General features: G+C 32.6%; 2 protein-coding genes across 6 annotated transcripts; one reads left to right on the top strand and one right to left on the bottom strand.

Moving 5' to 3' along the window:
- Positions 1–3,873: 3,873 nt before the first annotated feature.
- On the top strand, positions 3,874–48,751 carry LOC143252538 (uncharacterized). 4 transcript variants are annotated; one of them, XM_076504833.1, is made up of 13 exons: positions 3,879–4,400; positions 14,062–14,271; positions 24,456–24,651; positions 24,908–25,215; positions 26,646–26,760; positions 29,639–29,806; positions 31,870–31,988; positions 33,432–33,614; positions 35,929–36,060; positions 39,898–40,045; positions 44,120–44,294; positions 44,467–44,687; positions 45,773–48,751. In XM_076504833.1, the coding sequence occupies exons 2-13, from the start codon at positions 14,149–14,151 to the stop codon at positions 45,892–45,894; spliced, it is 2,010 nt and encodes a 669-aa protein (XP_076360948.1). In that variant the 5' UTR covers positions 3,879–4,400; positions 14,062–14,148; the 3' UTR covers positions 45,895–48,751. The 4 variants fall into 4 exon arrangements, with proteins under 4 accessions (XP_076360951.1, XP_076360948.1, XP_076360950.1 ...); XM_076504835.1 differs by having other exon boundaries at positions 3,881–4,400; positions 39,898–40,024; XM_076504836.1 differs by lacking the exon at positions 14,062–14,271 and having other exon boundaries at positions 3,874–4,400.
- Positions 48,752–54,125: 5,374 nt separating this feature from the next.
- On the bottom strand, positions 54,126–95,382 carry LOC143252537 (transformer-2 protein homolog beta-like). 2 transcript variants are annotated; one of them, XM_076504831.1, is made up of 10 exons: positions 95,082–95,382; positions 87,584–87,759; positions 80,164–80,241; positions 74,120–74,134; positions 70,332–70,488; positions 67,865–67,882; positions 65,202–65,330; positions 64,973–65,032; positions 55,674–55,789; positions 54,126–54,981 (listed from the first exon to the last, which is right to left on the bottom strand). In XM_076504831.1, exons 1-10 carry the CDS (start codon positions 95,106–95,108, stop codon positions 54,858–54,860), a joined length of 900 nt encoding a protein of 299 aa, XP_076360946.1. In that variant the 5' UTR covers positions 95,109–95,382; the 3' UTR covers positions 54,126–54,857. The 2 variants fall into 2 exon arrangements, with proteins under 2 accessions (XP_076360946.1, XP_076360947.1); XM_076504832.1 differs by having other exon boundaries at positions 70,332–70,383.
- Positions 95,383–115,135: the final 19,753 nt, after the last annotated feature.

Genomic DNA, 115,135 nt, shown 5'->3' with positions numbered 1-115,135 from the left:
GTACTGTCTGTTGTATGTCCATGTAAATACTTGGCAAGGTGTGGATGGATCTTCACAAACATTGGTATGGAGGCTCATTAGATCCAGGGGGACATATATACAAATTTTCCATTTTGCATCTTACAGTTTTTTATGCCTGTTTTTTGTGGGGTTTTGTTTACCACTACTTTGCCCCTGTTGAAGGATCTTCACCAAATTTAAAATGAAGGTTTGTTAAGTCCACATGGAAATATACGCAAACTTGCAGTTTCACATTTTGTGTTTTGCTGTTTTTAATGGACGTTTTAGGTTTTTGTTTTTGAATTATATGTAAAGGAAATAACTTTTCATCTCCTACGATAATCTTTCATTAATCATGAATTTACATAACTTCCGTCTATGGTACGGGTACTCCAGCTAGTTAATCATTAAAAGCAATATACAATAGCCAAAAAAACAAGCTCAGAGACCATAGGGTTCAAGCATAGCTATCCCAAACTCTTAATTATTAACAAGAGAAAAGGCAAACAGTTAGGAACATCGTCGGCGTTGTAGGTTTGTTATTCTCATAACCCACCTCTAGCTGAAAGAGCAATGTGTAAGCAAAAGTCTAATCAACATTTTTTTTTTACTATCTCTCATGTAGATTTCTTAAGTAGCTGTAGATACTATACTTTCTGTTGGTTTTTCGGCAATAGCAAAATTCAGTTTGACTTATAAAATTACAGTAACAGAAAACCTCATGCTCTCAAAATAGCTAAAATGGCGTATGAAAAATGTATGGCATTTAACTTATACAAAAAACCAAACACAGATAATATTTAACCCTGTTTCGTAAATTCTAGTATCAAATATGGCTAAGAAAATCGATATCTCATAATCAATTTTACAATCGTAGACAAATACGATAACAGTAACTTTTACACAATGGAAAATTGTTTAGAGCAAAGTCACATTGGACTAGTCTTTGGTTCCACCACAGGAAACTGAACCTTGTATTTTAACGTTCCAAGCTCTTAAACTTATTACTGTTCTGCTGGGCGATGAAGAGAAATCAGCCACTGACTTTATTTAAACTGTTAAAAATCCAAGAACGTCAAAAGATAATTTATTCTTGAACGTAAGAAAAATATTTATTTTGCACCAGATAGTTTTCTTGATCAACCATGGATTTTCATAATAATGTTTAACCTATGTAGGGAGCTAGATATTCCCTATAATCCAACAAACTTACCATTTAGAACAGCAACTTCTTGAATATATAAAAGTCATAAACTCCAAAATATTGAGTGGGATTTGAAATGTGTATCTTCGAAATATGACATTCCAGTTAATACCAAATTTATTCAAAAACCAGACACAAAACTGAGGTCTATACAATGTAAAAACTACACTGACAAACTCCACACCAACATTATTTACAAAATACAATGTGATAACTGCCACGACTTCTATATTGGAGAAACAAGTAGAAAAATGGAAACCAGATTCAAAGAACATAAAAAGTCACCTTCACACGTTTTCGAATACTGCAAGTCAAATAAACACAACATAACCATAGAAAACACTCAAATACTAAATAAAGAAACAAACATAAACAAACGCAAAATTAAAGAAGCCTTACTTATACAACAACTTAAACCCAAAATAAACCAATATAAAGGAACGCCTTTATACCTATATTAATATAATAAGACAAAATTATATATTCAAAACCTAACACCGCCCTTTACGTTCCGACACTCAGTTACACAGCCCCTTTCAAACATGTGGTCAGCTTCCGGTCAGTTACCTCTTTCTTTGTGAACCTGACGATTACCGAAGAAGGTCGAAACGTTGTTCGCTCTTCTATGTAAAATATTTTCTCAACCCAAACGAGCCGTTTTTGCATATATAATTTACACAAAGACTGAGCGTTTATCAAAAACTCATTCTAGTGTTTTTGTTACTTTGTTTTACAAATAACATGAGGTATACATTAACTTAAAATTTCTGAATACCTCTTGTGAACCTCATTTGCTTCCTAAGCACGTTTTTTTTATAATTTATTTAAACATCTATTGCTCATAGTTCTGAAATTATGTTGGTTATAGTATCACAAATAATATATGAAACACATGACAAAAATGTAAACAAAAATATTATGAGTAGTGCAGTTAACTCCATTAGCTACTATAGGTGAAGGTTATGTGATTTTGTTTAAAAGAAAATTAACTATTTTTCCATTTTTTAATTGAGTTATTCATAGGCAAAATATAAAATTATTCAACATTTGGAATACCCACCATTAGTGAATGCTAGAGAGAAGTCGATATATTTTGTTTGTTTTTTAATTTCGCACAAAGCTACTCGAGGACTATCTGTGCTAGCCGTCCCTAATTTAGCAGTGTAAGACTAGAGGGAAGGCAGTTAGTCATCACCACCCACCGCCAACTCTTGAGCTACTCTTTTACCAACGAATAGTGGGATTGACCGTCATATTATAACGCCCCCACGGCTGGGAGGGCGAGCATGTTTGGCGCGACGCGGACGCGAACCCGCGACCCTCGGATTACGAGTCGCACGCCTTACGCGCTTGGTCATGCCGGGCCTAAGTCGATATATAAACAAGTAGTTTTGGTTTGAATTTGTGTGCAAAGTTTCTTGCACTAACTGTCCCTAATTTAACAGTGATAGACTAGAGGAAACACAGCTAGTCAACATCATCTATCATCAATTTGATCTAGCAGACAGGATTCTAATTTCACAGTTTATGTGTTGTAAGATACTGTAAGCAAATATTTAATTAAATTATTGCGTTTATGGTCCAGGTATGTTCCCAAGTATTTGTTTCGTATGTTCAAGCATAGGCCAGATTATCGTGAAAAGATGTTTTATTTTTCATATACTTGTCAGATTTTTTATGTTGTTCTTTTACCCGAGGGCTATCTGCTCTAGCCGTTTCTAATTTAGCAGTGTAAGACTAGAGGGAAACAGCTAGTCATACCACCCATTGCCAACTTTTAGGCCACTCTTTTATCAACGAATAGTGGGATTGAACGTACAATTATAACGCCCCTACGGCTGAAAGGGCGAAATATTTGATGTGAGGGGTACCCATAGGGAAACAATCATGTGTATCAAGCAATACGACTGTGAGCTATAAATGAAGATATAATTTAATATCTTTCAAACATTGTACGTGAAAGCAAATACATTATCGACAGATAGTTTCCAAATTTTTATATGTTTTTTTGTAGTAAGCTCAAATTTGCGCAAAGAGCTATCTTTGTTCTGCCCACCACACATATCAAAAGCAGGCTTTAGCGGTATAAGTTCGCAGACATGCTACTGTGCTACTGGGATGGGGTTCATATTTTTAGATGTACATCGTCCATTAATATCGAAATAAGTAAATATATTATTGTGGAAGAGTCAACAAAGATTTACAACGTGTCATTTTTTCGTAGTAGTGTTGTTGTCAAGCGTTCACGTTTATTTAATTTTACATTGATGGTAGATCCAGGTGTGGGTAGATTCTTTAAGGTCATTTTCAAGGTAATAAGGTCGACCAGGATAAAAGTGGTTAAAACCAATATTTCATGTACTTTGTCTTCTACATGACCCCATCTTTCAGGACAACAAATGCGTAGAAAATATGATGTATATTTTCTGTTTCATTAAAGAATAAACATCACGTTTGACACAAAAAACCAGCGACCGTGAGGTCAGATATACGTGCACATAATGTTAATAACTCCACTTAGCCATACTGTACTGTAAATTTATAAAAAGTAATGTTATTTATTATATTGATTAAATAAAATGTAATAACATGTTAATTCATTCTGTAGTATATAATATCACTTCTCATATAGCAACTGTCTTGCTTTGAACATTAAACGTGTTATCAAGATAACGCGTGTAACTTTGAATATTATACTTGAGAGATGTTTGTCAACGTTAGATGTTTCTACAGTGCGGCCTTTGTGTTATATTATTATTATTAGTTAAAAGGAGAATAATCTTCAATAGTCATGTTTTCTATTAACTTTTCAGCTGTGAGCTATTGGACAAAGTAGCAAACTGTTTTTAATGTAATATTAAGTTAAACAAGTTGAATTTTAATCATCACTTCGTTTCTTCAGTTTCGATTTTAACTTCGTAATGGCTATATCATAGTTTATGTCTATAAACTACTGTTATGGTTTAGTCTACGCTACTACTTTTACTAGTAGTATTAATATTAGTAGAAGTTTTAGTGTGACTGATAAGGAATTGTAGCAGGAGTGAATTTGAATGTAGTTTTTTGTTATGAATATTTTGAAAACTATGTAAAAGGTCCTTCAGTACAGTGCCATAGATCCGAAAAACAAAATACACAAATATTGAAATAAACGCAAGTACGGAACTGGAAAGGAAAATTATGGCCGCCGTGAAAGGTGAGCAATTTTCTTGTAAAAAAAAAAGTTAATAGGATTGTTACGATTGAAATTCGTTCACTTTAACACAGTGTATTCGATATACGTATGCTATGAATCAAACTTGCAGTGAAGGTTCTGGTATTTTTTAAATTTTTATTTAGGCTACACTAACCGGTGATATCAAAATACTGAATTTAGGCTTAGTGTAGTAGAACTAGAATTATAATTTGTATTAATGTATTCGTGAATTTTAATACGCAGACTAAGTTATAATTTTTTACTGGTGGAAACAATATTGAATTAGCTATTATTGTTAAAATCGTATTTATATTTACATCATCGTAATGATATATCACTTTCAAATGTAACTGACTTGTGCATATAGCTTTAAGTTTCAATTACTTAATTTTGTTTGAGCTCACATTGTTAAATTTGTGCAGGTGCCTTAACCTCACAAAATAACTCATGGTAGTGCACTAGAGCAAAACATCTTCCAATGCGCAAATAATATGAGACTCAACTAATTTATAGTTCTACCAATCTTTGGATATAATTTTTAATTCATAAAGAAAACGTTTTATATAATATTTATTTGAGAGCATATCTACTTTCTCATTATCCGTTATTTTCCTCTATAAATACAATTTTGGTTGACTGACCTAATAATTTTGCACATTTTATAAGGTAGAACTTTGCTAAAATAGAAGACTGGCTGTATGAGCCAGTGTTAGTGACAAACTTTGAATTGTCTGTATATGTACTTACTATGCATAATTTTATATAACTTGTATTTGAGTGTATTATATAGTCTTTAATTACTATGTAAGATTTTCCTTTGTAGTACTTGTTTTACATCAATTTTGTATATTTTATATCACCACTACACATTTTTATTGTATTGATGTAATTTCACAGTACAGTCCCAGTTTAAAAGATAGGTTTATTACATTGATTTTCAGTAACACAGAATTTAAATATTTGAGATAAAGACTGTATTAATCGGTGTATTATAATTCAGGTCAAAGTTAGTTGTTAATTCAATCTTTAATAGCAGGGGCAAATTTATTGTTAATATTATTGAACACTAGGGAAATTAAGTAGATAATTTTCTTTGCCTGAGGTTGAACAGTTTCTTGACTCAGGATCATTCATCCGATGAGAAAACAATCTCTTACAACATACACAACTTTTCAACTTATTCTTTGTATAGAGGGAGAGTAATTTAGTTATTACATGTTGAAAACCTAAGTACTAGTCTGATGATTGTAAAGTTTTCCTTTTTGACATTTACATTTAAACTTGTAGTAGTTTGTATGATGCCCTAGATTTAAAAAGTATGATGTCTAGAAACTATCAGATGTTTTGAGAGAAACAAAACTGACTGATAGGTTCCGAAATAATGCTCAATCTTGTTTGTTTTTAATACTTCAGTCAGTCTAAGCAGGAAAGAAGGTATTTCTACTAAATTTTGATGCTTCAACTGTGACTCTTTCTTAAGAACTAATGGGATGTAACTTCTAGTAAATAAAATATTCAGAGAAGTCCACATATAAAGTAAATTAGGTTTATAAAAATAAACTGGGTGTCAAAAAGATACAGTTAAGGGTAAGAGATATTGTCAAAGTTTCTTTCCTCAAAATGTTATCAATAAAGAATACAATAAGCACCTTATTGTTGAACAATGTGTATTACTTTGTCAATCTCAAAATAAATATTTTGAAATTCATTATCCAGATTGGCTGTTTCTATTACAAAGATAAAGATAAAATGTCTGTTTTTGTACCTTGTGTCAAATGCTGTGCTACCTGTGCTTACTTATCTGTAATTTCCTCACGATTGTTTGAAAGCATGACCTTCATGTACTTGTTAAGTGAATTAAATATCATGTAATGTAAAGAGTCTTGCATTAATTAATTACTTGTACATGTAACTTGTAAAACTATTTCTGTAAAATGTTAAATGAAGTTAGAAAATGTTTTCATTATATATTTATGTATGTAATTATTGTAACTATGAAAAATGTCAATGTTAGATAGTAACAGTTACTGGTGATATGGCTTGAGTATGTGTGTTTATGTCTGTGTACTTTGTGTTGTGTTCAGTAGAAACTTTTTGAAATAATGAGACATATAACAATAACTTTGAATCTTAATGAAATAAGGTGAACAGAGATTAGAATATTTAATGGGGCTACTACAATAGTAGTTATGCTTTGAATTAAAAGGAATATAAAAACATTGCAATATGCAGTGTGCATATACTAACACTAGTTGCACAAAGGTTTCATGTTTCTTAAACTGACAGAGTCAACAGTAAAAATATGAAATTGGATCTAGTATAACCAAAAATTTAGTGATTCATTTTAAAGAATTGCTAACGTGGGAAACCAGCAAAGTATTTCACTATGTTTAGGATACTAGCATATCAGGCTGATCAGATTTATGATGCATGTCTTAGTCATGGTCATATCTATCAGATTTTCTTATTTCCATCCATTTCATATAGTGAAGTCCATTTAAAATAACATCTTATACACAAGTAGGTTGCATCATTTGAATAATAACTTTCCTACGCCTATAAAAACTAAGTCATTTGAAATGTTTTTTTGTTTTGTTTTGTATTAGTTGCCTGGTTATGCAAGCAACAAGTTACATTAACAATTTGCATTAAACCTACAATATAACAGAACTGTACTGCATGTTAGTTTAATGTTTACTGAGCTATTCTTTACAAATGAATGTGTGCATGTGTTAGTCACAGCTCTCTGTTGATGAGTGTATTTATTTTGCTAGTTCAAACTGTTTACTGTCACACAAGACTTAAGCTATACCAAAGTCTTGTTTACCTGTTTCTTCTCAACTATTCAGCTTAATCTGTCTGTTCAGGTCAATGTTATGTTTTTGTTAAGTAAATAATCTACTTCCAAAAACTAAGTTATTTTGTCAGGTGTGTCTACAATCTAACCTGAGTTATTTATGACAAGAGTTGACTTTTATTGTCTGTCAGGTGATAAACTATCAATTGCTAGGTTTGTTTGTTTTTTGTTGTTTTTTTGGAGAGATGGGCATTAATTACTAGGTGTGTGTGTTTTTTTCTTTTTTGGAAAGGAGGGATGGTAGAGTAATGAGGTATGCTAACATTGGATTCTAAGTTTTGTTGAATGAAAACTAAGTGGCATTTTGTGATGAATAATGCATTTTTCAAGAATTGTATAATATAAAGAATATTGAACATCACAAGTTACTCAGATGTGAAATATAATTTTCCTGTTTAATTGTTACTGATCCTCTTAAGAAAAGAGCTGTAAAAAAATATCCCAGTTATAAAAGTACATGTGTTAGTGATGGAATTTTATCAAAAGTGTAGAACTACCAGTAGCTATTAATTAATTATCATATAGCATGTAGGTAAATATATCAAGTAATGTCATTATATTCTTTGATAGATTGTTTAGGCAGAGTATTCATGATAAAACTTCGTAGAATGGATGGCAACTGCCTGTTGTGGAGACACAAGTGTAGAGGACGACGTTTCAAGACTTGAAGATGAAAGGCAGAAGAATTTTGAAACATCGTTCTGTACACTTGTCTCCACAACAGGCAGTTGCTGTCCATTCTACAAAGTTTCATCAATGTCATTATATCTTTCTTTTCAATAATTCATGAATAAGTTAAGAAATTCAACTGTAGACTTTGATAGCTTGTTTCTGTCTATCTATCTATCTATATATTTTTCATCTTCTTTATATAATAGTTCAGCCAATAATTTGATGAGAAATAAATACAAATACTTCTAATTTCTCAAATTTTTTGTTTCAGTTTTTCTTTTTAAAAATAAGAATCACTTTGCAGTTTTCTAACTTGGAATTCCTTGAAAGTATTCTACAGTTAATATCAAAATTTGCTCTTGGTTATGTTTATAAAACATACACATAATATGCCAGCAAAATCCTCTTTTTTTTTTATTGTCATTTGTTTAACTATGAATATGTGTAAAACAAGGATAACAGGTATAAGTAAGCCAACGTGTATGTACATTTAAACAACTCTAGGAAAGTACACAACTCTTTTCACAGATTCTCTTCTCAAATAACTCGTTTATAAACATTCCTCTCTACTGTAATATCCAACTGTGTACTGAAACACACAATCAGTGTGAATAAGGATATTCAAATTAGAAACAAAATTATCTTGTTTATTAACTGAAAAGTAAGGACTTTGTTTCATGATGAAAATAAACACATTTTTAAAGATAACAGGAAAAGAAAATTTCCTTTCTATAGTTAAATAAATTCATTAGCTAAGGAATTTCACACACTATAAGTTGAGAAATTTATTGAAGAAAATCTTTATCAATTTAACTGTTTCTTTTATAATATGGCTAATCTCATAGAATCCTGCAGAGTACCAGTAATATCATTCTTTGTTTGAAAATTAGATTGACTTATTCAATGTACTTCCGAATACTTCATCTTATTAGGAAACTTCTGTCCATGTATATTTAATATTTTTCTCTTCTAAGTAATCCATTTAAGAATTAGTTTTGGTTAGGTTGTTAAGCTCAAAGCTATACAAGGATCTATCATTGCTTTGTGTTCCCCATGGGTATCAAAACCCAAATTATAGCATTATCAGCTTCAAATTTATTAATGAACCACTGAGGTAAGAATTAACGAGAAATATTTTTTTATAGTTTGATTAGATTAAAACTACTAAGCTTTTTTAACATTTTGTGTTAATTTAAGACTTCCAAATAATCTTCTTTCATAATTAACAAAAAATATTTGATGTGTGCTTTCCTCGAGTCAAGAAATCTGATTAATTCTACAACATATCTCAGTGAAAACATAAAAGGCAATCATGTTATGATTGTTACATGTAATAGTTCCATTCTTTTTTTATTATCTTTTTGAGGTTTGTTATTGTACAGTGTAGATATTTGTTGGCAAATAGTATTAAGTATCAAAATGTTTTTATTACCTGTACATGTGGATGATATTTTCATGTGTTTTAAGCAAATTTTTTGCCATACACACTTAGGTACTGTAACATAATTTTTTGAGTTGCTTGTAAATTTATGTGGGAGTATTAAGTTGAGTGTTTCTCTAGTATGTATATATAAAAAAAAAAAAGTATTACAAGCAAAAGAATAACTACAAATATTAAGAGATTTCTGTTACCTCCTTGAAAAACTTTTTTAATATTGTGACTTGCAGACAGGTGGTTGTGTATGCTACTTTTACTGAAACACAGAGGTTGAGTATGTTAAATTAAGATGATTCCGACACAGTATCTTATCTCCTTTCACAAAATAGCTTTTCTTGATTAGTACTGCCCTCTTTTGGTGCAAATTTTCAGTGCACTACTTCTGTATGTCCACATTTAACTGATCATGCAGCAGCCCTACACCAAAATGCGTGAGACCCAACTTCTATTGTATAGCCAATACCCTCTTCACATATGCACTTTTCAATCACTTCTCAGTTGGCAGTAGCACCTGCTGGTTTTTATTCTCAGACTTATAAGTCTTTCTCTGTACTATAGACTTAGTTTTTCTTTGCTATTTTTTAACTTTTTGCATCCTGGAATTGTGGAAAATTGCTTTTTCCAACTTTTCTTACTTTTTCAGGGGCTTTTTTAGCTAGTTTATTGTGGATCCCACTCTGTGGCAAGAGGTGCTTGACTAGGTATACTTTGTTGTTGTTTGTTTTGTTTTTGAAAATCCACGCTGTTCATCTTCTGACCATGCTCAGTGTCAGTTACTTTGTAGCCCTTCCTGCTGTGGACCTGATGTATAATTCCAGATGCTTCCAGGTGTTTGTTGTGTCTGTTCTGTTGTCATTTATACCCAAACCATAAAAGGGATGGAGTGTTTCATTGGACTACTAATAGTTCTCTCTAGTGGTTTTCATGCCATAAATGTGTTTGTGCCAGACTGTACAGTCATGGACTAACATGGATAAAGCAGACAGAGATCACTTCCCTTCTCTGTTGTTTTGTGGTGTTCAGACTTCCTGTCATGGATCTGATGCACAATTCCAGATGGCACCAGGTTTAATTTGATCAACGCCATCAATGTGGTAGTTTTGCTTTTCAAAATAGGATATTGTGGTTGCCTATTGCACAGTGTTTGGTGAGGAAAGTGGGGTGGTGGCCTTTTGCAGGTGTCATTAACATATATCATATCCTATCATAGACTTGGTATACAATGCCAGATGCTCCTAGGTTTTAGTTGTAGCATTACACCATATAATTCCCTATTATCTGTCTTGTTACTTTTTGTCTACCTCCTCCTTGCCATTTTCAGAAGGTATATTCTAGGTGGGTCTGGTGTTGGTTGGAGATGACCCAGTCATGATTAGAATCATGTCAATGGCATGATGCCCTTCCTACCATAGACTTGGGGTAGAATTCCAGGTGCTTCCAGGTTTTGGTTGAATCACTGTGTCATGAATATATGTGTCTACTATTCCAGTTTGCCCTTCAGGTGGAAAGTTTCTTCCAGATGTACATTCCCAGTGGGTATAGGCAAGTAAGTCCACACATTTGTACTGGCCAGTATCTTTCTCCTACTCTGGGCTTGACAAATGCTCACTGCTGCCAAGTTTTGGACTAAAGATACACCCCAGATTTGCAGTTCTTCTTCCTACTGTCTGTTGGATGCTGTTTCTAATGGATCTGGTGTTGGTTGTAGCTGGGTGCAGCACACTTTCCCACTTATACACGGCTGGGTGCCCATTCTTACTGAGAGATGGTAGTACTGTTCCTATTGCTATCAGATGTCGTCCTGATAGGGCTTTTCACCTTCCCACCATCCATTATATGTTGGATCTTGGAAGATCTAGTGTTGGAAATGTGCACAAGTTGAAATGGATTTTTGATATGGAAGTTCATCTTCTATTCCCTACCAATTTCTGTTTTGAGGTGGAGTTAGGTGATCCTCTACTTATCACAGATTTGATGTACCATTTCTTATACTGCCTGGTGTTGACTGAGGTGGAACTACTACTATGGTCTGTCATGTCCTAGATGCTCAGCACCCAGGGTCCCATTCATCAGTCTTGTGTATTGTGGGATTCCTTCATGCTTTTCCACCTTTTGTGTTTATGGCATAGAAAAAGAGCAAAAAGTATACCTGGATCAGGTGTGATGTAGTCTTAAACTGTGGTGTGTTGTTTTCTCTTTTGGTTCCAAAGATTCTAATCTATCTTTTGGTGCTTCCTAATGGAAGATAATTTTTTTCACATGTTCTCACCCAGTTCAGTGTGGAATTCTAGCTATTTTACCTCTTCTCACATTTCCCACCAAGCCACAAAACGTCTGGTGACATATAGTATAAGTATTCTGACCAATCTCAAAATTATTAACAAGTACAAATATGAAGAGGGTTATGATAGGAGTTTTGTCGTACTCCTACTAGTAAGGCTCGGCATGGCCAGGTGGTTAATCTGAGGGTCATGGATTTGAATCCCCATCACATCAAACATGCTTGCCCTTTTAACCATGGGGACATTATAATGTGATGGCCAATCTCACTATTTATTGGTAAAAGTGTAGCCCAAGAGTTGGCGATGGGTGGTGGTGACTAGCTGCCTTCTCTCTAGTCTTACACTGCTAAATTAGGGATGGCTAGCACAGATAGCCCTCGAGTAGCTTTGCACAATATTCAAAACAAAACAAATCGTAATAGTGGAAACCTGCAGTCAGATTCTGACACTATCAAATTAACTATGAAATGCCAAATAATATAAAAACGTAGTTTTGATACATACTGTACCCCCATAGCTCTATACCAGCTGTGGTTTTCATGTGCTTGGTGTTTTGCGTATTCAAAATTGTATTAATTTAATGCACTTAAACCTCTGTATACTGTTTGCATGTAATGGTATCAGCTACATATAAAATATGTTAATTATATTAAAATATATAAAAAGTAATAACATAGTTTTATTCTTCAGATTACAGTTATTCCTATAAAACTTATTTATATTATATACTTTTCCTTATTTTGTTGGCTCTTAAAGATTTACATTTTAATGCTTATTGTAGGAAAGGTGTCATGCTCAAGAATATTTAACAGTTAAAATTAAAAAAAAAAAGTGTTAACTTGATTTTCTCTTAGCTAAGATGCTTAAGATACTTCTAAAAATTGTAATTTACTTATGAATATTGTATCAAAAGTTCTTAAAATTGACATCTGAAAATTTTTTAAAATTGTTTTAATGATATTTATTGAATGAAATGATTCGGAAATGAACCAGTAGTTGAGAATTTTTTTTGAAAGATCCACATTACAGTTGGTATTCTTATTTTATTACTTGTGTTAGTTTGCTGAAATTCTTTAAATATTTTACCCATCTTCCAACATTTTCATCTAGCTGTTTCAGGAAAAATGAACAAATAAGCAAAGTGTTAGAATTAAATATATATTAATAAATTAGTGGTTAAGCAAGTAATTCTGAAAATCCTTTAATATTAAAGAAGACATAATTATGAACAAATTCAATATTTAAATAATCGTGGGTTAGGGAAACCTGGTATCAAGTAATTTTATATTTTGCATTGTCATTCCAAGAAACAACAAAAAATTTTATTTTGAAAACAAAAACAGGGAAAAGTTGAATGTCATGTGGTTTGGAAATTCTTCTAGGATGGCAAAAAATAAATTATCTGTGTCAAAAAATCACATGTTCATTATAGCACATCGGTATTTGTATTTTATGCACAAACATTTTTTTTTTATCTTCATCAATTTTTTGCTCACTATTAATTGTCATTAGAATGAAGACAGCAACAATAGATTACATGAACAGTAATTCCTACCTAACCAAAGTGTAAAGGTTCTGGAAAAAGCTTCATTCCATCTTTCTAACTAGACCATTGAAAATCATTGAACTATAGCTTAAGAGCTTGCTATCTATTGGTAGTTTATTTCTATTAATTTTTGTTAATGTCAAAAATTTTAGTGTATTAATAAAACAGTCCCTGTGTCAGTAGTCTTATGAGAAGCATGTCTATTAAGAAGTATAGTAATACTACTTTTAACACCTATAATTTTGCATATATTATAATAAAATTCTATTATATCTATTAAAGTATAATTGGTATGCATTAAGAAGTATAGTAATACTATTTTTAACACCTATAATCTTGCATATAATGTTTTATTATTTCAGTTAAAGTGTAACTAGTATGCATTATTATAAACTAATGGATAAGCTGCCATTGTTTTGTATGTTTTTATAAAGTATTAATAACTTGAGAACAGTATGACACATCATAGAGAAACTTTGCAGGATGATATTTTAAACAAACTATGACTGTTAATGCACATCCTATCATTTCTTTATTAAACAAATGCAAAGAGACCTCATGGTCTGTCATATATACTGACTCTGTATTGAAAGAGTTAAACAACATATGAACATGACTTTGCAGTTTGACATTTTACATAATAGTTAAGTGATATATCAGAAGCAAAGTTCAAATGGTCAGAGAATAATATTTTGGTTAGAGAAAGGTCTAGGAATTTTATTTTATGCAGAATGTGGAAACTGATTAATGTATATGTTTCACCAATTCTGGTTTGAATTTATATACATGTAATGTGAACCTTGAAGATGTTGGGTTTGCCTAAAGTATTGTGTGTGAGTTCTGCAAAATCTTTCTTGCACATTCAGGATGAAGAGCCAGCATCTGGTGTGATTTGTTAGCTGATAGCACTAGTTTTTGGTAAACTGGAATCTTTTGTAATGTACTAATGTACTATGGAAGCTAGCAATGGAGAGCATACCATTGACACCATCATGATGTGTCTACCCCATAGTGTTGGGGAACCTTCGCTGGTGAGTGGAACATTTGAAGCCCAGAAGTTGAAAGCAGAACCTCAGGTAGAAAAAAAAATAAAAAAAATGCAAGTTTAGTGAGTTTTTTTTATATTAATAGCACACTTCAGAAAAATGATTTAATCTGTATTAATATCAACTAGTAATCGTTTCTATATGAAGTGATGCAAAAACTGTTGATAAAATAAACAGTATGTTAAAAAGATGAATTTCACATTTAAAAAAAAATCTGAATTAGTCGGTGATCTTTGACAATTCTTAGCTTACAACAAAGTGTTTCATTAACTCATAGACCATAAAATTACATGTGTTTGGAAGTGCACTCGGGCAGTAAAGTCAAAATTTTAGCATGGACATACTTCAAAATAATAGTGTATGTATTTTTATTTAAAAGATAGTATTTCATCTTGAGCCATTTGTTTAAAGTGAATACTTCCTTTGAATACATCTATGCATTACTTCCCTTTTCATAAAATGCTCTCAAACTATTGGTTTAAGGTGTCTAGAATTTAAATCCCCATCACACCAAGCATGCTCCCCCTTTCAGCCATGGGGGCATTATAATGTGATGATCAGTCCCACTATTCTTTGGTAGAAAAGTAGCCCAAGAGTGGCAGGGGTTGGTGATGACTAACTGCCTTCCCTCTGGTCTTAAACTGCTAAATTAGGAACCGCTAGCTCAGGTGGCACTCTTGTAGCTTTGTGCAAAATTACAAACCAAACCAAGGTGTCTAGAACATTTTTTCCTGGCTATATAGTGCTATTAATCTTACCACACCACAATATTTAATCTCACATTGTTAGCTTAAGATGAGTAGAAAATTGGGCTTCTGTATATTGGACATTATTACTTCTCTTTTAACACTGTTAACTGAATATCAAGGATGGTTAAAAAAGTCAAAAAGTAACTTTTATAGATGGTTTTTAAAGCCAACAATTCTTTACCATCTGAATAACTTGGGTCTTACCACCCTTTATTATCCTCTTCTCATATATGACCAAAAAAGCTTGGGGATTCTTTAATGATGCCATTGACCAATATCTGTAGACATGTAGTTTCTACAAGATAACCAGTGTCGTAAACCACTTGTTTTAGTCATCAAATTTCACATGTAAGTTTCTTGTGACTGGAAGATCTTTCAGGTTTATGAAATAAAAAGTGTGAGATTCAATTTCAAAAAATATTGTTATGGAAGTTAGTTCAGTTATAGTCATTTACCATGTATTCATAGTTGGTTCTGCTGAACTTAATGAGGTTTTATGTTTTTGTACAAAAAGCTCTGTCTAGCTTCATGATAAACATATGTGATGAGTAACAAAGATTGTTATTATTGGGTATCATTTGGTAGTGCATCTGGTGTTAGATGTTGCTTATTCATAAGGTGTTCTTTGTTTGTTTAAAATGCACTGCTGGCCAAAATCTTAAGGCCAATGAACATAAAGAAAAATATGCATTTTGCATTGTCAGACTCAACCACTTATTTGAGTAGAGCCTCGAAAGATGAAAATAAGAAAAGGGAAAATAAAAATAAAAAAACTTTTTTTAGGATTTAATAAGGAAAATGTGAACACTATGAAATTAGCCTAAATACTAGCTGGTCAAAAGTTTTAAGACCATACTGAAACGAAGCATTAATTGGTAAACATGCAATGAAATTTAGTCATTTGCATTCAAGCATTAGCATTTTCAACATCTCCCACTAACATCTCCTGTGTTACATTGGGTAAAAACATGGCAGAATTGTCAAGCTGCAAAAGCAAGGTCTCTCTCAACATGCCATCGCTGGTGAGATTGGGTGGAGTAAAACTGTTGTTGCAAATTTCTCAAAAGACCCTGAGGGATATGGAACAAGAATTTCAAGTGGTTGGCTTAAGAAAATTTCGCCGGCATTGAGCAGGAGGATTCCACAGGTTATCCGGCAAGACACCAACCGATCGTCAAACCAGATTAAAGCCCTTACGGATGCAGAATGCTGCTCAAGAACAATAAAACGGCATCTGCGAGAGAAAGGCTTTAAGAAAGGCCATGCCTCCTTCCACACCATGAAACAGCTCGGGTTAAACTTTGCTGAGAAGCCTCAAACATGGGATGTAGAAAAGTGGACGAAGGTTTTGTTCTCTGATGAGAAAAAAATTAACCTGGATGGTCCAGATGGCTTCCAATGTTACTGACACAATAAGGATATCCCATCGGAGACATTTTCTACACAACAACAAAACACAGTGGAGGAGGTTCCATCATGATCTGGGGAGATGGAACAATGGAGCTTCAGGTTATACAGGGGCATCAAACAGCAGCTGGCTACATTAGCATGTTGGAGAGAGCATCCTTATTGACTGAGGGCCCTCGCTTGTGTAGAAATGACTGGATGTATCAGCAGGACAATGCTGCAATCCACAATTTCCTCAGGACAAAGGCCTTTTTCATGGCAAATAACGTGACTCTTTGGGACCATCCAGTGTGTTTGCCCGAACTGAACCCCATTGAGAATGTTTGCGGGTGGATGGCAAGGGAAGTCTATAGAAATGGGCATTAATTCCAATCAGTGCATGAACTTTGTGAAGCCATCTTCACCACTTGGAATAACATTGATGCCAAAGCGAATGTTTGAAGTGATTTGCAATGATGGCCATGCAGCTTGCTACTGAGACCTCTTGTTGGGCATTTTCTACCCTTTTCCATTTGGTGTGTATTCCTGGGACCTCCCAGGAAAGGTTCTGTTCTTTCTAGTTACCTCCTCTGGGATCTAAACATTCACTCAGGTGTTTGCCGTGCGTGGCAACCTGTTAAGGGGAGGAGAGGATCCTGGTGGTTGAGGGGTCTAACCCTAACACACCATTTTCACCTTGAATTCCTGTAGAAGAGCGGCCTTTGGGTGGCCCCTCTTGGGTCAGTCGACTGGTCCACTTGGGCTGGAGTCAACCATGTACCAGTATTGGAAGTTCTCAATGGGTGTTGTGGACATTGTGTCTGATGCTGGTGTTTGGGTATATTGCTCACGAAACCCTGGCGTTGCTGCAGTGTCCTTGCATGACATTTTTCCTAACAATCCTCCTACAAAAAATTTAAATAAAATAGTGAATAAACTGTCAATAGGTAAATGACAACGTCTTGAAGACTCTGATCAGCAATCTTCAACGTCTGTATATACCAGTTGTACCTCATTTTCTCATCCTACATTCTCTTTCAGAAAAACCTTTAGGGCAAATGCCCCCCTTTTTATTCAGAAGGGACTGGAGGGACTTGCTGGCTCTCCAGTGTCAGTAAAGAAGCTTTGATCTGGAGACATAATGGTTGAAACATCCACATCCCAACACAGTGAACTCCTCTTGAATTCAAAGGCTATTGGGGATGTACCTATTGAGGTTACCCCTCATGCTGCCTTGAATTCATCATAAGAAGTTATTGTTGAGTGGGATTTGAAGAATGTACCTGAGTCAGAGATTCTTGCTGGTTTCTCCACTCAAGGAGTTTCTGCAGTGAGGTGCATCTCCACTCACAAATATGGAGTTACACTGTTTACAAATATCCTTGTTTTGACATTTACATCACCACGTGCACCTGCCACTATCAAGGCAGGTTATCTAAATTGCAAGGTACAGCTGTACATTCCAAACCCTCTCCGATGTTACCAATGTCAGAGGTTCGGCCACTCAAAGATGTCATGTCGTGGTTCCCTGACATGTGTTCATTGTGGTGGCAAGGACCATGATGCCTATGAGTATGAAATGGACCCATCATTGTGTCAATTGCAATGGTTCTCACCCTCCCTACTTTTGTTCTTGCCCTAAATGGTTGGAGGAAAAAGAGGTGCAGCATTTGAAAATGACTCGTAACATTACTTATCTTGAGGCTCAGAAATTGCTGTTCACCACTTTATCTCGGACATATGCTGGTGCACTTCGTTCCACCACTACAGTGGAAGTGCAGACAGATCTCTCTGTACCTACAAGAGAATCGTTCTCAAAACAAATGAAAAGCCTTTTGACCTCCATGGTTAAAAAATTTGATGAATCAACTTCTACACCCATCTCTGTTCCTCCCATACATTCCAACAAACCCCATGATCCACATCCTTTGGTTCCAGGTACAGGCATTTATCCAGATACATCTTTTTTCTCCCACCCCAAGTTGCAAAACAATCATTCGTTCGCATCCTTAATCACTGGAATCCCCTTCCAACAACAAAGACCTGCCCAATCAACCAAGGGCAGGATCCATGGAGGTTGATAGACCTCCCCAAATAAGGACAGTAAGGAAGAAAGACATGGTCGTAAACAGAAGGGCTCTCCAGCCAATTCGCCTACACATCATTAAAAATGGCCACCTTGATACAATGGAACTGTTGAGGTTTACGTTCAAATCTGGATGATATCAAAACACTGATTGCTTCCTACCATCCTGTATGTCTTTCCTTACAAGAAACATTTCTAAAACCTGCCAATACAGTCACCTTTTGGCAGTTTTCTCTGTACAGAAATTACAGGCTGTGTGATGGACAAGTACATGGAGGGGTGGCTCTATTGGTTGATCAGCATGTGTCCACCCTGTCTTTGTTACTCAACACACCCTTGGAGACCGTAGCCATTTGTGTTCCCTTAGGTCATACCATCACTGTTTGTTCTCTCTACATGTCACCTGGAGAGACATATGATCAATCTGACCTTGATGCTCTCGTTGAACAGTTTCCGTCTCCCTTTCTACTCCTGGTAGACTTTAATGGACATCATCCTCTCTGGGGGAAGTGCTGTTATTGATAGGAGGGGTCTCTTTGTAGAGCGTATGCTCTCTGATCACAACCTTTCTCTTTTCAGTACTGGTTCTTCCACTCATTTCCACGCACCTAGTCAGTCCTTTACTGCTATTGATCTCTTGGTTTGCTCCCCTTCATTTTTTTCCCATTTTTCATGGAGGGTTGATGATAATCCACGAGGCAGTGATCATTTACCTATAATTTTGAGAGAGACTGGTCATAGTTGATGCCACCCAACCCGCATGCTCCAGTGGAAGCTGTATCATGCAAACTGGGCCTCTTTCACTGCTCTCGCAGAACTTGATCCTGCCATCGTCTGTCAGCCATCAGAAGAACACTGTGTGGCATCAGTAACTGACTGTATTATACAAGCAGCTGCTCAATGTATTCCTAAAACCTCGACATGTTTTCCGCTATATCCTCGTCCGTGGTGGAATCCTGCCTGCCCCATGGCACAGAAGGCTCAAAAACGGCCTGGGATATTTTCCGTAGATATCCCACACTTTCAAACTGCATCGCTTTCCAGTGGGCCTGTGCGCATGCTAGGTGGGTAAGACATAAAAGCCAGAAGGAATCTTGGATTAAGTTCACAACTGGCATATCTTCTACCACCAGTTTCAAGGTCATATGGGACAGGGTTCGAAAGATCAGTGGGCACTACAATTCTGCCCCCCTCTTGATCTTACTCTCTGATGGCCAAGAAGTAGCTGATGTCTGGAGCATTACTGATACTCTAGGTGAAAGCTTTTGCCAGGTATCTAGCACTTCTGCTTGTTCCTCCACCTTCATGGCCATTAATACTCAGGCAGAGTGTTCACCTCTTTTCTTTCTAACTGACTATCTCTTTGACTATAATCGTCCCTTTACACTGATGGAACTGAAACTGGCCCTTCATTGTTCTGGCAGTACATCTGTTGCACCAGATGATATACACTATGACATGCTGAGCCATCTATCTCCTGCTTTTCTTGATATTCTGCTCATTGTTTTTAACTGGATCTGGCAGGAGAATGTTTTTCTTAATGCCTGGTGCCAGGCTATTATCTTACCTTTCTCTAAGCCTGGGAAAAATCCCAAGATTCCTTCAAACTACTGTCTGATTGCTTTGACAAGCTGTCTCTGTAAGACCTTAGAGAGGATGGTTGATGCTTGTCTTGTTTGTTTCCTCGAATCAAACAACCTCCTCCCACCCACCCAGTGTGGGTTTTGATGACAGCACTCCACTATGGACCACCTAATTAGACTTGAAACGTCAATCAGAGTTCGACACTTTCCCGTTATTTTCTACAGGAACGTGGGGTACCTCAGGGCTGTGTTTTGAGTGTCACACTTTTCAGTATAAAGATTAATGCCATCACTGAACAACTCCCTCTCACTGTTGCAAACGGGCTCTATGTTGATGACTTTCACATCTTGTGTCAGTCGTCGAACATGAGATATATTGAATGGCAACTACAAACTGCCCTCGATTGTGTACTGAAGTGGACTATGGCAAACAGTTTTAATTTCTCTCTCTCAAAAACCATTTGCATGCACTTTTGCTGCCAACAGTGTATTCACCCTGATCCTGAACTCCTTATTGGTGAAGTTTCACTGCCTGTGGTCCCTGAGACCAAGTTCTTGGGGCTTATCTTTGACCGTAAGCTGACCTTTATACCACACTTAAAGTAGCTACAGATCAAATGCACAAGAGCACTGAACATCCTCCATGTCCTTTCTACCACCAGTTGGGGAGCAGATCGAAACTTGACTATGGATCACTGGTCTATGGCTCTGCCAGACCCTCGGCCTTAAAAACGCTGGACCCCATTCATCATCAAGGACTTCAACTCTGCACTGGCGCTTTCCGCACCTCCCAAGTTCAGAGCTTATACATAGAATCTCATGAACCTTTTCTGCACCTTTGCAGTTTGCAACTGACTTTACGAAATTCTTCAAAACTTCATTCCTTACCAAAGCATCCCACCTGGGGATGTGTTTTCCTTCCTCAGTAGGCCATACTTTTTCAGAACAGACAATCTGCCATTGCTCCTTTTGGCCATCGAGTCCAGGTGCAATTGGATGAATTGGGTCTGTCCTTGGATAACATTGCAGAATCCACTGATCAGCCCATCCCACCATGGCTTGTTACAGTCCTCAAATGTGACCTTTCTTTAAGTCATCTGAGAAAGGCAGATACTCCCAATTGAAAGTACCATCTTTTATTTACTGAACATCTTTCAAACAATCTTTCCATTCCAATTTATATGGATGGTTCTAAATTGGGTGACTCTGTGGGCTCTGCCATGGTTTGTTGCTGTTCAGTGGTTGCATACAGAATCCCCTCTACAGCTTCTGTGTTCACTGCTGAACTGTACACCATTTCTCTTGCTGTGGATCATATTGAAGCTAAGCAGTACTCCAACTGCAATATTTATACTGACTTGCTTAGTTCTCTACTGGTTCTAGAATCGCTTCACGTTGGTTCACACCCTGTTCTCACTGATATTCAAAACTGACTGGCCCATTTCTCATTAACATCTACTTCTATCCAGTTTTTCTGGATACCAGGCCACTTTGGTATTTACGGGAACGAGCTTGTGGACATGACAGCTAAATCAATCTGTTCTGGCACTATCACCACTGCACCTATTCCGTACATGGACTGTGGTCCTGTATTCAAGGCTAGGCTCCGTGTCAGCTGGCAATCGACTTGGAGTGAGTGACGTGACAACAAGCTTTTCCAAATAAAACCCTCTATTGGACTTTGGCCGTCTATCTTCCGTAAGGTTCGGAAGGAGGAAGTTGTTCTAACTAGACTACGCATTGGTCACAGTTTTTTAGCTCATTTTTTTTTATCTGGAACTGATGCACCAGTGTGTAGTTTGTGTAACATTCAGATCACTGTAAGCCTCATTTTACTTTCTTGCCATCATTACGACTCTCAACGACAGCACTATTTTAAACATGTTCTGTTCCAAAGTTTATCCCTGACATTAGACAGTGTTATTGGTGATGGTGACACTGTTCACCTTGATAAATTTTTATTTTTTTAATGGCCATTAATCTTTCTAATGTCATTTAAGTGTTTGATATTTATTCATTACACCTTTTTAATTGTGGTTCCCTTTTAAGAGTCACAATCTCTCTAGTTCGATTTGAAATTGGAAAATGGCCATAACATTATATAACTCGACACTAGGACTGGAAAGGCCAACTTCAGGTGACTAACGCTGCTGTTTGAACTATCTGTTAGTCATCCTGGCGAGTTATTATTACAGTTTTGCTGCAAGTATTTTAACACTTTTATTACTTTACTTTTTGATACTGGCCATAATGACACATAACCTGGAACCAGGACTGGAAAGGCCAACTTCAGGTGACTGACAGTGGTTCTTATACTTGCCTGTTAGTCTTCCTGGTGAGTTATGATCATTACCATTATACTATAGAAAGTTCTTTACAACTTCTTTTACTCTGCTCTCTCTCTTAACATTGTAGACTAGGTGTCAACATTGGTTTTATACTTTTTCTGTTTTTCAATGCTATTTTGTTTTACCTTCATTTCCTTTTATAAATTTTACTACATTTACTTTATTTTTACCTTTTTACTGGGCATTTGGCACAGATAGCCTAGCTGCTTTTTGCCATAAAACACTAAATTGACCAACCAACCTACCCTGTTTAGGACTTCTTTTTAGTATGGTCTTAAACTTTTGACCAGCTAGTATTTAGGCTAATTTCATAGTGTAGACTAGGTGTCAACATTGGTTTTATACTTTTTTCTGTTTTTCAATGCTATTTTGTTTTACCTTCATTTCCTTTTATAAATTTTACTACATTTACTTTATTTTTACCTTTTTACTGGGCATTTGGCACAGATAGCCTAGCTGCTTTTGCCATAAAACACTAAATTGACCAACCAACCTACCCTGTTCAGGACTTCTTTTTAGTATGGTCTTAAACTTTTGACCAGCTAGTATTTAGGCTAATTTCATAGTGTAGACTAGGTGTCAACATTGGTTTTATACTTTTTTCTGTTTTTCAATGCTATTTTGTTTTACCTTCATTTCCTTTTATAAATTTTACTACATTTACTTTATTTTTACCTTTTTACTGGGCATTTGGCACAGATAGCCTAGCTGCTTTTTGCCATAAAACACTAAATTGACCAACCAACCTACCCTGTTCAGGACTTCTTTTAGTATGGTCTTAAACTTTTGACCAGCTAGTATTTAGGCTAATTTCATAGTGTAGACTAGGTGTCAACATTGGTTTTATACTTTTTCTGTTTTCAATGCTATTTTGTTTTACCTTCATTTCCTTTTATAAATTTTACTACATTTACTTTATTTTTACCTTTTTACTGGGCATTTGGCACAGATAGCCTAGCTGCTTTTTGCCATAAAACACTAAATTGACCAACCAACCTACCCTGTTCAGGACTTCTTTTTAGTATGGTCTTAAACTTTTGACCAGCTAGTATTTAGGCTAATTTCATAGTGTTCACATTTCCCCTATTAAATGCTGAAAAAAGTTGTGTTTTTTTTCCCCTTTTCTTATTTTCATCTTTTGAAGCTCTACTCAAATAAGTAGTTGAGTCTAACAACGCAAAATGCATATTTTTTCTTTATGTTCATTGGCCTAAAGATTTTGGCCAACAGTGTAGTAAACCAAAATTATTAGTGCATCAGAATAAACCCATTAGTTCTAACCTGTACTGTTCTGTTCTCTCTTTCTTTCTTTCTTTTTTTTTTGTAATAAATTCCATATGATAAAATTAGATAAGTAAATGTGGCTATTAATTCTTGAAATTGTCTCCATGGATTGTGTGTAACAGGGTGTTATCAAGTGGTGACAAAATATTGACAGAGTTATAACCTAAAGGAATGTCATAGGGAGGGGGGAACTTAATAAACTTTGCCATATTTTGTTAATATTAGTAGAATGTTCTGTATAATTTATTATTGTATATTATACATTCTGTTTATAAGCCTTTTTGTTTGTATTTGTATCATACCTGAAGAAGGCAGACCAATGCTCTGTTGAAATATGTAGTTTATATTAAAGTTTTTTATTATGCTTCCAAGTCATTGTGTCTTGTATATACAAGTCTTCTAGTGTAATATACTTCCCTCACACAAACAGTATAGGTGTTTCTTGAGTTGGAAGATATTTTGGTCTCTGTACTGAGGCCTCTAAACAGGAATATTATATCAGAAATTTCAATCCAGCAGTATATTACTTTGCTTAATGTAAAATACAAAAGTAACTGTAAAAAGAGATTAATAACTTTAAAAAATTAATAGGAGATAAACATGAAACAAGAGACCTAATCATAGTTTTTTAAGACTTTATAAACTTGTTAAGAAATATATGGAATAGATGTATCTTTTTGTTGTGGAAACATCTAACAGTAGTACAGAAATACTGCTGTTGTATTAAAGCTGTCTCATACTATTATAACAGAAACATTCATTTTTCTACACGTTTCAGCATTATGATGGTCTAGAGTGCAGCCAACAAATGCCATCCATCTCCATTGCAATAAATCCCTCAAATGGTTTACCAGCTGGTGTCATCACCATGGGTACTCCAGCTGGAATTGCTGAACAATTTATGGTTCCTGTCCAGAATCCAAATGGTATTACCTCTGTTGATCCCAATAATGCTATGAAGGGAGAGAGCTCAGGTGATGACCAATGAATGTACTCATTTTTGTTTTTTACAAGTTACAGTTTAATAGTGATGTTTTACTGTCACCTGATTACAATAACTAAACTGAAGTTATATGAATTTGCACTCTTAAGTGAGTTTTTATCAATGTTACCACTCACAGAATGCATTAGGTAAAATGTTTGAAATAGAAAATGGGTATCATGTATACAGTTTTTAAATAAGACAGTTTATAACGAGTACTTTTATCTTAGTTTGTTTTTTCCCCACAGCTAATGCGCTACTTGCTGCTAAACTTGGCAACAATGGTATTGGAATAAATGGTTCTACTACGATGATAAATACACCTTTTGGTGCTTCACCTCTTACTGGAGTTGTGGGTCTGACTGGTCATCCTCAGGTGCCACCATTTGGTATTTCTGGACTTGCAGGTATTAATATGGTTAATCATTTAGCTTCAGCCATACCAGGTATACAAGCTGCAACAACTCTAGCTAATAGTGGGGTCAGCACTGGCCTGACAAATGGAACTCCTGTTGCTGTTAGTGTTGCAGCCAATGGTCAACCAAATCTTCAACAGGCAAGTAACCAATGAAGGAAAGTGTTTAATGCTTACAGGTATATAACATGGTCATTACAGTTAACCAGATAATAAGCTTTTAAGTTTTGAAAGTGCGTGTGAATACGCTCTTGTTTCAAGTCAGGTTGTTGATAATTAAAGAAAAAACTATTCTTTTGATCTGTTATATTGATAAGAAGTAAAATTATCACTTTGTTTTTTACTAAAAAAGGTACCAACAGGGGTCATAGGTTTTTTTGGTTATGAAAACAAATATTTTCTCCTGGATTATAGTAGGTCCTACAAAACAAGATATTTTGTTTTTGTTTTTCAAGGACCTTGAAATGTTTGTAAATTCCAATGAAACCTGGTAGGTCATTGGAAAGCTCAACATAGTCCAGTGATTAGCTTGTTTGATCATGTATCAGTGGGTCTGTCACTCATGTGAAAAGAACTTGCACTTTGCTCTTTCAGGCTTTGGTGCATTAAAAAGTATTTGACAAGTAGCCTGAATGTACTACTATTTGGTTAGACAAGAGTATCCTAAGTGTTGATGGTGTGTGCTTTATATAAGCTGCCTGCTATCTGCACTGTCTGTTCAAGAGTAGGAAATGCTAGCATAGATTGTCCTTGAGTGACTTTGCACAAATACCCTTAAAAATCAAACAAACAAGTCATTAAAAAGTTATACTTTTTTCTTTTTGTTTGTTGAAAATGGAGGAAAGGAGAAAGCAACATTAATCATAAATAAGATACTGAATTCTTACAGCTATGATTTATTCATGTTTCAGTGTTTGTTATTAACCATCATGCTCAGTGGAAGTAAAGGATATTTAATTTAAATGCTCAGTGTTTTTTACACAAGATCTAAAACGTTAGGCATAAGTTTGTGTTTCTGAATGGTCAAAGGTATTATCCAGTTATTGACAGAGAGAATGTCATATCTTCCTAATAAATGTAATATAAGTTTTTAAGGGCTACTTTAATTGAACTATTAAATCATTTTTGAACCACAATCTAAAAAATAGGGAAGTATGTAAACATAATGTTGTAGGCCTACGTATATTGCAGTTAATGTTCTATTATATTAGTTTTGGTATTAAAGAAATGAGCAGAAGTTGAAATATATAAAGATTCACAGAGTAATAACGAAGGTGAACTGTCTAAACCTATTTACCCTGAATATTGAACTGTTAAAGTAATTTAAAGAATTACTTACCCTAATTTAAAAATTACTGTTGTAGAGAATTAAAATATTTTTCTTTATATTGTACATATAAAATATGTAAAAAAAAAGAAAGAAATATATTAAATTACTACAGTGTAGATCTAGTAATGATAAATACCCAAACTGATAAAATTTTATTGCTACTGTAAAGTTTGAAAGAGCTATTATTAATAATAGTATGCAGTCATATTGGTTTTGAAGCTTTTCTTGTTATTTTTGATAGATGATACCTCAGGCAATTGGCCAACAAGTTGCTGGAACACCTCAGTTTATCTTAGCATCAGGCCAGCCAATTCAAGGCATCCAAGGAGCTCAGTTGCTCATTCCTACGTCTTCAGGTAGGTGTCGGTTATCAGTTTGACACACAATATTTTTATGATCATAATGAAAATTATGATAATATTTAGTTAGCACCAGATAGAACACTAGCGTGTTTATGATAAGTACACATGTAATGTCATCTTTATCAGTACAAGCTAAGAAAAAAAAAGATGTAAAATACACAGTTATATTATTATGTTCAGATATTTCTACTAAAATTCACTCAAACATTTAATGCATGAAGGAAATTGATATAAAGATGGTCAGGTATGTGGCTGTAAGATATATATACTTGAAATCATGTTCCTGCACACCACAAATAAACAAATAATCTTCAGAGTTAAAGCTTTGTTTGATTTTATACATAAACATTTTATAAAATCACAAATTTTAATTTTGGGTTTATTTCAGCAACTTTCCAATCATACCATTAATATTTAAGAATTTCTTGAGCGTAACGTGCACTCATAAGCCCTCAGGAGAAAAGTCATGATAGTTTAGTTTATAACGTGATAAAGTTGATATAAGTACAGATGTGTTTTATCGATTTTCAGTCCCTCACCATTTCTCAACCACATCTTGCATGGTGTGAAGTGATTGCCTTATCTCAACTTCGGAAAAGCCCTAGTATATTGACCTAAACACGTGAAGAAAGTTCTTTTTCTTCTATTGATTTGAATTGTAAAATAACTTATACGTCCAGCACATTCGCTATTTGAATAAAGGTTGGTTTAATCTGATAACAGCAATTTGCTACAGTAACAGTCCCAATTGTTTTGAAGCTTGCTCATTTTGTACTTTATTTGAATTATGGTGCTGAATTATGATAGGAAAAGAAAGGAAATTTATTGCTGTAGACCAAGAAGAGGTAGGCTTAGTTAAAATCATTTTGTGCTCAAATTCTATTACACTAAAATGACTGTTATGTTCGGCTGTGTTATCCAAGGTAGCTATGAATAGAGAGAAAAAAAACTCATTAAAAACCAGTACATAAAATAATGTAAACTGGGTTTTAAACATCTTATAATTTTTCAGAGTGTTTTCTAGCATTATGGAATAAATTTAAATTATTTTCAAATTAATTTTTATAGTCTCCTCTTATCTTTGGGTTCCTCTGAAAGTACTGTTTGTACATGCCTTATAATTATTAAGTTTAGGAATAATATAAGGAACCCGTACATTAAATTTTCTTAGACTAAAAACCATTGATGTTGTTATGATACAAGTCAATAGCTAATTGATAAACTAACTGAATAAATATACAGATTGTTTATTATGGGGAATGTATGATACAAATTTCTACTTTTACAAAAACAGTATGTGCATTTAGAACGTGTTTTTATAACCAATAAAACTTAGAGTTTGACTTGTTTTTTGTTTGTTTTTCAACTTTTTCATTTATTCGAAATATTTTGAAAACAAAGCTAGTTGATGAAAGATAAGGATAATTTTATGCAATAGCAAAATTTATCCTGTTTTTGTATTAAGAAAAAGATTAAACTATTGGTGGTGGTGATGTTTCTTCAACAAGAAATTTTTGTTTTAAAATTTTACAGTTTTGATTATTGTAAATGATTATTCATGCTCTGTTTTATCTTAATCTCTGAGAAACAAACTGTTAAGCATATGTTAATTAAATTTAGTACAAGAGAAACTGTATTTCAAAGGATGATCACAGTAAGACTAGCAAACACCATAAATTTAGCTACATCCCAGAAACAATGTTTTTGATGTGTATAAAAAGAAGTAACTTAGAATTATCTGATTAGGAGATAAGAATTTGATAATCAATTAATTGTTGGGCTCAATTGTTTACATTCAAATAATTTGTTATTTTAATATGAGACTTGCATTGTTGGATTAATTTCAATTAATTAATTATTTTCATGCTGAAGAACCTTTAATCAGAAATAATAGTAGGAAATCATAATGGCAATATTTCAATAGTTTGGATAGCTAGAATAATAAAAATATTAATAATTGTAATTTTGATTAATTATGGCTGTCTCACAAGCTATATCTCACAGTCCTTTAGCGTTGCACTCAAAGTGTAATTAAGCAGCTTTTTATCAATGTATGGTCAGTATATTTGATAAGAAAACAGAACTTCCAGATTATGTTTTTATGTCATGTAAGTTGTAACTTTTGAATTCCACAAATTAAAAAAATACAATTTAAAAGGTTCATAATCTTAATTTAGTTGAGTTCCATGACACATCTGATTTCATCACTTTACAGTTTTCTAACATTGAGAAATAGACTGCTGTCTGTTTCAGGTGATTATGAATTCCAACTTACAACAAAGAATATAAAATTTGTATCTCTTCTCTTCTGCTTTTGCTAATAGAACAATAAATATGTCAAACTTACCATAGAAGTTCCTTCCCTCTCTCGGTTTTGAGACTGTTCTTGCTAACTGACTTTATATGTTTTATGGACTGTTTATAACCGAAATGAATTATGAATTATCATCCACATGAAACGTACTAACATCTTCAAGTGTTAGTCAAGAGAGCATTCAGTTGATAGATGTATTGACCAAACAAGTTTCAAATTCTTACTATTTTCAGTTTTTCCAACAATTCAAGTTTCATATGAGAATAATAGATTAGTTGAGTGTAATTAATTAAGAGCTTGAGGTTTAATCTATTATCAGTTCCAGTAATTACCCAGCTCTAATGATTGTGCCTAAAATACTTTTACTTAGTTCTGGGAACGTAGGTTTGTTAAATATAGTGAGATTATTGTTTAAATATTTTTTATTATTATTGATCTGAACCAGTGCTGCTACTCAGGTCAGTTAAATTAATTGTACACTATTAATTTGAATATTTGTTAATTTTCTGTTGATGTGATGATTTTGTTTTATTAAATAACATTTTTTATGTTTTCTAGGTGTTGCTATTCAACAACTAATTACCATTCCAGCATCTCAGTTTGCTGGAAACCAAATAGTCCAAATGGTAGCCTCTAACGGACAAATTTTTAATACAACATTGTCAAATCTTCAGTCGCTTTCTCAGACATTTCATATTCCTGGCATCTCTTCCACAAATACAGCAGGTTTGTTTATAGTTCTTCAATGTCAGATCAAGATTGTTTAAAGAATTATATGTCCCTTCAGTAGAGTGCATTTGTTTTGGTCTCTATAAAACTCTATCAATCCTCTGAGATGGATCTGACTAGTCAAAGGCCGTATCATCAAGTTTGTAGACTTGCATTCAAATTTTTATTGAACTATCATTTTATGGATGTTTATCAGTAAGTCTGGTATCAAATTGTAGATTATAATTCAAATTTAAGTATTATAAATTAGTTCATTTCTTAACTTAAAGGTGAATATTAAAAAGAAATCATAAATATTGATTTTTGTGTGTCATATTGTATGTTGAATGCAGCATTGATTCTGATTTGATATTTATGTCCAAATATAAGTCTGTAGTTTCCTACAAGTTAGGAACTCAGATTACCAATGTCGACAAATTAGTTTATAAAATAAGAACCTCCTGTCTTTTCTATTTTTTGAAATATTGTTATATTTAGTGCATCAAACACAGTGATTCCCACCCACTTCTTTCTGTTTTTGGAAATCTTTGCTTGTGTATACCTACTTCTGTCTATGACATGTGAATAACCAATCAAAAGCTCAGAATGTCCCCCACATGGTTCTCTGAGCTAAAGTAATTATGTGCAAAACCCTTTTTCTGGAGGTAGATTCCAAGTGGATGATAAGACATTATTGAGCTAAATAAATATTTTTTTTAGACCCAAATACAGCTTGGTTGCTAAACCTGATAAGTTATACTGGAATTCTGTAATATTTATTTGTAATTATTTTGTTTTATATTCCTATGTGTGAAATTTGATAAGGCTTAGAAAATTACAGCAAGCAGTAAACAAATTTAAAGTTTGTAACTGTATGAGAATTGTGTTTTGTATTTCATTTACTGTTCTATGTTTTAAGAAAAACAACTGAAATTTAAGAAATTATATGTAAATAGTAATAATTTATATAAATATGTAACATATTATAACAAAAGTCTGACTGTATTTTATAAAGTAGTGGTCCACTAGAACATGACAAACTCGGGTAACTTTTTAAAGACCAGTTTTTATACTATTGCATGTGGTAACATGAGCTGTATGCTTCCAGGTTTAACTTGTGAAATGTTAGTCAGACCTTGCTGAAAGGTCAATAAAATAATAGTAGTAAATATTTATGTGTAAAATGTTATGAGATTTAAGCTATTTCAACTGTGGTTTCTTGTTATAATTTTTAGTAATTCTTGGACGAAAATTTGGAACTTATATCTGTATTCTAGTGTTCTATGTTGACTACGAGGTCAATCAAATTAATTAAACACGTGAAGAATAAAATAGTGAAAATAAGAAATAAAATATGTTGTTTTATAAAACGTTTAATTTTCTGGAGGTTGTTAGGAGGTTATAAACAATTTATATGTGAAATCTGACAATTCTCTGATGAATAAAAAATTATGTTTAATCTTAAAACCAATATTAGTTTGCATGTTGAATAATCAACATTCGTAAATAAAAAAATATGCACAAAAAAGATATCATTTGATATCATCTTATGGTTTGTGAACAAAATATATTGACTGTTTCTTTAACAGTTTCTCGACTGTGCTTCAAATACTAAAATAATAGCTAATTAACATTACTTTCTGTTTTGCTGTTATCAAAAAAGCAATTGATACCATTTAATGGTTTGTGAATAAAACATTTTGACACCTTTGAAAGTGGAATGTTCATATGAAACTTAGTTGTTTTTTTAAAGAGATTTCATACCTTCTGTATTTTCTTATGATTATTATTGTTTAATTTCTTCTGACACCTGTTGAATTGTTAATTATCTCTAACATATTTTGTTGGATTACAGAGTTATCAGTATGCTGAAAATTGTTTCAAATTTAAGTGCTGTAATTGATGATGTTCTGTAGGTAACATTCTGTTTTTTATGAGGTTATAGAACAATTGGTAGTCATTATGTAATGTATTGTTTAAAACTATAACTTGCCTTTGCATTACAAAGATGTTTTTAAGTATTTGTACTTTACTATAATAATATTTATGTAATAGAACTATTATTTTTTATTTAATTGTAGTTACATCAAGTATTCAACCACAGTCAATGGTTACTGCTACAAATATAGCAAGTCCATTATCAGCTATGCCTCAGTTACTGACCAATGCCTCTGGTCAGGTGTTAGCTGTGGGGCCACAGGTATTTATTTTTAACTGTCTTCTTCCTTTGGTATTATACATAAAATAGGTAATATTAATACAAGTTATTAAAGTAAGGTATGAATTTTCAGTTGTTTAGAAAGCAATTGTTTGTCAAAAAGAAAACTTGTCAGCCTGTTATGAAAAACAGGCAGTCACTAGAAGTGAATGATATTTTTATTATTTTTTTAAATTAAAATAAAACAGATGAGATATAGGAAACAGTTTAATTCCTTCGTGTTTTGCCTGTAATATTATTTTTCTTTTTCTTTTTTTGTTGAGTACTAAGTATTTTTTAATATTTAGATATATAGGTTTAACAAACTTTTTTTTTACAATGTGATAATTTTTTGTATGGTTACAAGTTTCAAGAGCTCATCACATGGAGATTAGGCTTAACAGTTGTGGTGAAAAAAATTGAGCGTGAATATTTTTGTTAAGAGGCCACATAAAATGATACTAGAGCAATTTATGTGAAATGTAATGAGATTTCAATACAGTTCAAAACTTTATGTGATAGAGTGTGTATGGTGTACATGATTCAGTGATTTGGGGATTGCATGTAGCACATCAGTTAGCATACTGAGACTATAAATCTAACACTCCTAAGAAAAGACGTTTCTAGTCCTGATTTCTCCAAGCCCGTTCCCCTGGCTGTGGTTTCGCTAGATAGTAGATAGGGACAGTGGGAATCTCATTAATCCATTCATTAATGGATTTAAATAGCAATTTCATTTAAGTACAAAATTATTAGCCTAATATTAATAACCTTTCAAGTTGCTCTGGGGCCTATCAGGCCCCACTTTTCGTAGGAGTGCTAAAGATCCATAGTTTCGGTCTCATTGCCACACTTTGAGGTTTAAGGTGCAGTATGAGAGTAATGCTCAAGTCTCACTTTGTTTTTGATTAGTGTAGACTGTGATATGGTGGTGGTGGGTGCTATTAATTTGCTGTGTTCCATCTGGTTTGTCAGTTAAAAATTAAGATAGAGTAATTTAGGTGGTCATTGAGCTCTTGTGAACTTCTGAAACAAAAACAATAATACAGAATCTCTAATATAAAATAAAACTAAACAGATCAACAGAATGAAGCAGCTGTTACTTAGTTCCATTTCAGATGAAGTTTGTGTATATGCATACTGTATATCTTAAAGTATTATTAAGATACACACAGCCTAAATAATATAATATTATCTTTACCCATATTTGCATTCCTAATAATACGGGGATATTCATTTTATAATGGAATCTTTTTTTACACAATTTGTTAAATTTTTAATTTGTATATTATTTATTGCAATAACTTCAACATCCCTTTGGTAAAAAAAAAAGTGATGCATGTACATATTAAAGAAAGAGAGAGAGAAATTTGTTTCCACAAATTGAAGTCTGAAGTGTTTTGTCAGGTGGACAAAATATTGTGTTGATGTTTTTTTCCCCTGTAGGTTTATACTCAGCCAATTCTTTCAACCAACCAGTTGCCTGCTAATGTAATTCAGATGGTACCACAACTAGCAGCTCAGCTTCAACAACAGCAACTTGTACAACAACAACTAACAGTACAGGAAGAAAAACAGACCTCTCCACCAATTACTAATCAGCCAATAGCATTAGTGTCCAAGTCACAGGTGGGTGCAAAGTGATTCAAATGTGTGGAAATGTTTATAGATGAGCAATGTATGCTTTAATTTTGAATGTTTGGATAGTTTCTCTAGATGGCACCCAAAGTGCTTTTACTAAAATTTTGATTTTTTAATAACAGAATAAAGCACATCAATAAATCAAATTTATGTAAATATTAAATTAAGTTATTGCTTTCAAACTTCAGTTCCAGTGGCTCTCAGTGATAAGTCTGAGAGTTTATATTGCTAAAAATTAACTTCTGTATCCACAGTGAGTAGAACACACATAGTCCATTGTGTAATGTTAGGCTTAACAACAAATAACCAAAGTATGTAGTGTGGGGACATTTTCTAGCTTGTCTTTATTAATTGTGTTGAATGTTTAAATATATTAATCTAAATAATTTTTTGTTTTATCGTATATTTAGTTTCTATAATGCTTAAGGATGTATAATGTAAACTTGATAAACTATTAATAAGCATTTGCTGTAATGTTCAAAACTACTAAACATTCATTGCTTCATTATTCTTTATTTACTGTTCTGTTTACTTTCTCTCAAGTAGTACAAAACATCTCAACATACCAGTTTGAAAGGTTTCATGGATATTTAGTCCAGAATTCCATTGAAAATGCTCCAACAACAAAAATTAATTAGTTTTTTTGTAAGAGTCATATGACAGGAGATTTAGAAAATTAATGAATATCAAGAAAGTTGTTGAAACAGGAAATTAGGACATCAGAAAGAATGTGTGAAAAAGGTTGACTGAAAATCTAAAAATTAACAGTTAGTATTTCTTTAAATACATTAAGAGTAAACAAAAAACTAAAATTGTAGTAGAACACTTGAGACATGATAAAGGGAGGGTAGTATTTGATGATTATAAGATAGATATTATAGATGCTGTATAGTATACTAACATCAAACATTGTTGGAACCTGTATAGTGTACTAACATCAAACATTGTTGGAACCTGTATAGTGTACTAACATCAAACGTTGCTGTTGGAACCTGTATAGTGTACTAACATCAAACATTGTTGGAACCTGTATAGTGTACTAACATCAAACATTGTTGGAACCTGTATAGTGTACTAACATCAAACATTGTTGGAACCTATATAGTGTACTAACATCAAACATTGCTGTTGGAACCTGTATAGTGTACTAACATCAAACATTGTTGTTGGAACCTGTAGAGTGTACTAACATCAAACGTTGTTGTTGGAACCTGTAGAGTGTACTAACATCAAACGTTGTTGTTGGAACCTGTATAGTGTACTAACATCAAACATTGTTGTTGGAACCTGTATAGTGTACTAACATCAAACATTGTTGTTGGAACCTGTATAGTGTACTAACATCAAACGTTGCTGTTGGAACCTGCGTAGTGTACTGACATCAAACGTTGCTGTTGGAACCTGTATAGTGTACTAACATCAAACGTTGTTGGAACCTGTATAGTGTACTAACATCAAACGTTGTTGTTGGAACCTGTATAGTGTACTCACATCAAACGTTGTTGTTGGAACCTGTATAGTGTACTCACATCAAACGTTGTTGTTGGAACCTGCGTAGTGTACTCACATCAAACGTTGTTGTTGGAACCTGCGTAGTGTACTCACATCAAACGTTGTTGTTGGAACCTGCGTAGTGTACTCACATCAAACGTTGTTGTTGGAACCTGCGTAGTGTACTGACATCAAACGTTGTTGTTGGAACCTGCGTAGTGTACTGACATCAAACGTTGTTGTTGGAACCTGCGTAGTGTACTGACATCAAACGTTGTTGTTGGAACCTGCGTAGTGTACTGACATCAAACGTTGTTGTTGGAACCTGCGTAGTGTACTGACATCAAACGTTGTTGTTGGAACCTGCGTAGTGTACTGACATCAAACGTTGTTGTTGGAACCTGCGTAGTGTACTGACATCAAACGTTGCTGTTGGAACCTGCGTAGTGTATTGACATCAAACGTCGTCGTTGGAACCTGCGTAGTGTACTGACATCAAACGTCGTCGTTGGAACCTGCGTAGTGTACTGACATCAAACGTCGTCGTTAGAGCCTGCGTAGTGTACTGACATCAAACGTCGTCGTTAGAGCCTGCGTAGTGTACTGACATCAAACGCTGTCGTTAGAGCCTGAATATCATCCTATGTATATATGTTAGTCTGTAGAAGGTGACAGTTGTTACTGACTGAAACATTTGACTCCCTGGTTTTATGTTTCTGATCCACTATTTAAATCGCTGTGTTCATAGTTTTTAAATATTAACTGGGAACTCTTAATTAAATATTAAGTTTAATTGTTACTCTTATTTCAGCCCTCAGCAGTTGCCATAACAACTAATACACAAGCTTTAGGAGCCCAACAACCGACACCTCAACTCTCCTTAAAACAAGTTGCTATGGTAACAGCCCAACTAGGTGGCCAATCAAAACCCTCTTCTGTGCAGGTGAGAGCTAACTAAACTCATGACTGAAATTGTGATTAAAACATATTTGTTAGAAAAAAATAAACATTAGAATTTTATTTAGTGTTGAACTGAATTCTGCGTGTATCTAATTTTTATGTTATTTATTGTATGATTCTTAATTCATACTTTTGGGCTAGATATATGGTAAAGCATTACAGACATTCTGCTTGAAAAAGCTTTGTGATGTTCTATACTGATCAGTAAGAAAACTCAAATAATATCAAAGATCTTGTGAAAATGGCTGTGTCATTTTGTAACAAGTTGCATTTGTGGATTTAGTGTGCAGTATAGACCCACAGAGGATCAGCAGTGAGGCTATGGATTTACAACACTAAAACCTGTTGTTTGATTCCCCATTGTTGACACAGCAGGTAGCTCAGACAGACAGACACACGCACACACATGGGGGGCTCTGACATGTATAGTTGCACACACATTAAGGTTTTAATTGTTTGTCATTAAACATCACTTGGATATAGTTATGTTACTACTTTTAGTTTTTTGGACAGTATATGGTTTTTGCTAACCCTAATGTATAACTTATGTTATTTCAGTAATGTTTTAATATTTCTGTGGCTTTTGTTTCATTATGATTTCGATCATAATTGTAAATATTTGTGATTCTTCATTTCAATGTTTTGAAAAATGTATTGTCTTGTCATTTGCATAACAACATATTTTGTTGTTGTTCTAAATAACTACATAATGTTCTGTATGAAACATTGTGTGCCAAATTTGTGACTTCAAATTGAAGTTTATAGTTTCCATACTGTAACTTCTAATGTGTTCAGTCTATTTTCACAGAATTTTGCAAGGTTTCAATATGCATTAAGGACTATTTTTTTGAAAAGTGTTTAATGAAGTGTTTTCCCTAAAAATATTACATGAAAATGTGAAGTCAAAGTGTTGACTGCTTCCTCTTCAAAATGATTTTTATTTTAATATTCAAGATACTTTTCTTTATCTGAAAACTGTCAGATTTCATGAGCATAATCTCTAAGACATCCTAAATAAATTTCAAACATTTGTCTTTCAGTAAAACTTTATTTTTTCTTTTGTTATTCTCTCTATTATAATTCTATAAAATGTCGATTAATTTGACCAACCACATAATCACTATAAAGAAATATGAAATAAATCAAAGTTCCCTTTTTTTTTATCTTTCTAAAGCATCTTCAGATTGTAACACAAAACTACATTTGTTTGTTTCAAATACCTTAAATCTTGTAACCTGTGTTTCTATTTAAAGTTTATTGTTTTATTGCCCCATAAATCCTGCATTTATGACTAATAATCCTGCCACACAACCTTTAAATCACTTAGCCAAAATGTAGTTTACATGACCCTAACAAATTATGTAACATAGAAGCTACTCAAGAGTGTATCTCATGAAACAGTATTACTGTTCTTTATCTTAATTTAGCTAACATAATAAGTTTTTAAGTTTTAGTTACTTTTATAATTGTAATAAATATATAATACACATGAAAAACCATAAATGTAATACTTACCTGGGTCTTTTTTTGCCATTTACTACTGTCAATAAAACTTAACCACCCCTTTTTATACAAATTGTATTACCATACTAAATAATTTTTTATTTAATTAAATTATGCACATAAAACAGAATAATAACATACAAAAGGGAAAAATATCAATAACTATAATAATTTTTCTGGCTTTCTAACTATGTAACACGAGCTATTAAATATTCAGTTAAGCTTGTCACTGTGTTTCCTGTTAGAATAAAGTTCAAACTAAAAGTGAAACAGACAGTTCTCTGTAGGAAAACAATGTAATATTTTACACTGTTGGCTAAAACCTCGGTTTTTCTATTGATTATAAATATCATAGTATTGACCATCAGAAACAACTATTGATAACACTATGTAACAAAATTTTTACTTGTTCCTGGGCAGAAAGTGTTATTTCTCAATTGCTTATGCCTAAAGTAAATGGAAAAGACTTATTTTGCTCTTCGATCTTTGCTTTTGTGACTTGGTAGCTATAGCAAAAATATGATGGGAGACTATATTTGGGGGCTGATACGTGAAAGTGATTTACATTACAGTTGCAAATCTCAAAAAACTACTCACTTCTAAACGTTTTTGTTCATTTTTTGTATAACTTTAGTGTAAATACATGTAAATCTTGATCCACATGTTGTTTTATTCAGACCTTATGTAAATGAAAATGTGTAAATTTGCCCATTTTCACATAGAAAATAGGTCAATTTTTAAATTTCGTTATCCAGGTCACAAAAGCAAAGTTTGAAGGGAATAATGGCCATTTTCTGTACTTTTACAACATAAGCAATTAAGAAATAACACATACTATCCAAGAAAAAACTTTATGTTACATAATGTAATTTATGAAAGAAGGGAAGTGGTGGTGGAGGGGGGGGGGTGACAAGAAAGGTCTAATATTCGATTTTATGGCTCTGTAACCAAATAAGATTGAAAGCCTGAGTGATAAAAATATTATAACATGTAATTTATCTCAGATTGCAGTAGTCTTCAGTAAGGTGGTAAATAAAGTAGAGAAGAGTGGATACCTATAGAGCAAAAGTCATAATTCTGATAGTACGGTGATACTGAGTATTTGTTTTATATATTTCCTTATAAAACTAAGAACATAGAACTTATACAACATTAATCCTTGATTTAGTACCTCTTTGACTGTGGGTTTGGATAGATTCCACCCAGCGCATATTCACCAAAGTTATGATGCAAATTTTTTAAAATGTATGCATGTATTCACAAAAGTTTCCATATTATCAGGAAATCGGTATCAATACCGCAAACTTCCACTATAGTTTATCTGGCTTAGCAACTAAGCTGTATTTGGGTCAAAAAAATTATTTTTCAATCACTATTTCATCTTACCTTCTCTCTTCATAATTTCCAATTGGCTGTAAACATGTCATAAAGCAAAATAAGTGTTTGAAAACAAGTATTTCCAAAAATGGAAGAGGTGTCCAAAACCACCTTGTTTGGTTTAGCAAATGTGTTAATATCTTGGAAATGGAAAAGATAGGAAGCTCTTAACTTGTCAGTGTTGGTAATTTGAGTTTCTATTTCCTAAGAAAAACTATAGACTTTGTATTTAAACATCCCAAACATTTAATTTGAACCAAAACTGCATTTAACATATAATTTGACTCGCAAAAATTGGTGCATAGCAATTTTGTTTTAATATTTACTTTTAAATTAAGAAATTAACTAATGTATAATACTAACATATGAATTATAATTTACAATTTGATACCAAACTTATTGGTATTCATTCATAAAATAATAGATCAGTGAAGATTTGAATGTGGTCAACAGATATGATGACATGACCTTTGATCCATACTTATTGCGAAAGGGTTAATTGTGTTTTTATGCCAAGTTTATTTGAAAATAAATTAGTTTAATTGTGAATGTAATTTAATGGCACATGTAGAAAACAGTGTCTGTATGGCAAGAGTTAATATTTTTATGTAATATAAAAAAAAGTAGTTGGAAGATGTGAGATTGATCAGTTTGTGTTGAATTATATGTTGGATACCCCCCACTGGTAGTTTTTGGTTCAATTTCCATTGGTGTATTTGAGAATGTATCTAATTCCACACACAAAGCAACATCAAGAATTTATCTTAAATTTTCAAACTTGTTATAATTCATTGTATCATACAAGAAATCTGTTTATTGTTTTTACCATTGCAGCAACTATGCTCCAATCTTGTAAAGGAAAGGTTCTAAAGAAATATATGTTTGTGTGTGAACATTTATTTTGTAAGAATTGTGTGGGTACAATCGTTGCTTGTTACAGACTACATCTCAGCATTTACCTCAAGCACAGGAAACCCCTCTTTCTCATGCAACACAGCAGAATATCACAGGGGAAATTTCTTCTTCTGCAGATGTCTCCCCAACTATTGCTACAATACAAGTTTCAAGTATGTTTTCTCAGAATACAGGCTAGTATATCCATTATTTATTTATAAACTATAAAACTCTGACCATAAATTAAACTTACGAGGTCTAAATTAAGCTGAATGTGGATTTGGTTAATTACCTGTGAATCATGCTGCTCATCAGCTGAGTATTTGTATGAAACAATAAAAATAAAATCAGGGTTCCCAACACTTTGAAATTGATAAAAAAAAAATTCCCAAATTTCTTTAACACTCCTACGAAAAGACGTTTCTAGTCCTGATTTCTCCAAGCCCGTTCCCCTGGCTGTGGTTTCGCTAGATAGTAGATAGGGACAGTGGGAATCTCGTTAATCCATTCATTAATGGATTTAAATGGCAATTTCATTTAAATACAAAATTATTAGTCTAATATTAATAACCTTTCAAGTTGCTCTGGGGCCTATTAGGCCCTACTTTTCATAGGAGTGTTAAAAATATTTCCTGGTCTGGAAATATTCTGGAGTTTTTTGACAGCTTTGGAAAATCTACACAATTCAGGAGAATAACTTCGGCTAGTCATCATTCAGCTTATAGACTGTAAAATTGTGTATCATTGGTGGATTTTATGGTTTATGTCATCGACATATGTACAGATTTATCCTATCAGAAATTACCTTACAACAAGGACCATGCTATAGTCAGATGTCAATAAGTTTGTGCATGTGTTCACAAGTCACCATCAAGACCAATGATGTATTGATTTTACTCAAGTATTTCTGAGTAATAAGTCTCCAAACTGCTCTTGCAGTATAGCACTTAGAGAGTTAGAGCACCATATATTGTTGTGACAGTTGTATTCAACTACAATTGTTTGATAGTTTGACTTCAATGTTAGGATAGGTGAGTTGAAACTACTAATTTTCAACCTTTCTGAAAACTGCCATTTTAAAAAACTTGAATTATAGCCTCGTATAGGAATCATTTAAAAATTGTCATACGTCAAATAATTATACTTCCAAACATTTGACTCATACTTGTTACTTTATTTTGTAATGTTTTATAACTGAAGTTTTCATAGTTGTTGAAGCTATAAATGAAACTTTGGGTGGCACAGGTGTGTCAGAGTAAAGGAAATGATGGTACAGGAGCCATGGTCTCAAGATGACTTGTAACTTTTGCTTTAATTGGCGAGCAAGTACATGGGCTGGCAAAACAGGTACTTATGTTGGTAGATTAGTTGGTCACAAAAAGTCTGAAAATGTTAAATATACTGTATGGCCCATGAATAATAATCCCCTTCCCCTTGGTATTTTTTATAAAACATACCTTGTGTGACAGCAGTAGTAATCCAACACATAATCCACTTTTATTCTGTAATTTTTATTTGGAAAATTGAAGAAAAACACACACACTTATAACATTGAAATTAATAAATCACATGCATGCAAATATTGCAATTAGTGCTCCCCTCCTGCAGTTTGCAACACTCCCCCAGGTGCAGTGTGGTATATATATTTTTCTTCTCTCTTGGATATAATATTTTTTCATGAGCATTTGTTAAGAATAGTGCTTGATGAACCTGCCAGTATCTCTTTCAAATTATGGGTTGATGAAATGTTGTTTTTACAAAGGAAAAAAAGCAGTAACTTTAAGCTAGCAATTCTAAGAAAGATAAAGTAATTGTTGAAATTCAGATGGACCGGCACGGACAGGTGGTTAAGACATTTGACTTGTAATCTGAAGGTTGTGGATTCGAATCCCTATCACACCAAACATACTTGCCCTTTGAACTGTGGGGATATTATAATGTGACAGTCAATCCCACTATTCATTGGTAAAAAAGTAGCCCAAGAGTTGTCAGTGGGTGGTGATGAATAGTTGCCTTCCAGTTGCACTGCTAAATTAGGGACGGCTAGTGCAGATAGCCCTCATGTAGCTTACTGATAAATTGAAAATAAACAAATTGGAAATTCAGGAATTCTTTTTCAATTTGTTTCTGTCGATAGTGTGGGAACCCTGTGGATTCTTTTAAAAATAAACATTCTTACAGATTTGTAGAAAATGTTCTCCATGTGCCACATAAAAGTATGTCTTTACAGAAGAAGTAAAAGTTGGCAAATTAATGTTAGCATGTATTCATTAAAGAAATATTGTTGGTATAATAATCCTTCATAAAATTTCATTTAATGTTTGTCTTCTGAAACATTATAACAAGTATGAAAAAATCAATAAATGGACAGTAATTTAGACTGTTTAACTCTATTGATTTTGTATGGGTTTCCATTAAGAATAAATGTTAGTGACTCTTAGTTTTTGTATTTGACTGTAGGTGGCACTTTTTCCTTTAAGCCTAATTGACAGCAGGAGTTGTGTCTGTTGAAAGGTTATATAATCAAGTTGTAATGTATAGGCATGACCTCTTTCAGAAGAACAGATTTGATAATTATTACCATGGCCATTTTGAAAAAGCCCAAACTGGTTTTCTGTTAAAAATATAAATTTATCAATTACATCTTTGTGGTTTCAATGTACTGCTGAGTTTTTCACCCATTGTCTTTCTCAGTACCATTAGACAGCTTGAGCTACAAAATACAAAGTTTTAGTGGAAGTAATATTTAATGTCAGTTTTATTGTTATTGTGGTTTATCACAGTTGTTGTCCTGATATGCATCATGCACGAGTAGCTTGATATTATACAAGATACAAACATGCTATATGTGTTATCAACACGTTGGCTCTCACATGACCTACAGGTGGCTCATGATAGTCTTCTAGTAAGACCCACACGACCCTCAGGTGAGTCTTGCTCTGCTTTCTTTTTAAAGGACCTCTTACTGGCTGGGACACAATAAGTAATTGTAAAATGACTAGTGGGGCCCTGGAAAGTATCAGCAAAATAGGCTTGGGAGCCAACGTGTTATAGTTATTGTAATAACCAGTCTTTGTTAAGTTAAGGTATAAAACACATGTTGTAGTGGGATTTTCTGTTGAAGTTGGATAGTGATAAGATAAACCATGTCTTTTGTGTACAAAAGGAATTAATTTGTAGGTGTTAACTTCAATCAAAGTATAGTTGGTTATTAAATATTAATTTAGTTCGAGGGATGTAATATCTTATGCATCATGTGTGTCAACATATTTTATTCTTACTTGCTATATTGAGGTGGGTATGTGTGTGTAGTTGCTTTTTACATATTGTATTTTATTAGTGTATTAGTTTAACAAGTACTGACAAAATTTAATGAAAAATTAAAACCGTTGCCTTGTACATCAAATTAGGCCAAAGCAAGAAGAAACAGATTTCTGCTTTAATACAAAAAGGCTTAGTTTTTTACCTCATAGTTGTGGTGTTCCCTTTTCAGTGTGAACAGTAAAGCAGTAACACTCTTTAGTGACTCACAATTTAAAAAGTTTTGTTTAAATGTTTTGTTTTATTTGTAAAATAAAGATTTTAGGTAGCAATTGTATATATCATCTAATTTTTATTAGTATTTTATATTATGGAAAGTGGTAATATTTGATGGAAAAGTTGTATTTAGATGTGCTTCATGGTAATCCCCAAATAGCATACATGTAAAATTGATTTAGTTTGTTTGGTCAGTTTACATCCATGTTCATATTATAAATTAAGAGTACTTATGAATATATGAACCATCTATGTATATCACTCTTTCAATTGCACTACCACTCCCAGTTTGCACCTGAAGAAGAAAGGTCCAGCTTTAGAAAGTGCTCGGATTATAGGGTTTCTGTTTGATTTTTAAGTCAATATTTCACCATTCTGGCTTCAGTGGGACAAACCAGTGTTCATTTTACCCAGTGAATCCATAATGGTGAAGTGTTGACTGAAGTAAACAGTTTTTGTTTTGTTTTTTCTGTAGTAACAGGTCCTGTTTTTGTTTTGTTTTTTCCAACACTTTATTTGAAATAATGAAAAGTGATAAGTGATGTTGCTAATAATGTAAATGAAATGATTTATCAACATTAAAGTTATGTTAGAATTAAGTTTTGTTTGTCTCACAGTTTTATAAATATCTAATCTACTTATGAAAAGGGCATGCTTTAATACATTTATTTTTGTGCCCATATATATATTTATTTGATAGCCATAATTCTTAAAAATCTATATTTCTACAGACACCATCAGTAATCAAACATCAAATATTGTTGATGGAATCAATCTTGAAGAGATCAAAGACTTTGCCAAAGCTTTCAAAATTCGCCGTTTATCTCTTGGCCTGACTCAAACTCAAGTTGGACAAGCCTTAAGTGCAACAGAAGGTCCTTCGTACAGCCAAAGTGCCATCTGTAGGTAAGTCAGATATTTAAGATAAAATTTTGAATTTACAAAAAGGCTTACACAGTGCTTAATAGAATAAAACCAGTTATACATTTTTGTGATTTTATTACTTGAGTTCAGGAGTAGGCAAAACATTGAATCATGTGAATATAAATTTCTTTCTCTCTTTCTCTGTTCTTTTAAGGTTTGAAAAACTAGACATAACTCCTAAAAGTGCTCAAAAGATCAAACCTGTGCTTGAAAGATGGATGAAAGAAGCAGAAGAGAGGTACAAAAATGGAAGTACCAACTTAACTGAGTTCATTGGGAGTGAACCAAGCAAGAAAAGAAAAAGAAGGACATCTTTCTCACCTGCAGCTATTGAAGTACTGAATAAGTTTTTTGAAAACAATACCCATCCTTCAGGTTAGTTTTGTGTTATTTGTAAGTAAGCAATGTAAAAAAAACGAACAAAACAGTACATATCGTAGTGTTTGTGTACATATCTTGGATGTGTTATGTGTAAGTAAGCGATGTAAAATCAAAAAACCAGTATACATCTTACTGTTCATGTGTGTATCTTGGATGTTACGTGAAACTATATTAAAACATGGGAGATATGCGTAGCTCACTCCATTGGATGAACCCATTAAGGGAGACAGAATGTTGATTATATTTCAGAATTTATTATACATATCTATGTAACATGTAGCAAGCTCTCAAAATTTACCATACATATCTACGTGACATATAACAAGCTTTTATAATTCACTGTATGTATCTATGTTATATAGCAAGTTTTTAAAATTTACCAGGCATATCTATGTGACGCGTAGCAAGCTTTTAAAATTTACCAGGCATATCTGTGTGAGCACGTGGCAAGCTTTTAAGAAATTATATAAGTGTTGTATGTAAAAAAAAAAATCAGGTGAGTTACAAAGCTATATGTCAGTGAAGTGACAACATCACTCTGACAGGTCTGAGAGCAAGGTGACATTCGTGTTATAAATAAAAAATAATAATTTTATCCATCATACAGTTCACATATTGCATTTGCCAAATCTCTTGAACCTCTAAATTCCATATCTACAGTTTTCGCCAGTATCACTGTACATTTCATCTGGTATCTGTTTTTCTCTACAAAGAACTCTTGCTAAATTAATGATTGTAGACTGAAATGAAATGGTGAACAACTCTGACGTCAGATGTGTAATATTGTGTAGAATGGTTGTGTAAGTTGTTGTAGCATGTACGCTTTGTCTTTCCTCCCTCCATCTGTACTGCATAGAGTTAATAGGTATAGATAAAAAGATGTGCATGCATATATATGTATTCTTTGTGGATTCTGTCATCGTGTTCTCAGTCTTAAAACACTACTATTTTTGTGTGGTTTCTATTATCATATAATTTTTTTAGTTTGTGGATTTTTTGCCCAAAATCTGAGATGACAGAATTAACTGAACAGTTTAATTGTGGTATATATTGTCATATAATTTTTTTTTTTTCCTCAGGGTCTGAGATGACAGAATTAGCTGAACACTTAAATTATGAAAGGGAAGTAGTGAGGGTCTGGTTTTGTAACAAACGTCAAGCTCTCAAAAACACAATAAAAAAACTAAAAAGTGGAAACTGAGCTCATCTTATCATATCAAGTGTGTGTGTTTAGATGTATATATATTCATGTCATTTCCAAAAGATATCAGATGCTACAGACATTGTGATTTACGTCTCTGAAGTTGCCAAGCTCTTCCAATTGAACTCTGGGATAATTTAGAGTTTTCCTTGTTCTTCACTATGACCTATGTTGACAACCAGGTTATATTTAAACCTATATAAAAGTATTCAAAATGGTAAGTGAAATACTTGAAGAACGATTAAAGAATTTTGGTATGCTCTAGAAATCTTACTCAAATTTTGTAAAAATAGATAAATATTTTATTGCTACAAAGTAAGAAATCGATATACTAACTTATGTGTAACAACGTAATTTTTTTTTTTGAAGTCCAAACTTCCCTCAAAAGACCCTTTGTACCACGTGATAGTATGAAATGATTTATACTTTCTTATTGCTGTGTTGCCCATGAATTCACAAAATATTCACATCTGAAATGTAATGTACTGATCACGTGGCTTGGAAATAATTAGGTAATGAGTAATATATTTAATTAATACTTGTAACGAAGGAAGGGTATACATTAAATAGTCATAGATTTGTATATGTACCCAGTATTACATATAATAAGGGTGAGGGGCAACATGTATTAATATGTAATATAGAGAGAAAAATATGATATCCCTTAAGATCACAGTGTCATATCTGTAATTACAAAATATAAAACTGTTTTAATAATTATACATTTCTGGTGTTCGGAAAAATATATAGGCCCAAAAATTAAATTAAAGACAAAAATATAAAGACTTGCAACCTGACAAAGAAAGGCCTAACCTTTCACAGGTTTTGAAGTTTTGTACAATAATGGATGGAATCGTATCTAATGTTAGAAGAGTTACACTAGTGCTGTACAGTATAGTACAGATTATTTCTTTAAATTATTTTGCAAATTGTAAAAGTTATAATACCTCATACACAATTACACTTTTATAATATCACACTTGGAGTTTCGTTCTAACAAACCTATTTATTTAAATACGACTGTTATGTCTGCATTTCTTATCGAATGTCATTTTGGTTTCTTATTTCAAAGTATAATTTGTTTTGTATGTTATGAATCGAAATATTCTTTGTTTCATTTTTCAAATGAATCATGCGCATTATATAGAATTGAAAGTCATAATACATAAATCATGATCGCTTAATATATTGTTGTTTGCCATATATAATTAATACTCCATAGTGTCCGCTTTCAAAATGTTCCATTTTCGCAAGTTTTTCTGTAATACAAACATCCCATGTATTCGTGTAATGCCAAAGGTCGTGTGTTGTGCGTTTTTATATAAAAAGTAGTCGAACGAACTAGGTTATTATTAGTTCGTTGTTAAAAATTACAAGGTTATTGTTAGTGAAACCCAGAGAAAAGTTATTTTTGCTTGTGAGTAATATGTGTTAACTTGCATTTTTTAAGGATATCATCATCGGTGAAACTCGGGTAAAATATTTGATCTTTTTTTGATAATATAAGGGTATTTCACGAACACCGTAATTATGTTCCGTATTACCCTCGATTCAGTAAAAATATAAGTTAATTGTTTTAGATTACGCTTTTAAATATGTGTTCATAGATTTTTCTATTTTTGACTCGTTACCGACAGATCATGCGGTATTTCTTAAATTTAAAAAGTTCTGAAGTGACGGTTATATTTAATATTTTTTATTAAAATAAAAATCACTTGATACAGAGAATAACAAGTAAAACGTTAAGTACCCTGAATTGAGAAATGTCAAATTAGTAATATTTTATATCCGACTGCACGAAACTAAAAAAAAGCAGTCTTTCCAAATTTCACTGAACTATAATACGGTTAGATCACTCCAGAACAATCTAAAAATAAATTCCTTTATCAAAATTTTTCCTTATTGGTCTGGGGAGTCGAAAATAGATAGTAGATTGTGTTCTAAACTTCAAACTATATAGATGTTATTGTACATATTTTTATTTTTACAGTTTTTATTACCCCCCCCCCTTCCCCACACACACGTTTTAAAACACTTACCGAATTACCGAACTCGGTTTGAAAATATATTGGTATCTCACCAGATGTGTCAGTACAAATAGTATTAAACACTAGTGTCAGAACGTAGTTTACAAATAGGTGATGCTCAAACTCAGTTCAGTTTGTAATAAAATGAATTTGACATTTACAAATAAAGTAAAATACAACTTCTAGTGTATATATGTTTTTATGGTCACAGTATTTTTCGTTGTATTTGTTTGTAAATAATTCTGTTCTGTTACGCACATTAAAATAACGGGTCTTCTACAAAATTTGAATAGTAATGTTAACCTCTCCCACCACTGTGTCTAAAACGAAAGTGATATATTTGAACTCCTAGGGTGATATAATTAAAACCTAAACTTGTATAAGGCTTTAATTTTCATTACAGAAAATTCTAACGTTGAATAGCTTTTAAAAAAATTCCAGAAATATGTACTAAACCCAAACTATTATAGTTCTGTAAACAGTACGAATTTATTGTTGTAGTTTTCATTCTTTCATAATATTTCGTAAAATACGTCACTTTGATAATCGACAGTTGACAATGAACAGATAGTACCTGTACAATGATTTTATGAATATTGTTTTTTTTTTTGAATACCAGATTTTCATATTTTAAAGGTGTTTTTTAATGCGTATGTGAGGTTTGGAGAAAGTGTTATTTCGTATGTTTAATATTTTTGGTTTATCCATGAAATAATTTAATAATGTAAACACACGTGTACAAAATATGACTATATATATAAGCAAGATAAATTTAAATTTACTGTAGATATGTAAAAAAAATTTTATAATAAAGTTGCTTTTCTTTATAAGAATCGTAGTTAAGTGTTCTGCTTTAACTGAGTGAATTAAAGAAATAGTTCTTATCGATATAAATAAACCTCAATTTATCTGTTTCTTATACATTTCCACATAACTTGACACTGATATAGGATGGTATGAGGGGGTGGAACTTCCCATCTAATTTCATATTCACAGAATTCTTGTAAGTGGCATGTCTTTCTTTTCATTATTGGTATTTTTATGTATTTTTAATGTTGATTTTGTTAACAAAATAGAAGAACAATTTTCTATCTTTTGTATAAAATTTATTTCAACCGTTTCTTTTCTGTATATAAAATCGAGAAATGTATGGAATAACTATTTCTCGTATAGAACTAAATGGCGTTGTTCATAAGGAGTACGATATGCAGAGATTGCGGCATGATACAAAAAGGTGACAGTGTGTGTGTTACTTATAGCAAAGCTGCATTGTGCTATCTGCTGAGCCTACCGATGGGAATCGAACCCCTGATTTTAGCGTTGTAAATCCGTGAACTTACCGTTGTACCCGCCGGGGGGCAAAGGTGACAGTAAGAAAATAAGTTTGGAAACGACTTAACTGAGTAATGAGTAAAAATGTGTAAGCAAGATTGTCATATTTAGATAAGGTAGTTTAATGTGATATGTGAATGTATATATAGAATATAAAAAACAAAGAGGTTATATGACCACAAATTGCTTCACAGCCTAGTACAGGCATCATGAAGTGTTGATTTGTAGAAGGGCTGTTTCGTTCATTTAAAGTAGCTATTTTCCTTCATTTATTTATGTTTGGTTCTTTGTTTAAAATTGCAGCGTTTTGTGTAGATACATCGTGGGGGCGTTATTATGTGATGGTCAATCCCACTATTCGTTGGTAAAAGAGTAGCCGAAGAGCTAGCTGTGGATGGTGATGACTAGCTGCCTTCCCTCTAGTCTTACACTGCTAAATTAAGGGTAACGCAGATAGCTCTCATGTAGCTTTGCGTGAAAATCTAAAACAAACAAATCTTTCGGCTTCTGTGATGTGAAATTCTAGAGCTATTGCACTTTAGTTTTATCTTAGTTTAGAGGCAGATTCAACAGGAATTTTATGTTTGAGAAGTTTTCTCTAAGTTTTGTGTATTTTTTAACTGATGTCAGAGATAAATGGTAAAAACTCCAGTTTAATGTTGTGTCGTTGTTGATGTAATATATTTCTACTTCGATTTTTTGGAAATGACTAAAATAATAGTTTATTCAAGTTCATTATTTTGGGAAATTTACAACAGGGATTTGTTCAAGATTCTTCTCAATTGTTTGCTTCAATTGATTACACTAAGTACAAAAGAGAGTAGAGTCTTCACAAATTGAAAGGAAATTGTGGTTTACTGAAAGATTGTTAATACATGACAAAAACAAAAGATGCAGCATGTGTTAATGTTTCCACTGTTCTATACACTTGACCACATACATAGAGAACCTGAATGATCGTATATTACCATGTATCAATGTATTATATATACAGGGTGGCCCGCAAGTCCCTACCCATCCACATGTTATTATGTTATATTCAATTACGCATGTATTATAAATTTGTTTCTTTTTTTTCAGATAAATATGGCCAATGTAAGCCCATTGTGAAAAGTATGTGGGTACATGAGCACAAGAATACTGGTGACATCACACAGATACATAAGATATATGGATGGATAGGGACTTACGGGCCACCCTGTATATATTTGTTTGTAATTTCGTGTAAAGATAAAGGAGGGCTATCTCCGTTACCTGTCCCTAATTTATCAGTCTGTGACTAGAGGGAAAGCAGCTTATCATTACCATCCACCCCCAACTCTTTTTACCAACGAATAGTGGCATTGACCATCACATTATAATGCCCCAACAGCTAAAAGGGGCAAGTATGTTTGGTGTGACAGGGATTCGAACCCGTGATCTTCAGATTACGAGTTGAGTGCCTTAACCACCTGGCCATGCTGGGCCTGTATATACGTCAACAGGTGTTTTGACCAAAGGGGGTAACACTAGCTATTAGGGGGTAGGGTGTCCTAACTTTTTCGTCAGTTCGAATATGCATTTTTGTCGCATGACATTTATAGCTCTTGAAAGGTCTTTTCTTCAGCATTAACTGTTTAGTTATATTCCTATAATCTCTCAGTATTGTTAAAATTGAGATTAAATATCTATATATCCAAAAATGTTACATAAATACACATGCTTTCATGGGGTGTCCTAATTTTTTCACATGACTGTATGTGTGTATATATATGCATGCGTGTGTGTGTGTGTAGATATGTATGTATATTAGTTGTTGATCAAATTACTCATGGAACTTTAGTGTGCAAGATTCCTGATATCAGTCATACAAGTTTAATATATATATATATATATATATATATATATATATATATATGTATAGATGTATACATTTATGATTTTTATTATAAGCAGCTTGTATTGAACTTTATACTATGTGTACACTATCATCTAATATATGCAAATAATATGTACTTTTAAATTTTGTGATAACATTCACGCATTGCTACGTCTTATTACCCTTATGAATAGTTTTGACTTCTTGATGAAAACTATATATTTAGGAAGTTATTTTCATGTATAACATAGTGAATATGTTTCAGACTTATAACTTCATAACAGTACACTTTAGACCACTAATATGGCTGCTGTTTTTCTTTCCGTTGTTGTATTCTAGGAATGCCAAGGAATATTTTAGTCAGTTTGCTTACGTTGCCGGTCAAATGTGTTTAAAATGAAGAGATGCTAAAGATTGTATTTAGCGCCATCTCTTGTCTAAAAAGAAAGATATTGGTTTATATTTTACATCGCAATTATTGGGTTATCTGCTGGGACCATCGAGAAGAATAAACGTGGAGTACACCCACCTATCTAATGTATGGTCTCTGGTAACAGTGAATCAGGCTTATAATAACGCTTTAGCTGGAACTAAAATGAATGAAAACATGTCCATTTTTGGAGACTTCTTCCAACCCTCTCATACTGCTGTCCATCTTAACCTTGCACCAAAATAATGGTAAATTAATAACTTCAGCTACCTATGAGATCACCTGCTTTCAGGGTACACTGTTCTTACAAGAGATGGAAAGTCTTGCTTATACAGATCTATCACACTGTTAACTGGTTTTATCATTGCTGCTGTTCTCAGATTTCACAGTGTGTGGTTCAGTGAGCAAACCCTATGTTCCTAGACTTATAAAAAATGATCTACTTGCATTTTACTTTTTAACATTAAGTGTATTATCTTGTAAGGAAAGCCAGAGCTTAATACTGGCCAAGAAATATAATTCTTCTCCCTTCTGCTGCAGAGTTCCATTAGAATAAGTTTGTCAGTGGTCAATCCAAGCAACATGGCACTCTTACTTTATAAAAACTACCAAGCAATTTCGAATTAGTACTTTTACATCTATTTCAAAGACAATAAAAAACCCAACAGTTCAACTCATAAGGCTTAAATTAAAGTTCTTGGTTTGGTTTGTTTTGAAGTTTGCACAAAGCTACTCCAGGGCTATCTGTACTAGCCGTTCCCTAATTTAGCAGTGTAAGACTGGTGGGAAGGCAGCTAGTCATCACCACCCACCGCCAACGTTTGGGCTGCTCTTTTACCAATGAATAATAGGATTGACCATCACATTATATTGCCTCCACAGCTGAAAGGGTGAGCATGTTTGATGGTACAGGGATTCGAACTTACAACCCTCAGATTACGAGTCAAGTACCTTAAGCATCCAGCCAGGCCCAGCCTCATAGTTCTGTCCAGTGTTTAAAATATGAGATCAATTGTTATTGAAAGTTCTTAGCCAAGGTAGGAAAACCCAGTACTGAAGGGAAAGGATTAGGTTTCACAGATTACTTGGGCACAACTTGAGAGTGGTCAAATTAAACACATCTTTTTATAAAAATTAAATGAAAATTTGGATAAAACCAAATTTTGCCTATCTCAGATGAAGTGTGAAAACCCACAGCACTTCTTCATGCACATAATATACCAAGTTCCACAATTTAATAATTCATTCTAGAAATTTTTGGATCCTTCTTAACTCTAAAATTACCAATGAGGTCTATACATTAACCTATTTACTTAAAACAGATTTAACTATATTAGTTGTGGATCAAATTACTCATGGAATTTTTGTGTGCAAGATTCCTGATATCAGTCATACAAGTTAAAATATATCATCAGTAATTACCACTAGGGTTTACACTTCAGTGGGTTAGGTAGAGGTCAGTCATTGATCAATGACATAAGACACACTGCTCTTCCAGCAGAAAAGACAAATTTGTATAGATATTGTCCAGCAGTAGAAGTTCCAAAAGGGAGAATTATAATTAGAACAGGTGTGTGCATATATTTCCAATTTTATTTATTTTTTAATAAAAGACCCACACGTAACTTACAAAATGTTTACTTATGTTTATTAATTTCATTCAACAACACCCAAATACACAATCAAATTAATACAAGAACTCTATAAAATTCTTAACAACTAGAAAATAATTCCAAGAAAAAATAACCCCCTTTATAAGTTAAACATACTACTGCAACTACTGCCTGATGTTACTGTAAGATCAGAGTCTATAGTTTGAACTAAAAGAATGGAAGATTGTTTCAGAAACTTGCACAAAGCTACATGAGGGTTAATTACACTACGTGTCATTACTTTAGAAATAACAGATCAAAGGGAAGGCAGCAAGTGAACAGCACCTATCACATATTCTTGGACATAAGCCATGATCACTCAATAACAGGCCACACGTGGCCCTTTTAGGAAGAAATTGATAATTGTCTTTTGTCTGAAAATTAAATATTTTGAAGTTGCATTTAGCTTGTAATAATTACATGTCATTCACACAAGAAAGTACATACCTAGAATTCTGGTTTCACTTTTGTTTTTTAAAATCTTGAGAAAGCAAATATGTGCATTAAAGTGATTACAATAGCTTGGCTTCAGCACTGAAACTCATCAGCAAGTTTTATTCTTAAAACGAAACATTCTGCTAGATCAGCTGGTACTGCTAAAAGAATCCAGACTATGTCCCCCCCCCCCCAAAAAAAAAAAGTGGCTGTCATTCACAAACTGCTTATCCAAAGCATGAACAATGAACAATTCTGGAAGGAACTAGTTTTAAAATGATTGTAAGTTGACGTTTCATCTATATTCAAGCATTATTGAAATGAACCATTTATTGACAAGATTCACAAATGTAATATTCTTCAAATTCAGCAGGAATATAAAAATTATTTAGAGTCATGAGAAAACAATACTTGTCCTATTAATCCTTTATGCTATTTGAAAACAAAGACAGAAAACTTAACTGTTATTTTACCCGAAACTAAAGACTCAAAGCAAATTGATTGTATACTGACAAAAATGCCTTTTATTTCATTTTAACACTTTACATGTCAAAAGTGACAAGTAAAACACCAAGTATGATATATACAATGTTGCTACTACTAAAATTCTAAATGCTTTTAACTCAAAAAGAAACAAGAAGACTGTATCTAAAAATTTCCTCGCATGAATGATTAAAAAAAAATTATATATTAATACAAGGTAATGACAAAACAAAATACTGTATCAGTCAATTGGAGGGAAAGAAAATTTTAATCACATTAACAGTTGAAATTTGACCATATTCGACAAGTCTTATTACCTAACCATACATGTTTTACTGTTTATAGAACATAAGAGGACAGATATGTCAATTATTCCATTTTGTTTAACAAATAATGGACAAATAATATTCAGGTCAATAAATTTCACACCTGAAAAGTGGGCCTCTTTTCTGTAAAAACATTATAACTTTCAAGCCTCTCACTATAAAATGGTATCTTTAAATAACTTTTATAAACCATTTTCTGAAGTAGCCAAACCTTTGCCACAGGCAGTTTTCTAGTAAACTTACAAAGTGGAATAATTAGGACAAATACAAATATTTATTACAACGTAGTTGTACATCAGACTTCTATTGGCTTCTAAATTACTGTGTAAAATCAGAAGAGACAAGGACTTAGGAAATTTCACGCCAAACTGATGTGCAGCAACCATGCTGAAATTCATACTCTAGTCTCTTCTTAGCATCCTAGTAATAGTACTTACGAGGAGAGTATGAACGAGATCTCGAACGAGAATATCTGCGCCCACGGTAATATGGTGATGGAGAACGTCCTCTGTAGCTGCCGCTACTGCCACCACCGTATCTTGGACTTTGAAAAGAAGTAAAAACATATGTACCCCATATATGCTTCTACAAGTATCAATAAAAATTTCCGTACCTGCACTAAGTCTATATTTCTTTATCCTTGTTTTCAAATCTTTTTTTTTATTTATAGAAAAGCTACAAAGGTTACCTGCTTCCATCCATAATACTGAATTACTAACCAGATGGAACGCAGCACCCTCCCATCTATGCCAAGAGACTGACTGTTACTGTTATAATAAACAATTTAAAGTACATGGAATACTTTATTAATGAACAGATTCTAACCTTTCACACCTCAAACTAGTGTTTGTAAGTTGCTAACACAAAAATGTTTTTAAATTTATCAAATATAATAAAATAAATCTAAGATACTTCATTACATAATAAACAAACATAAATAATAAGTCACAAGTTGTCAACTAATAGAGTATTTTCTTAAAATTGAAAACAAGGAATATTTTAAAGCCCTGATTACTGTTCAAAGTTTAATTTGACAATAAATTAGGTACTAACAAATAACTAGGTTAATTAAGCAATACAAGTGCAGTAATCAAATAACTTGAAAATAAAGGTATTAAATATTATAAACTAAAAAACATGTACAAAGGTCTGTCTTTCAGTTTAGAAATACTGCACAAGATGTTCATTATGAATGCTTTTAATGGCAGTTTGAGAAGGTGTATTTCAAACACTCACAAAGTAGGTTTTCCCATGTATATTCCTGGAGTTGGTGTATGAGCTCTTTTGGTAATTGAGAAGTCAACTCTAATTTTTCTCCCATCAATCTCTAGTCCATTACATCTCTCCTTAGCCTATTAGAAGTAAAGACAAAGAAGGACTTAACATTTATGATGAAAAGAGAGTTATGTTCAGATAAAAAGTCCCTCATAGAGAAAAAACAAACATACAGCAATTCACAATATTTTGTGCTAAGCACATTTAATATGCTTCCATATAACTTTGATCCAGGCTACCTGACCTTCAATAAATTAGTCATAATTTGTACATACAATAGTTAAAGGGTAGATCATAATTATGTATTAATTTATACATTAACCCTAATGAGAAAGTAGCATTCAGTTGCTTTTCATTTGTGGAGAACCAAATACGAGTTGACTGGATAAAGGTGGGCATAAGTTCGTTGTTGCTGCTAGTTGCTCAACAAAATTTATGAAATCACATAAAACACTGAGCTCCAGTTCGTGGAATCATAATTATAGTTAAACCTGTTTTTCTCTTGCCACTAAACAAAAACCAGTATCTCGGGATATTTGGTTAAGTACTTAGATTTCAATAAATTAATGTGTTTTAAAAGTCATATTGTTTACTATAAAGTTATTGGTCAGAGATAGTGGTCAAGTATAACTTATGCTTGTACAGAGTTAAGTGAATGTAGTTTGAGCTACGTATGAGTTATAGCATTGGCATGATAATTCAGATGCAAGTCATATCACTATGGCAACATTTTGAATTCCAATACACACACACAATATTTTCAGATAAAATAACCCCTGGTATACTTCACACCTGAGGAAAAAAAATGTGCCCCAAGAACCTTTTAGGTACATATTACTCCACAAACCAGTAGCACAAACAAATATTGATAAATACAGTCAGATGTATTCATATTTATACTTCACCCTTTAATAGACTGCTAACAGATGTACATGTTGACCAATTTCTCCACGTGTTGAATAAAACAACAAATATTTGCGATATAAAATTGGTAATTTCAGTCGTAATAAAAACATTACCCACACATGCAGTGTTTCCTCTAAGCTGCATAGACACACAAGAACAAATCAAGTGCTGCACAATAAATATTCCAGCTACCCACATCCTCAGTAGTAATGGCAAGGAATCAATATGCACTGATGACCCTGACAGTTGTTAGGCCTAAAGCCCAAATAACCAACTGGTAACACTGCAGAGTAACCTAATGATCCAACATGGTCAATGGTCTAAAAGTAACTCCCTAAAAAAAATAAAAAACAGTAGTACTCATCTGCACATGACCTTAATACTGGTGCATATCAAATGAAAAAAATGAGAGGGAACACTGCCCATGAGTAGACTTTTGAACAAAAATTACATAGATCAAGACTATTCACTTATGTAGAGTTAGAGGAAATTTAAAGGAAGCATTGTGTTCTTTGAAATCATTTGTTTAACTTATTTAATCAAACACACACAAGAGCTGTTTATCCCGGACTTAGACTTAGAACTGACTCAGTAGAAAGACTGAATAACAGCTCTTGGGGTACTGCAGTCAAATAGTGTGGTTTGAACTTCACTCTAATAATGCACCTACAATCCCAAAGTGAAAAACATAGTATTTAAAAATGGGACACAAACTACAGACCACCACATTCACAATTCAGCATGCTAACCACAAGGCCATGCCTAACCCTCTCTGAAATATACAGTGAATAGTAACAGTCTGAAACTACACTCCAACCTACAGGGGTGCTCTTATCTACAAAGTAGAGACTGTGGTTATGAAATTAACCCTTTCATTAAAAAGCCAATACAATGAAACTAGGAATATATTTTGTACACGATGAATACTAAAATGTACAAATTAGCAAATACAATAATCCATATATATGTATAATGTTTGTACATTTTATGTTCCATATCTAAGAATTCTCTCAAGCAGTATTCAGTGTGAAAGGCAACCAAAAAGCCACTTGAATGAGTCATAGTCTTAATATGGACATGAATTATTCTTCAGAACCTGAAATTAAAAATCATGCAGTATAGGCTTAATGATGACAGTGGTTGAATGCATGTTAAAGATGTACAGATTACCATGAGCTGTGCATAGAACTGAATTTAATGTACACAGTTTCAATATAGTTATTACTGTCCCTAAAGATAAGAAATATCTTTTAATACTGTCCTTCATTCAACATCACAGGGTATCAAAATGTAATGATCTTCCAGTTCCATGTTTCTACATCACTACATAATTTAGTTCCTTGTACAAACTATTAGTTTCAAAATCAGATTTACAGCAATCATGGCATTGCAGAGTCGTTTGCTATAAATCTATCAGTACATATCCCATTGCAGAGTCGTTTGCTATAAATCTATCGGTACATATCCATTTGAAGCTTGCTTCACTCCAGAACTGAATCACCATTAGCTACTTATTGCAGTTCATCTGTAAACTTACAATACTTTCAGAAATAATCTCACAATAGTTTATAATAAGTGTACTGTAAATACAAAGCTAAACTCTGATCTTATGACAAAAACACTTTCTCTATTTAAGAGCTCTGAAAGTGTCAGTTTTCCAATCCCCCCTCTTTACAGCTTCTTTCACAAAGATTAATAAAGGAAACTATTCTAATAAAACAGATTTCATAAGAATCTTAAGCCCCCAACAAAAAAACAACAACAAACAAAAAACAAAACTGAATGATGTTTTCATGCAGCCTCAGCAACAGCAAAATGTGTGGAATTCTTATTTTAAAAGTATGTATATGTAATAAACACAACACTTATACAGTACATTTGTAATCATAAACAAAGAATAACAGTTGATAACACTAAAAAATCCAAACAGTCCTATACGTACATATGCTGAAACATTGCAGATGACCCAACTATTCATGACCCAGGGTCATGCAACTAGGTGATAGATTTTTTGCTATTTCTGACCACATACAAAGCTTTCCAGATGTCTTAAATGAATAATGGGTACTTTGGGTTTCAGAGGAAGCTTAAGCCTCTGATTGTATGTTATATATCACCAAATATTGTTGTGTTTCAGAAAAGCATTTTAAGAAAAAAGAAATAGGCAACCTAATGTTCAATATTGAAGGTGCAATGTACATTACTTTTACTGACAGTGAAGCTACTAAAATAATAGCTAATCATTGTCTGTCCTACAGATATATGCACTTAATTTCAATGAAGTAGGCATTATGTACAACAACACATTAAAAACTTAAAGTATTTTTAAATAAGGTTTAATTTTAAGTTGCAAAAATAACATTAGAAGTTTATTTACTGTTTATATTATATACACTTTAGTTTAGCCCTAACTAAACTGAAGCAAAACGTATACAAGTTAGTGTTATCTCTTATCATATATAGATTGTACTGAATAAAGGCTTAACTAACACTAGGCCTAACACAACTGGACTTCCAGATTTCAGTTTCTGCAATTAGAACTATTTGGTATTATCCCATCAGTAGTGTCGCAATAGATACTAATTTGGCTACATATGTTTCAGAGATCTCTGCTAGTATAGAATATTTCTCTTGTATTATGATGTGCCTCTAGTGATGCAAAACTAACTACTGCACTAACAAAACACTGGCACAGGAGAACTACATCACCTAATTGTTTAGTAGATATATATAGATCAGGTTTTATGTCAAGTAAAAACTAACTCTTATAAACATAAAAATGAGAGTCACTATTTTGGCAAGCATAATTTGAGTGATCAACAGTTGAAATGGAGGAATGAAAATTATTTTGAAGATACAACCAAATATGATTGCAATTTTACGTTCATCATGAAGTATCTGAGGATATTGAAAACTAGAAACTAGTTACTGTAAAAAAAATATCGTTCTGTTGTGATCATTAAGTATCTTGTTTCAAAGGTATTTTAGAAATATAGACTACATTTTTGGTTTTAACGGACTGCAGTTGCATGTTTCTGGTTATTTTATTTTAGATCGGGTTTGATGCAGTTACATGTGTAGCTTTTCAATAAACAGTCACTAACCTAATATATGCCTCAAAAAAAACTTCAATACCTTGTATTCATGAACAACTTATTTCGTGTTTAAATTAGTTTTAAAAAGTTGCTGGAAATCATATTTAGAAAATACTCGTATGAGTAAATAACACCTGTAAGGTCCATGTAACATGTTCTACAAGGGCTAAGATACATCTCACCCAGAAATCCTGAGAACCATTTAGGTTAAACTAAAGAATAACTGAAATAAACTGCATTAGACACCATCAAAATCTAGTTGAGATAACATGTAGAACAGCCCAATCTGTTACAAAATCAATACATTGTTGCACAGTGGTCAATGGAACACTGCTCTATGACTGTTGTCCTGATACTTTTGATAAGGATAAAAAAAATTTAAGAAAATTAAAAACTATGATCATTCACAAAATTTTGAAACTTCAACAGACTATGAGAACATTGTAATTACCTATGAATATTAGCTGGAAACAAAACTTGAATGAACATAAACTATTCAGTATGACATATTAAGCTATTTTGAAAGTAGTTTAAAAGTGAAAAAACTGCTAGTCATAAAGACTAAGAAAGATTCCATGAAATCAAAATCAAATACTATAGGTATAGAATTGTGTTACTGAACTTCTTTCTTCTTTAATACGAATTAACATGTTTAATTCATGTTGACATGTGTGAATGTATTGTTCCTTGCTTTAAATTATACGCATTAATATTAGTAATTCAGGTACATCAATGGCTTGTTATCCATGCATTCAAAAAGCCTGAAGCAGGAAATGAATGTTAGTACATATAGGACTGTTCCTTGCTCATTATACATAACTTATAATAAACACAATTAAATAGAACAAAGATGGCCTAAATAAATGCTAATAGATGATTTTACGTACATTTATAATACATACTTCACAACCTACAGTTAAATTAACAGGATTCTAGCTGCTTTAGTCTCCATTCAATTTGCCAAGGTCCACAAAAAGCATGGTTAGTCTTAGTGGATCTTTGTTTCATAAACTGAGTTCCTACATCCAGCATATTTGAACAACATGCACAGAGGCATTACACCAAAACAATTTTATGATTACTGTAGTTACTGTGAAAAACATACCTTATCATTTTTAATACAATGTTTTCAAATATTTCTTATAATTGTTAATCATAACAAATACACACACACACACAATAACAACATGCAAAATCACTAAGAGAAAGAAAGAGCACAATTTATGAAATTAGTTATACAAATTTTTGAAAGATGATATAATTACAGACAATGTACCTATAGGCTTAAGCCTTAGTGAATTAATCCAAGTTTTTGGATTATTTCTTTGGAATAAAAATTTGTTTTTACTCTTTTATAAAGGCCAATATAATAATTTTTGTTGGCTTAATGAGAATGACTATTGTAATACTTAAGTAAGCCCTTCTTACAAAAATAAACTGAACTACCTAAATATCTATAAAATTTAATTATTTACAGCAAAATAATGCAAGATCTCCATCTAAACTCAACATTCATTGGTCCATTGGCTGAAGCTTCAAGAAGTATTATTATTATTACTAGAAGATTCTTATTCTAGTTTTGCTTGCATAAGATGAAAGCATCAAGTAAGATTTGATATTAAAGTACTATTACAAAATATCAATTTAATTTTTTATTAATAGCACATAGGTCATTAAGACACATTTGTAGCAATCAAACACAGTAGATATTTTAATATATTTATACCAGTTATTTCTTATTAACATATTACTTGCTAGCAATTTCCGATCAGTTCACGTTACTCATATTTCTCATTTGTTTTTTCAGAGCACTGCTTCCATAGCATGGCCTGGTTGTTAAGGTGCTCAACTTATAATCTGTTGGTCATGAGTTTGTATTCCATTACAAATACAGTCATCTTTTATAGTTGCTAACTGGGTCAACCACCAGAGTATAAAAGTTTTTAACTTACAATAATACCATCCAACCCCACACTAGCTGAGGTTAAGGTCATAAAGGAAAAAAAAAACAGCAAAAAAACTTCCATGATCATTTGAAGTGAAAACTGTACTCATGTATAAACAATGTAATGATTCTAAAGATGTAATTAATGTTTTGTTGCATATTTTATAAATTTATAACAGCTAAGGTGTCAAAATATCATGAACCACAGCTGTCTAAAAAACAAACATTATGCACCACTATAAATTAAGTACAAAACACATACACTTTAATTCTTGAGACTGAACAGATTACTGCTTGTACAATATCTGAATTTCTGAGATGCAATAAAAAAAACTCTGGAAGTTGAAGTTCGGTACTCTTGGTTGGACATCAAAATTGAGTTTAATTTCAACCCCTGGTCACATTAAAAAAACAAGTTTTAAGATCATGTTTAGTATGAAAAAATAAATTTATATTCTCTGGCATTATTTGGTGAACAAATCTATATAATAAGCTCTGTTAATATGACCAATGTAAAGCACAACCTCAATTAATAGGCACTGTACCATTAAGAGCAGCCTTTTTCATTCTATCTACTACATGTAACCAAAATAAATTTAGTAATAACAAGCACCTCAACATACCAGATTAAGGCAGTGTGTACTTGGTCTCATTCTCTATATGGACACTTAACAAAGTGGACAATTATCTTTGTATGCCTGTATGGTACATACTGCTAAATTCCAAAAATCCCAAAAGAATGGCCAATATCACTGGTTTACAAAGAAATTGAGGCAAGCACAAAAATAGCTGTTTTAACCTAATTTGGGGGTGCTGAATTCAGATTTGAAATCCGTTTTTACTCATCACCTCTAGTTTTTTAGATATGCATACTGTACATTTTGTACACATACTGTACATAAAGGCGTATATGCATTCAGGGTTAATTTCTAATATTGTGTGACTTATGTCTTCTTTTTTAGTTATTATGCAATAAATGTAAGTGATAGCATTACATTATATATATATAGCTATATATCAAGACGGATTTTGGCAGTTAAGCGTAGCCAACACGTCTCAATCAACAGCCAGTAGTACACTGGCAGTCAGCGCAGGAGGTTGGTGTCCCTCGACAATTGTGTTACACAATCTTCTTCCTCCTCTTCACATCAAGCTTGGTTTGATGAAGAATTTCGTGAAGGCCATGGACAAAAAGGGTGCTGCCTTCCAACACTTGTCTACTGTGTTCCCAGGTCTCAGTGCTGCTAAGCTCAAAGAGGGCATCTTTGTCGGACCTCAAACCGAGAAGTGCTGAAGGATACTGATTTTGAGGAGCTTCTTACCTTAAAGGAACTGAGAGCATGGGAAGCATTTAAGTCAGTCTGTAGTGGCTTCCTTGGTAACACACGTGTACCAAATTACCAAGCCTGTATTGAGAAGTTGCTAAAGACTTATGAGGATATGGGATGCCGAATGTCACTCAAAATTCATTTTCTCCATTCCCACCTCAACTTCTTCCCTCCAAACCTTGGAGCAGTGAGTGATGAGCACGGAGAAAGATTCCACCAAGACATTACGAAGATGGAGAGCAACTACCAAGGCAAGTGGAACCCCAGCATGATGGGAGACTTCTGCTGGATGCTCTTGCATGACATCCCTGAGGCAAAATACACCAGATCATCTAAGAAAACACACTTCTAACTGTCTGCGGTACTATGAATTGTGTACATTGTGTCATCCAAGTATATTTATTCCGTCAATGTTCTTTATCTATCCTGTTTTATCTGTAATAAGCTGCTGCAACTGTTGAAATAAGCACGTATATACTCTGTATATACTAAAATGAGACTATTTAAAAGCCAGAAAACTAGAGGTGGTAGAGCAAAACTGTTTATAAATTTGAATTCAGCACACCCAAATTAGTAAAAAACACCTATTCACATTCTTGCCTCAGACAAAAAATATTTTTTGTAAACCAGTGTATTCAAATACTTGCTACATGTATTGGATCAGTTCTGAACCAAATACTGTAATGAATGTTTTCATAGATTCAAAGTGCAACCTTATTACCCTGGGGAATTCTTGTTGTAAACACTGTATGATACATAAACTGACATTTTTCCACATTGTGTTCTCAGGGTAAAAGTCAAATCAGCTCATACTCATGCACATATGTCATTCTCAAGAGTTTCACATTACAGTGTAATGATATTTAGATGTTCTTTTATTTTTAGCAGATTTCTACTTCAATTACTGACAGTAAAATAAGCATAGATAATAATGTGAAATGTTCAGCAACTGAAACTCTGAAGTAAAGTTTGTGACCAACAATAAGAAGATAAAAGGGCAAAACTATTTCACCCCATGAAACCTCCTGTTGACAATGCTCCATGTCTTTCTTAGCAATAGACAATTCACAAACTTGTGTCTTTCATACATCAAACAAAATGAGACAAGCTTAAAATTCAGAAATTTAGTAAAGCTTTGTGTGTGACAGTAAAGGCACCTTGCTAAAAGGGGCATGTGGACACAGTCAGAAGGGTACCTTCATCTCAAGGTTCTACTGTATACAACAGGCTAGGCAAAATACAAGTCCTACATGGATAACGTTTCAAACATATGATCGGTACATAACGTCTACAAGTTAACTTACAATTTATTGAGAGGTTTGCTATGGATATGGTAGACATGAACTTTTGTGCAATAAAACTAGACTAAAAACAACCCATGATCAAGAAGGATGCATATGTAAATGTCATATGCTAATTTTAGTGCATGAGAAAAATAACTTCATTTTATAGAAAAGATGCAAACTCCAAAATGATGTCCTTAAACTTGAAGGAAAGAACAAATGTATTTAATAACACACAGCAACAAACAACTGTTTGTATACATTTTTACACATTTTTATTTCTAACAAAAAATACATGTAATACACTATATGCATTTAGTTTGAATGGGTAATGATCAACTAAGTTTAAATCTTTATTAGCTTCATAAACTTCAAATACTGAAATAAAGCCTTGCTCATCAGAATGGGCCATTATAAACCACATTTAAACCTTTTAGTTTTTAATCTCATTTATACAGTTTACATTTTTTTAACCCTATCACTAAACATTATTATAACCTTTTACACTATTTACACAAATACTGAAACGTGTTATTAATTGTCAACATATTCACACAAAATTTATCCATTCAACTTGAAGATATTTTACCAATAATGATGGTAAACTCTTCCCAAACATTTTTTTCAGAATTTGCATATGGTTTGCATCTATTACACTTACACATGTATACACAAAATCAGAAACTAATCCACAAAAACTTACTTCCTCTGCATCTTCTATAGTTTCAAAATAGACAAAAGCAAACCCACGAGATCTTCCACTCTGAAACAAAAGTGCTGATTACTATAAAGTTCTCAAAGGTAATCTTTGATTATTCTAAACAATGACCACAATTTCATTTTTTACACAATGCATTTGCTTTAAGAATCAGATACTTTAATTTGTGATTCTGATAATAATAATAATAATTTATTAGTAACCTTATACAAACCTGTGCATCATAAACCACCTGAACTTGCTCGACTGGACCGTACTTAGCAAAAACTTCTTTTAAGTCCCGTTCTTGTGTGTAAAGGCTCAAACCAAAGACACCTAAACATCGGCAAGGTTCTGGATTATCCTAAAAGTGAGTTAAAATATTCAATTTTATTGTACCAATTTAGAATACAGTAGTGTGTTATTTATACACAATTACTGTTAAAATTAATGAAGCCATTTTTATCAATCCATGCAAGTGATTTAGAAATTATTTGTTTCCCATCTTCAATTTACTGAAAGATAAGTTCTTAAAAGATATAGCTAAGACTTTGAATGAGCTATGCTCAACAGTTTTTATATTTACTCATTTTAGAACACTATTATACAAGCACCATTATGTTCCCACATATCTCACTCTATGTTAATACTAAACGTTTATCATGTAACCCTCTCACTCCAAGTACAAACCATCATCAACAGTACATTAAACAATATTTCAAAATTTACTTAAAAATAATGGACTTAGGCTGTCAATTGTTTTAGTTGTTTATTGGACTCTAATCCAACTGATATTATATCATGAAACAATATGGTGGATGACCCACTAATAACACAGAATGAAAAAGTTTGATAATTAAATCTACCACTACCTGTACTGTTGGTGAAAACAAATACACGCACAACATTCTTATCAAAGCAATCACACTGCTTTCAACTGCTAATTGTTCTAAAAAGGACAATATCTTACAACACAAATTAAATGCATTCTACTTATGAAGCATGACACTGTCCTGTCTACTTAATGTTGTAGACTATATTTAACAAGCTTTCAGAAGAAAATTTACTTAGGGAAAGAAACTGTCTGCAAAGATTTAACACTGAAAATGTATACGTTGAGAGCTGGCTCTTACTTAAGTAAAATTTAGAAGTAACACCATACAGATACGTTTGTGAGCAAAGTCAACTATGCAGTCTTATGTAAATGATATGTAATCAGTATCATTTGAGGACATATGTTATTCAAATAAATACAGTGAAACCCCTCTAAAGCAGCCACCTTTGGGACTGAGACAAACTGGCCTGATTAGAGGGGTTCCACTGTACATAATTAGGGATTATGTAATCAAAAAAAGGGACTGTGGTTGAATGACTGCTTTCAAGGGGTGACCGTATCTGAGGAGTGGCCATTTAAGAGGGGTTCCACTGTAATTCAAATAGTTATTCAAATAAATAATGGTAGACACTTTTGTTTTTTCTTCACAAAGACAGACCATTCTTCTCCCTAACATCAGTTTTAAATTTTATCAATAACTACAAGAGTTAAAACTAAAACATTCATGAAAGAATCAAGTTGATTTGATGGCTAACCCATGTTCACCCACAATTAAAGAACATTAGGTTCTATACTGCTTGGAAGTAAAGTCGCACACTCTTGGTAATATGTTTGTTATGTCATGCTAATTCAAAGTATGTAGTTTTAAAACTAGTAACCCAAATATTTTCCTGTTGCATTCAAACATCTCTAACCTGAACCTACTAGTATAGGTTAACTCAACCTAAGCAGTCAAGTGTTTATAATTTATTTAACTAAGCATTTCTCTCATTCACTTACACATACAAATCTTACATTTTCATTATATTCATTTCCTTTTCAATTACAGTTCAGAGTGACAGAACAAGACAGAATTCTCATTTGAATGCCTTGCTTTAAATCAAAGTAGCATAACATTGCAGACATAGTAACAGCATGCAGCAAAGACAGCAGTTTATGATAAATAACTCATTAATATCTAATAAACCATTTTTCTTGACAGCTATTTTGAACATTCATATTAATCTGTTTTTATGTGATTTTTCCAAGAAAAAGCAGTACAAATTACTTTTTACTTCTTAGTTCTAGTGAGCATTTTAACAACTTGCTGAAAATAGTGATAATTCCCTACTTAATATCTTTCACATCCAACTAGTTTCATTAATAAAACATTTATTTCACTGAAAATATGACTTAAAATCAAAACTAACATCCACTGTCAAACCATGTGTAGTTTTGTTTAAGATTATTGTGTTTCAGAAACAGTAGGACAGTTAAATTTATTACTTTAAGTACTTCTTCATACAGAACAAACAGAAAAAAAAAATCAGTTAACTTTATGTTATTTAAAGAACAAAAAAAACAAAGTTGTTAGGTCTATTTTAATGTATCTTGCTAGAAATAACCAATACAATTTTATTGTATGTGATTTGACATTCTGTGAAAGATCATCATATGAAGAGAACACAACAAGGTTTATGCTTCAGGTTTAACACAGAAAGCCATCTAGAATTTTAAGATTTTATGAAAGTTATTTAATAAGTACAAAACGTAATGAAAGTTCTCATTTTTTACCTTGGTAAGAATGCTCGACTCTTACCTCCACTCATACATTAAGTGGAATAATCTCTTTAGAACAGACAATGGCATTTCCCATGGTATTAATGCACCCTATGGTAGTTTTTTCTTTTGTCATGGACTTGATGTCCGAATTTCAAGTACTCTATAGACACGTGTGTGTACATTCAGAGCTAAATATCAAATCAACTGTCATTGTTGGAAAGTTATATAATATACAATTAGCTTACACACTACTTAAAAGTTTATTGTGTAAAAATAAAGTTTTGAAAATTGTTTTCACTAACCCTATAATCCTTTTCTAACTGAAAAGAGAAGAAAAATAAAGAAATTAAAAACAAAAATTAATTAGACACATTAAAATGTTTTTCATTACTATGACTGCATGAAACAATAAGTTACAAAACACATACATTAAAATAGGGTTACTACAAAGTTAGTTGACCTTTAAGAATATCCACAACTCAAACTTGTAATCAGAAAATAACTGGGTGTTGATGCAACTTGTAATAGTGTTCCTAAGTACTCACTGTAGTTGTAGTGTAAATTAAATTAGTGGTCCTTGTTTTTTGAGAAGGAAATACTCAAGAGGGATACAGCAAGGATTAAGTTACCAAAGTACCAGACTCATACAATCATCAATGTACAACATCACAGGTTAGATAGAGGTTACAGATCACTGCTGAATTGCTGCCAAGTTAGACTTTGTACTTTGATTCGTGGCTCGAATCGAAATCAATGACAAATATCAGGATAACACCTTAAGGACCATAAAGGATTTATGGGCAAATCAACACTAGCAACAGTGTAATCTGCCAAGAAAGCACTTCATTTGCCTTTGTACAAATGCAATTACATGATAAGAAGGTAAAAAACAAGTGGTTATGAATCTACTGTCTGTGGGTTCATAACATTAAATACCACCAGTATAGTTGAAATGTGGCATTATTCATTCATTCCTAAGAAGAAAAATTCTGAATAAAAATCTTCATACAATGTGGTGCTACACTTCACACAGCACAAACCTTTTTTCAAAACACACAGGCTGATCTAAACTTTGTTGATTTTTTCCTACGAGTTTACCTTGAAAGACTAACTTATTGTAATCCATCCACTGTTTTGACAGACAACAAAAAGCATGCAACTTTTGGAAACCAGTAACCATCTTTAGGAGTAACATAACATGTTGGCTCTTTTAATGCAATACTCAAGTAATGGCAAGAAGACCAGTGCAGCACTGAAGCTTCTACTAAAATGATATACAAGACTGTACAGCAGTGAAGCTTATTGGAAGATTTAAAAAAAACAAAAGTGGTAATTGGTTTGGGACAGTAATAGGTTATTCAACTGCATTTCCTTAATTCACTTACCAAATATTATAGATGTATGATGGTTACGTTCTGAATTATGAATACTAAAAACCACATGCATATTATGTTAAAATATGGATAATTTTAGGAACAAGTTAAAGGAAAATTAGGTAAAATCTTGGGGAAAAAAATGGACTGTAACAGTTAAATATGAAAGTATTAAAGTGAAATTTTAATCTTCTTGATGGTAATTAACAAATATTTAGTAATAAATTTGAGTTCCTAGGTGAGTACATAATTATTCTCAGAAACAAGAAAATATATAGAATCCCTCAAAGTGAAAATTGGAACATCTACATCAGTCAGACTGACACTTATAAGCTTTCTACGATAAACAGCCAATACACATAATAAAAACAGACCCTTTTTCGTTGCTACAGTAGTGTTCAATCTACAAAGATTTACACTATAGCATGTGTTATACACAGATACGTACATAATTACCAATTTAATGATTCACTAAAACATAATTTCTTGCTAAATGATTTTTATCTATCTAGCAAATAAAAATAATTTAATAAAGTTTGGACTCTGTTCCAAAAGAGTCCCTTAAATTTAGTTTAAAATTGCACTACTTTTGATTATTGGAACATGTTTCATTCCAATTATATTTGAACCCCAAAACATTATATAATGGTATTTTGTACTTTATTAGTTTATTACAGTATTATTTATAATAACTGGCATTAATTGCAAGTAATTGAAAGTTAAAACAGTGATGACGATAGTATCTGTGTAAACCACACACACTATATCTTTGTAGACCACATACTATAGTATCACAACTTTTCTATCCTAAAAAATGGTTAACAGTAGGGAAAATGAGGGATGTATGACAAAAAGAGAAAAACAGATGGAACCCAACAGAGTAAAAAAACAGGAGACAATAGAAGATGTCATACTGTTGTACATATTTACAAAACTTATGGTTTATCAATGTATGTATCATGCAATAACTATTGAAAATGAGCCATAAAGCTCAGTTTAATACATGTGAGCAGTATAATTTTTGAAAATTCAGAGATTGTTCAATTAGGTTTTATTTTATACTAATCATGATTCAAAGGTTCTGTATTTCATGAAATGAACTGTTAGCTTTTAACCCATGCTTAGATTTGTTTTAAAGTATTCAAGTGAAATATTTAATCATCTTAACTTTTTTTTCTAAAAAATCAAAACTAAACAACTTTGCCAAAAATCTAGGAATAAAGAGAGAGAAAATTCACAATTTATTTTTCTTACACTATACATACACATTTCATAATACTAGAAATAATTCTTATGGCCAAGTAAAGTCAAAAGTTAAATAACATTTTACAAGTGAAAACACAGAGCTTTTTAAAAAATCCATTAAAAAATAATAAAAACCCTAGCTTCAACTTACCCGACTGCTACGATACCGTCGTCGACTGGACGTAGGGGATCTGCTGCGGCTCCTGTGAAAGTCACGGTCACTATAACCACTGTTACAATTTCTGTAATATGATGAGTGCCGCGGACTATACCTCGGCGAATATGATCGCCTTGGTGAATATGAACGGCTGGAACAGAGCACAAATGCCAGCTCTGGTTGTGAATGTAAACTTGTAGATTTTAAGTTTGAAGGAGCTTGTGAAATGATTTAAAATGGAGCTAAAGTGTCTTAAATTGCACTTCAAAGACATTTTTCATTTTATTTAAAAGGAATTAAAGAAGCCACACACATTTCTTTTCTTTTTTATAAATTTTTTTTAGTGGTTTGAATGTTTCTTTGTATAACAATGAAAGCACTTAAGTTCAAACTGCAGTGTTATAACCCACCTAATGCTGTCATGCATAACACAAGAGCATTTTATACAACTCAAATTTAGATCATACTCTAAGTACATTTTTGTGTGTTTTTAACCCTAAGAGATCAAAGTATTTATAACAAGAAAGAACACTTTTAAGAAGTGTTTAACTGGCTTCATAATGTCACCATAGCTTTTCATGTATTTATATCACCACTGAATATTCCAACAGTTGGTTTTACTTAAACTCACTGAATAATTTAAAATATTTGAGTAAAATCTAAGCTATTTTAAAGCTTACTAGTAAAGTGTACATCAATTTTCAATGAAGTGAAAGAAGGTTTCTATTATAATTCAAAAATCAATTTTAAACTGACCTTTATGAATAACAAAACTTTTAAAACCAGTGTTCACTGCAACTTGCCAAACCAAAACCTCAAAACAAAACACACCCTATTTCAAGACATTATATAACTTTCACATCCTTTATATAGAGTTGTTTCACAGATGGACTCAAAAGATTATTTATTAACACAAATAATATGTATTTTTTAGCTCAAAAGTGGATAACAGATTACCATGGCAATCACAGGAATGAAACCCAAAATGTTAGTATTATAAGACCTCAAGGTTACTACTGAGCCACAAGGCCAAGCATATATAAATAAAGGTTAAACACAGAATACTGACCATCAGTAGTCACACTGTAATATTCTTTTCTACTGCACTTTATTAGCAATATAAAATATCATATGTCTAGTTCTTGTTGTGTAGATGAAAGACCAAAAACAAACTTTTTGACTACTTGGTTTACAGTTTTTAATAAACACAAAGTTTCAAAGGAAATTTAAATTTCAAGGTTTTTCAATTCCTTGAAATGTTACTACACATTTCAATACTTCTCATTTGAAATTCCAAAAACAAGGTTTCGTTTGAAAATTCCCTTTTTCTTGGTTATGATGGATTCCAAGACAAAGTTTCTATTATTGTAATTTCAAATTAACTGTTAGTAGTCAAACAGGATATTGTTTTTTTAACAATATATAAATAGTTAATGAACAATTAAATTTCTTATCAATTAACAGTGTGCCTTGAAACCACATTGGAGAAGTACAAAATGATGCTATAACATATGTCCTGCCAATTAAGAATCAAAGATTTGGATGAAAAAAAAGTGAGTGGTGAAGTTATGCTGTGAGGTCCAGGGACATACTCCACCCCTAAATAAAGTTTAAAAACATAAAATACACTTGTTGAAGTATATTCAGTTTGACCTTTTCCTTAAAAGAATGACCCTATTTTTTCTGTTCCACTGATCAAAAAGTGTTCACTCAGAAGGCACCTTCTTAATCACTAATTTAATTAATTTTGAGTTGCATGTCAAAGTTTACACAGAACTGATCCTTATCTGATAACATTAACTTCACAAGGTATACATCCTACATGTAGAAGAGTGCAGATAGCCCTCATTAACTTGGCGCAAAATTTAAAACAAACATGTAGAGGATGCATTTAAGCTCAACTAAAAACCACATTTTTCACAGTCAACAGTCACACCGATAACTACTCTAAATGACGCAAGCCTTGATATAGTAATAACATCGAAGTATGTCTCTGTATATTTTTTCTCTGAATAGTTGTAAATCTTTATTTACCTTGTGTTTAAATGGGATGCAAAAGTCTGATTTCAGTCATCTAAAGACTTTAAATCTTTCTACTTAGGTTTGTTTTCTTCTGAGGCCTTCAAGACCTTTCATAAGCCCAAATTCTTTCAACACCTAAGACAACTGCAACAGGGTATAGTAAACAATTTAATGTTCACATAAGGTAAAAATATTTTACAGGAATTTTTATTTGATGCCAGATTTGTACCAAATAAATTTGTACCTGATAAATTATTCAATTACATTTATTATATTTTACATTTTTAAAAAATGTATTAAACTTTTTAAATAGAGATTTATAACTTGAAAATTTATGAGTTAATTGAAATAGATTGCAGATATGTTAGTTGCATTCTTTTCTACTTCACCTATTTAATTGGTAGGTATTTCAGTGAAGTTAATTATTAAAATTAATAACTGATTGGGAATGTTCAAAGATTAATCATTCCCCTTTCACCACTCTTGAAATATTAGCATTTTCAGGGACCCTGCAGAAAGTATGTCTAGCATAAAGCTTTAATCAGTGATGTCGAGAAAACCCACTTGTAGAGAAATATATATGCAAAAACGGCTCGTTTGGGTTGAGAAAATATTTTACATAGAAGAGCGAACAACATTTCGACCTTCTTGTTCGCTCTTCTATGTAAAATATTTTCTCAACCCAAACGAGCCGTTTTTGCATATATATAGCATAAAGCTTTGTTTCGTTCTTTTTATATGTTATATAATCCATGAAATGTATTACATTTCCTCTGTGAATAACTTTGCAGTCATAAGTTACTTAGAACGACCACTTTATTACTGGTCTTGTCTTTTTTGTTTTCCTTGTTTCATTTTTGTTTAATATTAAAAATAATACAAAACATATTTAATTACTGATCATGTTTATACCAAAAATGGAAAAAAAAAAAGTTTATCATCATCCCTAAAAATAAAAACTAAATACTTGATAAGTATGCAATACCAGTGATAATTCAGAATGGCTTTTTAACTCCAAAGTTAACTCCAGATGAAATGAAACTGAGTTTGTGCATTACAGAACATCAAACAAGTATAAAACAAAGCCATATATTCAAACCAGTTTCTCAAATATTACACATCTACTCCTTACGTAACATTCACAGTACTATTTAACTTTATCTCACCTCCACCTGTCTTGATCTTTGACCCCCATATTTTAACCCCTCCTCAACATGCATTACTTCTTTTAAAATGCCATAAAGAGCTATGTAAAAATGTTCATGTTAAAACCTGAAGACTAAAAACTATGAATTTGGCATTTTGAAAAATAGCAAACAAAAACCTATTTTTTTCTTTTTCTGATGGAAATTCCTTTGTGTTTTTTTTTGAAAACTAAATTTATCAAAACAAATAATACAAAAAAAACCTTTCACAATTCCCGCACACACATTTAAAAACTACCTGAAGTTGATTTTTGTGCATCAAAAACTTATCTAAAGTGATTACCATAATTTGAAAAAGATAATACACTGTAAAAATGTATAATGAATTTTACAACTGCAATTGTTACTGGAAGTTCTAATTTAATTATCTTTTCACTCATAAAAATTTACATTGGATCAAGGTGAAAGCAAATGCCAAGTTACTGTGAAATGTAAACAGCAGCAATATTGTATCCAAAACTACTAAAACACAATTTTTACCAATTTCAATGGTCTATAAATCAAGATTAGACAAGAAACATATATAATGAAAAATAAAAGTCACTCAGTACTTACCTCCTGCTTCTTGAGCTGAAATATAAAAGGAAAACCAAGATGAAGTATTATGTTCATTTACAAAATTCAACACTGTACAAAATTTAAAAAATCTTAAAATTATACATTTAAAACACAGTATTTTCTTGGAAAAGTGTCTTAAAACATTATGGACACAAGGTCCATCACTGTAAGTTTTAGAAAAATAGTAAAATCTAATCTATGTTTGGTATGTACAGAATGACTCTGACTTGAGAGGACAGTCATCTATCAGAAATGCAGAACAACTTCATGACTGCTTTTTACCAATAATATTTCCAATTACCCAAAACACACAAACCAATAGATATGTGCACATATATACATAATTATCTGTGTACTGTGGTTGGATTTCATTTTCTGAATTTCCATGAAGCTATAAAGAGGGAAGATAACATCTCTTCATCTATTTTAATACTAATAGACTCTCAAAATGTCTGTTGTCAAAGTAATGTTGTTATTGCAATAGCATTTCTTTAAATACATGATCTGTAATTACAGACACGAAAATGTGCAAGTCTACTTGTATTCAAGTCATACCTTATATAAACCTTAATTAATAATAGGCCTAAATTTAGATAAAGATATAAATAAACATTGTACCACGTACGTTTGCTACATTAGCTTAGTAGGACTAATCTATACTGTGATTATCATTATCTAACACCAGACCTTTTTAAAAACTTTAAACTTTTAATGCTGTAGCACTAAACGGTTAACAAAGAATATTTCCAACTTTTTTTTTGTTATTCCTTCATTCATAGAACAGTTGTAGTGACTTGTTCACCGAGCTTTCCATCTCTCTGGTGCAGAAAGGTGCTTGCACAGTTTTACTGGTTAAAATTATTACTTCACATGCTTATAAAGTGTATCAACAGCAAAAATATAGTATGACAAGATTTTGGTGTCTACAAGTAGGAGTATTAATCTAGAAACCCTGTATTTAAAGAAGTATTGTTGTAATAAAGATACTAATCTGAGCAAGAATGTCTTGCATGTTTTTACTAGTTTATTATAATAATACTCAGTCTTTGTCTGTGATGATAATAATGCAAGTGCACCTTAATATCTAAGTACCAATATGTACATACATTTCTTTAACAGACATATGGATGAATGTATTACCTATATTATATGTGACAGTTATTAAACTTGCTGTTTCTGTACTAAACTGTATTCAAGGATCTTCACCTGCATGCTAAAGTACCTGCTTTAGACCACTACTTTCTTCTATCAGAACACAGCAACGTCATGCTATTGTATATTTCACACGTGCCTACACACAAAAAAAGCCAGAGGTACATGCAATAACTTTTAAACTTTTACACTGATGAAAGTTTAAATATTACTGCATTACACCCTATCTTTGTACTTAGATCTTTTTTCTCATAAAACATATTTGGTAAATTCAGTTTAGACACCATTTATGAGCAGAGATACCAATATAGAAAGAAACTCACAAGTTTCAGTAATTACAAAATTAAACCATAATATTTTAATGACAGGTCTTTTGGGTTTTATAAATATCACGGAAGTTTTGTACAGTACTGTACAGAGACAATATATTTAGGGCTTTAAACTGAAACAAAAACAGGTGTTAGACCATTTTTTAATGATAATACACAAAGTACAGTAACCAACATCAAATTTTATTGAAATCTATCAGACAAATCAAGTATTGCATGCTTATACCTCAGTACAAAGATTTATTTAACCCCAGATTGTAGTTAATACATTAACACAATTAGCCACTGAAGATATCAACTGACTACATTATTGACATATACGTTTTAACTTTCAGTTTTATATTTCACTAAATCTTGAATTAAGATTACAATAGTATTTTCAGAAAGTGCAATATTATTAGCTTCTACCATAAACTGTGATAGGTACAAGTGTCTGATGAGTACTTTGGAACAAAGTAAAAGTTGTCAAACAGGTTGAACCTTAGATATTTTTTCCCTGTGAATTCTGTTTTATAACAAACCTTTTTATATTAGAGACAGTAGTCATTCTTACTGTACCTTTTGACACACCATTTTTAATATTACATATTCTATATATAAAACCATGCAAATGAACAAATTCAAAGAACTGAACATCACAGATCAATAGTTAGTAAATATCTCACCACTAATAATGCTCCAGCCTTCACAAACAATTAAAGAAGAGCAGAAACTGAACTAGTGTCTTATTTGTACATGTAATATTCTGACATGGATATTAACTTTCCACTTGTTTGGTTGAATAATTCTCTGCTCTTTTTATTTATCCAAAAAACACATTAAGATGTATGTATATCTTACTGCATACAAATTTACTGCCTTAGATAGTTCCAAAATGCCTATTTCCTGAATTTCAACTGATTATATTAACATTAGTCACTGATAAGAGTTTACTCATTTAAAAACAGGGTTAACAAATTTGAAGAGGCAATGTCTTAAATTTCTATTATTCTGAAACAGAAACTAGAATATTTTGAATCAAATTTCTTCATTGTGAGCATCATAAAATAATTAAAAACAATTAGTAAGTCAGTCATACTTTTGTGGAATTGAAAAAGAGAAATTATTGTGATACACGACATATCAATTAGGAAGAATGACAAGAAAACAAAATATAAGCCTGAAGTTTCTCTTATATGCTAATGTTAAAAAAACCACATGTAGGTTCAAGAATGATAGAGATTAAATAAAAACCCTATATCACAAGCACTTTTGAAAAGTGGACTTTTCTTCTTCAAAGGCAAACTGATATGACTCCTAGTTTGCCCCTGAATATGACTCCTTATGATAGAATTATCTCATATGCACATTCAGTACTTTCATAATTGAAATTTGTTTAAAATATTCTAAACAGAAGTAATATAAAATTATATACCTGCTTACACATATTTCAATAATTACTTAGTCTCATTATCTATATCATAAATAAGTAAAAAATTTAATAAAAACTGCAACTAAAGGAAAAGTTGTACTTACCACATAAAGCTATTCTTTCTAAGAGAATGCTTCAAATATAATTGTTATAGTTACACTGTATATCACAATATTATTACAAATGTATAATTATCTTTCTTTTTAGAATGGTTGAAATTAGAGTTAGACAATTAATGGTGCTTAAAAGTCAATAATCAACAAGCTTATTAATCCAATTAGTACACCACACCACAAAAACAAAATAAAGGAGTATGTATATGTAGTGGTGTTTTTACTTTTCCAACTACTCCAGTATCTTAACTTGGTATTAATTTTCCTATTGTACTTAAACTTTTTCTTATAGCTCTTTTCAAAAATGTGTTTTATCAGTAAATGATCAAATCATTTGGCATGGCACCATACCAAGACCTGTACAAACACAAAGGTGAAATGCTTGAAAATCAAGAACTGGATAATATATTCTTAAAAAAATGATAGGTTCTTAGTAAAAACAGTTATTATCTGGAATAGGCTAAAAAATTCTGAAACAAAATCTACCAGTTGTTTGTTTTGTTTACAGACAAAACTGTTTAAAGCTATATAGTGATGAAAATATTACTTTTTTCATCATAAATTACACTAAATAAATGTCAGAATATGGCAAAATATTGATGTTGATGAAGTATTGTTTTATTTTGTCTAATTCGTCATTAATTTTATCTGGTGAGCATAGTTTTATGGCTGTGTTTATTTGGTTTCTTAATAATGTTGAGTTTTTTTGTTTCATGTGCTGAGTCCCAAGGAATGTATAAAGCTGTTTAAAGCTATATAGTGATGAAAATATTACTTTTTTCATCATAAATGACACTAAATAAATGTCAGAATATGGCAAAATATTGATGTTGATGAAGTATTGTTTTATTTTGTCTAATTCGTCATTAATTTTATCTGGTGAGCATAGTTTTATGGCTGTGTTTATTTGGTTTCTTAATAATGTTGAGTTTTTTTGTTTCATGTGCTGAGTCCCAAGGAATGTATAGTCCATCCAGTATGGGTGATTTTTCAGCGGATCGGTTCTTGTAATTTTGAGGTTAAGAAATGATATTTGATTGCTTTCTTCCTGTTCACATGTGAAGTTAATGTTGGGATGTATGAAGTTAATGTGATTGAGAAAATTAATTGTCTGTTCTGTAAATGTGAATCCCACAATCATGTCTACATATCTGTACCAGTATAATTGTGGATGTAATGCTGTGTTAATTGCTTGTGTTTCAACTTGTGTCACAAAAACCTAAAACAAGACAAAAACATAAAAATTCTTAAAGCAGATAAAAGAAATGCTATAGTCATAATGAACATGAATGAAAACATCCAAAAAATGAAGAAAATCCTATCAGACACAAACATTCCTTGGGACTCAGCACATGAAACAAAACAAAAACTCAACATACTGAGAAACAAAATACACAGCCATAAAACTATGCTCACCAGATAAAATTAATGACGAATTAGACAAAATAAAACAATACTTCATCAACATCAATAAGTTTCCTCCACAAACCGAAGAAATCATTATATGCACACACCTAGACAAAAAGCAATATCAACTAACAAAAGTAAATATACCCTACAAATTAAAAAATCATGAAACCATATACTGCTGCTGCATACCATATATTCCTGACTTCAGCAGAAAAATAACCAATATTTGGTAAAAACTAGTGACAAAATATGACATTCCAGGCACATAACTAAGGTCTATACTGTGTAAAAACTTCACTGACAAACACCACACCAACATTATTTATAAAATACAATGTGATAACTGCCACAACTTCTATTGAAGAAACAAGTAGAAAAATGGAAACCAGATTCAAAGTACACAAAAAGTCACCTTCACATGTTTTCAAACACTGCATATCAAATAAACACAGCATAACCATAGAAAACACTCAAATACTAAATAAAGAAACAAACATAAACAAATACAAAATTAAAGAAGACTTACTTATACAACAACTCAAGCCCAAAATAAACCAATTCAAAGGAAAACCTTTATACCTATATTAAAATATATATATATATTCAAACATTTAAGCAAGTCCTCTACATTCCTACACTCAATTACACATCCCCCTTTAAACATGTGGTCAGCTATCGGTCAGTTACCTCTTTCTTTCTTTGTGAACCTGATGATGACCGAAGAAGGTTGAAACGTTGTTCGCTCCTCTATATAAAAAAATTTCTCAACCCAAACAAGCCACTTTTACATATGTATTAATCTCCTATACAGTATTGTACTGAAAGGCTTACTGCTATGTAACCATAAATATTCAACTGTCCATTATTTTTCTTTATAACTTCAATTAATGTTAACTGTTTACATTACCCAGATAACAGTACATAAATGTTTTTGGACATATGAACATCTGTCAGCTATTACAGATTTAACTGCATTTACTAAAAACATTTGTTGTATAAAGCAACATGTCAAATTTACTGTCTTTTCTTGTCTTTATAAAATGCAATTACTTAGATTTACTTGTAGCAAGTAACTGATGGAGTAATTTATTACACAAGTTGAAGACCAGTGCACTGAGATGTTTACAAGTTCAAACAGGAGGTAACTTAGATCTCCATTTGGAGAATACAATGTATGCCTTAACTAAAAAAAATTTTTCAAGCTTCATATATCTTACTGTAAAAACTATTAATCAATAATACAAACCTGATACTTGCCATTAAAGATTACATTTATAAGCAGAAAGGATTAGCATGGTTAAAACTGGTTACACACAAACAACTATGATTTGATAATTAAAAATCTGTGTTCCATAACGTACTTACAAAAAAATACATAATATTAGTTCATTCTCACTGTTAACTGATTATTCCAAAAACACATGTTTTTCTTGCAGTTTCTCATCATCATGTTCAGGTGACCTTCATATTCTAAAGCATAAGTAGTAAAACAAACATAATAAATTCACTGAATGTTTTCTCTAACATTATCCTAATGTGAGGTGAATTTAAGAGAACAATCTAGAATGACCTTGGACTTGTTTAATAAAACATTAAAATACATGAAGCACTATTTACAGTACTTACTATCTTTTTCGCTTTGGTGTTCTGGACTTAGACTTTGACTTATAACGGTGGTGATGTTTTCGAGAACATGAATGACTCCTGTAAAAGAATAATGATAACATAAGCTCAATTTTCAATCTTTTATAACTAGAAAAATGATCCCAGTTTTATAAATATACACATTAGCCAAACTGTCCATATATAAAGAACTTACTTAAATACATTGTAATGTTTCAAATGAAACTACAAAATCACCAAATGAGAAAACTTGAATACATCAGTTTTCTCTATTATATTAAATTTATACCTTACCCTAGCATTTATAAACATGGAATGTCTACAAACTGAACAAATACAAAAAATGTAATTCACTTAAACCAAGACTTGAACAAGAATACAAATATTAAGTCCCTTGCACTTAAACAACTGTTAAGTCTCCCCATACTATTCCAATACATATTACCACACAAGCAGTTAACACAGCACTACATCCACCACTATACTGGTACAGATATGTATACGACACAATTGCAGGATTCACTTCTACAGAACACACACTTAATAGAAGGGCAAAACAGCCTCCCTGTACTTCTTGTGCAGTAGCTCCCCCTAAGCACTCATGCTCCTACTAGCTTCCTTCCTAGGTAAGGTAAGAAAGCATGAGGACTGTTCTTCAAAACCCATGTCAACAGTTCAATAACACAAAATCCATAGGCAATGCATCCTGTGACTTAACTGGTATAACTACATGGACTAGCATAAGCACTCATCACATTCTCTCATTGTTTTAGTATATAATAGTTAAATGGGTGGTACAAGTGGAAGCCATAGCTTGGTGAACCCACACCATGTTCAAGTTGTTTGCAGATAAAGATTTTTCTTAATTGTGTTGCTTGAGGTTCAAGTACAACTTTTTCCATTAATATCTGATACAGTTACAGTACAGCTTATTGCAAGACTCTTTCTGGATAGTCCTGCTCCTGAAGTTTATCCCTAATTCCCAATGCCATCAAGTTCAAATGATATGTCCCCATCTTCACAATTCTAAATCCTTGACTAGAATACATATTTATGATCCTAATATATGAATATTTTGTGTCAGAAAGGGTTGTTCAATACACTTCCTAAAATCAATCAATTTTAGTGGCATCACACTGGTTACAAAAAGTCAAGCATGTATCAAAATGTGGTTCTGGCAAATACTTTTCCAAAACAGTTTTACATTGGTTGTGGTTGTCACATGGTTTACTGATTTGCATATTCAATATTTCTAAATATAACACACTAAACGCTCTGTACAAGCATATAATTTAACTAGCACATTAAAAACATAATATACCTCAAATAAAACTTTAAACACATCTCCAATTACTTTGCATTAAGTGAGATGCTAAAATAATCTTGACCCATGACTATTAAATTAATATAAATATAAAAGTTGGCTACTCTGAAAATTTGAAGCACATTTCTCACAGAAAGAAATGCCCTTCACATTTCCATCTTCGTTTTAGGGATTTATTGTGTCAAAGAGAGTAGTTTCATTAAATTGCCTCCATAAAAATCTGATATATGAATTCATTATGCACATTTTTGTCTTTCAGAATTTAACAACAATCAAACACTACAAAATGAAAAATTATCTCCCCCTGATATAAATTTTATAGTTAGAAACCACATGCAATACAAGACCATCCAAGGCCAGTCTTGAGTAATCAGTATAATACCTTTATTTACTTACTGGTAAGGTAGTTTACAACTGCTAATTAATTATAAGTTATTACAAGTATAAGAATGTTAATATCTTCCTTACTTGAAAATGTATTTTTGACATTCATCTCTACACACAGATTTCTCATACATTTGCATGCCACTACCCTTGAGCTAACACCCCCACTTAAAAAAAAAGTGTTTAATGTAAATTGCACTAGTGCATGATAATGTTATCATGCAACAACAACCCTCCACTAATAGAAGGGCAAAACAGCCTCCCTGTACTTCTTGTGCAGTAGCTCCCCCTAAGCACTCATGCTCCCACTAGCTTCCTTCCTAGGTGAGTTAAGAAAGTGCAATGGAAGTGGAGAGGACAGGCAAGAAAGTTTACAGAAGAGAGAACCTAAGAGAAACATATTTTTAGGTAAGAAGAATATTAACTTCCAAAATGATACCTCATATCTTCACACAAAATACCTAGAATCACATAATGAGATGGTGGAGGAGCCAGTACAAACATTAAACAAAGATGAGTTCCTTTCAGAAAGCACTCAAAGGAAGAGTCCATAGAGTGTGATACACCTTATAGCAGGGGCTCCAAGTGCCACACCCATGGCAGACTACATTTTGTCTCAACCAGGGTATATGGTATCCAGAAGTAAAGAAAGAAGGGTGAAGTAAGTATCACAAGGATGGATAGAATTTTGCATGTCCAACTGAGCCCTTACAGAGAAGCATATTGTGGTTATGGCAAGATCAGACTGTACAGTTTGTATAACCTTTACTCAACTTGACAGCCAGAGACAAGGGTGAAAAACTCATCCTACAGCAAAATAAGGGCACACTATCTGTTTGAGGGGTGACCTGCACTACACAAACAGTGCCACCACTACCTTACTTTTCCCTGTATTGTGCTGTCCACAATAAGAGAGAAACTTTCCGAGTTCTACCACCCTAGTAGCTAGAAACTGAAAGTGGCAAGGGTCTCCCCCATGCTCCACCTAAAAAGGGGGAATTCATACTAGGGAAATCAGAAGTGCTTGAATTCTAATGAAATTCCAACTGAACAAGTCTTTTACTGGAAACACTGCAATGAGTTACTGCAAAACATCATTCTAAAAGGCCATTAAGTATGAACCAAAGAATTGGGTAGCCACTTCTCTAATGCAGGATTTTTCCATAACAGTCTGTAAAAAGTACAGTACAGATTGAACAATTGAGTAATTTCAATACCATCTAGTGATCCTATGAAACATCCTATCCAATGCAGGGTTGATTTGAGAATTTTGTGGCAAAAATTAGTCTATCCCATAGATACACATATCTATGGCTGATGCCATCATACAATCTCACCTTCAACCAGGCAAAAAAATATATTTTTTCACGTTTATAATTTTAATGACTTTGAAAACTTGTTATTTCCATCAGAAAGTCCAATAAAACACTCCAAATGAGCAGTCACTAAGCATACTTATTATAACATGAGTAACAAGTCTAAACATTTTACTTTAAATTGAGTTTTATTGTTATGATTGATCTATCTTTAACAACAGGTAACTGATACAAGTTAGTCACAATAAGATTTAAAATTTTTTCTGAAGAAAATACATTGATAAACTTTTATATTCTAAATATCCTTAACATTACAGTTTTGCATTTTTTTTTCCTTAAACACACCACATACACTTTTGTTGGGAAAAAACAGGCTTCATATGGTGGGAGCCACTTGTTACACAGTTTTGGGTAAAATGTTTCCCTGTAGACTTCTTGGAAAGTGTTTTAGTACAATGGTTAATTGCTTTGTGACTTTTCAGAAAAAGTCACAAACTAATTGTGAAATAAACTGTGCTACAACATTAATGAGAAAATTTTTCATGTTCATGGCAAATTTTTTCTCAGTAATATTTAGTGCCAGGTGACAAGAGTCACACTGCAAGGAAGTACTGTGCATGCTAAACAAGTCCTAGTCTGCTCGCCCACTGTAACTATAACCTTGTCTCAACAGTAGGCACATATAGAGCCATGGCAGATGGGTTGAGGATCTTCTGTAACCCACTGCCTGGCACAGATGTGAGAAATAAGTATATCCTGGTAGGCAACACCATCCCCTGACAGCATCCTATAAGAGAAAAAGGGTAATTAAAAAAAGTACTTACCCATTTTGAAAGATGGTATGCAAGTGAAGAATAGTAATCAGAGGAAGTCTAAATCCAACAGGAGAATGATGCAAGCAAATTTATCCACATAACAGCTTCAAATATCTTAAGGGTTGGGAAATATGAGACAAGTGACAAGTCTCATGTGACAATAATGTGAAAAAGCCTGCAAGCCTCAATATCCATGGAAGAATACACCAACTGGTGAAGACCCATCCAGTGAGGGTAGAATGCGAAAGATCTTAGAGCAGAAACAAATTATAACATAAACCCTGGAAAGGAGACATTCATGCCAAGTTACACCAAACAGCTTAAACCAGAGACAGAAAATGATCCAGGTATAAATGAGGAAAGAATTGGGAAATCAAAGGGATGGGGATAGTACAGAAAGAATTATCCACACAGTAATGGAACCTCAGGCCCAAAACATGAGTATGGCAAGTAAATGACTTAATGATGCAATATAAAGTGTAAAGAGCAAACACAATGCCAGAACTGTGAGCATGGAACTGGAAAGCATGATTCTAATGGATGACACAAAGAAAATGTCTAGAAGATGAGTTAATCAAAATGTGTAATTGGTTGGTTGGTTTGTTGTTTAATGGTGCAAAGCAACTAGGCTATCTGCACCAAACATCCAGTAAAAAGTAAAATTACAAAATTCATAAAAGGAAATTTAGGTAAAACAAAACAAAGTTTAATTTTTGAATTAAAAAAACAAAACATAAATAGCATTACAACCAATTTTTACATCTTGTCTACAGCAATAAGAGAAAAACTACAGTAATACAATTTGTAAAGGACTTTCTGTAGCATAATTATAATCATCATAACTCACCAGCAAGACTAACAGATAAGTTCAAAACCACCATTAGTCTCATGAAGTTGGCCTTTCCAGTCCTGGTTTTGAGTTATTTGACTTTACAGCAATTTTCTAATTTCAAATCCAACTAGATGTACTTTGATTCTTAAAAAGGAATCACATTAAAAAAGGTCTAATGTATAAATTAAAAAAACTTAAATAGCATTAAAAAGATTAACAGCCTTTAAAAAACTAATAACACTGTCTAACGTTACTGATAAACCTTGGGACAAAACATGTTTTATATGGTGCCTTCGTTGAAAGTCATAACGATGGCAAGATAGTAAAATGTAGCTTATTGTGACCCAAGTGTTACACAGACAACACATTGGTACATCAGTCCCAGATAAAAGAAAACAGTGAATTACAAAACTGTGTGCAATGCATAGTCTAGTTATAACAACTACCTTTTTCTGATCCTTACAGAAGCAAGATGGAGAAAGTCCAACAGAGGGTTTTATTTGGAAAAGCTTGTTTTCACATTGCTCACTCCAAGTCGATTGCCAACTGGCATGGAGCTGAGCCTTGAATAAAGGACCATAGCAGCCACAGTGCCAGAGTAGATAGATTCATCTGAGGTGTCAGCAAGCTCGTTCCTGCAAATACCAATGTGGCCTAGTATCCAGAAAAACTGGATAGAAGTAGATGTTAAAGAGAAATGGGCCAGTTGGTTTTAAATATCAGCAAGAACAAGGTGTAAACTAACGTGAAGTGATTCCAGGGCCAGTAAAGTACTAAGCAAGTCAGTATAAATAGTGCAATTTGAGTACTGCTTAGCTTCTATGTGATTTAGGGCAATAGAAGTGGTGTACAATTCAGAAGTGAACACAGAAGCTGTAGAGAGGATTCTGCACACAACCACCGAACCACAACAAACTATGGGAGAGCCCACACAGTCACCTGATTTCAAACAATCTGTATAAATAGGAATAGACTGATGGCTCGAAAGATGTTCAGCAAACAACAGACAGTATTTCCAATCGAGACTGTCTGCTTTTTTCAGGTGACTTAAAGATAGGTCACATTTGAAGACTGTAAGAAGCCATGGTGGGATGGGCTGACCAGTGGATACAGCAATGTTATCCCAGCACAGACCCAATTCATCCAACTGTGTTTGGATATGAAGGCCAAAAGGAGCAATGGCAAATCATCTGTTATGGAAAAGTATGGCCCACCGAGGGAGGAAAACACATCCCCAGGTGGGATACTTTAGTAAGGAACGAAGTTTCAAAGCATATAGCAAAGACAATTGCATATGGCAGAGGTGCAAAGAAGGTTCATGAGACTATGTACAAGTTCTGAACTGGAGAAGTGCAGAAAGCCTCAGTGCAGAGCTGAAGTCCTTGATGATGAATGGGGTCCAGCATTTTTAAGGCTGAGAGCCATAGACCAGTGATCCATAGTCAAGTTTCGATCGAATAAGAGCATGATATATCTTTTAGCAAAGAACATTGATCCACTCCCTAAGTGGCAAAACAGAGGACATGGAGGATGTTCAGTACTCTTGTACATTTGACTTGTAGTTGCTTGACATGTGGTATAAAGGTCAGCTTATAGTCAAAGATAAGCCTCAAGAACTTTTACTCAGGGACCACAGGCAGCACAACTTCACTGATACGAAGTTCAGGATCAAGGTGAATACCCCGTTAGTGGCAAAAGTGCATGCAAAGTCTTAGAGAGAGGTATGGAATTATGATGGAAATTACTGCTAATAGGGGGTGTACACAATTAATTAGCTACAATCATTATCAGGTTCATTCTTACATTTTCAGTTTTGATCTAAATTGGTAGCTTGCTTTAATCAGATTTTAAAATGAATAATTTAAGTTTCCCATTCTCCAGACATTTTAAACATTTCACATAACTAACAAATGTTGCACAATATTATTAGGCATTTTTCACTTGAATTTTTATTTTTACACAAAGATATAAACATTTAATTTTTTAACTTTTGTCTACATTTTAAGATATTACTAATTTATTAAATGGCAGAAATTATTTCAAACTTTACTCAATCTTCTTTTGGCATTAATTTTTGTGAACATTTGGATGAATCTCAAATTGTCAGGATAATATTTTATAATCTCACTCTTTTTAACCATAGTAAACTAGCAATATGCAAGTGTGGACATCTATGGAATTGGGATATATTCTGAACATCTGGTATAATGCCAAATCAAGTAATTTATAAAAATCTGTAAGTTCAATTAATCAAAGTACAACAGATTTATTTCAGCACTGCTACATATAAAAACAATATCTGTGATTAACTAAATTTTTCAATTTTGCTATCACAAAATTTCATAACATTGTGATACCGCTCTCATAGATTTGAATTTGGCTAAATCTCATTCTGTATTATGCCATAAATATAGAAAAAATAGTACTGGTAGGCAGTGGCATGTTTAAATAGGGGCTAGATGGGGCTCAACTGCAGAGCCCATGATCTTAATAGGGACCCATTGATACTTTAATTTTATGTAAAATTACATAGGATGTAAGGCCCACAAAAGTATTAGCCCCCTTGACCCACACAGCCTTAAATACACCACTTCTGACATGAAAGATTCTTGTCATTAAGTAAAGGTTTTGGTATAAAAATGTAAGACCAATGTACAGATTCTTACAACTTAGCTATAAGCATCTTCATTGTATTCTCTTTTTCGTCTAAAATAAAATAAACCTTTCTAGAACACCAGTCTAACTGACATACCTTGACCTCGAGTACGAGTGACGCCGTCTGGATCGTGACTGTGATCTCGAACGTGAATGTGGAGTATGGCTACGTGATCTTGATCTTCTCCGTTCTCTTCGAGTTGGAGACTGATGAGGAGATGGACTTTTCACTTCCATATGTTGAGAGCCATTCTCTTGTTGATCGTTACTTCCCTGCATATGTCCACAAATTATTAGGTTGAGCTTCAAAATTGTTCACACAATTTCATTCAAATAGTGATTTTAATTAGGCTAAATATAAACTTTTGCCATTTTGAAAAACACTGTGCACATTTCAAAGTAACTTTGAAAGTATAATATAAACAAAGATGATAAACAAAATAATAACAACATGAAAAACTTTAGTGATCACATGTTTCAATAATTTTTTTAATAATTATTTTTTGGTAAATTTCAAAAATTGTAAGGTTTTTAAAGATGTAATAGCTTTACAATGACTTTATCTTGAGCTTGTTTGAAACAACAAACAAGACTACATACTACTGATAACCACTCAGATAAGTAAACTGAATACAGTAAATTTTACTCTTTCAGAAACTGTTTAAAACAGCCACATTTTACTTATTTAACATTACTAAACATAACTATTCATGATGACAAGTAAAATGGCATCTCAAGATGGTTGGTTTGGGCATTAGAAAAAGTTTTAATACCCATACAAGTTGTCTTGAGATACCTTTAAACATAACTATCCTCAGAAAGCCAATACTTCTGCAGCTACTTTTATTAAATGCTAAATTTATTACATATGCTAGGCCTTAAAATATCCTTATTGTACAAAGAAATTAATATTAGCCTGTCAAATATTTAATAATGTATTTCAATAAAACCAGATTATTTCATTTGCTTAAGGCACTAACTGCCACTAAGCAATAACTATTCACCTACCAAAAAAACTTCTGTAATCCTAATTTTTTACCACAATTTTGAATAAAGAAAAATTATTAAATTTAAATAATAGCTTGTTCACATGTTTAACCACAATGGTAATGATGTTTTTTTGCTGAATTTCAGGCAAAACTATTCAAAAGCTATCTGCACTAACTGAACCTAACTTAGAAATGACTAGAGAAAAACAGCTAGTCATCACTACCCATTGTAAACCATTTGGCTATTCTTTGCCAAAAAAAAAAGCTGAACTGACCATCAAATTATATCCCACTCACGTCTGAAAGGGAAAGCATGTTTGGTGATGTGATTAAAACCCACAACCCACAGGTTGCAAGTTAAGCACATTAACCATCAAGCCACGTTATTAAAGACCCTATATAACCTACTATCATGGTCCATTCTGTATCTTAAGAAAAGCAGCAAATCATGAAATGCCATATTTCAGTTGCTTTCACAGCATTTACCAGTTCATCTGTTTAATCTTGCACTTTATGACACAATTGAAAACTTACAATTACAATAAAGATTTTTTCCTTTTTGATATGAGATAATGATGATGAATTATTCTAACATTACATCAAATAGTGGTCAAATTTAAAGCTAATTGTCTCAAGAAACAAGAGAGTCATAAATTCCTGTGTCATGACAATTCAGCATAACAGAGGAAAATATATCCATGTACTTAAAACTGTTTGCTGTAAATACATGAAAACACACATTAACTAATACTTAAAATTAGATTTCTGTACTTGTTTGCTAATTGTTTTAGGTTACTATGCCTTTTGAAAGATGTGAAATAATAAGTTCTATGTATACATTCTGAAATAACCAAAAAATTGTAAACTACAATATCAGTAGCACAAAATTCCACTGTACAATTTAACTAGCTTCATAAATAAGCTGTATTTTATATTTTGAAGAAGAGTAAAGACTAAACCTTCGAAAGAACAAGTTAACATCACAATATTTCAAACTGCTAGAGAAAGCCACTAGGGGAACATTCTAAGCTTTCAATTTGTTATTCAAATGTTAGTGACAGCAGTGTATATAATGGAAAGAGGTGAGGAGGATAACCATGTGTGATATACTACGGAGTGGTATCTCAGCAAATAAAAAAGATAGGAGGTTCTTATTTTATATTCTAGCTTGTCAGTACTTATTTTGAGTTCTTAATTTGTAAGAAACTATATACACTGTACTTAAAACATAACAAAGATCTAATTTGAACTGATGCCACATTTAACATATCACATGGCACATGAAAATTGATATTTAGGTGTATTTCTTAACATTTACCTTTACAATAAGAAATTAAGTACTATACAGTTCCATATAATAGTAGTGGTCCTGAACAATAGTACAGAGTGAAAAAATTGCAAATTTCTAATAATAATGCAATTCTTAATAATATAAGGTGGAAAATGGAGATTTTTTTCCTCCTTACTTCGTATCATGTAATCTTCCAGACTGTTGGCTACTGAAAGACAAAGGAGTAAAAAATTTGCATACACTTTAAATTGAATATTTGTTGATAAAATAAATGTGCTCCAAAGTATTTTATCAACCACCTAAGCAAACTGGTTAGTTATGAACTGACAGCTTGCCAATTTCCCTTACATTCAATGGAAACACTTCTACTGAGTTTCAAAAAGACAAAAGCTCATATGGTACTTTATGACACAGCTCTCGATAGGTCAAAGAGTGCAAAAATTAGTTGGCCAAGCCCATGCTTGAGTTGCAACGAATAACATGAGCAATATGTGCTTGCAGATTCACTGAAGAAGTAAGGTAACAAAGATTTCTCTTAAGTAGGCAATATTAGCAGAATTCCCTGCTCTGTCAAGACAAAATTTAATAGCTGTAATCCCAAATAAGTATCATATAAGGTGGAAAAGTACCTGGAAATAAATAATTAGACATGTACGATTATTTGGATCTCTACAGCACAGTATAATACAAACATTTGAATTATAAGCTACAATTTGATATCAAACTTGTTTACACAGGTTCATAAAATAACAGGCTGAATAAAGTTTTGAATTTGAGTCAACAAACAAGATGATATAGCTTTTGACCCATGTCAAAAGGGTTAATATAAATAAACCCAATAATTATAGTCTATAGTACTGTTTAGAAAATACTTTAACTTTTAGGGTAATAGAAATACATTTCTCTTCAGAAGACCTTTCAAAATGAGAAATATTAAGTTATCCATGGTAACATATCTGAACATTCTACACATCTCCAAGTAACAGAAAACTATATCATGGTCACAACTATAGAAAGTAAAGTAAACAAAACTAATTTTTAAAGGTTTAGCAAAGAAACTGATAAAGTTAGCAGAAAAGTGATAAATGTTTTCTACAATTAATATGAATATCAAGAATGTATACTATGTAATGTGATAGCTACAAAAAACTCGTGTCTTAATAACTGCAACTTAAATACAATTTTCTCTCCTTTTTGTGTACCTTAACTCATTCTCTTATTACTAGTGCATCTTCTTATTAAATTAAAAATGGAAGTTTGAGATTTCCTTAAATGCAAAAAAAGAAAAAAGGGAGGTAAGGTATAATGCATTGCACCTACAAAGGTACCCTTTCTAAAATGGACACTAATTCCAGCCAAGGAAAAATGAAAAAAACCTTCTTTGATGAAAGTGGCAGATATTTCATATATCAGGTTTTGTGAGTCACAGGTAAAACTACTGGCTCATGACTGCAGTGCTGTGTCACTAGCACTACCTCAAATTTAGATAAATATGAGAAAAGCTTGATCAAAACAATCATGCAAAACATCCTTTAACTGATTAACTTAAACAGTTGAAATTTATAGTGCACAATGTTGCAATCATTTCAAGCAAGCAAGCAGTACATCATGACACTGATACAAAACAAAGATTTTTTCCCCCCTTAATCTCCCCAAATTGCCACAATATTCATTTGATTATTTGACCACTCAAAAATTGAAACAATGTCCAGTTAAATATGTTTAAACTTATTACTTAAATAATTTTTGCAATGAAAGCATTATTTTCTTACCTGAACATTTTAAAGTTTCTAAAAATAATTTACTTCTCTCACTTATTTTATTACATACACACACACACACAGGGTGGCCCGTAATTCCCTACCCATCCACATTGTCTCTGAACAATGTTATAATACTAATGATGAGTTAAAGGCAGCTGTTACCATGGCATTTAGACCAATAACCCCTGTTATGTTGAGGAAAATGTCTCACAGAACATGGCGTCGCATAATATTATGCAGCGAGAATGAGGGACAGCACACAGATACACTGGATACATACGATATATGGATGGGTAGGGACTTACGAGCCACCCTGTATATATGGGACATAAGTTTTGTTTTCACTTGCATACAATCATAACTTATTTAGAAGAAAAGGTTGCTTAGATGAGTTAAAGGATTACATATTATGTCACAATACTCTTTTTATGTTCTAACATGTATGTATACTAAATGAGTAATATCCTTCAATGCACACACACACTGTACACCTAGTTAATTAGCTCAATACAATCAAACATCCATGAACACTGACTACACCAACTAGTGTAAGAAAATCATGTAACTAACTAATGGCATAAAAAAATAAACCCAAGAATAGTTTCCAATTAGTCAAGTAATGAAAATACTGTCATTACGATTATGTATTATCTTACATTAATTCAGTTTTTTCAATTTAACTGATTGATGTAATGGCTCAAAGAAATAATCATGTAATCAAAAGTAGTTTTTTTTCTGATTATTACTGATTTTGTTAATTTCAATTACCCAATATATAAGTAACATTGTCTTAATGGTCTCTCATGATAGTTTCTGTTAATTAATTCAGGTTTGTTGAGATTAGTTAGTGCTACCACTCACAAGAATAACCAAGACCAATCTTAAAAATATCTGTTTGCTATATCCAAAATCAGGGCCAATTGATTTTTCTTTTAACTATGACCTGGGACATTTTTATTTTCACCATTTTCTGTCAATATACCAGCCCATCTAATAAAATATGCTTTTTTTTTTTGTCATATGATAATTGAAATATCTTTTCAGAAATCAATGTGGTCTATTACAATGTCAGGGGACATAAGTTGATTACCAAATGACTACTCTATGCTGATTGGCCAATGCACTGAAGTTTGAAAATATGACGCATCACCAGGATCTTTCATGTTAAAGCAATAAATTCACAACCTAGCAAGAGAGAATATACTATATAATAGAATATCAACAACAAACCAGATCCAAGTCCAGTCAGTATATCCACCATAAAATATTATCACAGATTCAAATTAGGATAAAAACAAATTAATTGAAGAGAAGTTCTAGAAGATCTACTTGATAAATCAGATGAAATAGATGAAAAACCATAACATTGTCAGCAACATCCAACTGCATCAACTGAGGTCAACTTCAACAAGCAAGTATATGTTGCAAAATAATTTTAAATTTCTGTAATTTTGTTAAAATAAATGTTGACAGCAATTATAATCAGGATTTAATGTATGATGTTTTGTGAGATAACAGAACTTGTGGTCTTTCCTAAAGTTTTTCTGCCAACCAATTTAAAAACAAAACTACCTACTTATGCACCTACTCATCAATCTAAGTTTTAAATCAGTTTAGGATTAAAACAAACATAAACCTCAAGAAGCTTTTCATATCAAGTAATATTAATAGCAAAGGTGCTTAACAATGACAGATTATTTCACCCATGAATGCAAAAGTCCCATGAAAAATTGCAAAACAAATTGATAATGCAAGAAAATTTCAAGACAAAACTTATAATTTTAAACTAATTCAAAAGTATGTCATACCAATTAAAGATTTTCATCCTTCCCCCTTCAAAAAAGTTAGTTTTTGAAAGCCACATTTTTCAATACTGAGACACAACTTTTATTAATTCTGTAACTTAGATATGATCTTTGTCATATCTTACTTTTCACTTATAGATCATGCTATAACCACCATTACTCAAGTATTCTTGCAAAAATGAAATTGCACATTTCTCAGTACTAAGAACTAATGTTATAAAATAGTACTTTACTAGCAGAATCTTTTATGTACTTAGTACACAGTTACCCACAAGCCTAAGAAAAAAACAAAACACAACATTCTCAGACAAAGAAGGGGCTATCCCCACCAATTTCTCTATACTTAAAAGTAAATAATGCTGTAGTTACCAGTACAATAACTATTCTGCATATTTACATAGCTATATAAACAACCTCAACCTAATCATATGGCCAACAGAAATTACCCAACAAACATTTTATTTCATTTATTTTCTTTAACATCTTCAACACCTGAGTGTTGTTACTTCTCTCAAACTCTCATTTCACTTCTTACAGGGGGCCCAGCATGGTCAGGTGGTTAAGGCACTCGAATTATAATCCGAGGGTCACAGGTTTGAATCCCTATCACTCCAAACATACTCACCCTTTCAGATGTGGGGGCATTATAATGTTACAGTCAATCCCACTATTCATTGGTAAAAGAGTACCCCAAAAGTTGGCAGCGAGTGGTAATGACTAATTGCCTTCCCTCTAGTCTTACACTGCTAAATTAGGAACAGCTAGTGCAGATACCTTTCAAGTAGCTTTGCACAAAGTTCAAAACAAAACACTTCTTACAAAGAAAATTATCCTCACACACTTTTATTATTTTAATATTTTTAAAATCTTCTGAACTGAGATTGTTATTATATTTATTAGCTGAAAGTGAAAGAGTATCAATACCTTTCATGCAATAAACACTTAAAATTAAATTCTAAAAAACATACTTAGTTACTTTAAAGCTTTTTTATTAATATAATAAAATTTTTATTAAATTTTAATTATTTAATTCTATACTCATATAACTATCTAATCCATTTACACAGCATTTTCTAATGAATTCATCACAACTTCTATATAAATTTAGTTTATAAACTCTCTCATCTACTAGTGCTTCTTTTTATAATGCCTTTGATTCTGTAAGCTATAAAAGACAATTACTTTTTTTATATAATTCTGAGCCTTGGAGAACCCTTAACACTAGCAAGCAAGGCCAAAAACCCACAAGCAACTTGTTAAACAAGTTGGCAAGCAGCTTATAAGCATAACGAAGTGAGAATCACTTGTTATGCTTGTAGTACAGATCGTTGTTTGCCAATTTATTATTAAAAGAATGTACTTTTGTACTCAAGTGAGTTTCATGAATAAATATTTAAAAAATCCGATGTAATGGGGCTCACTTACTACACTGATAGTTCTAACTGCTACTTAATTTTAAGGTTAACAACACTAGTGTCACACTCTCAAAACAGCATAACTTTACCGGTTAGGCCTAAATTACAGTAAAATTACTAAATTTACTTGGCGTAAACGTAGTCTACGCTGCAGTAACACATAAATGTAAGCCTCGTTATTATGTTAAATCACAGTGAAATCGGAAAAAACAGAGTATATTATAATAAAATATATAAGTAATTATCAATTATGCTATTAGTGTGATGTGCATACTTTTATTAGATTACATAATTACAACAGTCCACTAGGAAAGAAATAAAATAACACTTACTTCTCGATCACTGTCGTCACGGCTCATTTCTTTATTCTTTCGTTTTAACTTCTACTACTGTTAGTTCACAGACACTAATTGTTAGTACGACTGAAAGTCTATTAATATTGTATACTTTAACTTATATAAGTACTAAAAATTTTGGATTAACGAGTAATTATTTTCAACGTTGTGGTAGACACCAAATTTACATTAATTCAGTTCTTTCCACAACAAAAAAAGTAAATCTACTGATATTTGTTAGGCCTACGCCTATACTAACAAACACAAAGCCTCGACTCCTTGAATCCACTGTAAATTCAGCGGTTGATATTTTTACAGATACGTGTTCTATATTAATACATTCAAAATGAGACAATATTTTAAAATGAAGATAAATAAAAAACAACAAAGTTTGAAGGCGATTTTTTGTTATTCTTACAATTTAATTAATCGTGAAATATTTTTATTGTATTTTATACTTTTATATATTTGAGGATAATATGCTACAGGTACTGACTACAGATAACTATGTAATAGTATTATTGATATATAAAAATAATTGAAACAACACACAAACGCCACTTCATTTTTATAATGTTCTCGAAACGCGAACTTCATCAAGACATCGTTGAATTTTATCACAGTTTAATTTAATTAGAGCTGTATGGAAAATTGATGACACGATAAACGTCATCAAAAAAACTATAAAATTTCAGAAATAATATTAAATTTATTCAACTTTTCGTTTCACAACTGGGACTCTTAATAAATTCTGTAAACCCTTAATAGAGAACTACATAGAATAATATCTAGTTGTTGCATATTAGTGCTGTCAATTAAACTTGAATGGCGAGCTCGTGCTATAAAGTATCGTGGTTATTTTTTTACTATTTTCTTACTTGTCAGTAATTAAACATGTATGAGAAAGTAAGTTTTGACAATATTAACATAATAATATGTATGAAATGTAGCATATTTAAAATCGTGTACACATTCGTATAAAAGAGTTAGTGAACATCGGGTATAGATTTGTATGATATAAAGGAGTGATTGTGTGGAATTCTATGTTTGTATCTGAAAGAAAGTTATAAGCACTTGTGATATAGCAAGTTCCAGAAATCTTATATAAAGAATGAATGAAACATGCGTAGCAAAGGAAAACAAGTAAATAAAGAGTAAACAAATGAAACACAAAGTTATTCTCAATAACATTTTATATTTCACAAAATACTAGCTTCTTATTCGTTAAGACTTCTCATTGGCTGCTGGTGGTTAGAGCGGCTTTTTAAAGCCATCACAAAACAAATACAAAAACAACACGTTATACCACACTTTCAAACCAAATAAAGATCAAGTGCGGTATCCCGCAATCCTTAGGTTGCCTACAGCAACGATTATTTCAAATAATAATATACGAGATAAAGAAACCTTAAAATCATACCAGTTTGAAGAAATATCTGTATCACCACTTGAGATAGGATTATCTGTTTCAGGGAATGAATATAGATATAATGTTAAATTGTTATGTGGTAATAGCTTCCATAGGATAGCCATTGTTGTAAGTAACCTTTAGCTCAGATAAATTATAATTATTACACGTTTACGAATTTCGGCATCTGGTTTACAAAGACGTCATATACTAAGTGAATAACACTTGAATTGAAATTTAGTAAAAATTATTTTGATTGTTTTTTTATTAATTTCGCACAAAGCTACTGTGCTAGCCGTCTCTAACTTAGCAGTGTAAGACTAGAGAAAGGCAGCTAGTCATCACCACCCACCGCCAACTCTTGGGCTACTCTTTTACCAACGAATAGTGGGATTGACTGTCATATTATAACGCCCCTAGGCTGAAAAAGCGAGCATGTTTGGTGCAACCGGGATTCGAACATGCGCCCCTCAGATTACGAATCGCACGCCTTAACCCACCTGGCCATGCCAGGCCAATTAATTTGAGATTATCTGCATCTACAGTTTTGATTGTTTATTCAATAATAATATTCTTACAAAACTATTGGACTGCTGTTTATTTTAATTATTAAATTACCGACATTATGATTACAAACTTTTTGGTTTTTATACCTAGAGACTCAGTGTTAAAAATATATTTATATAAACTTTTTTTAATCTAAACACAGTATTTCCAACTGAAAGTTGGTTTAATGTATATTTTGTAATCTATAATGGGCAATAGTTGAAATGATATTAAAATCAGAATTAATTAGTATAATTCTGTTAAAATTGAAATCAAATGAACCCTAGTGTGAGTGTCGCGGGTTCGAATTCCCGTCACAACAAACATGCTTGCCCCTTTCAGCTTTGGGGTACGTTATAATGTAACGGTCAATTCCACTATTCGTCAGTAAAAGATAGCCCAAGAGTTGGAGGTAGGTTGTGATGACTAGCTGCCTTCCACCTAGTCTTACACCGCTAAATTAGGGACGGCTAGCACATATAGCCCTCGTGTAGATTTACGCGAAATTCAAAAGTAAACAAACAAACCGAACGTGAAGACATATACACTATTATGAAATATATTTTTAAAGCTGCTCTTTAGAAGTTACTAGAAGAAAGCTATAGGTATTAATGATCATATTCAGATCAGTAGACTTAATAAGATAGGTTTAAAACAACAAGAGCGTTTTAATGATATCCTATATTGGATTCTGTTCTGTATTCAATATTTTGTATTCCCAGTCTGTACATTCTTTAGTAATATAAAATTCTTTTGCTAATGCACTAGCACTTCCACGATGGTGAAGTTGTATTACTGAAATGTCTGGAACCACCTTGCTTTCTGGATTATAAAGATTTATCAACCATTTGAGTGCATCATGATCTGTTCAGATTGAATTTTTTGTTTGTTTGTTTTTTAATTTCGCGCAAAAATACACGAGGGCTAGCCGTCCCTAATGTAAGACTATAGAGAAGGGAGTTACTCATCATCACCCACCGCCAACTCTTGGGCTACTCTTTTACCAACGAAAAGTGGGATTGACCATCACATATAACGCCCCCACGGCTGGGAGAGCGAGCATGTTTGGCGCGACTCGGGCGCGAACCTGCGACCCTCAGATTACGAAGCGCACACCTTAACGCGCTAGCCCATGTCAGGCCCCTGTAAATATTAACAAGCAAAGTATTCTGCAAATAAGTATGAAAGTGTGGTTGTCTTAATAAAGGAGAGAATCGGTTTATATGCATTAGTATCATTGTCAGTGACGAATTAACACATTGGACTGACATTGCTGCAGCTCTCGGTTCCACAAAGCCTCTGCAAACCTCAGAATTCTTGAAAAAAAAGTGAAAATATATATATAATTCCACGAGGTACTATTGTGGTACTTCCCTTCATTATAATATAACTTTATATTTATTTCCGATTGACTAAAAACTTGAATTCTGAATAATTCATGATCTGAATGCATAAATATTTTACCTTGGTAAAAGATTTTACATACCCATTCCAAAAGTGATCAAGTTTCGGCTTGATAACACGACCTACGTTACGATGTCAAAATGTAGCTTTTTTGGAATATTTTGCTTGGACACATCTTTTTACATTGGTTATGGTTTTCAAATAACTTGCAATCTGTGTATTCAAAGTCGTTGTAATAACATGTACTTTATCATCTTTATTTTTATGATATCGCTAAATTTAAAACTCACACATCTTTGTAACGACTTTAATCCCAACAAAAGACCAACTTCTGGACAATTCGCTTCAATATTATAAAAGACAAATATTTATAAAATGAACCAATGACTAAACTAAAGAGTTACATAATACATGATAAACCAAGACCTGAGTACCTCTTCCCTCTAAGCATATAAATAAGGTACAAATGTAACTCTATTTTAAAAGGGTTTTGTAAGTAACAGAAAGGATTAGGGGAACTGGATTGTGAACACAGATTAATAGTACGATTGTACAAAAGTGAAGCTTATGAAAATATACGAATTAATATTAATCCATGAATTGGACATGGTACGCAATGTGTATGTTGATTAAAAGTGTGGACAATGAACAAAACATATGTAACAATATTTTAAATTTCGCGCAAAGCTAAACGAGGGTTATCTGTGCTAGTCGTCTCTAATTTTGCAGTGTAAGACTAGAGAGACGGCAGCTACTCACCATCACCAACCGCCAACTCTTGGGCTACTCTTTTACCAACGCATAGTGCGATTGTCCGTCACATTATAATGTCTCCATGGCTGAAAGGACGAACATGTTTGGTGTGATGAGGATTCGAACCCGCGACGCTCTTATTACGAGTCAAGTGCCTTAACTACCTGGCCATGCCAGGCCTGTGTAACAATCTAAAAAGGGTTACTACCTAGGATTCAGTAACAGTGCAACAAAAATAAAAATTCCTAAGACGGGAAAAAAGGTCTGAGCTGAATCTGACCCTACCTGGTTCAAAACATGAACCGAATTCCGATGGAGAAGAAGAAATCTTGCACTGGCAATTCTCTCAGTTTTTTCTATTTCTAAACAGACAGACAGACTGTATTGTGAATTACGACCTAGTTCTCCTGTTAAAGTTATTAGCTGCGCATAAAACAACCTCAAAACGATGTTTGGGTGTAATATCTGTATTCATTAAAAATCGACCTGTTTCATCCAGTCAAACTTGTATGATTTCATCTTTATAATACCTGAGAGAGTGTGAAAGCCAAAAAAAACTATGAAATTTCAGACCACAAATGTCTTTATCCACTTTCTCTAAATTGCCAGTATATGTTTGTTCAAACAAAAGTCAAGTGTAAAAATATGTTAAAAGACTGTTTGAAATGTTCACACAGTGTGAAGATTCCACCTGATTTTGATTCTGTACACAGTGTGAAGATTTCACCTGGTTTTGATTCTGTACACAGTGTGAAAATTCCACCTTGTTTTGATTCTGTACACAGTGTGAAAATTCCACCTTGTTTTGATTCTGTACACAGTGTGAAAATTCCACCTTGTTTTGATTCTGTACACAGTGTGAAGATTCCACCTGGTTTTGATTCTGTACACAGTGTGAAAATTCCACCTTGTTTTGATTCTGTACACAGTGTGAAGATTCCACCTGGTTTTGATTCTGCACCAGCCTAAGTGGTGTTGACAGAAGCAATGTATATTCTTTCTTCCACTTTATTAAATAAAGTTGATTTTTATTTCTTCTTTTCAACCCGGTGGCTCAGCTGTAAGTCTCACATCTAACAACGCTGATATTCGGGTTTCAATACCTGTGACAGGCATAGAACATAGTTCATTGTTAAGCCTCGTACTTAATAACAAATAAGCCTTATTATTTAGTCGATTTTCTTTGTAGCAGACGTGTCATCGTCAGATAAGCTAGATCCCGATTTACTGTTTTCACCGTATTCACTTTCAGCTTGTGCCTCAATATATAAACTAATCACAGTATCATCAAACATTTTCGAGCTGCCATTTTTAAAGGTTGTTTTTCCCTGTATGTCTCAGTTACTTTACTATTGCTTCACGTCATATCATATCAACATCTGAGATATTTCCTGGCGGTATTCTTTTTCTTCTTAGACACAAAACTACACAATGGAGTATCTGTGTTCTGTTCACCACGTTTATCGAAACCAAAATTTGAGCGTTGTAACTTGTTTTACTTATGGTGAATCAGTTGGATGCATTGACTATATTGTTATTACACTTATATTTGCTTTTTTGTTTTCTTTCATTTCAATTCTATAAACTAGAATCAGTAAACATCGAATTGAAATAATTCCCTCTGGTGCCTGGACATTATTTATTGTGTTTCTTACAAAATAAAATTTATTTTACAAATTTATCAAAATATATTTAATATTGAAGGTACATCATATCGCAATACAAAATAAATTCGAATATTATGATATATTTCTCTCTATTTACGTCTGTAAATAAGAGATCCGAAATTATTAGCTAGCAATTTAATTTATTTGTTTAGTATTGAAATCTACCGACAGGATAGCGGTAAATTTAAGGAATTACAACGCCAAATTCCGAATACCCAGCGGTAGATACAGCAAATATTAATTTGTTTTTTTTCTGTAAAATAAATCAAATAATAGATACTTAATACTTTGGTTCTCAGTATTACGTTTGTTTGTTTGTTTTAGAATTTCGCACAAAGCTACTCGAGGGCTATCTGTGCTAGCCGTCCCTAATTTAGCAGTGTAAGACTAGAGGGAAGGCAGCTAGTCATCACCACCCACCGCCAACTCTTGGGCTACTCTTTTATCAACGAATACTGGGATTGAACGTCACATTATGCACCCCCACGGCTGGGAGGGCGAGGATGTTCAGCGCGACGCGGGCGCGAACCCGCGACCCTCGGATTACGAGTCGCACGCCTTACGCGCTTGGCCATGCCAGGCCCGGTATTACGTAGTTTTCAACTTGAGCCTTAACCTGCTGATATATGACGAGAATTGGCCTTTTAATAGCGTAGTAATTTCTAGAGGTAAAGCATGTGTGTGTGTGTGTTTTCTTATCGCAAAGCCACATCGGGCTATCTGCTGAGCCCACTGAGAGAAATCGAACTCCTTATTTTAGCGTTGTAAAAAGCTATAAATACTGTAGAAAAAAAACGAAAAAACTAGTTTACGGTCCAAAGTGAATAACTTAGATTTTGAAAATATAGAACTTTTATATATTATTGTAATTTAAAATGGATAGCTTAAGTGTTGTGTAAGTCCCTAAAAAAAAAAAAAAAATGTCAGGTGTCGTTAGCATCTTTTATGATGGGAGTTATAACCAAAATGCAGAATGTTTACATTTATAAGGAAAATTTTAAAACTACTGTGTAGGCTGTGATGTCTCGATCCATCTTAACTGAAGTGATAACCTAAAAAAAAAAAGTATTCTCTGTGAAAGAGTTTCCTAGCAACGCTAAGGTTCTTCTAAAAGTGATTACTGCTATACAGACAGCTCACTGATGTAAGTTACTTGTCTTCCGTGATGTGTTTAAATGGTGCTGATAAATTTGTCGCGATGTTAATTAAAGAGATTTAAAATATTTTAAAGAATACGGCCTAAGCAGCAGCTAAAGAGAAATAACATAAGAACAGAGTCTGGATTGATTTGACAAAAAATGAGTCTAGTGTCGAAATTTAAAATCAATTACCTTTCAAACTGTGGTACATTTAAAGAATGATATTAAAATACTGCATATAAAGTATAAAAAACATGATTTAGAAAAAATATTGAAACGTTTAATTTGTCATCTTATAATTTTAAAAGATGAATAGATAAGTGCAATGCTTATTATTCGTTTGTTGTTAAACTCCAGACTACACAATGGGCTCTCTGAGCTATAACCATAAAGGGTATCGAAATCCTGCTTTTAGCGTTATAAGCTATACTGATGCGTCACTGAGCAGGCTAACTGCATTAAGTTAGAATTTTAATCCAATTTTTATAATGAATGATACGAAAAGGGAAAATATTATAAGAAACAAATACTTCTACAGCTTTGGTTTATTTCCATAATCCCATCTACTGCAATTTTGAAATTTATACACAGTCCTGCCTAATGTATTTTTATAAATATTACGTAGTATCCTCTAAAGCAGAGGTGTTCATATAATCCAACTTATTGCAGTTATATTATTTTGATATAATCCCACGTATTATCTTGATATACTCTCATCTAATATAGTTTCATTGCCTTGGTGTAATTCCGCCTATTACAGTTGTATTATCTTGATATAATTCAATGTATTACAGTTTTATTGTCTTGATGTAATTCTGATTATTATTAATCAGAAAAATAATGAAACTGTATAAACTGTATTAAATGTATTGCATCATGATAATATGACTGACTGAAATAAGCAAAATTACAAGATGACAATACATTTAATACAGTTTCATTATTTTGATGTAATCCTGCTTATTACAATAGTGTTATGTTGATATAATCATACCTATTATAGTTGTATTATCTTGGTGTAATTCAGCTTATAACAGTTTTATTACCTTGATGTAATTCCACCTATTACAGTTGTGATATCTTAATATAATTTCATTATTATAGTTGTATTAGCCTACTACTGATCTCGCCTATCACAGGTGTATTGCCTTAATACAGGGGTGTACAAAAATGTAACCCTCCTTGAAAATGTTGTTAATTTGTCATATCTTTTATTAGATAACAAAAAACAATATGCAAAATTATAGGTTTTTAAATCGCACTCGACGAGAACTGTTCAAATATGATATCAAACACTAATTTTAACACTAGCTTTCGGAAATCATCGAACTTTTCATGATTTTAGTTACATTTTCTCACATGCTGTAATTTCTTCGATCTTATTATTCCAATTAGCCTACAAAATGATCAAACAAGTTTATTTGCAATTGTGGAGTCGTTAAGAAATATCTTAGAAATAAGATAATTTATATTATGGAATGGTTAAGTCAATCACCTGACATTAATCAGATTGAAAATATATGGGCTGAGTTAAACCGATTAATAAAAGATCACAAGCCAAACACGGAAGAAGAATTTTTTGAAGTACTCAAAGAAGCATGGAAGTCAATTAATCAGGAATATCTGTACAAACTCATTCCAAACATGCCACGTCAATATGAAGCAGTACTGAAATCAAAACATGCCACGTCAATATGAAGCAGTACTGAAATCAAAACATGCCACGTTAGTATGAAGCAGTACTGAAATCAAAGCATGTCACGTCCACGTCAGTATGAAGCAGTACTGAAATCAAAAATCATGCCACGTCAATATGAAGCAGTACTGAAATCAAAACATGCCACGTTAGTATGAAGCAGTACTGAAATCAAAGCTTGCCACGTCAATATGAAGCAGTACTGAAATCAAAACATGCCACGTCAATATGAAGCAGTACTGAAATCAAAACATGCCACGTTAGTATGAAGCAGTACTGAAATCAAAGCATGCCACGTCAATATGAAGCAGTACTGAAATCAAAACATGCCACGTCAATATGAAGCAGTACTGAAATCAAAACATGCCACGTCAGTATGAAGCAGTACTGAAATCAAAGCATGCCACGTCAATATGAAGCAGTACTGAAATCAAAGCATGCCACGTCAATATGAAGCAGTACTGAAATCAAAACATGCCACGTCAGTATGAAGCAGTACTGAAATCAAAACATGCCACGTCAATATGAAGCAGTACTGAAATCAAAACATGCCACGTTAGTATGAAGCAGTACTGAAATCAAAACATGCCACGTCAATATGAAGCAGTACTGAAATCAAAACATGCCACGTCAGTATGAAGCAGTACTGAAATCAAAGCATGCCACGTCAATATGAAGCAGTACTGAAATCAAAGCATGCCACGTCAATATGAAGCACTACTGAAATCAAAGCATGCCACGTCAATATGAAGCAGTACTGAAATCAAAGGGAATACCGACTAAATATTAACTTGTAAAACTGGTTTAAGTTGTTTGAGTTTCATTTTTACATTCGATTATTGCAGAGAAATAGTTCGGTGATATTGTATACTAATTGGAATAGGAAGATGTATGAAACTACAGCAGGTACATGACACTTAATGACAAAATGTGACTAAAATCATGAAAAGTTCAGGTATTTACAAAAGCCAGTGTTAAAATTAGAGTTTGAGATCTTATTTAAACAGATATCATCGCATGCGTTTTAAAAACTTGTAATTTTACACATTTTTCTGTTATGTAATAAGAGATATAACAAATTAACAACATTCTCGGGGAGGGAGCACTTTTTTGTATTCACCACATGTTTCCACCTGGTATGTTTTTGTTGTTCTGATGAAGTTCCACCTCGTAAATTCCAATTTTTCTAACGCATTCTCTCTTTCAGTTCAGTTCTATGTTTACTCAGTTATCGTATTATCTTCTGTACACTTTCCATTAGTGGATTTCCGGTTTCGTCAAACAATACTATCTAATGGTATCTATACATGTTGAAGATTCATTTTCTTTTTCACTGAAGGAAAAACTGTAACGAGAATCTGTGACGTAAATGCTTAAGAAATCAGTAACAATATATATAATCGTTAAACAGCTGGTCCGCTTTATAATATCAAAAAATGGATTAGCCATAATGTCATAATATCATTAACACCCCTAATTTAATTTGGGTTTCTGTATGATGAAGTAAAAAGTGCTCAAAACCCATAAATTCCATCTTTTTTCTCTTCTGTTTTCTGGATGTAATTTAACTTGCTGAACCCTATCACTCATTACATACATCCTTACTCGTACCACTTTTGTTTTGATGACATAAAACTTCATTGTTTTTGTTTTATTTTGCCATATCCAGTGATATAGTTAAATTTCGTTTTCGCTACACACTTGCTAATAAAAATTTACATCATATTTGTTATTGTATGTAACTTTGTTAAGGTTATTCACTTGCATTCCCAGAGCATTGAGGTGATGTTACATATACCTGATTAGATGAAGGGCCTGTACTTGGGTTCTGAATTTGGAGCTGGCGAGCGGGTTGGAATCTCTAAATACCACAAACCCCCTACTTGAAACTGTGATTCTGTTATATCGTGGGTCGTATGGTGCTGCTGACTGTCAGTATTTTAAAACTGAGAACTGAGATGAATATCCACAATAACATAGATACTTGAAATACCATCTGCGTAGGAAGACACTTACATTGTTGTTAATATGTCTCATTTAGTTTTGAAGGTAAATTAAAAAAGTAATATGTTAAAGAAAATGGTGCAAGATGTTTGGTAAAGGAAGATAAACATATTTTAGTGGATCGTCAGCAAAAGCTTATTTGGACCATTATCAAATTGACAATAATGGGTTTTTGAGGTTTTGTACAAATATAAAATGTAATGTATTATAATTTTTTAAAAAAAATGAAGAATAAACTGAAGTGTTAATCTGTATTTCGTCGAATAAAAGTATTTTCGGTAATTTAACATTTCTATAGACAGTTAAATTTTATTGAATATTTATGTAATATAATTTATTTTGGATAAGTTTTCAATTTATTATGTTATGTATGTTACGTATTACTACTTCAAATTACCAAAATTTTTAATTTTAATCTATTAGTTAATTAATTGTTAATATGTATCAAATTTGTGTTATTTTCCAAGAAGATTGATACACACAATTTCCTTTTTTTAACACAAATATGTTTTAGTGTACAAACATAAAAACAATACAATTTATAACAACGATTGTTTATTTTCAACAGTTTTATAATACAAACTTACAAACAATACTGAGACTTATATCCGGTTTAGAACTGAATATTTTATCGATGATCCAGATCCACAACGAGCAAATTAATTCTGAGTTAATATTGTTGCACCTGGCTTAAGCTATCTAGTTCGGTTGGCCTCACACCGGTTAAAGCTCACTTCTTACCGAAGAAGATATTTAATATCCTTGTAAAAGCAATAGCGTCGAAATAATTCACTGAAGTTGAACGGTTTGTCACATTCGAAATCTATAACGTGCCTGGTCAAATTCTATAGTTTTCCGATTAATAGAAGTGAATCACAATTACAGCCTCCTAGGCTTCTATCGTACTAAGTGTAGCTGTCCAATAATACTTTTTTTCGTCTTTCGGCTAGCCGCTTTTTATAAGAATCACGCTAGTTTGTAGAAACTTCAACAACATTAAAGCGCGTTTTCGTAATATTGTTGCTTCTCATTTCCATGAATTCTCTAAAAGTTTCGAGAACAGGCAATACACAGTCAAGAATATACGCCACATGCAAAAAATGAAGACTATACAGAAATAAACGTATTCATTATAATAAGCATATAACGATAAATCTGTTACAAAGTACATTGGGAAAAAATGGATAATTGACGATTTCTTAAGAAGATGAACGTTCTTCTTTTTCAGAATTTTTAGGTGACAACTTCGATAGTAATATGTATTGGATTTTTAATTGTTTGTCATTTTAAAGTTTAAACCAAAATAAAATATATTTACAGATTACTTTTAATACTTTATTCAAAATAGTCTATTGTATTGAAAGTTCAGGCCAAATTCTGATCGATTGAAAATATCAACAAGTGTGCTCCAATCTTGATTACACAATTTGTTTATTTTATTTTTAAAACCTTAGAATATAATTCACTGCTAATGTTATTTTAATTTTTGTAAAACCTGGGAATATAATATACTTATTGTGCTGAACAAGAAGGGCGAGGTGGGTTAAGCCATTCTACTCGTAATTTGAGGGTCGCGGGTTCGAATCCCCGTCGCATCAAACGTGCTCACCCTTTCAGCCATGGGGGCGTTATAATGTAATGATCAATTCCACTATTTGTTGGTAAAAGAGTAGCTCAAGAGTTAGCTACTAGCTGCCTTACCTCTGGTCTTACATTGCTAAATTACGGGCGGCTAGCGCAGGTAGCCCTCATATAGCTTGGTGCGAATCTAAAAAAACAAACAGAATAAGCAAGAAGGGTAAAAACAAATAAAAAATCCATTGCTAACTATTGTAACAGTCCGATAAATAAACCGTATGGTAACTGTTTAAAATTCCAATAAGTTTGAGTAAATCATATGGTAAGTATTTTGATACATTTTTCAAGTTCATAAATTTAAAATATTATTGTAAATTGTAACACTATTTAGTCGTTCAAATAAAGCCCTGCAAGAATTAATACAAAACAGTCTTTAATTACCCAAGTGTATCAAAATCACAAGCTAGTCTTTTAACGAAGAAACATCAATAAGAGAACATTATATGTGTGGATCAACAAAACATTGTGAGAGGAACATTATAAATTTATATTACAAATAATCGTTAAAGGAACATTATAAATTGATATTACAAATAATCGTTAAAGGAACATTATAAATTGATATTACAAATAATCGTTAAAGGAACATTACAAACAGTGGCGTATTTAGGTAGAGGCTAGAAAGAAGCTCAGCCCCAAGGTCCGTTGATAATTTTATTCTATGTAAAATTACATGGGATGAGGCCCACAAAAACTATTAACCCCTGTGTCCACACAACCTCAAATCACCACTGATGTAAAGGGCCAACTTTCTAAACATAACTTACTGACATTTTGAGATAAAATCTTGTTTCACTATTTCAGCATATAACCATTTTGTGATTGCTAAAGTTTTATGTTATATCTTTAAAATTAGGACGTATATATACACAAAATTTGGCATATTATCAATAAATATCACAAGACTTTCACACACAAAATATCAGATTTTTTATTAAGTTTTAATAGGTTTTAGTAATGTTTATCTCTCGGTTTTCTTGTGGAATGGATTCCACATTCAGGATTTATTAGTAATTTAAGTTTCTAATTTGCTAGAAACTATAGACTTAATATTTTGACATCACAAAAATGTAAACAGTACCGAATTCAACATACCATGTGACTTGCTAAAACCTGTATCTATGTGTGTTCTTTTAATATTCCCTTTTAAATTAAGACATTAACTCATATATAAAATTAAAGTTTGAGTTATGATCTACAACTTGATTACAAACTTATTGACATAAATTCATAAAATAGCAGTTCAATAAAATTTTAAATACAATTCAACAAACTGGCATGGTCTTTGACCTGTAACCCTTCATGAAAGGGTCAATGTAGAGCAGTGTCGTATTTCAGTAGGGACTAGAGGAAACTCAGCCCCAGAGCCCATGGTCTTAATGGGGGCCCATTGATATTTTTATTCTATTTAAAATTATATAGGATGTAGGACCTACAAAAATGATTAGCCCCTGGGCCCACACAACTTTAAATGTGCCAATGATTACAAATGTAGATAAAAAAGCCAGTAGAGGAAAATTGCAAAATGAGGTTAAAAAGTAAAGCAATATTATAAATGTATATTAAAAATAGGTAAAGAAACAATCTAAATATAGTTTTAAAATGAATAAAGAACATTATAAATGTAGTTAAACAATTAACAAAGGAACATTATAAATAAAACTAATAATAATAATCGTGACAAATTTAAATAAAATAAGAGGAAATCCTCAATAGCTGCGGTACTTGAAATTCTTGTAGGCAGGTTTAGAATAAATTAATCTATGAGACCCTTTTTTCACCTCTTTATTGACCGTAATTTTGCGTGCCAGCATTACCAATCGTAGGGCGCGTGTACATTCGATTCAGTTTTATTACTCATTAAGATCTCTATTAGCCTACCCTCAAACTGAAATTATTTTAGACAGGATTAGAGTGAATTAATCTATGAGACTTTGAGAGTGGTCAAATACATCTGGCGACAGAATTTGACCTCCTTAGTCCAAAACTGTAATTAAATCTCAACTCAATCACAAGATGACAGAGCTATTAGTCAAAAGTTTGTACTTTAGAAACAACACAAAAAATAAACACGGAAACTTTCCATGAGCCGCTAAGCTGCAGCTTAGAATTAGTGATTGGTTGTTTGGTTTGGCGTTTTATGGGGCAAAACAACAAGGATATCTTCGCCAAAAATTAGTGAAGGAATATTATAAATGTCGATAAAAAAACAGCAAAATTATATTATAAATTTAGACAAACAACCAAGAGACGAGTTTAATAAATATGGAGGAATAACAATCAGTAAAGAATGTTATAAATGAGGATAAGAAACGAGTAAAGAAATATTATAAACGTAAGTAAATATTACTTGAAGGATTATTTGTTTTGAATTTCGCGCAATGCTACACGAGGGTTATCTGCGCTAGCCGTCCCTAATTTAGCAGTGTAAGACTGGAGTGAAGGTAGCTAGTTATCACCTTTAACTCTTGGACTAGCTCTACCAACGAATAGTGGTAACGTAATGTTATAACGCCCCTACGGCTGAAAGGGCGAGTATGTTTGGTGTGACGGTGATTCGAATCTGCGGATTACGATTCGAGTGCCTTGACCACCCAGCCATGCCGGGCCTCATTAAAGGAACATAGATATATTATAGATAAATATAAATATATATATAGATAAAAACAAGTAATGGATATTATAAGCATAGATAAAAAATTAAGTAAAGGTTTGCTTGTAGTTAGGCACAAGGATCTACGTTTGCTCTACCCACCACGGGTATCGAAACCAAGTTTCTGGCGTTGGAAGTCGAGAGAAATATCAATTTGCCACTAGGGAGCGTTAGTTAAAGTAATGTTATAAGTATAGATTTTTTAAAAAACGGTATTGAACATTATAAATGTATATCAATAGACAGTAAAAGTGCATATTAGATGTTGGTAAGTGACTTGTAAAAGGAAATTGTAAACTAATATGACAATAAACAAATAAAGGAACGTTACGAATGTAAATAAGAAACTTGAATAATCGGATTTGCTGTTACGGTATTTTCAAGTTAATAGTACCTCATACGACGAGTGGGCTAAACAGCCGGATTAGAAACCTAAAGGTCAAAGCATAGCCTTTAGTTCTAGCTCGAGAAAGGGCAGACAGTCAAAAGAATTGCTCTCAACCGAAATTCACGAGATTAGCCATCTTTGTTATAATTCCTCCACTGTTGCAAGTGCGGAGCGTGTTCAATGACATATCGTGACTCGAACCTTAGACCTACCATTATGCAACTGATAGCTCTTCATTCAGATCACGAACTTTCTTACTATGCTCTTATAAAAACTCTTGTTTTTTGTATTAATTTAAAGAAAACGCTACACGAAATAAATTAATGAAAGAGAAAATGAAATGGCGAAAATACAGTCACTTACACATTGCGTCGTTTTCTGTAAAATCGGACTCAATCGATACGGCTGGCCCAATCAAAAGAGAACGATGCTTGGTTGTGCGATAGTTTTCTAGTTCTTAGGATGACGGGAGAAAGCTGGGTTTTTGATTTTAAGGTTAACCTTTTATTTACATCAACCGAAAATAAAACATTATACTTTTTATTATCGTTTTATTTTGTATCAACTCTCAGCTTCAAACTTAAAATTCACACGTTTGATTGCAGTAAGGAAATTTAAGAGTCCTTTTTCAAATTTTCTCTTATATTATGCTTCCTTTTCAAGCGGCTCGGTATGGTCAGGCGGTTAAGGCACTTGACTCGTAATCTGAGGGGCGTGGGCTCTAATCCCCGTTACACCAAATGTGTTCGTCCTTTTCCCCGTGGAGGCGTTATAATGTTACGGTTAATCCCACTATTAGTTGGTAAAAGAGTATCCCAAGAGTTGGCGGTGGGTGGTGGTGACTAGCTGCCTTCCCTCTAGTCTTACACTGCTAAACTAGGGACGGCTAGCGCAGATAGCCCTCGTGTAGCTTTGTGCAAATTTCTAAAAACAAACAAATTCATATTACTGCACATTGTTTTTCTTGATTATAAATAAAAGTTTCTCGAATCAAATAATTTTGAAGTATCAGTGACGCAAAATAATTCGTATAGTATCCACCAACCAAAGGTGTATTACTGGTTTGTTTGTTTTTCAGAGTCATTTGAGAATAAGCAATAAAAATGAAAATTAAATTTTATTATCGTTTGAATAGACACAATATATTGTTGAAATAGATTACGAAAAGTTTTAATAATCCAGTAGAGAAAATAAGGCGTTTTACAAGTTTCATTGTTTATTTATAGTTTCTGTCCTTTATCATGTCATACGAACGTATGTTGATTTTGATGTCACAACTCTTGTGTAAGTTATAAAGAGACCATATAATTAAAAAATTGGAAACTTAAAACAGCATGACGGCAAAACAGGAGTTTATAATTTGAGTAAATAATGTCTACAACAGGGGTTCTCAAACGTTTTTGACTGTTGACCCCTTCATATGATCCTTGACCTTTTATCGACCCCTCCATTCTTTTAAGTAATAAAAATCTATAAGTCATAGTTAAAGAAAGAACGACTTAATAAAAATACATAAATAATAATATTATATTATGATAGACCAACTATACCTATTTATTGATTGTCTGATATCTTTAATGGTGGGGATGTGGTTGATGATCTTTGAGAAGAGTACTAATATTTGGTTGTAAACTTGTTAGTTTTGGTCTTAACGTTCTTCTATGTTCCGTTTGTTCCTCTTCTTTGATTGGACTGAATTTACATGGCTAAAACCAGCTTCAACCATACAGGAACTTGGGGATGCAAGTAGAAAATGGTTCACCGCTGCGAAACGTTTTGGATACTAATCAACAATATTTACATTACTCCAGAAGTCGCAGAGGGTCGTATTTTTGAAGAGTGATTTAGCTTCGAGATCCACGGAAAGTTCAATGAGTTAATCTTGTAAATTAGATTTAATAATTACATTTTTTATTTCCGAATCAAATGGTGTAACAATCCAGTCAGGTACGTACGTCTCCTCCAATTCCTCAAAGCGCACATTAAAGTCTTCACTCTGTTTTTCAAGGTACTTTATGTATATATCCAAGTCATCATCAGAAATAATTTGGTCTTCATCTTCCAGTTGTCGTAAGTATGAAAAGTACTGAAAATCTCTTGGTAGCAATGAAGATTTAAAAACGCCTATTTTGACTTGGAACCTAAGACAATTACTCGGGTTTGAATAATTGTTACATCTTTACCTTGCAGACTGGTCTGTACATCATTAAGTTTTGAATACAGGTCTGGACAAATAGAAAATATGATCTTATTCTTTTTTCAACTCATCGTATTGAAAGGAATCCACATCTGTAAGAAACTCCACAGTTGATTCATACAACTTAACAAGCCTTTGCAAGCAAACAACTCTTGACAGCCACCTCACTTCAGTATGCAACAGTAATTGGCTCACCAATTCATCATTTTTTTTTCAAAAGACTTAGCAAATAGTCACGAATTTAGTGGATGTGCTTTAATTTTATTTATCGATCTCATGCACACCTTTAGATTATAATATAATTCGTCACTGAGATTCTTTGCTACAAGGTGATGTCTGTGTAATACACACTGAATAGTACGCACATCGGGAACCTTTTCCTTTAAAAAATGTAGCAAATCCTCTGTAACAGGCAACCATTGAAGGTTACCTTCTGTGGCAACAGCAATTATATTGCTCTGTGGAATATTGTACTTGTTCAAATGTCCTCCAAGCACTGAAAAATCGTCACCCCTTTTGCATCACCTTTAAGATGCCTTGAGAATAAAAACTCGTCAATAATTTGTTTGTGAATTTGACTAAAATACCTCACATAAGCCATGAGAATGTTTGAACTACCAAAAGTTGATTCATTAAGCTAGATGGAAAATGTACAATGCATAAGCTCAGATGCCAAACTTTTCCACATCTTCAGCCGTCTTATCAACACGTCTTTGAACTGTATTGCACTTAAAGGCAAGCATTTTAAAACAGGACCAGAGTCTTTTTTTCATAACAGTTTCAATCACTTATTTAATTGATGCTATTATAATCTCCTCTGCAAGAGTATACGGTTTTCCTTTCTTTGCTATATTGAGAGAAATATGAGTATTGGCAGGATTTCTAATTCTGAGTTATAAATGACTCATAAAACTTGATGGAAATTATACTTCATCAACTCAGTCTAGTGTACGCCATACCAACTGTTGTTCTTGCAGTTTAATTGTTTAAATAACGTATCAACCATCACTGTATCTATCGTATCTCAGCCGACCTAATGGTATTGAAGGAAGTCCTGGTCGGCACTGGTCATAGCAAGTGTAGTGCGGTTGACATATAGTTGTACATCGTTCATTACTTTCACTCGCACGTGCTTGCAATTATTAAAGCATGGCGATTTGAACACTGGCAATATCTTGAGTAACTGAACCATAAACTTTAAACAATTAGTTTTAATTGACATTGCTTATAATGTTAAAATGTCTACTGTTGAGGTTAATGAACATTTAACACTACTTTTGTATAATAATATCTCATATTTCCAGTAATCGGTGTATCAACAATTTAACGACGTTTTAATACTAGTAAAAAACTACCTTATATAAAAAACTACCTTATAACACCAAATATAAACATTTTTATATTTTATTTTAGCAGTATTTTGCGTAAATCTACACAACGAGCTATCTGTGCTATGCCCATTGTGAGTATCGAAATTTGATTTTTAGCGTTATAAGCATTCAGACTTACACATTAACCATCAAGGAAGGGGAAAGGTGAACATTTACGGTTTAAGAAACATTAAGGACAAAATTGTCATTGTTAACAAACTGATTTTATAAACCAGAACTTAAAATCAAGACAGTAATGAGCACTAGCTGATTTAGTTATTAGAATGGATTCATTCATTAGTTGAATAACTTTGCTACTAGTAGTATTTTCGGCCGTAGTCCAAATAATACCTCAACAGGACCAGCCAGCTTAGGAATATTTAAGCAATATAAGTTTATATTCTAAGCAAGCAATATAAAATATTCCCCATAAGAAAAGTATATCATGAAGGTTTTAAAATACTAGATACAAATTATATACATATATATTTCTTCTTGTGACTAATTGCTTGATAATAACAACTACGGAGATATTCCCGACAACACATTTTTAGAATAATTTGTTTTTCTCTGTGGTAGTTCTTGCCAAATATTGAACAATTTAGAAACAAAAACATTCACGACAATAAGTTTGACACTTACTAGTTTCATAACAATAAGTTTTGAAATTGGACAGTTTTACATATAATAAGTTTTTACATTGATTTGTTTCACAACAATATGTTTGACAAGTTTCTATAGCAGTCCTTGTTGTCACTAAGGGTGACGGAAGTGATTCAAACATGAGGAAACATTCTTGATTTTGGAATTATTTAGTAATGACAACAAACATGTTTATAAAATGTATCCAGATCAGTATTTCACAGGGTTCTTTTTACCGTTACGGCCACGTAACGTGGATGTCATGCAATAGATGGAAACGCTGTCATGTTAGGCCTATTATCTTTTCAAACACCGCATTCCTAATTTAGTTCTTTACGGATTTTTCAAGAAGTAAAGTATTGTACAATAACAGTTTTATCTACTTTGTAATCACCAAATCCATTGCCGAAGATACATTTCGCTCGATCCAGAGCTCTCGAGACCAGATGGGATACAATACTGTTTATAAAGCCATTTGTTGCAATTGTTAACAACTGAAAACGCTACATCGTCACTTTTGACGGCGCCATTGCTGTTCAAATTGGG

This window comes from Tachypleus tridentatus, chromosome 6 (genome assembly GCF_004210375.1).
Source record: "Tachypleus tridentatus isolate NWPU-2018 chromosome 6, ASM421037v1, whole genome shotgun sequence".
Lineage (NCBI taxonomy): Eukaryota > Metazoa > Arthropoda > Merostomata > Xiphosura > Limulidae > Tachypleus > Tachypleus tridentatus.
This window is presented reverse-complemented; position numbering and strand designations above follow the sequence as displayed.

What these genes read in the sequence shown, in the direction of transcription:
- LOC143252537 (XM_076504831.1), bottom strand. Translation starts at nt 95,108, where the DNA reads ATGAGCCGTGACGACAGTGATCGAGAA. An exon ending in CACTCGTACTCGAGGTCAAG is followed by an intron (nt 80,242 to 87,583) that starts GTATGTCAGTTA and finishes ATTCTTTTACAG; the next exon opens with GAGTCATTCATGTTCTCGAA. An exon ending in CTATAGAAGATGCAGAGGAA is followed by an intron (nt 55,790 to 64,972) that starts GTAAGTTTTTGT and finishes TACTTCTAATAG; the next exon opens with GCTAAGGAGAGATGTAATGG.
- LOC143252538 (XM_076504833.1), top strand. Translation starts at nt 14,149, where the DNA reads ATGGAAGCTAGCAATGGAGAGCATACCATTGACACCATCATGATGTGT. An exon ending in TATGTTTTCTCAGAATACAG is followed by an intron (nt 40,046 to 44,119) that starts GCTAGTATATCC and finishes ATATTTCTACAG; the next exon opens with ACACCATCAGTAATCAAACA. An exon ending in AGCCAAAGTGCCATCTGTAG is followed by an intron (nt 44,295 to 44,466) that starts GTAAGTCAGATA and finishes TGTTCTTTTAAG; the next exon opens with GTTTGAAAAACTAGACATAA.